This window comes from Magnolia sinica, chromosome 12 (genome assembly GCF_029962835.1).
Source record: "Magnolia sinica isolate HGM2019 chromosome 12, MsV1, whole genome shotgun sequence".
Classification (NCBI taxonomy): Eukaryota; Viridiplantae; Streptophyta; class Magnoliopsida; order Magnoliales; family Magnoliaceae; genus Magnolia; species Magnolia sinica.
This window is the reverse complement of record NC_080584.1, coordinates 74996451-75140629: the sequence shown is the minus strand read 5'-3', so window position 1 is coordinate 75140629 and position 144179 is coordinate 74996451. Positions and strand designations below refer to the sequence as shown.

The 144179-nt window shown below is 40.3% G+C and overlaps 4 protein-coding genes, 5 long non-coding RNA genes, 1 other non-coding gene and 1 pseudogene across 13 annotated transcripts; 3 read left to right on the top strand and 8 right to left on the bottom strand.

The window, feature by feature from the left end:
* Nucleotides 1-10597: 10597 nt before the first annotated feature.
* Nucleotides 10598-14650, bottom strand: LOC131221745 (uncharacterized). Of its 2 annotated transcripts, none has more exons than XR_009159563.1 (4): nucleotides 14163-14650; nucleotides 13891-13986; nucleotides 13685-13774; nucleotides 10598-11020 (listed from the first exon to the last, which is right to left on the bottom strand). It is a non-coding gene; the product is annotated as an uncharacterized LOC131221745 (long non-coding RNA). The 2 variants fall into 2 exon arrangements; XR_009159562.1 differs by lacking the exon at nucleotides 10598-11020 and adding an exon at nucleotides 12851-13324 and having other exon boundaries at nucleotides 14163-14648.
* A 3431-nt stretch (nucleotides 14651-18081) lies between these two features.
* On the top strand, nucleotides 18082-19285 carry LOC131220648 (uncharacterized). Its single transcript, XR_009158753.1, has 3 exons — nucleotides 18082-18540; nucleotides 18678-18912; nucleotides 19024-19285. It is a non-coding gene; the product is annotated as an uncharacterized LOC131220648 (long non-coding RNA).
* Nucleotides 19286-40513: 21228 nt separating this feature from the next.
* Nucleotides 40514-42073, bottom strand: LOC131221744 (uncharacterized). The gene is made up of 2 exons (XR_009159560.1): nucleotides 41952-42073; nucleotides 40514-41224 (listed from the first exon to the last, which is right to left on the bottom strand). It is a non-coding gene; the product is annotated as an uncharacterized LOC131221744 (long non-coding RNA).
* Nucleotides 42074-44707: 2634 nt separating this feature from the next.
* LOC131220260 (uncharacterized) lies at nucleotides 44708-45612 on the top strand. The gene is made up of 3 exons (XM_058215213.1): nucleotides 44708-45107; nucleotides 45159-45352; nucleotides 45508-45612. Exons 1-3 carry the CDS (start codon nucleotides 44708-44710, stop codon nucleotides 45610-45612), a joined length of 699 nt encoding a protein of 232 aa, XP_058071196.1.
* Nucleotides 45613-49011: 3399 nt separating this feature from the next.
* LOC131220647 (uncharacterized) lies at nucleotides 49012-51949 on the bottom strand. Its single transcript, XR_009158752.1, has 3 exons — nucleotides 51711-51949; nucleotides 49313-49401; nucleotides 49012-49145 (listed from the first exon to the last, which is right to left on the bottom strand). It is a non-coding gene; the product is annotated as an uncharacterized LOC131220647 (long non-coding RNA).
* Nucleotides 51950-70930: 18981 nt separating this feature from the next.
* Nucleotides 70931-78665, bottom strand: LOC131221743 (cysteine-rich receptor-like protein kinase 34). The gene is made up of 5 exons (XM_058217055.1): nucleotides 78034-78665; nucleotides 77184-77394; nucleotides 76794-76977; nucleotides 76525-76675; nucleotides 70931-71406 (listed from the first exon to the last, which is right to left on the bottom strand). Exons 1-5 carry the CDS (start codon nucleotides 78412-78414, stop codon nucleotides 71140-71142), a joined length of 1194 nt encoding a protein of 397 aa, XP_058073038.1. The 5' UTR covers nucleotides 78415-78665; the 3' UTR covers nucleotides 70931-71139.
* Nucleotides 78666-79165: 500 nt separating this feature from the next.
* Nucleotides 79166-86654, bottom strand: LOC131221740 (uncharacterized). 3 transcript variants are annotated; one of them, XR_009159558.1, is made up of 3 exons: nucleotides 86206-86654; nucleotides 85390-85505; nucleotides 79166-79349 (listed from the first exon to the last, which is right to left on the bottom strand). XR_009159558.1 is itself a non-coding variant. In XM_058217054.1 (2 exons), exons 1-2 carry the CDS (start codon nucleotides 86506-86508, stop codon nucleotides 79305-79307), a joined length of 348 nt encoding a protein of 115 aa, XP_058073037.1. In that variant the 5' UTR covers nucleotides 86509-86654; the 3' UTR covers nucleotides 79166-79304. The 3 variants fall into 3 exon arrangements, 2 of the variants coding, with proteins under 2 accessions (XP_058073037.1, XP_058073036.1); XM_058217054.1 differs by lacking the exon at nucleotides 85390-85505; XM_058217053.1 differs by lacking the exons at nucleotides 79166-79349; nucleotides 85390-85505 and adding an exon at nucleotides 79445-79539.
* LOC131221742 (uncharacterized) lies at nucleotides 83105-83679 on the bottom strand. The gene is made up of 3 exons (XR_009159559.1): nucleotides 83523-83679; nucleotides 83323-83410; nucleotides 83105-83185 (listed from the first exon to the last, which is right to left on the bottom strand). It is a non-coding gene; the product is annotated as an uncharacterized LOC131221742 (long non-coding RNA).
* A 408-nt stretch (nucleotides 86655-87062) lies between the features above and the next one.
* On the bottom strand, nucleotides 87063-87872 carry LOC131220259 (G-type lectin S-receptor-like serine/threonine-protein kinase At1g11330). The gene has a single exon (XM_058215212.1). The coding sequence runs from the start codon at nucleotides 87870-87872 to the stop codon at nucleotides 87063-87065; it is 810 nt and encodes a 269-aa protein (XP_058071195.1).
* A 13650-nt stretch (nucleotides 87873-101522) lies between these two features.
* LOC131220257 (receptor-like serine/threonine-protein kinase SD1-7) lies at nucleotides 101523-103140 on the top strand (annotated as a pseudogene).
* A 28656-nt stretch (nucleotides 103141-131796) lies between these two features.
* LOC131222054 (small nucleolar RNA R71) lies at nucleotides 131797-131903 on the bottom strand. The gene has a single exon (XR_009159762.1). It is a non-coding gene; the product is annotated as a small nucleolar RNA R71 (small nucleolar RNA).
* Nucleotides 131904-144179: the final 12276 nt, after the last annotated feature.

Sequence of the window (144179 nt, the reverse complement as noted above, 5' to 3'; positions counted from 1 at the left end):
AGTAGTTTGAATTTTTTTTGGAGCAAGGGACTTTGGCACAAGGCATATAAGGGAAGTAGTAAAGGCCCTAGGGAAATTACCTCCCTGAAATAGATATATCGTCGCTTTATGGATGTTTGATCCCACAACGTGTCAACATGCCCCAAAGAAAGCACCAGAAAAACCATCTGGGCTGGGGGTCCCATCTTTTGGAAGGGATTTCACCGCTTGGAGGACCTCTTGAATGGATGGAGAGGCTATCAATTGATCGTTGTCATCCTGAGATACAAGCGAGGGGATGGCTCAGAGAAGATCTGGATCTTGGGAAAAAATTTCCACCTTAAGTAAGGATTCATAGAAAGAGATAGTTGCGTCTTTGATGGATGATTGATCCTCGATCTTATTGCCTGAGTCCAGTTCGATCACTTTAATAACCCCTTTCTTTGCCTTTCGGATGCAAAGGCGTGGAAGAACTTAGTGTTTATGTCCCCCTTGTCTAGCTAGCTATTTCTGGACTTCTGTTTCCAGAAAATCTCTTCTCGAAGTTCCATATGGGCAAGGCGGCTCTTGTCCTCAGCTAACTCTTGTTGGGCCCTGGAACAATATCTGAGACTGAATTTTGCAATATGAGTTCTATCTCCTGAAGAGACATAGCTGCCTGCTCAACCTGCTGAAACACATTACCGAACTCTTCCTTATTCCAGATCTTGAGGGCTATCTTGACATTCTAAAGCTTCAGCTGTAATTTGAACATAGGATTCGGAGCTGAATCATGCTCCCAAGAAAATTTTACAACCTGCTGGAAGGAGTCATGAAGCTCCCACATCCGTTGAAATTTGAATGGCTTCGCAGAGGAAGGGGGTTGACCGAGGAATGTCATGAGGATAGGGGCATGGTCTAAGATGGCACGAGGAAGATGATCTACCTGAAAAAGTGAAAATGCATTCAACCAACCTGCGTTGATAAAGACTCTATCCACTCTGGCCCATATCCGCGCATTGCCCTCTTGGTTCTTACTCTAGGTAAACCTATTTCTGAGAAACCCGCATCTATTAGCCTAGCGTTATTGATAGCATCTGTAAACTCGACAGAACTAGCAATGTCAGGAGACTTGTTGCTTCTTCTTTCGGCAATGGCAGCTATCACGTTGAAATCTCCCCACACAGCCCATGGATCTTGAGAACTTCTGGAGATGGCAGCCAAATCATCCCATAGCTCTCTTCTTCTACTTTTGACACAGCTTACATATACAAAGGTGAGGTGGAGGGGAACTTGAGAATTAAGCATGCTAATTCTGATAGATAACATTTGGTTAGACAAATTTATAATAGAAGCATTAATCAAGTTATTGAAAAACACCCAGATCTTGCCTCCCAATTTACCGTTGGAGTAGGAGGAATGAAAACCTAGTTTCAGACCAGTACCAAGTCTCTTCTCTTCCCTCAGCATAGGCTCTAGGATTGCCATGATTGACGGACTGTGACTTCTAATAATTTGCTTGGCTGTCCTGATGGTCGATGAGTTGTCGACACCACAGGCGTTCCACACAAGGATTTTATCCATCCGTGACACATCCTGAGTTCACAGCCTGTCTTCTTAGTCTTTTCAACCTTGACTCCCATACTTCCCCAGCTAGGTTACCCCTCGACTTCTGAGGGAAACGAATAAGACCTTTCCTTCACTGGTTTTCATAATGAGATGTAGCGAGGGGGTACCCAAAGTGAGCATGATGAAGGATGGGGTAGGCTTCAGTCTCTATATCTTCAAGGGAGTTCTCCCTGAAATTCTGCCAAGGCTCCCTCGACGTCTCCTTCTGCCCCTGTAGCTGACTCTGCAACTGGTCTTCAGCTCTATCTAAGGACTTCTGCTTGAAAGGAGGAACGTCTGTGAAGTAGGGGAAGAAATCCACTTCAAGGTCCAACCTCCTGTCTACCGCATGGTGCTGTTCTGATGTTGGGGACCATTTATCTTCTGAATTTTGGTCCTGGGATAAGGGATAATGCCATAGGGGGTTATTCTCCCTGCCACTAGTATTTCTGTATATGGGGAGGCCATCAGCCGATCTGGACAGCCCAAACAGGCGTCCTCTACCACTAGGCGGATGAGGTCTCTGCACGTCTACATTAATATGAGGCATTGAAATGGAGGAGAGATGATGTTGGTATCACCCAACTGAGCACCCCTGGAAGCCGCTGAACTAGTATGTGGAAGGGAGGGGAGGCCGTTTTCCTCATCTGTTCGATCAGATAGCTGGATGATTGACGAGGGCCCTTTCGGCTTGTTCCACCACCATTATAGGTTTCAGCTTGTTCCGTGAATAGGTGTGATGCTGATTCTGGTTCGCAATGGATATAGAGGTGACATTCGGGAGGAATTGAAGATCCTCCTCATCAGCATTTTGGCGCCTTGAAGGCCAACCTTCTCGATTCTCGTAAGGGCCATTCCGTCGAACAGTTGCATGACACTCTCTGTATTCCTCAGAGGCCAAGTGACAAACACCTAGCCGACAACTCTTGTTGCCCTCGTTTTCATTTATGAAAGTAGACTCTACCCAGGCTCTTGTGCTGACTTCTGCTTCCTTAGATTTGTTGTGGTGAATGGGGACAGAGGGCCTGAGCAATACTTGCTTGGATGATTCTATCTCAGCAATGACCTGGTAGGACTTTTGAGCTACAATCAGATTGAGCACCTTCTTCAGATCCACCCCTGGATGAAGATGAACTTTCACCCTAGCGAATACTTGGAAAATCCCAAATCCGCTATTAGTGTTGATCTGGACCACTTTCCCAAAGAAATTTCCCAAATCAAGGATCACCGCTCCCATCCACGCATGTGGAGGAATGCCATAGAGGCGGATCCTGGACCCTTCCCCACCAAGGAGAGAGTCTGGGGACCAAGGGTATACATCAACCAGCCCCATACGTTGATGTAATTGTGGATCCCCTAAGAAATTGGAGAAATCTACCTTTGATTTCAAAACTATAAGGAAATGAGAATGGGATAATCTAGCCACATCCACTGCTGAGGCCGCGAACTTGGATTCTCTAATGGCTTCCATTTATTTAATAATGGAGGTTTTAGAGTCTGCAGTTTTCCCCACCAGCCCCAATTTGAGCTCCCGAAGTCTAATCACGACCGTTGCTAGGTCCGCTACCATTGTTCCCTCATCTACTACTGTTTGAGGGCTCGAGTTAAGAGAAGAACTGTAACACCCCATACTTTTCAATACTTGGGCGTTATCATTTAAGTCAAATCTGGCATTGACACGTGTTAGAACACACATAACATGTAACTCACACCATTCTTAATTACCCTTGATTGACCCCTTACTTTTTGGTACTAGAGCATTACCATGAAGACCTAACATAATATAAATACAAGTCTATCCTACCTAGACATTCAATTTCACTAGCCTAAATCTAACTGTCTGATTGTCTAATTATAAATCAAGCTAGATACCCACCTAGATAAGATTTAGGACAATTAGAACCAAGGGGAGTCGATCCTAGGACAATTTTATAGTAGGACTTCAAGATCCAGTCATCAAATTATCAACTAATCAATGGGTTTGAGATTGGTTAATAGAATTAGACCTCACATTATTCAATAAAGGGTCTGGCCATTAAAACCAATCGTTAGATTCATCTAGATGCTTTAAAGGACTCTTGGACCATAAAAGATCTATTCTGAACTAACCTAGTTGTCTAAACTCGGGGTTGCCGATTTAATCAGGTTGTAGAGTTACCAAATCTACTCTAAGCTAGACTACGAACCCTATGACAGTTGATGATCTATTATGAAACAATTTAACCATTCAAACTCACTACGGTTCATGCACTTGAGATGTAAGGTCATATATATATATATATATATATATATATATATATATATATATATATATATATATATATATATATATATATATATATAAACAGCAGCTAAATTTCCCTAAATTAGATTAAAAACCTTATAATCGTTGGTGATCAATATAATTCGACCATTGACGGACCATTTAAAAACAATTCAACCATTATATGTTGAAATTGTCCACTAAATCTTAAGAGTAACTGTTAATGTAGATTATGAGCCCATTTTAGCACAAGAATGGCTATTAAACGATCCAATATGGACCATGAAATGTCTTGACCATTGGAACAACTCCTTGAGACTTTTGGTGACCATTGAAGCAAAGATTAAAATCAACCCGACGTTAGATTACTAATAATCAACACGTGATACAATATCGCTTGGTATGGCCCACCTGAGCTTTGGATTTGCCCCATCTCTGGACAGATGTCCTAATACGACAAGTGGAATCACATGGACGGACTGGATTATCAAGATCATCACTATGGGTTCCACATTTGTGGTGTATGTGCACTGAGTGTGTGCACACTCGCTGTGCATCGGATCATTAACCCGGTCAGGATAGGCGCTGACCGGAAACATTCTGAAAAAGGAAGCTTTCTTCCTTCCTTTCCAGTTTTCGCCATAGACGGACGTCATCGGTTCGTTTGAATTGCGGCCCACCACCTGTGATCATTTCAATGATCTAAACTGTCTATCTTGTAGAATGGTTGATTCTGTCTAAAACCTAACTCGTCCCGTTCCGCTGAAACGTGTGTATATGCACATGATTTTCGGTGTAAATAGGGTGTGTGTATGGTCGTTTCTGGAAACGGAAATCCATTTCAGTTCCACGTTGGCAATATGAGTGAGAGAGTTTTCTCTCATCTCAGTCGTTGATAAGGGAGATCCCAGCCCTCCATTTCAAAAGAGCGGACTGCCAGCTGTACAACCTAACAAACGAATCAGTTTGAGGAGGGAGAGCGCAAAAGTAGGAAACCCTAGGTTGAATATAGACCGTGCATTATTTTCATCCAACGGTCTGAAATAGTTAGGGCAACGATATAAATGAGATAGGGATCGAATGCAATGGTTTTTCCTTCCGTCTTTTACAGGGACGAGAGGAATCTGCCGTTTTTCTTCCCAGCTCGAATCTATCAGCCCAACCTCCTCCAAACTTCGAAAATCCTCTTTCCCAAGACTCCTATAATCAATCAGAATCATCCAGAAGAACCAGATCGATGGGATGGCCTTACGTTTGGAAAACCCCATTGGAGCTCCATCATCTTCCTCGGCAAGCTGCAATGTCGGGGAATCTTCATATGGCCAACAATTTCAGATCTGATATGTTTATTGAGTGGCCCATTCGATCATATCAGCATTCAAAAAAAAAAAAAGAGAGAGAGAAAGAGAGAGAGAGAAAGAAAGAAAGAAGAAAGAAGAGAGAGAGAGAGAGAGAGAGAGAGAGAGAGAGAGAGAGAGAGAGAGAGAGAGAGAGCGAGAGCCGGGGCCGGGGCCGGGGCTGCTGTTGCCGTTCCACACCGGGGCTGGTCCGGTCCAGGTTTCTTGCAGGGTATTCCCAGCGGTGAAAGTAGAAGGAAGAAACGGGAGAGAGGAAGGAAGAGAAACGAGAGGAGATGGAGGTTGAGGCCTTGATTGCTGCCGAGTCGGGTTGACTCACCCGCTCGACTCAGGGCTGAGCTAAGGCCTGGTCAGTGCAAACCAAGCAAAAGAAAAGAAAGGAGAAGAAAGAACAGAAATGAAGAAGATGGTGAGATTGAAGAGAAGACAAGGGAGAGAGATGGTGTGGGTCACTGCTGAGTTGGGACTCGCTGACTCGACTCAGTTTGTTCTCTGAGTCACCCTCCAATCTCCGGTTTAGATCAGGACTTCTTCAGACTCCCAGAGAGAAGGAAGAAAAGAGAACTAAAAGAAACGGAGAGGAAGAAGAAAGAAAGAAAGAAAGGAAGTAGGAAAAAAAAAAGAAAAAAGAGGTGAAAGAGAGATGAAGGGGTATTGAGTCATGACTCGGTGTAGCCACTAAGTTAAATCGAGTTGAGTCTAGCAACCTTGTTAGACTTGATCTAGGAAAGGGAAAGGAAGAAAGAAAAGAAAGGAAGAGAGAGAGAGAGAGAGAGAGAGAGAGAGAGAGAGAGAGAGAGAGAGAGAGAGAGAGAGAGAGCCGGGGCCGGGGCTGGTCCGGTCTAGGTTTCTTGTAGGGTATTCCCAGCGGTGAAATTAGAAGGAAGAAACGGGAGAGAGGAAGGAAGAGAAACCAAAGGAGATGGAGGTTGAGGCCTTTATTGCTGCCGAGTCGGGTTGACTCACCCGCTCGACTCAGGGCTGAGCCAAGGCCTGGTCAGTGTAAACCAAGCAAAAGAAAAGAAAGGAGAAGAAAGAACAAACATGAAGAAGATGGTTAGATTGAAGAGAAGACGAGGGACAGAGATGGTGTGGGTCACCGCCGAGTTGGGACTCGCTGACTCGACATAGTTTGTTCTCTGAGTCACCCTCCAATCTTCGGTTTAGATCAAGACTTCTTCATACTCCCAGAGAGAAGGAAGAAAAGAGAACTAAAAGAAACAGAGAGGAAGAAGAAAGAAAGAAAGAAAGGAAGTAGGAAAAAAAAAAAAAGAGGTGAAAGAGAGATGAAGGGGTATTGAGTCATGACTCGGTGTAGCCACTAAGTTAAATCGAATTGAGTCTAGCAACCCTGTTAGACTTGATCTAGGAAAGGGAAAGGAAGAAAGAAAAGAAAGGAAGAGAGAGAGAGAGAGAGAGAGAGAGAGAGAGAGAGAGAGAGAGAGAGAGAGAGAGAGAGAGAGAGAGAGAGCCGGGGCCGGGGATGGTCCGGTCTAGGTTTCTTGTAGGGTATTCCCAGCAGTGAAATTAGAAGGAAGAAACAGGAGAGAGGAAGGAAGAGAAACCAAAGGAGATGGAGGTTGAGGCCTTGATTGCTGCCGAGTCGGGTTGACTCACCCGCTCGACTCAGGGCTGAGCCAAGGCCTGGTCAGTGCAAACCAAGCAAAAGAAAAGAAAGGAGAAGAAAGAACAAACATGAAGAAGATGGTGAGATTGAAGAGAAGACGAGGGACAGAGATGGTGTGGGTCACCGCCGAGTTGGGACTCGCTGACTCGACATAGTTTGTTCTCTGAGTCACCCTCCAATCTTCGGTTTAGATCAAGACTTCTTCATACTCCCAGAGAGAAGGAAGAAAAGAGAACTAAAAGAAACGGAGAGGAAGAAGAAAGAAAGAAAGAAAGGAAGTAGGAAAAAAAAAAGAGGTGAAAGAGAGATGAAGGGGTATTGAGTCATGACTCGGTGTAGCCACTAAGTTAAATCGAATTGAGTCTAGCAACCCTGTTAGACTTGATCTAGGAAAGGGAAAGGAAGAAAGAAAAGAAAGGAAGAGAGAGAGAGAGAGAGAGAGAGAGAGAGAGAGAGAGAGAGAGAGAGAGAGAGAGAGAGAGAGAGTCAAGCTAAGTTGACTCAGTGAGTCGACCCGCTATGTCAAGAATGATTTGGGCTAAGCATGGATCGAGTTTCACAACTAGGTGAGTCGAATCTCAAATTTCTTCTATCATGCCTAATAGTAGTATGCTATTAATAATTATTATATTATTGTTATTATTAAAGTATTAGTATAATAATAATTTAAAATAATAATAATAATATTATTATTATTATTATTATAATCATTATGGGTTATCATGATCATTGTTAATATGATTATTAACATTACTTCTTATTAAACTATTAGTTATGCTAAAATAATATTAAGAATTGTTGGTATATTAATATCAACCTGTGAATTATCATTATTAATATTATCAATCAATACTTTTAATATGTATATTATTTTATTCGTTACACAAAAATTAGGATTCGAGTTCTAAAACCTAAGCTTAAGTTTAATTCACATGATGAAACCCTAAACTTGCATGATCTAAACCCTAAGCCTCGATCCTAACCGTGCAAGTTTAATAACATTGAAATCTAACCCCTCAAATATTCTAATTTTGTTATATATTGATCCCAGGGCGTGTACGATTAACTTTAACATCATCAGGAGACGAACCAACTCTTGAAATGTGAGGATCAATCTTTAAGCTTTTCTACATCTTGATAGTTAGCATAGCTTGTTTATTTTATCTCTTGTCTAAAATAATACTTAGTGAAATTGATGATAAATGCTAGTCTCTATTTGAGTAATTCTTTATAATGACCGATGGTTAGATTTATATTCAAATATGAACATGCAATATATCTCAAATATTTCACTTTACAAGTGTAATTACTTTTGATAATGTGCTTGACTTGCTTTGCCACTTGTAGTTATTTAATGGTGCTTGTGGAAGTCCTTGAAACTAGTGGCCTTTCTGTTAAATAGATTAAATGGAAATTTCCTTGTCGTGGACTTACCATCTTGTGGATCATATGTGCCTTTATGGCTTTTTGGTGACAACCCCTTTCTATCGCATCCTTGAATGGACCGATTGCCTTATATAGCTTTGATTGACTCCTTGCCCTTTTTTGGCTTTAATGAATTACTTTATACAACCTTTTGATGGTAAGTTTCACTTGTTGGACTACGGTTGGCCACTAGTTGAAGATGTTACTCGTAAAACATCATATTTGTTAGTCTCATGAGTCAGGGATGGTGGGAGCTGTCGGCCCATGCTGGGTGACAAAATCCCCCATAGTGACCTTTGAGCTTTCCTAAAATGATTGTTTGAAATTAGAATAATAATGGTTGGGCTAATCATGCATTTTCATGGCATATGGTCTTTTCTGGGTGGTTAGTTCTCCTTGGACGTACCTTTGTGTACTTTTTCGGGTGACCAAGTCTCCTTGGGCGATCTGTATTACATGGTCTTTTTCGGGTAGATAGTTCTCCTTTGGCATACCTTTGTATACTTTTCCAGGTGACTAATTCTCCTTGGGCGATCTATATTATATGGTATTTTCTGAGTGGTTAGTTCTCCTTGAGCGTACCTTTATGTACTTTCCTGGGTGACTAATTCTCCTTGAGCGATCTATATTATATGGTCTTTTTCAAGTAGCTAATTCTCATTGGACATACCTTTGTGTACTTTTTCGAGTGGCTAGTTCTCCTTGGGCTACTTTTTACCAGCTGGATGTGTATCCCCAGGTCTGTGAGCATGTGCATACATCTATGCATTTATACAAGATTATCTTTGTGAAATTTATTTAATGAATGTGTATCCGATGAACCTTATCTGATTGCTATGATAATCATTATGTAATAATTGTTATACAATGTCTATGGTAAGTATGCTTAATTATCTTAATGATATGATAAATCTTGGGGGTTATACCTCATTACGATAGCCTTTAACGCTATCAAACCGTATCTAGCGTGCAGGATACACAGAGGATGCGCCTAATGATGATTATGTGGAATAGGAGGAGCCAGACGATCTTGCGACCTTCTATTCCTAATTTCATTTGTGTTTAGATTTATACTGTCATGTTTTGTAATAAGTTAAGACGTTGGTTTGTATAAGTTTTCGAGTAACCACTCGAATATTTGGACTCCCTCTTATACTTGAATTGTTTTTATTTCACTAAAATTGTTAACTCTGATAAAACAAAAACAAAAAAAAAAAAAAAAATGTATGCTAAATTCGGGTATCTTAAAGGTTAACACTCGGGTTTTTGGAAAATGAGTAGTACTCGGGTTTTCGGAACCGGGGTGTTACAAGAACGCTTAACCACACCTGCATACATTTTTCCCTTTGGGATAGGCGGTAATATCTCAGCCTTTGCAACTTGAGCGATTTTGCTAGCTGGGATGGACCTAGGTCTTGCTTCCTTAACAGAAACAATCCTGCCATATATTATCTTTCCATCCAGGACTCTCATGGCTGCCCTAGCTTCATGTTCATACAGGAAATGAACAAAGGCATATCCTTGCAGCTGCTTGGAATATGAAAAACAGGGGATGAATGCGTCAAGTACTTTCCATATCTACTAAAAATTTTCTTCAAGTCTTCAATAGTTCAATCGAAGGGGATATTCCCCACAAAGAGGCTATAGTCACTCCTTCCTCTGTGGGCAGGAATCCCTGAGATGTGAAGAATCCCCGTTTGATCTTCCTCTCTTTCCTCCCTTGATTTTTGCTGCGTGTACTGAGGTTTCTCTTGAAGGAGCCTAGTCCTACCGTCTCATTCTGCCCTGCATGATGCGAGGCAATCGACTTAAACAGTAAAGAGGAGCTAGCCATAAATCTCAGCAAGGCTCTCCCCAATGGCGAGGTGTCTTTAAAAACCCAAAAATCTTTCTTTTCATCTCCTTACAGCTTCAACCTCATGATCAGAAAGAATGGTTATCTGCTCACCCACTAGTACCTTCATCAGACACGACAGTGTTGGCCTCCTTGGAAGAATCCTTTAAGTTTTCTTTTCTTGTCTTAAGATTATTACAATCTTTCTTCAAGTGTTTAGATATCCCACAGTTCTAGTACTTCAACTTACCTTTGCCATTGCCATCAGATTTAGACCTTGATCAAGAAGATTCATTTCCTCACTACCAAAAAATAGGCCAACGCGACCTTCCCCGACAGCTTTTTGCCGTTGGCGTTTTCAACCGAAAAAATCATCGCCAACGGCCATTCACCGACGGTTTTGGCCGTCGGCATTTCTTATAACAATAATAGAAATTAATTGCCTAATCAACGCGCACATCCAAAATTAGATATACCATTACTCCAACACCCTAAACCAACCAACCTATTTGAGAAGGTAAGTCTACACATCAAAATCAGATATATCATCCAAATTCCAAACATAAAAAATTTGTACTTCCCTAAAACACCATTGTATGTGCATTTGCCCTAAACAGACAAATCTAAAAGACATCCAAATCGTGTTTATGAGAGCAATGCACTATCAAAAACAAAATCAAACTGACTAATACATGATTTGAGCAATGTGTTTTTAAAAGTTAACTAAAACACTTCACTAATTGAATAGTCAAAGATTTTTTCTTTTTTGAAGTACCATGGTTAGAGGAATCCTCAGGGTTAGTGTCTTGAATGGGTTTTGATGCTTCCATTCCTTTTCCCCAAGTATCTTCCACATTTCCTTTAGCATGTGCAACTCCATTTGTATCTTCCACATTTCCTTCAGACTGCGCTCATTTTCCATTGGTATCTTCCACATTTCCTTAAACCTGCAGCAGACAATATTCAGAACTCCATTAGGATACGCAAGACCACCAGGATGTGCTAGTAGAAAAGCTCAGTTAAAACAAGAATGTACGCATCTCAACCATGTTTTCTAGTGGAATATGCTAGATCGCTCGGCATGAGTAGCATTTCCAATGCTCCTTCAAAATCCCAAGGTCATTATGCGGGCCTTGGAAGAAGCCAACCATGAGGTACATACAAACTCTTACCTTAATTTTCCTTTTAATGAGTCGATCACGACTATCTCACCTTAGATATTTACCATTTCAGCCTCAAGGCATTCTTGTCCATGTTCAACTCACTTTCCTTTTTCTAGGAAGGATCGTGTGGGTGGTATGGTAACTTTTGCCGTCTACCGAAATTTCAATCCTCCAATTCAGCCTTCTCCACCATGCATCAATACTCGACCGAGTCGGATGTGACTCGTCCAAGTCGACTCAACTCAGTTTCAGCTCCAGTTCAACACCAGGAGTCAAACTGAAAATAGAAGTGACTTGGGCCAACTCTTCTGAACCACACCTTGACACATGAATCACAACTTCACTCGGGACTGAATGAGTCAGTCCAAGTCCTGGAGTCTTCAAACCTTGCTCTCCACCATTTGGAATTTATTTAAATAAAATCAAGCGCAAAAGTGTACCTTATAAGCTCGATCAGTTGGCATGCGCATGCTAGCAGCATCGGCTGCAAGCATCATGGTTTTAGAGTTATAGATTTTGATGAGACAGGATTCTGAACATCAAGGACTGATTTTTATCATTACGAATCCTTGATGTGATAGGACCTGCAATGGATGAAGGATGACCAGGAATTCTTCCAGATTACAAGTTCCTAACCCTTCAATCACAGGCTTACACATAGATAGTTAAGGTGAAGAAAACGACCCAAACTCAATGACTAAAAAAGCAAAAGTCAGATACTTGTAACATGGTCATACTTATGAGTTTGTAAGTAGTTACCAATCTTTGTTGTGATCGTCTACTGAGAATTTGCATTTTGAGGATCCGCCGAACTGATCCTTGTAATACTTGACACCCATATGCATACTCGGCTAACATAGGAAAATAGTCTAACAATCAGATTGACTAGATAATCCAAGAGTAGGATCCCACCTGTATTGCAGGGTTGAACACATGACATTTCTTCCATACAAACACAACCTTTTTTTTTTTTCAAAAGGTCAATCAAACACTACCATATATAGCTCGCTGTAAAATCACCCAACATCACACTGAAGCTGATGAGTATTGATTGGTTGGACTCCCATGTACTAGATGTTTTCATTAATTTACATAATAACGTATGCATGCCTAATGAGTATTGATTCTTTATATTATAGGAGCTCTCGACTCTTGAGAATCCCATAAATTAAGAACTCCCATCTCTCTTAAAGTTGCCATGTGAAATTCATAGCCTTTTCCACTGTGGTCCATCACTTACGAATAGCACAAGGTTGTCAAAATCGCTACCGTACCACAAATTGTAAGATTTTCTGATTTTCTTAAATTATCAAAAAATCTGAAAAATATATAAATGGAAAATTAAAAGCTCATCAATCATCCATTTCCCATCAACATGCACCTATAAGGTAATACATGTCATGATATTGGTAATTGAGAATATGTATATGGATGCAAATCATGACAGTGTATAAAAGGCATTGTAGTCTTCCTGAACTGAGACAGGATATTCATGAAGGAATTGCTCAACTTTTGTTTAACATGAATCTCTTAACAAACAAAAGGAGAAGAGATAACTATTGTGTGAAATCAAGTGACCCATGTACCAAAAACTGCAAGAAATGCAAGCACACACAAGGAAAGGAATCAAATATAAGTTTGGGAACACATTCTCAAATTACATTCAACATAACATTGACCATCAACGTTTATAACATTCCTCCATATCAAAGACCGGTTAGACTTTCACTGATGGCAACTTCAACCATTTGTACTTTGCGAGTATTATGATTTCTATAAATGCATCCAGTACAATTTTTTGAACTTTCTGAATATAATTAAGCAAGACCAAGCAAGAGTATCTTTTCATAGACTGGTGGCGTGGCGGAAATATGGTTGCACGAAGCGTGAGGCAAGCGAGACAACAGATTCAGATGTAAGAGCAGGGAAGCGTCTGTCCGCAAATGTTATCAAGTGTAAATGTCTAGGAAGTGGGACATGAACACGAGTCTGAAGCATGATTCGAAGCGGGAGCGGCACCTATTACAAGGATCCTGCAACTAAGGTTGAAGAAGGGCGGGGTTTGGAATCTTGGTTGGTTTCAGTAACCTGAATTTGAAAGGGAGTTTTTTGAATAATAAACTGAGCAGGCAGGTACTGGCATCATAGAAAAAAAAAAATAGAGAATCAAATGTTGAGACAAATGAAAAGCAAGGCTGCACTGGCATCACAGAAAAAAGAAAAAGAAAAAGAAAAAAAAAAAAAAAAAAAGAGGATTAAAGGATTAAGCACTCAAGATATGATTATTAACTCAGGAAAGCAATAAGGAAAGATGGAATGGCCTTAAAAAGAAAAAAGAAAGAAAACACCAAATGCAATGAAAGATAATAAATGGGTTGGAACATATATACCGAAGCCAATTCATAAACGTGAATGTATTAAACGAAACTCAAGGGTGAGATGCCAGACCTGTCAAAAGGTTTCAGCCCAGTTAAGAGCTCCAGCAGCAAAACTCCAAACCCATAGACATTGCTCTGTCTCTATCATTCAAAAGGCAGCCTACAAAGAAAGAATGATGAGTGTGTTTTGTTATCAGTTTGTGTACACGAGAGAGAGAGAGAGAGAGAGAGAGAGAGAGAGAGAGAGAGAGAGAGAGAGAGAGAGGTTAATCCCACCTTCTAACAAGAGCAACATCGGGATGGAGAAGTGAGAGAACTTGTATTTGATTCCCAACTCTTTTAACCTGCGCTATCATTAGTTGAATATCCTTTCTTAAGAAACAGTCAAACATCAGTCTTTTCATTGAGCAAAAAGGAACTTCCCATGCTTAAGGACTGGAGGGAGAGATGCATCCACAAAGAACTAGATGGTGTATAAAGGCATGTCAATGGGGCCTGATATGAGAACTTATCACTTCCACGACCACTATAAATTAAACAAGACTCACTCATCATGGCATGAAGGTATGAGAATTCCCCTCCATGGGATTCAGTCTAGTAGCCCAAATCCATGTGCTGTGAAGAACCAAGCCTTAATGCAGAATTCCACAATTTCACGCTGGTTGTCCTGTGCAAGAACCTGAAGGCATTGAATTGCACAAAGCATTTAGAAATCAGATAAAAGACTTAGACTTGTCAGCTTCCTAAAACTGAAATACCAGGCGCCTAAAGCATTGCCCGTTCTTTCACAAACCCATCTGATTGAGCCTACACACATAAGGACACAATATGGTAGGCACCGCAACCTTCGCAACCAAATATCTGTGATATGCATATAGTAATACAGTAATGCAAAAAGGTTTAGTAGTGTATCGATACCAGGGTTTTAAATATTGTCCGGAATGACTTGGTATCATCTGAGTTATATGGGTTTCAGTCCACAATAAATTGAGTCACCGATCAGTACAAGACTGACAAGACAGAAAAACCCATACAGGCAAGTCATACGGGTTTCAGTTCCCAGGTAAGTTGCACTCAGAAATTCTGATTTAAATCCTTGGGTTTACATGAGTGCATAAAAGCGGAATGATCACCTACAACCAAATGCATGTGAACTTCATGTGTAACCCAGCTCACATGCCTACATATCATACATATATCGCATAGATCTGAGCTATGCATAAGGCAGGCCCTACCATAAGTATCAGCTGGAGCTAAAAACAGGTTAGTCCCGCTGTGCACATCCAATCAGGGTGTTGGTAGGACTGGTTTAAACCACCTGTTGTCTTCTTACAAATGTCGGCCCACCCAATGAGTGGGGAGTGGGCAAGTTAGGGAGCTTCTAAGGCTTCCGTTTAGTAGATTTGTTCCAGCTGCTCAAGTAGGCTTACAATAGTGAAAATTGGCAACAACACTAAACCAATAACCAATCAATATTTTCCATTTATATCAATGGATCAAATGTATCCTAAGATATTCAGAGGTCCCATAATGAAAATAACAAACATGATCCATTTCATTCCACAAAGAAAAACCATTTTCTCATTTTAATCTTCCGAAATGCAGACTCTATCTCTAGATCTAGCAAATCTCAATGAAAAAGGGAAAAAATATCCATAGAAACGAAGTGAAACGCCTTTGGAACCACTGAAACAGATCTCAAGCCCTAAAACAATACAAAATCAAGAAAACTGCAATGAATCGAAGAACAAAAACAACATATCTCAAGCCCTAACATCTGCCTTTGAAACCTTCCCAGGGCCCACTATATTGTTTATTTTATCCCACCTGTTCATAAGGTCACACAGATGCAAAACTTTTACAACTTAATAAGTTTTGGATGGAAGGCATTCAATCCTCACTTCTTTATGTGGTGTGGTCCACTTGAGCTTTTGATCTGCTTAGTTTTTGTCCATCTCTTCAAATAGTCTAACAAAGTGGATAGACAGCTTAATATAACACATACATCTTAGTGGGTCCCAGATGACTTAGTGACGTAAACACTCTACCGAGGGTACACTGGACTTGGATTTCCTGCCGAAGCCTTTCGCAGGAAGTTCCTGCGCTGGGATGCTAGGTGGGTCCCACCGTGATGTTTATGATGAATCCACACCGTCCATCTAATTTGGGAGGTCATTTTAGAAGTTGCAACAAAAAATGAGGAGTATCCAAAACTCAAGTGGGCCATACAATAGGAAACAATGTAGATTCAATGACCACCGTTTGAAACATTCGAATGGCAAGAAAGTTTCATATCAGGCGTATTTTTTAGTGTTTTCACTTCATCCGAGTGGGAATGACCTTCTAAATGGTTTGGATGGCATACAAATATCAAGGTAGATTCCAGTAACGTTTCAATGGTAGAAAACTCTTTTCCAGATTTTCCCTCTCGCTTGGCCTACTTATGTTTTGGATACACCTAGTTTTTGTTAAATGTACTAAAATGAGCTCCAACAACAGATGGAAGGTGTGGATTTCTCACAAACATCACTATGGGCCCCACATGTCATCCCAACGCAAGAACTTCCTGTGAAAGCCTTTCACAGGAAATCTGCGTCTGAATACACCAGTCAATCAGCTTTCATTAAACTGAGCTCATAATCATGAAAGGGAAAAGGTACTATGCGCTTGACCGCACCTTACCTTCCACAAAGTCAAGTGTTGGCGGCACGTTATTCGTCATATGGTAAAAATTTTAAACAAATGAGGAGATTTTATAGGAAGACTGGAGAAACAAAACCGTTGCAACCGGTTATTAAAATACCCCTCCACCTCTCTCTCGTGTATTTTCCGCAAAAGCCTTGCACCCACCGTTGAAACCTTCCTAAGGTCCACTATAATGTTTATCTGAGATCCAACCTATTCATTAGTGAAGACATACATGAAAGAAGGAAAAACACAAATTTCAGCTTGATCGAAAACTTTTGTGGTCCTTGGAAAATTTTAATGGTGGGTGTCACTCTATCCACTATTTTTTGTGATGGGTCCATTCCTACTTTGGATTGACTCATTCTTTGTCTCATGCCTTAAATTGATATCTCCAAGTGAGTGGACAGTATGGATATAACACATACATCATGGTGGGCCCCACAAAACTTGGTGACATAACCTGTCTATAGCTAATCCCCGTCTAGCTAGCGTTGGAGCCCATTACGACTTTAAATAGGACGCAAATTGTGTCCTACCCTAGCCCAGACAGTAATCCGTCCGGGTAGCGCTTTGTGGGGCCCACCGTGATGTAAGTGTTTTATCCACGCCGTTAAAAGATTTTCTCAGATCATTTTAAGGTATTATCCTAAAAATGAGGTAGATCCACAATGCTAGTGGGCCGCAACAAAGGAGGCTGCACTGATAATGACACTCACCATTGATCGAGGTTACGCAGATTCATTCCGCGATTTTGCGCGGATTTCGTGTCGCAAGTCCTTTCGCAACTGGGATGCAGAAAAATGGGAGTTTCCTAAACTATAAACAAGGGTTCCTAGGGTTTTTTATAAAGAGAAAAAGCAGGGAAAAATTATTCTAAGGTGTGGGCAAAGGGTTTTCTATGTGCTTCCAAGGGAGAGGTTTGTATATTGCTTTGTAATCTTCGTTCTTCATAGTGGAAGTTTGCATCCGTGGCTTGTTACCCTAGTTTGGGGTTTTTCCACATATATTTTGTCTTGTGGTTTGTTTTGAATGCTTTGATCTATTTCTAGTTTATATTTCTTCCTGTTTATCGTCTGTGGGTGAAACCTGAGATTGGATGTAGGCTCATTGCGTTGTTGGCGTGCTGCGCAACAAGTACTTCACTAGGGGTGTTAGACAACTTTATCTGAAGGAATGCTACTCTTGGACCTGCATCTATAGTCATTCACGTGTAGAATTGGCACACGTGCATGGTCCAAATTTCTATTGTCCTTTTTGTCTTTTTTGTTTGTTGGTAATTTGTCTGTTATACCAAATCTTGCTAGTGACATTTTCGGTCACTGACCAATGGGCTCACTTGTACAAACTGAAAATTGAAATAGTACTCTATAATCCTTCAGACAGAACAATGTATAATACATGTTGTACATTTTGCATACCAACTGTTGGATGAATTACCTCAATAAAGAACGTTCTGTGTGGATCTCGCTTGTGGGACCATCTTTCTCTATCGATGAATGGGCACACATGGATGTATGGTTGAAGACTATACCATTGATGACCCTTTGGATAAAAGTAGAGCTGGTCTGACCATTTAAACTTTTCTTTCATCGTTGTGTGTTTTTACACCTTATAGATTTGATGAACTTTAACCATTTTTGCTTTTAGCCCTGTTTGAGGGATACCATTTCGATGATAAAAATGCAATTGCCAAAGTAATTTTCAAGCTGTCTAGATACACAAGGATCCATCAGAGGGATGTTTCAGATCATCTAAATATACAATCATGTGTTGTTGGCTTGTCCATAATTGCTTGAGCCAAGAAATGGACTTCAACCACTAATTATCCTTATATCGAATGCTTACACAGATGCATTGAGGTTGGAAAGCCTCGAGCTTGTGCAACCCAGCTCTCTTACAATCCAACACAGGCCTGGATAGAAGGCGTACAATATCCAAGCTTTCCATTAGGTGGTTCCCCACTTCTTGATGCCACGGTCTAAAAATCAAGCAAGTCCATTCCATGTAAGGATCACCAAAAGCAAGGGCCCCACACCTTTGGCTTATTATTATTATTATTTTTTTTCTTTACCAATCTTCATTGCTTCAATATAACGAAGGGTTTCCATAATGTTTGACTTGTATTATGTATTTATCTTTGGTTGTAAGATGCTTATTTAAAGTGGAAGTAACTATTTAGAGTGTAGGCTCAGGGGTCCACAATGCTTACATGGATGCATGATCAAAGCTGCTCATCAGGTACAAGCCACTATATGGCTTTCCTTGTGCTGATTCAGGTCCATCCATATTGAGTTGCATGCTAGTTAATGCTTCTGTAAAAAGGCTCATATTGAGTTGCATGCTATGATGCTTATGATGCAATTTTATCCCTGAAGAAAAAGGGAAGAAAAATCTGTCCACATATTTATAAAAAAAAATTCCATAGCTATTCTCCTCCATCTGCTAGTTGCAGGTATTTATTGGTTCCTTTTATTTTATATCAAATTTGTTTTTTGGTTATTTTATTTTGTTTTGTAAACTTTTGGCTTTGCATTGGTAACTGAAGGTGGAGCATTGGTAACAGAGGGGGGCTTTGCTGCTTCATATGGTGATGGATATGGACTTCATTCTGTATGGTTGTTTTTGCAAGAAATATTTATGACTGAAAATTTAATTTTAGATAGCGTAGCTCAGATTATGAGTGTACATACTGTTTTATTACCTGACCTCTATGCATGACAGAGTGGTGTTGACAAAGGTCCTCTATATGGCATGAGTTCTGGTTCTTGGGGTGCATTTGAGAAGTCTCGCCTCCAACATTGCTTAAGTATGTTGATTTTTTTTTTTCCTTGTGTCTCAATCTGTAAATTTTCTGTCCATTATGTAACCTTTCATTTTCAAGCCCCCTGTAAATGAGGCTGGTTGTAAATGATATACAGGTTGTGTTTGAATGCTAATTTAAGCCTATAAAGGTCATTTGATTTAGAAGATTCAGTCCAGCAGAATTTTTAATTATTTCTATTATTTTTTCTTTTACATTTTAAATGATTTACTGGCGTTTTAAACAGATTTTACCAGCGTTTTTAATCTCTCATTAGCATTTGTTACGGTTTTTACTGGCGTTTGATGTAAAATTTACCTGTGTTTCCCATGTTTTACCGGCGTTTCATACATTTTGGCGGCGCTTTACGCCATTTTTACTTGCGCTTTTATAGTTTCAACCGGTGCTTCTATAGTTTTTACCGGCAGTCAGCAGAGTCGCTGGTAATGATAATAAGCGCCGGCAAAGGCTATTTTTAGCGGCGGTCGCCAAGACGCCGGTAAAAATTGACGAACGCCGCTAAACGATAGAGCGTGGCAGCCGCCAACCGCCGGTATTCCTATACCGGAGTTTTTGAACTTTTAGGGGCGGTTTTGGCCGCCGATAATGCCTATTTTTCTTGTAGTGATTGTTGAAACCTTCAGTGATCCATTGTTGAAACCTTCATAGGGCTTACTATAATGTTTATTTGCCAGCCAACCAGTTTATAAGGTCACATGGACATATGTATGAAGGGAAAACTAGAATGTTGTCCTTTTTTGTTTTTTCTTTTTAATAGTGAGGGTTCCAAGATCAATAGAAATTTAGTCTTCATTAAAACTACTATGACTTCTGAGAAACTTTTAATTGCAAGGGTTCAATCTCTATCATGCAGTTCACAGGCTTTCCATGTTCCTCATTTTTTGGCTCATATCCTGAAATGATCCCAAAAAATGGATTGGCAGCATAGATAAAATCCATACATATCAGTGGGCTACATAGAGCCCTGCTTGGACTGTGTGTCCGGGTGGGAGAGGCAATTCACTTCGGCCTTTAAGACCAAGGGCATTTTCATCATGCTTACACAGAGCAAGTGGGAGTTTTAAAAATTCAAAATGAACAAGGACATTTTTTATAAAATCAAATTTTATGGAATTCTTTTATAAAATTCCACGTATTGTTGTAGAAACCCACGTGAATGGTAGTTGAATAATGATTGAAATAGTTAGATGTGTGATGAGGACTGGAGACGTCTTAATTATTATGCCAGGCCACTTGTACTGTGGTCCAACATCATTCATTGACTTGTCATCTTTCGTACCATTGTTAGGTCGGACATCCAGTCCAATACCCAAAAATAGAAATGAAAGATGCACAAAATATGTAAAACTGAGGGTATTTGATTCCGTGCGATTTTCCTACCGACAGTTCATCCCGTGAGCCCTAGTCAATTTTCGACAATAATGCAAACATCCTAAATTCTAACTTTGGATCTCATCGCTGTCTAGTCAACGTTATTCTTTTATAAGAAAATGAAACTTTTGGCTTTTGTCACGTTTATTGTCCATGGCATTTATTGCTCAAATCATGTTAGAATCTTGCGATGGGAAATGGTATTACGGGCTCTAATGTATTATACCTTCCATGCGGTCAAGTATTGGCAGCACGTTATTCTACGGATGGTAAAAATTTTAAATAAATGAAAAGATTTCATAGGTAAATTGGAGAAACAAAACTGGTGCAAAGGGTTATTAAAATACCCCTCCACCTCTATCTCTCTCACTCTTATTTTCTGCAAAAAAAACCTTGCGCTAGAAACGTATAAGGTGGGGCTTATTGTGGGGGTTTTTTTTTTTTTTTAGAATTCACCCTGCGCATTTGTTTTTCCATATCATTTTAAGATGAGGCCAAAAATGAGACGAATCCAAGACTCAAATGGGCCGAAAATGTGAGGATTGAACATCCACAGTTGAAATATTTTGGGGGCCATAAAAGTTTTAAATCTAGATAATATTTGTGTTTTCAGTTCATCTTAGTAGGAATATTGCTATGAACGGTATGGATGCAATTGAAACATCACTTTCGACACAGGGAGGTTTCAATGGTAGGAATTTCCCTACCCACCTTTTCCTTTAGTGCGGCCCACTTGAGTCTTAGATCTGGCTCTTTTTTAGCCCTATGTCATAAAATGATCTCTAAGAACCGATGGACAGGGTAGATTTCTCACAAAAACTATGGTTGGCCCTTACCTAAATATAGTGCAACCCTGACCACCCCGAGAATTTCTCAATGAAAGAAGTTCAGTTCACGGTGTTTCTATCCACTTGGAGTGCAGATTAAATATTGACAGGTTGAGTAGCTAGACTCCCTACTAAAGTGACGTCACCAAGTTTCATGGGCCCCACCATGATGTATGTTTTATATCCACACCTTCCATCCATTTGGAGAGATCAATTTAGGGCAATATGCAAAGAATGAGTTAAATCCAAAGCTCCAGTGGACCCAACACAGAAAATAGTGGGGATAGTGACGCCCACCATTAAAAACTTCTAAAGGCCACAAAAGTTTTAGATCAAATTGATATTTGTGTTTTCTCTTATTTCATATCTTTTTTAACTTTTGAACAGGTTGGATTTCAAATAAACATTATGGTGGGCCTTGGGATAGTTTCAACGGTGGGAATCACTCTCCCCACTATTTTCTGTGGTGGGGTCCACTATAGATTTTTATCTGCCTCATTCTTTGACTCATGCCCTAAAATGATTTCTCGAAATGGATGGACAGTGTGGATACAACACATACATCATAGTGGGGCCCACAAAACTTATGACCTAACTTTAGTAGCCGACTCACAACTCAACCTGTTAGTATCTAATCCGCATACATCAACTTCCATATTAAAAGGAACGCGGATTGCATCCTACCCCTGCTCGAACAGTAATCTGTCTGGGCAGGGCTTTCTGGGGCCCAATGTGATATAAGTGTTTTATCCACGCCGTTCAACGATTTTCTCAGATCATTTTAATATATGAACCAAAAAATGAGGTAGGTCCAAGGCTTAAGTGGACCACAAGGTGGGGATTGAACGTCAACCATTAAAAACTTCCTGCGAGCTGGAGAAGTTTTGGATCAAGCTGATATTTGTGTTTCACTTCATCCACGTCTACATGACCTTATCTGATGACAATATGCTTGATCCTTGAATGAAAGGCTGAATTCTTAGCTAAGTGTATTGCACTCTGACTGTCACTGTACATCTTACAATCTGCTTGCTTCTTACCCAACTCTTCCATGAAACCTTGCATCCACACCATCTCCTTGCATGCTTCTGTAGCCGCAATATATTCTGCTTCTGTCATACTGATAGATACTATCTTCTGTAACTAAGACACCCAACTAACTGCAGCACTACCTAGAGTAAAGACATAACCCGTAGTGCTTCTTCTGCTATCGATGTCTCCTGCCAAATCTGAATCCACATAGCCTTGTAGCTTGATTTCTGATCCACCATAGCATAACTCTACATCCTTAGTACTTACCAGGTATCTAAGAATCCACTTCACAGCTTCCCAATGTTCCTTCCCGGGGTTGTTCATGAACCTGCTAACAACTCCCACTGCTTAAGCAATGTCTGGCCTCGTGCTCACCATAGCATACATGAGACTCCCAATAGCTGACGCGTATGGGACTTTAGCCATGTAGTCTCGTTCCTCCTGCGTCATTGCACCTTGCTCCTTAGATAGCTTGAAGTGGTTAGCTAATGGAGTGCTAACCGGCTTAGCACCTCTCACATTGAATCGATCAAGTACCTTGGCTATGTACTCTGCCTGTGACAAAACCAGTTTCTTGTTTTCCCTGTTACGCTTTATCCTCATGCCTAGGATTTATTTTGCAGCTCCTAAATCCCTCATGGCAAATTCTCTAGACAGTTGTCTTTTGAGATCTGAAATATCCTTTATGCTTGAATCGGCCATAAGCATATCATCAGCGTACAGAAGAAGGATGATTTATGACGTATCAAACTTTTTCAAATAGCAACAATGGTCTGCGTGACATTTCCTATAACCGTTTTCCGACATAAAATTGTCGAATTTCTTGTAACACTGCCTCGGGGCCTGCTTCAGGCCATATAGACTCTTCTTTAGTCTGCACACTTTGTTCTCCTTTCCTTGTGTCACGTATCCTGTCGATTGATGCATATATATCTCTTCTTCAAGGTCCCCATAAAGAAAGGTTGTCTTAACATCTCGCTGCTCTAGATGTAAATCCTTTGTAGTCACTATACTCAAGACTATACGAATTGTAGACATTTTCATCACAGGTGAAAATATTTTAGTGAAATCGATACCTGCCTTTTGTTGAAACCCTTTCACAACTAGTCTAGCCTTGTACCATTTCGAACCATCGTGCTCCTCCTTCAATCTGTAAACCTACTTGTTATGAAAAGCTTTCTTACCCATAGGTAGGGTAACTAGCTCCCATGTACGATTGGACTCAAGAGAGTCCATCTCTTCATCCATGGCCTGCTCCCACTTAACCTGTGTATCTGTCTTTAATGCCTCTTTAAAACATTCTGGTTCACCATTATCTATCAGCAGTAGATAATGTAAGAAGGGTGAGTATCGGACCGTGGGTCTCCTCTCCTGAGTAGACCTCTTCACAACCGGTGTATGCGGCTCTGCCTCATAATGCTCCTGTGCATGATCATCCTGTGACGCTGTAACCCCCGTGTCCTGTAACTCTTCCATCTCTACAAATTCTTTCTCCTCGGCTTTATTTTCCTGCATACTGTCCTTATGCATCACTTTTTCATTAAAGACTACGTCCTTGCTTCTGATGATTTTCTTGTTTTCTCATCCCAAAATCTGTAGCCAAAATCATGCTGCCCGTAGCCTATAAACGTGCACCTCCTGGACTTCACATCCAGGTTATTTCTGTGCTCTGCATCAATGTGAACATATGAAGTGCAACCGAACACTTTGAGATGTGCAAGGTTCACTTCTTTCCTAGTCCACGTTTCTTCTGGTAGCCCACCATCCAATGGTGCTGAGGGATTTCTATTGATGAGATATGCGGCAGTATTCACAGCATTTGCCCAAAAGGTCTTGGACAACCCTGCATGTAGCCTCATGCTCCTGACGCGTTCAAGGATGGTCCTATTAATGCGCTCAGCCACACCATTCTACTGTGGTGTCCCTGAAATCATTTTCTTATGTTTGATTCCATTTGCTGCACAATACTCCTCAAATCTCTTATCATAGTACTCTTCCCCATTATCAAATCTAAGACATTTTACTGTTCTACCTGTCTCGTTTTCTACCATAACTTTCCACTTCTTAAATACGTCAAATACATCAGATTTGTATTTAAGAAATAGACTCACAGTTTTCTACTAGCATCATCAATAAAGGAAATAAAATAACGTGAGCCACCAAGAGATGATACCTGTGCCGGTCACCACACATCAGTGTGTACAAGCTTCAACAGATGCGTCTTTAGAGTGCGTCCTGTCTTTTTGAAACTTACCCTCTTCTGCTTGCCATATACGCAATCCTCGCAGAATTCCACGTCAATAGACTTCAGCCCTGATAGCTTCCCTTTTAACAAAGCACTTTCATCCATTTCTCACTCATATGTTCCAACCTCTGATGCCATAACTACCCATTTACTCCAGTTGATGCGACTGATAGTGAACAATACGATCTTAAAGTCACGTATAAAGTACCTTCCTTTTTCCCTCGAAATATCACTAAGGCACCTTTTGTGATCTTCTAGGAATTACTAGTGAATATCGTCACATAACCGGTATCGGCTAATTACCCCACTAAGATCAAGTTACGTTTCAAACTCAGTACATGTCTGACATCCTTCAATTTCAAAGCCGTTCCGTCTTTCTGATTAACATGAACGTCTCCCTTTCCAACAATACTGCACGACTCATCATCACGCAGATAGACTCTCCCAAAGTCACTTGACACATAATCACGCAGAACTTCCTTACATGAAGTGGCATGAAACGAAGCACCCGAGTCTATAACCCAAGACTCATTCCTCGCATCAAGAGATAAGATTAAGGCCTTTGTGTCACTCTCCTCAAATAGATTCACTGAATCCTTCCCGCCTTGAGAGCTTCCTTCTTGTTTCTTGAGCGTCCTGCAATCACGTTTCATGTGCCCCTTCCGCAATGCCAACACCCATCTTTGTCTTTCAGTCCCTTGGACTTCTTCCGCGACTTAGAACGCCCGTGTTTATTGCCTCTTTTGTTCAGCGATCTTCATCTTCCTTCAACATTTAGAGCATTCTCTGAATCCCCTGAAACTCCTGATGCCTTTCTTCTAGATTCTTCGCTGAGAATTAGACTAGCCACGTCATCAAATTTCAACTTTGTCGACCCTGAAGAATTACTCATAGCAATCACCAAACCATCCTATCTGTCTGGTAAACTGGATAACATCAATAACGCCCTTACCACATCCTCAAAAACAATGCCAACGGATTCCAACTAGCTCGTGACTGCATTGAACTTGTTTAGATGTTCAGCTACGCTCCCACTATCTGACATCTTCATGTTGAATAACTGTTTCATAAGATGAACCTTGTTGGATGCTGAGGGTTTTTCATACATGGTGGCTAGGGTTTCCATTAATTCTTTTGTCATTTTTACCTTAGACATATTGAAGGTGACGCTCTTAGACAAAGAGAGTCGGATCGTTCCTAAAGTCTTCCTATCCAATAAAAATCATTCATTATTTGTCATCTTTTCTGGTTTCTTCTCTTTTCCTCCTAAAGGAATATAGAGGTCCTTCTGATACAAATAATCTTCCATCTGCATCTTCCAGAAGGCAAAGTTTGAACCATCAAACTTCTCAATTCTAGTTTTCCCTTCTTCCGTCATCGCTCCTAATAGAACTAAACAAATAGCTCTGATATCAGTTGTTGCGCAGTACGCCAACAACGCAGTGAGCCTAGATCCAATCTTAAGCCTCACCCACAAACGATAAAAATAAAGAAATATAAATTAGAAATAGATCAAAGCATTCAAAACAAACCACAAGACAAGATATATGTGAAAAAACTCCAAACTAGGGTAAAAAACCACGGATGCAAACTTCCACTATGAAGAACGAAGATTACAAAGCAATATACTAACCTCTCCCTTAGAAGCACATAGAAAACCCTTTGCCCACACCTTAGAATAATTTTTACTTGCTTTTTCTCTCTATAAAAAATCCTAAGAACCCATGTTTATAGTTTAGAAAACTCCCCTTTCCGCATTCCAGTTGCGAAAGGACTTGCGACACGAAATCCGCGTAAAATCGCGGAACGAATCTGTGTAACCTCGACTGGTCGTGCAACCTACACGACCGGTCGAGAGGACCCTACGACCGGTCGAACACCTCAAGATCAAAAAACAGTGCTCGCTGGACTTTGAGTCGAGCCGGACCCTACGACCGGTTGAGCATGGCTCACGACCGGTCGAGGATGGTCTCAGATGTGGCTCCAAATCTTAACAATACTCCCAAGTACAAAACCTACTACAAGCACATGCATACACTCATAAAGGTAAAGGATTTATAGAACTTCACCTGATCCACATCAAGAGATTTGTCAAAACCCCGTACAAATAAATAAATTATTGCTTTGTATCTGTTCTGACGCTAACGCTTCTAGGTCTCTATAATTAGACAATGGCTAAAGGACTAGCTGGACTTAAACTTCACTGATGATTCCTTGTTTCCTCCTGCTTCCCTATCAGTTTCAGCTTGCATTTTCAAAACAATAGGTTTATGATGCATCTAATATCCAGTATACTTCTAACCAGTTGGAGTATCCAGCTTTGTGTGATGCCTAGAACTAAAAAGAAATAAGGAAAAAGAGAGAAAAAGAAAGAGAAGGAAAAGAAAAGATAAGATTCACACAACCTGATGCATTGGAACCTTATAATTCAATTCATCTGGAGCTACTTCAAACTCCTAATGTCTCACTCAGTTTCAACATAAGGAGCATTCAACAAAGTTTTCAACACATCGAGAGAATTTGGTGAATTTCAAATAATGGAGGTGGGTTGGCAATATTATAACACTAGTGGGTGCCTTTGTATTTTGAAATGACAGGAGAAGGAAGAAATCAGCAGACCTGTCATTATAGCAATGGGCGATACTAGAAGAGTTGCAACTTCCACAAAGCATCAAATGGGTCTTTCTAAAATAAATTGAATGCAGACCTGTTGTTTCATAAAAATCAGCATATATTGCATAATCCAACGTGCAAATGGATAAGAATGACATTTCAGTATGGCTGTAAATGAGCTGGCTAGGCCCTATAGGTTCCTGCACCCAGAGTGTGGCTAAATGGGCATGGGCATGGGTTTGGGTAAGTTTTTTAGCCTGGTTAATAAATGCACCAGGTGTAATGAGAAGTGCCACAAAGATTATTATACTACTGGCATTAGTAACTACCACTGCCTCAGAAAATCTTACTCTTTGAGACTGCTCGCTGCTAAAAAATAAAAGGCAGAGGTGAGTGGTTAGAATTTTATCAGAATAAGGATATGAATCAATGTCATCTTGAACTCCAGTTTGTGTTGATTTGAGAACTGGAAATTAAAGAATTTTCAGAGCTTCCATTCAAAACAAAAACAGATAGAGAGAGAGAGAAGATGCAGGAGTATCTCAAAAAGGACCTCTGTTGTTCTTATCGCTGTTGTTTAGTTACACACATTGTTTTCTTAATTTTATTTCATCTGGATCAGAAAGGGGGAAATAAAATCCCATAGCGGATGATGATGTTGGGAAGCGCGGAAGGTGAGCCCTCAAGATCTGACGGTCTACACGATGTTTGGAACCTTTACAAAGCAGAAGAACGGTGCTCCAACGGCCCGCCTATCTACAACTGGAGCAGATGGAACTATTCACACCTCTGATCCTATGGTATATAGTGGTCCCGGATTGCGATCTATGGATCAGATCGTCCCAAGAACAAGCTAAGATGGACAGACTCTCGTGCACAATGTTTCTCTCTCCGTATACTCTCAGTATTTTGTATATCACTGTTTTGCGAGAGAGAGCGCATGCCATTTTATATGAAAGGAGGGGAGTTTGGATGAGACCATATCATCCGGTCTTATCCCTATCTCCTATCATAAATCAAATTCAATTTTGAATTTGAAATATAACCGAAAAGGAGAAAGGCTGAAAGATGCCTAAACATGTGGGACCCACCCACTAGTGATTGCTCACCAGTGGGCCCCACTGGCCTACGTCCAACATCTCCCACTCAATCACATTGTGGGATAGGCACATAAATTTGTCCATTTAACTCGCCTAATAACAATCAAAGAGCAAATATCGCGATCAAAAGAATCAGAGGCGCGGGACCAGCTGGATCACCATAATCTTCTCACAGGTGCTTAAGTACTAAGTGACCACCTGACTAGTACTTAATAACCCAACCTTTGCAATGCCTGTCCTAGTCCGCATGACCATACCAGATGGAGTTAACTCCCGACCTGGAGTACTCGGCCAATATATGCACTTATCCAACTTATCGAGTTATTATGAAAACTTGATTTTTCACAAACTTCGAATAAAACCAATTTAAAGCAATACTTATATATGTATATGCTTTTTAAGAAAAATACTGTTTGCAAAAGTCTAATAAAAACAACTCGATACTGCCGGCGGATAAGTCTTCAAGTGCGTATTTATAGTTCTAGAAACTTGGTGTAGCTGTCACGGGATCTTCCCCACGCAGATGTGTAATTTGGAATTAATCAAGCTGCTTTCCAAGCGTAATTGAGTCTGGCCAATCAAGGACCTTTCGTCATAGTACACTAAAGTAGCAACACTTAATCTCATCCTCATATACACAAGAGGAGGGTAGCTAAGGACACAAAGAGTCACCTACGGGACTGGCTACTCGCACGTTGCAATGATTAGATCGAATCAAAGCAATCTGTAAGTAATAGGTCCCAGCACGTGGCTACAATCCACGTCGTAAAGTAGACAATACTAGGTGAATGTCGGGTCTACAATACGCAGGTCATTCTACATAAGGTACGACTCATCTCATAACCTCATAACCTGGCTTTAATTTCAGGCCATAACATTGATCGCATGTAACGGAATGGTGCGATTATGTTATTCGACTTTATCAGTCTCATCTTCAATCTTTATAAGATTGTAGGCGGATACGACTCACTCATATCCTCATCCTTTATTATTCATAACAAAGGAAAGTTCATACCTCAATGTATAAACATAGCCCCAAATGTACCTCTCTTGTACATTCAAGGTTGGTCAATCTCGTGCGAGTGGGTGACCGGCCTGCCGACAAAAAATAGAAATCCTACATGATTTTAAGGTAAATGCTGATGATCTTCATACCTAGTTATATTAGTGTTCAATACTGAATAAAAAGGAATATAATATTCATTAATGAAAGATCAAATGTACTAAAAAAAAACAAGTACATCAGTCAAGCTTTCCTCAATCCCATCTGCCTGACGTGAACCTGAAATAGATCTCTAGCTATAGGTTTCGTCATGGGATCAACCATCATCTCCTTAGTAGGAATGTAGCTGAGGGCGACCTTCTTATCTCTCACTTGATCACGGACGTAATGATACTTGATCTCAATGTGCTTAGATTTCTGGTGGTGTTTTGGGTCCTTAGCCAAGTCAATGGCAGAAGTATTGTCTATCTTCAGCGATATAGGCTAACGAACACTCGGTACAATACCCAGACTCATTAGAAATCTGCGAACCCATACACACTCTTGAACTGCAGCATAACATGCAATGTACTCGGCCTCCATAGATGAAAGAGCTGTGGATATCTATTTCTTACTCGACCATGAGATAGCTCCTCCTCCGAGTAAGCATACATATCCTGAAGTAGACTTTCCCTCGTCGGCGTCATTACCCCAAGCAGCATCTGAATATCCTTTGAGCTCGAGGCTTGTTCCTTCATAACACAACATTAGGTCTTTTATTCCTCTGAGATAGCGGAATATACGTTTGACGGCTTGCCAATGAGACTGTCCCGGGTTACTCTGATAACGGCTGACTATGCCAACTGCATAGCTAATATCCGGTCTGGTGCAAAGCATAGCATACATTAAGCTCCCTACTGCACTTGCATAAGGTACTGAGGACATAGCCAATTTCTCGGCTTCAGTCTGGGGACACGATTTCCTGTCTAGCTTGGTAGCTTTATCCATAGGGGTTTCAACAGCTTTTGAATTTTCCATCCTGAACCGCTCTAAGATCTTTTGTATATAGGTTGCTTGAGACAAGCCTAAAAATTTCTTAAGGCGATCCCTGATGATTTTTACCCCAAGAATAAAGTTGGCTTCACCGAGGTCTTTCATCTCAAAGTTCGAGAATAGCCAATCTTTAGTCAATATTAACAATTGCATGTCATTACCAGCTAACAGGATATCGTCTACATATAGAGATAGTATCAGAAAAGATCTTCCAGACCGTTTTATGTATACACAATGATCTTCTTCACTCATCGTGAATCCAAAAGTGGTGATGGCCAAGTGAAACCTCATGTACGGTCTTGAAGATTGCTTCAGCCCATAGATAGATTTTAGCAACTTGCAGACTTTCTTTGGATGCTTTTTGTCCACATAACCCATGGGTTATTGCATGTATATCTCTTCTTCCAAGTCACCATTTAAGAATGCGGTCTTTACATCCATCTGATATAACTCTAAGTTTAAACTTACGACAATGGACAAGATCATGCGGATTGAGGAGAACTTTGCAACAGGTGAAAAAGTCTCCTCGTAATCAATGCCTTCTTGCTGTGTAAAACATTTAGAAACTAATCGTGCTTTATACTACCATCTGCCTTTCTTTTGATCTTAAGTACCCATTTATTACCTATCGCTTTGCGATTAGAAGGCAGATCAACAAGTTCCCAGACTTTATTCTTATCCATGGAGGTGATCTCTTCGTTCATAGCATTAACCCAATCGGCCAATTTAGAAGATAATAATGCATCCTAATATGAATCAGGTTCATCATCATCAACTGCAACGCAAGAGAATGTTTGCCACTCAATATCGAAGTATCTTCGGGGAATCAATCCTCTTTCGCTTCGACGTAACTCAGGAGCCTGCTGAGATGTCCTCCCACTGTCTTGGTGAACTATAGGAGCATCATCATCTTGAGGAGCAGAACTCCCACTCTCCTGAGATACATCGGGTATTTTAAAAAGTTCTATTGGAACCTTTTGCTTCACTCGGCTTGGGTATCTATGTTCAACGAAGGTCACGTCTCGGGATTCTATCTCAATCCATCGTTCATGGTCCTCATAAACTAGAACGTATCCCTTTGAATGCATAGGGTACCTAATGAACACGCATTCAATGGTTTTACTATCAAGTTTACCTCTATATTGAGTAGGTAGCAAAACATATCCCAATGATCCCCAAGGGCGTAGGTGGGCTAAAGAAGGAGGCCTCCTAGACCACATCTCATATGGAGTCTTAGGAATGGATTTGGATGGGACTCTATTAAGGACGTAGACGGCTGTTAACAGTGCATCTCCCCAGAATATGGTAGAGAGATTGGCTTGTGCCATCATCGATCTAACCATGTCCAATAGTGTCCTATTCGTTCTCTCTGCGACACCGTTTTGTTGTGGAGTGTAAGCCATTGTGTACTGCCGAACAATTCCAACGTTTTCACAATATGATTTAAACGTTTCAGATGTATACTCGCCACCTCTATCAGATCGAAGGGTTTTAATCTTTTTCTCAAGCTGATTTTTCACCTCAGCCTTATATTTAAGAAAACAATCAAAAGCCTCAGATTTGTGTGAGATGAGATACACATATCCATAGCGCGAGTAATCGTCAATGAAAGTGACAAAGTATTGACATCCGTTTCTGGCATGTATATTAAATGGTCCACAGATATCTGAATGGATTATCTCTAGTGTGCCCTTAGACCTAGACGCTTTAGGAAATGGTTTCTTCGATGTCTTTCCGGACACACAATGTTCACAAAATAGCAAATCAACTTTGGATAAGGAGTTTAACAGACCAGAACGTACTAGTCTTATCATACGATTCTTTCCTATGTGACCTAACCTCGCGTGCCATTTTTGAGATTCAGATACTACATTTTTATTCGACATAGTAGATAAAGCAAGATGGGCATTATCACAATCTATGTCTAGAATAAATAAATCTGAAATTAAATTTCCCCATGCAAAGATGAGGTTATTCTGTCTCAAAGAAACTCTAGTCCAAGAAAATCGAATATCAAAACCATCAAATAATAACCTAGAAACAGAAATTAAATTCCGACGCATCCCCGGTGCAAAAAGAGTTTTCGAAGGATTATTGTTTGCCCTATGCGCGTACGGAGATGGAGAACGTCAATCCCTAGTACGTCTTCAACAGCGTTATTACCCATGTATAACTTGTAACTTCCTTTGGCTACAGGCTGAAATTCCTTGAGTCCTCGACGACTCTGTGTTACGTGCTTTGTTGCGCCTGAATCTAAAATCCACTCGTTAGATATAGTATCAACGGAAAGGATTTCAGAACAAACGCCTACATACAAAGTCTCTTATGACTGAGAAATGTGGGCACACTGCCGAGCATAATGGCCGAAATTTTCACAGACAAAGCAGATTATTTTTATCTTTTTCTGCTTCTTCTTTCCATTCCCCTTCTTGAGATTTAGAGGAGGTGCTGTGGTCTTCTGTTCTTGATTATTCTTCTTCGCCTTCTTGCGAGCTTTGAACCGTTTTTTATTAGCTTTTCGCTTATGGGTCTCTGCTACAAAAGCCTTGGCCGAACCTGGCTGAATTGCATTCATTTCAACCTCACGTACCAAGTGGCCACAAAAGTCTCTGAACGTAGTGATAGAATCAGTATGATTCAGAATTCTTTTGATTTGGGCCCAAGATTCAGGCAAGGAACGGTGCATGACTATAATCTTCTGATTTTCAGTCAATTTGCACCCAACATTCCTAAGGGCACCTATCATTTGCTCCATCTTACGAATATGATCTTTGATGGGACAGCCGACAGGCATCCTATACTCCTGGAATTCCAATTCCATTGCCCTAACTCTCGCATCTGACTTCTGGGCATAGGCATCTGTCAGTGCTTCCCAGATTCCCTTAGCGGTTTCATGCACTTTATACGTAGGTATGAGTTTTTTATGCATAGTGCTAAGAAGGACATTATGGGCTGAATGATTTTGTTTTCGCCACTTATTATAGCGAGTCATCGCAATCCTATATTTTTGTAAATTCCCGTTTTCAGCCAGGATGGGTTCCTCTTGAACTACATCGAGTGTATGAGATATGTCGTCCTCGTCCAAAAGGCATCGCACTGCTCGGGACCAGTCTTCGTAGTTGTTGCCGTCGAAATGTTGTCCTTTTAGTTGTTCAGCGATTAACGCTTTGGTGGTCATCTCTACATTGCATGAGTATCACTACTTAGCTATGATCTAAGGTATTGACACTAATCATCAGTATTTCTACGTGTTATATAAAATTTCAAAGTATAAAAGCAGTTAACACATCTTAATGAGATCTGAAAGTCCACATACCCGAATGGGCGGTGTAGAACAATCAAGTTATCTAATTAAGATAAGATTTAATGCTTTTATAAGAATAAATTTATATAACGTGCAACCTTCCATTACATGGTTGCATGCATCATTTGGTGTAGGAGAATAAACTCCCACTCAGGTTATGCTCAACCTTTATTTGTGTATAGGGAGTACCTAAGTACTAAGTTTTTCTATATTTTCCAATGAAAAATAAGGGGGCTTAGATCTAAACACATCAAGCCGAATATTTTCATGCATATTAACATCATCATCAGAAAGGAAAAATTAAGTGCTTAGATATAAAGAGAGTACAATCTTCACCTGTGATCATGACTATTAGTGATGGATCCGATCATTACCGATAATGATCATTGTTGATGATGGATCCTTTCATCAACATTGATCATCATGGTTGATGATCGTTTCATTCACTAATGAGCAATAGATCAACAGTGAAGAAGATATTATAAAGGAAACTATATTTTTGATATGAGTCCATCATCCTTCAACAGATCTACTCATGAAGAATCAGATAAAAAAATAGCTACGGATTGGCTGATATGTGTATACATGCTAACATGTGTACAAAAGCCATGTGTACATAAGACAACACATGTACACATGTGTATATACGTATGTAATCTACATTAGCTAACAACACGTGTACAACATGTACAGCAGCTTAGCACGTACAGCAGCTTACACATGTACAGTGGCTAACACATGTATGGTACCAACACGTGTACAACATGTACAGCACGTATAACACGTGTACAACATGTACAGCACGTGTGAACTTGTATGTGTACAACACGTGTTAACTTGTACAGTACGTGTTAACTTGTATGTGTACAACGGTGCTCATGTACAGCATGTGTTAACTTGTATGTGTACAACACGTGTACAACATGTACAACAGCTAATGCACGTACAGAAGCTTACACATGTATGGTAGCTAAATAACACGTGTACAACATTAGCTAATCTGGGAAGACACGTGTACAACATTAGCTAATCTGGCATCTTATGAGTCTTATAAATAACACGTGTACAACATTAGCTAACGCAGATAAGCTATTGCAGATTAGCTTTTGTAGATCTGCTTCACACGATACTTGCAGATTAGCTATTGCAGATCTGCTTCACACATATGTTAACACGTGTACAGATTAGCTATTGCATGTACTATTGCATGTACAGCCAACGTGTGTACCGTCTGTACAAAACAACACGTATATAGAATAACATGTGTATCTTTTGACCGTTTTGATACAACTTATACCATGTGATCAGACCTATATATGTTGCTGACGTTAATATAGCTGGTGTGATTGAACAGCAGCCAATCCGTTTCTTCTTCATACGGCAGCTATATTTATGGCAGTGTATTTGAATACAACAACTAAATGGCTGGGTTTATTCACATCAGCCAATCCGCAATAGCTATGCTTTTGTATCCTATCGGTCTAATCATGGTTCATGCATTAATATATATGTTTCTTTTAAAGACTCAAAAAGGACACGTTAATGTGCTATGATCATGGTCCATAGGGCCCACATTCACATGCACTTGTCTATGTGAATGCACTTCAATGCACATATCAACGTGAATGGGCCATCTTATTCGGTGGGCCACCAACATGATGTTTTGGGTCTAATTAGATGGTCGGATTGGATACAATACATATCATGGTACATATCAAGTAACCCATGTAAATTCAACTTCTATCTTTGTCAACGTAAATAAAACACATAACGTGTCTTAATTGTGTACGTCACTGATGTACACTAGCCAATCTGATTCCCAAGTGTGCTATCATTTATGGCAAGCGGTACACCAGCCAATCACATGTGTCATACGTGCACATGAGCCAACACACGTACATGTACATCAGCCATCACATGTGACACATCAGCTAGCACACGTGATACGTGACACGTATATGTACAGAAGCCAACACAGGTGTATGCACATCAACCAATCATTCATGTATGGTGAGGTACGTCACCGGCTCTATATTGAGTGGGATAGTTCAATACAACAACAACTATTGCTGTATTTTATTTTGATGTACACGCATGTGGTATGACTGTGATGTACATGCATGTGGTATGATGCATAATGTGTATAGAAACTTAATCGGGCTTACAGGCATATGGCATACGTGTATACATTTATGCCGATTAGATTTAAAGCCAGGATACATGCATATACTACATGTATCCTCATGCGTGTTTCCAAAATCTAATCCACCGTACACATACTGATCCAATACCATTCGTAAGTCATAGATTCCAATCCAAAAAAAAGGTTGGGTCACTTACCTTTTTAGATGAATATAATCGGAGATCCGCCGTTAAATATGCTCTGATACCACTGTTGGGAAGCGCGGAAGGTGAGCCCTCAAGATCTGACGGTCTACACGATGTTTGGAACCTTTACAAAGCAGAAGAACGGTGCTCTAACGGCCCGCCTATCTATTACTGGAGCAGATGAAACTATTCACACCTCTGATCCTACGGTATATAGTGGTCCCGGATTGCAATCTATGGATCAGATCGTCCCAAGGACAAGCTAAGATGGACAGACTCTCGTGCACAATGTTTCTCTCTCCGTATACTCTCAGTATTTTGTATATCACTGTTTTGCGAGAGAGAGCACATGCCATTTTATAGGAAAGGAGGGGAGTTTGGATAAGACCATATCATCCAGTCTTATCCCTATCTCCTATCATAAATCAAATTCAATTTTGAATTTGAAATATAACCGAAAAGGAGAAAGGCCGGAAGATGCCTAAACATGTGGGACCCACCCACTAGTGATTGCTCACCAATGGGCCCCACTGGCCTACGTCCAACAGATGAGTGGCATGCCTAAATGCATGTGAGTTGTGACAGCTATGATGTATCTCCTAAATGCATGTGAGTTGTGACAGTTATCTCAATGTTACAATAATCAAATCTGTCCAATGCCTCTTCAGGATTCTTTATGGGGTATTCATTGTAAGGGCCGTGAATAATTTAATAATATTAATAAATATATATATATATATATATATATATATTTAATCTTATCTTTATTATTATTTATTTATTTTAAATCTACCTTATCTCCTATCCTATCTAAATCTTTAACTCGTTTAGTTTAAATATACCTCTAAACACTCCTCGCATCTCTCGGGATAAAAAGAGTTCTAGTCAAACTAAAATATTAACAAAGAGGCTACCTGCGACAACAGAGAAAGGGAGAAAGAAAACTTTGGAGTGCTTACATCGGGTATGTATATCGTCCTCATTCTAGTATTTTTATATATCTAATATAAATTGATTCGGTGAATGCAATGAACGGTGTGGATTGGTTACACGTTCATTGTATTGGATTATGGGTGGAGGCCCATTAAAGGTGAGGTGAACCTAAAATTATGTAATTGTAGTTGGTGCGCATCTGATCAAATTAGATTTGGTCTGTACGGATCATATGATCCCTAAGGCCAAAATATACAAAGGCCCTAATATTCAGATCAATCTAACCATCAGATGGGCCACATTAGTTAGACCTAGAAGTGTTTGATAAAGGAATCTTGAATATTTTGCGCAAGTGTTGCTATCACTTGGCGTAAAAGGTCAAGATGGGCCATTGGTGAATGTGTGGTTAGATCCACACCACTCCTCAAATGCATAGAGGTAAAACATGACAAGACCTCAAGAATCTGAATGATCTGACCATTCGATGGACCACCCTGATCAAGTAATTATCATTCAATTTTAAAATCTTGTGAGGGAGAAAAAAATAGAATATAAATTTGAATTATTTAATTATTTTGGATCTAGCCACTAGGATGTTAATCAAAGGTGGGCCCCACCATGTAATACAAATAAATGAATAATAATACCATTGATATAATTGATAGGACCCCGACATTCAAATCAACCTAATTACATTGTAGAGTCAACACTACCAAACTCAGGTGAGTGACCCAACTTGTCTCATAATTCATTAAAATTAAAATAAATCATTGTGATTGTTTGATTTATTTACTGGTTTGAATATTTTGATATGATAATTGTACGATAAATTTATATGTGAATATTTTAATTGAGACAACTATGCCAAATATGAAAATACGCATTTGCTTATCATCCCTTATTCATTGCATTGCATAATGCATGATCGATCCTAGGGGCCCTCCCTGGAAGAAATGTCGATCCTGGTAGAGCGTTACCAGATGCGGGCTATGCCCAAGCCTACCGAAAGGTAGAAGCCTACCCAATGGGTGGATGCGTGTTGACGACCTCCAACCCAAGCAGATGGACGATCACCCCATCTGATGCATTCATACCCCATTTTACATTCATATCTTTGTACATGTATTTTTGCATTATTTTAATTATTATGATTATGAACCATGCTGGGTTATATCACTAAGCCTGGCCAGCTTATATTTTTTTTATTAATGGAAAAACCATACAGATGAGCCATTAGCAGATGACGTGGCGCAAGAACCAGAAGGATCTACTGTACTTGAACACGACCCACCTGAATCATAGCCATACTTATCTGAGGATGAAGTGGCTGCATTAGAAAATTTTTAATTATATGTTTTATTTTGTTAGCACGGCTTAATTAACGAATAATGCATACTGGTATTTATTTTGAGACTTTAAGGAATTATTTAGCTTTATTTCTTTAGACCAATATTAGCATGGAATAGATATCATTATAGTATAATGGTATAATAAATGAATAATTTTAAGGTTTATTTTATTTTTAAGGATTATCAAGATTTATAAATGCTTAGTTGATTGGTGTTATGTATTATGTATGTGTGATTGAGATTATGGTGGACTTTATATTGAATGTAAATATCACATGCGATTAAACTAATTAAAGAATTAAGTTGGTATACTTGTGTATAAGTTACGAACCAAAACTCGGGTCTGAGGGTGCACACTCTGTACCCGGATTTTGGGGCGTGACATTCATACCTTGTAACAACATTGGAACTTTAGCAAACTAGAGTTCAAAGATGTGATTTTGCACTGCTATAATATTAGAATTGTGTGCACTATGCATACTTCCAAACCTATGTACATTATATGTGCTGCTAGATCTCCTCTCAGTACTAATTTCTTCTAGGTTTCTATTTTTCTTATAAGCCTATACTATGCACAATGGTGCCACTGCTCATGATACTACATGGGTTGCAGATGCACATTACCTCTGAAATTCTTCACAAACAGTCGGTGGTCAATTCATCAGGTTCTATACATGTTTGAAAACAACATAGCTTCAAAAAACTACAAATGATTCATGTTCAAGATGAAACCTGGCATACAAAAAAATACATAAAAAGGCAAGTGTTCAAGATGAAAAAGGGGTGGACAACTTACATTTGTGTTCTTGCTCTTCATCTTCATAGACCCATTTGACCCAGTCTACTTTCAAAAACACAGGAGGCTTCCCTTCCTGCTTTAACAGCCTACTCCACCATTTCTTCTCTGCTTTTTTCACAAGGTAACATATATTCCTCACCCCAAAAGAAGGGCCTGTAGCATTTATCTCATCACTAACCACAACTCTTTCACAGAAAATCAGAATAATAACAGATCTTGAATGTGACAAGCACGAGAATCAGTCATCTGCAATTTCACCAGGCCTGCTTGTGAGATATTTTTTTGTTTCAAAATTACAGGTATGGTATTTCCATAAGTGGATTTGCATAAGGACTGCATCATATTGAAAGATTAAGACCTCCATGGCCAGACTGCTCATTGTCAAGGGATACATAGTTCCATTTCCAAGGGGCTCAAAGGCTTGATATAAGCAAGAAACAAGGAAAACAAGGAAAATGAGAAAGAAGGAATATGTGTCAAGGATTTGGAATAGAAGAGCAACGATCACCACTTTCATAAATAAGGCAGATTTCTCTTGTTTTGAGCTTGTTTTTTGAAGCCAAACTACAGCGTTTGGTCTATTAATACTTTGTAAGTACTAGCTTCTTGAGTTTATTTCTTTGATTATCCAGCACTGCACTCTCGTTCCAGGAGTGGCAGTAGTGCTGAATATGTAACAGTTAAATATCTCCATCAGCATTCTCTTTGTAAGAAAAAACAAATAAATTTGTCTAAAGTTGGTTAACACAGATGGAAGAATACCATGTGCAGCTTATGGAAATATACATTACCCACTTGCCAAAAGAAGTTATCAGCTATGGAAATAATTGAATTGAACAGATACTACAGAACTGCAATTCTAAGTATGTTACCATGTGGTCAGCCAAATTGTCACAGATATTAAGGCTCTCAATCTCTCTCTACTTGCTCAGCTCCTCAAATGGATCCTCATAGAAATCCTGCAGTTTCAAAGTTATTCAAACCACAAAACAAACTAGTTCACCATACATAAAAAATGGAAAAATAAAAAATAAAATCACATTTTGCTAGAGTAAGTGAATCACTTATGCATCTAGTTCTTTATTGGAAATGTTAATATTTCTTGATGTTATTTCTATTGATATAGTTCCAATTCCAACCTAAAATGAATGTAATCATGATTCGTACTGGTTATCTGCTTTGAAATGAAGTGTGGTAACTAAAATATCATGTTCCAACTTAATTATTGCAATCAAAATCAGCCTATACCCAAACAACAGCAGTCAGTTACAACACACACACACACAGTCACGTTAGGGTAAAAACTAATCCTTCCTAGTTTACTCTAACCTCCCACAAATTGAAAATATTGTTGGGTTTAGGATATTATTTCACAATCTGCAAATTGTTTTTTTTTTTTAAAAAAAAAATATATTTTCATGCTTCTTCAGTTAAAAACCAAAAAATAACTAAGCTGTTTGCCTGCAAATGCAAGAAAGGAGTGCTACAACTAATTGCAGTTACCCGACTAGCGTTTTGGCATGCTTTTCGATGAGTATCAAGATCAACTAGAAACTTACCCATGTACAAAAAGCCAGCTCCTTGGAAATTTTTCTCTTTTTCTTTCTTTGTTGGATTTTCAGTTGACTTCTTGAGAAGAGGATTTCATTTCATGAAGTGAGGATTAAGCAGCCATGAAATCTAAAGAAATCCAATACGGTCTCTCCCTCCAAATATCTTTTTCAATTTCTCATCACACACTATGATCTTCTTGTTTTCCGGGTCCCGCCAAAAAGAACAAACAAGAAATAGAAGACCATCCGATTTCATGGAAAGTGCATCAAATGATCTAAGTGCTAGCTCTGTGTTTTGATTAGCTCCGGACACATTTGTCCCCACCCATTCACATGCAGCTGCATGTGCCAAGCTGTCATGTTTGTGAAATTCCAAGGCTTCCATCAGGCACAGAACCCACCTTTTTCAATGCCTCACCAAAGAAATCAGGATACCCCACTCTGACAAACAGCGGTTGTTGTTGAGGACTGTTGGAATTCTTGTTCCAGAGTTTATATAATGGCAAGAGAACTGACTGCAATTCAATGCAGGCGCCAGCAACAGGTAGCTCCCCTTTTCTAAACCTACAAGCGGGATCTAGGCTGTTGACCAGGTGGACCCCAACAAATTACCTGCGAAGCAAAAATCAGGTCAGGCCTGTCATCAGGTGGGCCACATTATATATGGGAAAAAATGATGGTTTTTGAAACTCATCAATGGCCTGTACACAATCCTATGTAATTGCCAAGTGCCTGCATGTCATCCATCTCACTCTGCCAGATTATCAAAGTTTTCATCGTTCTAGGAACTCGTTAACCCATGAATATCCTGTGGGGCCCAGGTCAGCTCACCTATGGGAGGCAAGCGCCTTGAGTCGGAAGACTCCCCAATGCATATTACAAGGCCTGTACTGGGCTAACATGGATCAGATTTTCTATGCCCAAACCAACTTTAAAACTTATTAGGCCAAACCCTGGCCTAGTACACAATCTCTATGTACTTATTAATCATATCTAAGAAATGCAAATGACATTACTGCCACTGCCCATAGGTAAGCTGTTAAGAGTCACCAGACGGAGCAATGCATTCACCTGATATTTGGGTTTGAAGGGGGTATTAACTTAGATTCATGAACTCCAATGGCTATCTAGATTTTCCAAGTACAAAAAATCAATAGGATAGTAAATAAAAGGGTTGGGAAATTCAAATCTAGGAGCTTTATGAGGTATTCCACCATCCATGGTGAGCCCCATCATAATAGTGATTTGGATCCCTGTACCTTGCCCCATGGTAAACTATACTATTGCAGATGACAGGACTGGATAGCATCACAGGAAACAGTGGGGATTGAAGGCTCACCATCGAAACCTTCATAGCCCCATAGAAGCTTTGGATCTAGCTTATACTTCTTCTTTTTCAGTTGATCCCAGTAGTATAAAATTATGCAATATAAACATCATGGTTCGCTCCAGGAAGGTTTCAATTGTAGGAAATGGAGGAAAGGGAGAGAGAGCGAGCACAGGATGCGGTCCGAGATCCAGAGGGAAAGTGGGTGACAGTCGTTACTCGGAGATCTCGTCTTCCTAAATCCAACCCCTTCTGCATCTTTGTGGCAAACCTCACTTTCGACACAAATGAAGAGGATCTGCGCCGTATCTTCGGCCGTTTTGGGAAAATCCGGGATGTTTACATTCCATGGAATCGACAACTCAACCGTTCTCGTGGCTTTGCTTTCATCCACTTCTACTATGAGCAGGATGCTCTTAACGCAATCCATTGCCTGCACATGAGAAGGACTGATGGGAGGATCGCGTTTGTGGATTGGGCGAAAGGGCAGATCGGCAATAGGCCACAACAGACGGTTACTGGTCTTCCTCTTTCCCAGCAAAAGGACCTGGATGTGGATCGATTTCGAGTGACGGTTGCTCCCAAACCCAGTCCAGGATGCCAATCGGTGCAACAGAGTTTAGGGGCAAACACCATTGCTGATTCAAGGGCCGTGGAAACCAGACTTCAGCGTTTGAGATTAGCTCTGGCGGGGACAGCGGTGGACCAGGAGGTTGGTATTGCTCGTCTCTCAGAGTCGCTGAAAAAGTCGAACATGTCCACATCTGAGATAGAGATGGTACGTACTTCTGATCTGAACTTCCTTCTGACTTTCAAAAGCACGACAACAATGGAGGAGTTCAACAAGAACACCGCATTACATTGGGAGATGGGTTTGAAATCTGTGACAAAGTGGACTCTGGAAGAGGTTATTGGAGGTGGTGGGGCCTGGATCCGACTCTTCGGTATCCCTGCCCATGCATGGATTGAAGCAGTCATCCTCGATCTGGCGAGCTACTTCGGGAAGATTATTCAGATTGACTCCAAGTCGCGATTTGGCTATTTCCAGGCGTTCGCTCTGGTGAAAGTTATTCCTAGCCCGTGGGTTAGCTTCAAAGAGGTGTTGCGGCTTCAGGTGTTGGGGAAGGTGTTTCCCATCATTTTAGAAATGGAACCCCTTTTCAGGTTAGGTAGCTCTACGGCTATCTACCCAGCTCCGAAAGAGGGCACTAGAGAGTGGGTTTTGTGACGATTCCATGGCCCCTCAGGACCCCCACCAGATGTTTGTGGAAATGCCTCTGGATCCCCACCAGATGTTTGTGGAAAGGTGGCTGTCAGGGTGGAAACTTCTGATTGTGTCCCTCGGGGAGGAGGGGGCAACCAAACTGATGTTTGTGGGAATGCGGCTGTCAGAGTGGAATCTAATCCTCAGGGAGAGGTGGGCAACCTAACAGTCCTTCCCTCATTTGGTAACTCGGTGGACACTGCTGATAGTGTTCCGCTGTTCAATGCCAATTCTTGTGAACCTCGAATCATGGAGACCAGGGTTCCTACCATTGTAGGTGTTGAGGCCTCACCCCATGACAAGGCTTTCGTCCCATTTGCTGATTGCCACAATGCTGATGTTGGAGTTCGAGAGTGTCTTAACGCCAGTGCGCCAGATATTGTAGGGGGTCAAGACTCCTCTGCTATTCACCCGTCAATCTATACTCTTCCTCCTGGACGCTTGGTCTTCAATAGTCGGGAGGACGGACTGGGTGCTTTGACAGCCAGGGAGCCATGCTGCCAGGAAACAGGGGATACTATAGGTAGGGCCGATTGTCATGAGGGGGTTGGCAATCCTGTTGCGGGAATGCCTCCGCACTCGAGTTTAGTTCATGCTAACCAGGTTCGACATAACTCTTGGGACCTAAGTAAGGAGGGCCTTCTTGAAAACAACCAGGGCATTATGCAGCATAGTCAGGGTGCACAGAAGTCCGGTAACATGCTACTAATCTAGGGTGAAGTTGATTTACTGAGTGGAATGTAGCCTTACTCACAACCTCAGCAGAGCATTGTCCTAGCAATCAATCATTTGGACATGTTACCTCCTCTCGAGCTCATCCAAAGCAATCACATAGCAGAAACTTCTCTGAGCCCAACTGGGAATTGTTGCAACCCTCTGGATCACCAGGCAAATCTGTTAGAATGGATTCAGATGCGCGGCAAAGAGAATACTCCTGCTCTTAGAAATGCAGAATCCAGAGACATCCTGATGAGGGCAGAGCTGGGTGCAAGCAGAACTGATAGGTGCAGTGACCAAATCCCCAGATCAACAACTAGCATGGGCAGTTTGTCCCTTCCAACTTCAAAATCAGATTGGAACAATGTCCGAGAAGGGAGAGCGGCTCTTGAGGTGGACCTCTCTCCCTATTTTTTCTTAGCAATCAAACCCATCAATGTGCTGGATGGGAATCCGGACGTTGGTTTCTCAAGTCCTGTAGCCAATTTGAACGTGGGACAGGGCCAGGGTGTATGTTCAGTTCAGGACCCTGACTCAATCTGGGAGAGCAGTAAACAGGTTCAAACAGCAACCGAAGACCAAGAAAGAAACTCACGGCAGTTAGGGGATCAATCGGGGCGAATATCTAGAAGACACAAAAACCTCTATTCTAAAGGAAATTGGAGCTCAAGGCTGCGCAGGCTGAAGCGACGGGCAGTTAATTCTAGATGTGTTACAGATGGATAACGCGATTATATGGAATGCGTGTGGGATCGGCAATGCGCTTATGATTAAAGCCCTCAAACAGATGGTTAAGAATTTCAGTCCTTGCCTCTTGGCGATCTTGGAGCCCATGCTGCCTGACAGAAAGAGGGTAGCACTGGGGTTAAAATTAGGCTACCACTGCTCTGTTTCAAATGCTGATCAGGGAGGAAAAGTCTGGCTTTTCTTCCAGAATCACCTGAATGCTGTAAAGATCATGGCTTCCAATCAGATGTTGATAGTTTCCTTTGTACCCCCTTCCCAGTCTGCTCCCATTTCCTTCTCGGTTGTCTACGCTAAATGCTGTAAAATCCAAAGAAGAGCTCTCTGGAGCGAGATTGAGAATCTAAGCAGATTAACTCAGAATGCCTGGGCCATTGCCGGAGATTTCAATGTGGTGATCAGTACTGATGAGAGGCGTGGGAGCCGGGTGGTCGATAGTTCAAGTATGTAAGAGTTTGCAGCAATGATTCATAATAGCAGCCTTATTGATGCAGGTTTTGTTGGAAACAGGTTCACTTGGTGCAACAACAAAGAAGGTAATGCACGTGTTTGGGCAAGGTTAGACAGAGTGCTCATTAATTCCCCTTGGGTGTCTATGTTCCAACTGTTTCGCGTCGAACACCTGCCTCAAACCAACTCTAATCATGCGCCCCTGCGCCTCGTCCTTCCTGCCCAGACTCCTCCTAAGGTCAGACCTTTCAAATTCCTTAGAATGTGGATCATGCATTCTTCTTTTTTTCAACTTATTCAGAAGGCATGGGGGGTGTATGCTCACCGCACGCGATGATTAATGTTCAGCTCGAATTGAAAAAAACTAAACAACTCTTTAAAATGTGGAACAAGGAAACTTTTGGTAATGTTTTCCGCCAGATCCAGATAGCTGAAGAAGAGCTGGAGGGAATTGATTTCCGCTTGCAATCCGGGCCTTCTAAAGTTCTCTCCCGCTAGTACATTGAGGTGAAACAAAAGCTCAATCAACTTCAGAACATCGAGGAGGTGTTCTGGAAGCAAAAATCCAGGAATTCGTGGCTCTTGGAGGGTGACAAAAACACAAAATATTTTCACTCAGCTGCAAATGAAAGAGCCAAAAGATCCATCATATCATCCATCAGAAACTCGGTTGGAGAGTGGCTCACTTCTACCTAGGAGATCCAAGATGAAGCGATCAAGTTCTTCGAGGATCTTTATCACGCTGAACCTATCAGGTTCAACGCTGAGTTTCTCCAGGCCATCCCCCAGGTTATCACCCGTCATGAAAATGACTCGTTGCTGCCCACCCACCCCCACACGATGGAGGAGGTCATAGCAGCGGCCCTTTCCGTGCCTAGCCATGGGGCCGCTGGCCCTGATGGCTTCTCAGCGGCGTTCTATGCTACTTGTTGGGACATCGTAGGCGATGATATTCTTAAAGTGGCAAGGGATTTCATAGCTGGGACCCTTATGCCAAGAGCCTTCACCTCGAATCTCATCTGCCTTATCCCAAAGTCCCCGTCAACTGCATACTTTGCTGATTTTCGTCCCATAAGCTTGTGCAATGTCATTTACAAAATTTTCGCAAAGGTCTTAGCTAACAGATTAAGTTCCTTTTTACCTAAGATGATATTGCAGGAACAGGGTGCTTTCGTGCAGGGGAGATCGATTACTGAGAACATTGCGCTAGCCCAAGAAATAATTTGCGATATCAACAAGAAAGTTAGGGGAGGAAATCTCATTTTCAAGCTCGACCTCGAAAACGCTGATGATAGGGTGAGTTGGGATTACCTGAAACAAGTATTCCTCAAGTTCGGTTTCAGCCAGAGATGGGTCTAGATCATGGTGAGTCGCTGGGGGAACAACTGGTTCTCCATCCTTATCAACGGGGAACCCACGGGCTATTTCAAATCACATAGGGGTTTGTGTCAAGGGTACCCCCTCTCTCCGGCGCTCTTCCTTATTGCCAAGAGACTTTCTTCGTTAATCTCAACTTAATGATCGCAAGCAACAGGTGCCATCAATTTGCCATTCGACGTGGCTACCCCAGCCCGCCCCATCTTCTCTTCGCTGATGATATCCTCCTTTTCACCAACAGTAAAAGGGCGTCCCTCCTCCAGCTCAACCAGTTTCTCTCACTCTTCCAGGCAGTTACGGGTCAGAAAATCAGCAAGCAAAAGAGCAGATTTATATGTTCAAAAGCCCTTACCCCAGCTCGAATCAGATCCACAGCACGCACCCTCGGTTTCCAGCAAGCTAGAGATGATATAGTCTACTTGGGAGCCCCACTTTGCACTGGAAAAGTCAAATCGGCAGCCTTCCAGTTTTTGTTAGACAAGGTGGACAGGCGAACTTCGGGCTGGGCAGGAAGACTGATTTCTCAAGCAGGTAGAGCTACGCTTATTCGCCACGTTCTGAGTAGTCTTCCCATCCACATCATGTCTACAATGCATATCCCTCGTCAGGTAACCAACAAGATGGAAAGAAGCTTTTCCAATTTCTTTTGGGGTTGATCTAATGGGAACAGGAAGCTGCATTGGATAGCTTGGAATCGTATAACCAGACCCATAAAGGAAGGCGGTCTGGGCATCAGATGGCTGAAAGAGGTCATGGCTGCTCATCGCCTTAAACTAGCTTGGTCAGTCAAGTATGCTGAGGCTCCCAGCCCCTGGGCAAGGTTGATGATCAGCAAATACGGCAGGGATATCCACGCCAACATCCTTGTGTCCCCTTCTTCAAACCCATCGCCCCTCTGGAAGAAAATAAGATCTCTCTTTCCTTGTCTTTCAAAGTCAATTCAGTGGACAGTGGGCAACGACGATCTCAATTTCTGGGCAGACAATTGGTTGGGCAAGGGCCCCATCCAACGCTTCATTGAATGCCCTATCCCTACGGAGCTAGAGGAGCTTAAAGTTAATGAAGTACTAGGTCGGTCTGGCCCGTTTCCTCCCTCGCGAGTCTTCTCTGTCCTTCCCCTACCCACTTCAGAGGAAATCATCAACGGGGGTTTCTCTACTTCTGACGAGACGCCAGAGTGTTTTTGGCCGCATGAAGCATCAGGGAGGTTCTCCATTCGCTCGGCCTAGAGGCTGCTGCGCTCCTCCTCCCCTCCCGTCCACTGGACTTCTTGGATCTGGATTCGCCATCTCCCTCCAAAATTTTTCATTTTCATGTGGAGAGCTCTTCACAACGCCCACCCAGTTGACAGCAGAGTTCAAGATAAAGGCGTCGCCTTGGCCTCTACTTGTAGATGTTGTCCGCAAGGTACGAGCATTTCTCCTCATCATGAATCAATTCTCCATCTTTTCCTTTTTGGTCGCCACGTAAAGGACCTATGGACATCTTTCGGCGCGTTGTGTGGTATACCTCCCCTGCTCCACAGCTCAGTTGCCGGTAAGTTGGCCCACTAGAGACAAGCCTTAGCTCCTGGCGCGGTGCATAAATTGGTAAGATGCTTGCTAACCATCCTGATTATGTGGGAGATCTGGCGCTCCAGAAACGAAGCTGTTTTCGATAGTTCCCCTATGACCCTTGGTAAATCAGTGGCTCGTATCAGATGGTGGACAAGATTAATCCTTGGGGTAGAGTTGAAGGACGATGCTGGCTGGAATAATGGGCTGAACTCCACGTTTTCGGTAGTGGGTCAGATTCGTAGTACTTCTTCTGTGGTGAAGTGGAGACAACCAACCCCTGGTTGGGTTAAATTAAATGTTGATGGTTCGGCGAGGGGTAACCCGGGTCCTTCAGGCGGGGGTCGCATCTGTAGGAATGAGAACGGAATTTTCCTGTTTGGCTTTGCTTTTAGCTACGGGGTTGGGTCTAATAATATGGCGGAACTTCAAGCTATTCATGAAGGGATGTTGCTTTGTTTGGATCGGGGTTTGGACAGGGTTATTGTCGAGTCTGACTCTCAACTGGTAATTAATAGCCTCACTTCTCTCTCTAAAACCCCTTGGAAGTGGAAGCCGTGGCTGTCCAGAATCAACCGTCTCTGCCATCTGGGAAACTTTTCTTTTGTGCACATCTTCAGAGAAGGCAATAGTCAGGCTGATGGGTTGGCTCGGGAAGGGAGCCTCCTTCAACAGACTTCGATCTACCTCCACTCCAGAGGCCTTCCTCATCATCTCCGAGGCATGATCTTTTTGGATAGGGTCGGGTTACGTGCACTCAGATCCAACACCTAGCTCGGTTGTTTTGGGGTTTTCCTTCCTCCTTCTTATAGATACGTGGTCCTTTGCGTCCTCTGTCAGTTGCCCCTTTCATCCTTTTTGTAGTGAACGGCCTGGCTTCTTGGTGCTTCTTGTGCAGATCTTTGTATAGCATTTTGTTGGTTGGAATGGAAAAAAAAAAAAAGAGCTCGGTAAAAAAAAAAAAAGAGTTTCAACTGTGGTTGTTTCAATAGAAACCCAAACTGATGAATGCCACACGGAAAAAATACATATAGGAGTCCGTTAGCATGATTCAATTAGCCCAACCTGTGATTGCCTTTGGTGAAGACCAGCAACAACCCCCTACAAAAACAGATCAATGCCACCAATTAACCGAACCATTAGTTACAAAGAACAGCAACCAGAATACATGGTGAACGGAGTAACTCAATATGTTGAAAGTGGTGCAATTTCTGTAAGGTAATCTTTTAATTCACATGCACTATGAGGGAGTCATGGGAAATGCTAACCTATGAATATCTAAAATTATCTTGTACTCTCCCAAAGCGAAAAGCGCTTCATTGACAATCAAAAACGGGCTTTATCTCCACCACAATGTCTGACATTCAAAAACCAACTTAGAATATCAATATTTTCTTCTAGGTAAGCCACTCTTGTAAAAAACAGAACAAACTGTATATCAAATGAAATGAAAACTCTGACAGAACATTTAATAATTTATCTGAAACACATCCTAAGCAAAGTAAGGTGAGGGGTGTTGAAGTAAGAATGGATGCCATGTCAGGTGTACCTATTGCAGAAACATCACTGAATCTTTCTTAGAAAATAATAGGCGAGAGAATTCTAGGTACTTAAACAATAAATCTTGTATTGAAAGAAGCCAGGCCAACAGTTATAGTATATTTCAGGGAGCTGTTTAGCATATGCTGGGTATTTGGCACTATTATTAGCTGACTTCGGTTATCCTTGATATCAAACCGTAATGTCATGTATTCAATAAGAAGTATGCTAGAACTCCCCACAATACATACATTGTGAAATTGTACAATTGATCAATGAGGTGCACAATAGAGAAGTAAAGAGTTAAATTTTAAAAATGAGTAGAAATACTGAGGGGGTGTTTGTGTGCTAGAAATACAAGCTGAATTTAATTCCTCATATCAGGTTCAACCCTGGCTCAAGCAATAGATGCATGGTGCTACAACAAAAAGGTGCATTTAATTCCTCATATGCACTACACTGCAGATCCAGCGTGATAGGTAGCTAGCCATGCGAGGGATTGCAAACAAAACAGGGAAGAACTTTGTAGGGAATCCCATTGCTCTGGTTAAGACAAACAAGTGACAATACCCACAAAAGTAGGAGAGTAAAGAAAAAAATTCCTGAATATACCGATAGATTAAGCCATAGTAGAAAATCAAGTTTAGATAAAAAAGCTTCCTCTTCAGAAAATACTCATCTGAAAGTGTAGCTTTCTCCAATACAACAACTTGCCGCAAGCAATACATGTTCATGAATAAAACCACAGCAAAAACAAATGGATGCCCACATTATTATTTACTAGGGATGCTTTTTGGATGTACACTCTAACAATGGAAATGTTTTCAAGCTAACACTGACTGAGAAAATTTTGTTGTTAGGTGCACAGAAAGAATAATCCAGACATTTTCTTCTTGTATAATTGTTTTGGTTGTTTGATATTGAGGATCTGGACTCTAAATGGCAACTACATTATTTTCAAGATTGCCTAAAAGAAATGTAACTGCAGTCGGAGTTTTTTTTTTTTTTTGAAGAATCCAATATGAAAGCTACTTCCTCACCACTAGCCCAAGTATAGAACTGCCAAAAACTTGTGCATTCGTAGAACTGCCAAGGACTTAGCAAATAGAATAGACAAATGCAAAATCATATCCAGACTGATCAAGAACCCTCCAACTCCTTCTGGAGGTTGTTTTCGTTTTTCACAACACCATGCTCAAATTGCATACTAGAGTATATGAATTGAAAGTAGCAATATCCTAAGCATAGCCAAGTTATTGTTCAGAGGTGACCACTTATAGCTATAAAATCCCTGCCAAAAAGATGTGGCCATTGCTGTAAATGTGAGGATGTAGAGTTGCAGGATGCAGAAATATAACCTTTCCAAGAAGGTTAGCCCCAAGCACTGGCAATGCCCGATTTTGTTGTAGTGTACACCATCCTTTTTTTTTTTGTACATGTGGCCTACCTGATAGTCAAACAAACTGATTTTTTTGTTGATGGAAGATTTTTCAGGTGTGAAGCATCCATGTTATGAAACTTGTATTTTGGTGATGGTGACCAAATCTCTTACATAAAAGTGAAGAATGCTGAGAATATTAGTTTTAATGAAGAAATGGAATTTATTTTTATTTTTTTTAAAAAGTGATGCTTTTTTAGTTTTGTATCCATACATCTTTAAAATAATAATAATAATAATAATAATAAAATAATAAAATAAAAATAAAAATCTAATGACCCTCTTACTAGCTTGGATCCATTTACATGACTAAAACATTTTATGGACCCCAAGGGGCCCATCCACAAGGAGTGTCATGTTATTAGCTCAAATGCACTGTACAATTTCTTGTGACAAGCATTGAATACAATTTCTCTTGTAACTGATTATCATTAAAAATAAAGGATTTGAGAGGAGTATATTACATAACTCCTCTCCTTATTCCTTCTTTTTGTTCTAAAATAATGAAATGAACAAAGAGCTCAAGAAATGACATTATTGCATTAAAATGATAGAACAAAGAACTCGAGGGATGGCTTCCTTGTACCATGAGTTTGCATAAACTAAAACATACAAAATTTGAAAATTTGTAATCATGATTTGTCAAGCAATTTCAACACCATGATAGATCTGAAAAAAATTTAACTCACCTAGACTCTTCCGTTTAAATAAAACATATCTTATTGATCTTTATTTCAAATCACCTTTTGACTCATCCAAATCAGAATTATTTGCATTGTAACCTAACCAAAAACAATGATTTGAGTCCAGAAACAAACCGTTGTTAAAACAATGCCAAAAGGTAAAAGGGCTCACCTAAGTTCTTTTCACAGACCTTCCAAAATGATGATATACTTTTTGAAGCTTTGGTAATCCAAGCCTTTACCTAAATCAACCAAAAAATTGATGAAATAAAATAAAAGCTTACTAATAAAACACCAATAAAGATACAAAAGAAACTCATTTGACCATAAAGGTGAAAAGAAGTTCCTTGCTCAAAACCCAATTCTTATAGCGTCGGTGGTAAATGTTGGCCACCGACAAAAATATGTTGGCAATGCTACCTTTTGTTGTAGTGTTGTCCGTTGATTTTGGTTGTGGGGCCTACTCAAAGAGTGGACTAGCTTGATTTTATTTCCAGGTGATCGTCATGGTGAAGCCCACCTTATGCATTAGTCCAGTTCCCTACAACATGTATCATGTTTGGGAGGAAGACAAGCCTCATAGAACCACTTGATTTGATGGCCTGATCTACTTCCAGCATGCAGGGACTGGAACTATTAAAGTGCCATGCACAACTAAAACTTGCAATGGCCAGTCCATTGTAACTCTGTCCAAACTAATTCCCAACAAAAAAGGATTGCTAACAAAATGAATAAATAGACCATGCCACATCCAAAGTAGTAAAGCCATTCATAACAAATAACTTACACTAATAACGAAGAATGTAAATCACCTCCTTGGTTGTGAAAGTTGAAGAGTGTTTGTAGAAACAATTGAGAGATCTGTAGAAACAAAATGCTTCTCATGAGAATATTGAATAAAATTGATGTAAAATCCACGCCTACTACAAAAACCAATCATTGAGAATAAATACTCTGAGATCAAATCCAGGTTTGAATTCATGTCTTTCAGCCCTTGTCCATATAGGCTCCATGAATCTTGCTTTCCCTGAGGAATAAAGAAACTAATAGAGGCACTCAACATAGATTCACCAAAAAACTAAGCTACAAAAAGAAAAATCCAGATGTAGCCTCTAAAAGACCCCCTTTCTTAGATGAAACAAGGCCGTGGTTGAATATCTATTGCAATCAACAACTCTGAGCAATGTTGTTGTGTCCTGTACATTGTAATCAGCCAGTTTTCCAACATGGCCAGGACCTGACTAATACATATTTATGTTCTCCTTGAGAAGTAGGAGCTCCCCATTTGACCAATACATTTAAGTTCACGAGCTAATCTCAGAATATAGGCTTTGGGCCAAAATGGGAACTAAGCTTTAAGTTCTTTAGTGCTTGCCGTCCTTAGATAAATGCCCAAATAGACATTAGGTAAGTTGAGATCATGAGCTACTTCTATGATAAATGTCCAAACAGTAGTAGTTAGAGGTACCTTAGAATACTCATGAGTTTGATAGAGCATTACTGGATTAGAGGTAGAAAATTATATTGTACATACTTCAATAAAGCCACTATCTAGTTATGATCTTGTGATAGTATAACATCCAAGGGCTATATGATAAAGTAACAACTGACGACAACAAATGGTTAGTCTATCATAGGACAATGAAGAACACACAACAAACTGAAATCCTGCAAAATCCATCAGAGAAACATGAAGTAGAATTTCTCAGAGAATTGATTTAAAAAAACAAAGAAAAGATAAACAAATTGATAGTGCATGAGTCTAAAAATCAAGGCCGTGACCCCAAAACCAGGCCATTCATGGATGAAACATGTCCATCTCAGGCAATACATACATACTTCAGATGATACTATAACCCTTGGTCAAAAATCCAACACAGAGGCATAACTCCATTGAATAAAGACAAGAAAGAAAGAAAAACCCCACAAGATGATAGCACCACTTAAGAAAGAAAGAAAGAAAAGAAAAAGGCATTCCCTAATTAAGGAGTGGAAGAGAGTATATGAATAATATTATTAGTGAAATGTCTTGTTTAGATTTATTGTTACTGAAAGAATGCATTCTCTAACACCAAAGGAAATGGAGACCGTTCAATCTCATTAGTGGAAACAGCGGTCCACAATGCATATAGAGAGAACATACTAGGAAAACACCTTTGAAATCCTATCCATACATTCCAAAGCATAGATACGGATCAAATGATGGGAAAAAAAAGAAAGAAAGAAAGAAAGAAAAACAGGGCAACGTACCAATACTCTGTTCACAACTCCAATGGTTGAGACAGCAACAACTATAGCTTCTAGAAATCTTCCGTACACCCTTCCGTGGATTAGGTGATCCAGAGAGAGAGGCGTGTTATGGTGAAGAGGGCATGGCTGAGAGATTAGTGTACTTCCTCTCGCAGGCCTTCTCGGACTTTGGCGTTTTTCAGCGAGGAGGGCAACGGCCGAGAGATCAAGAGAGGCCTGAGTGGAAAATGGAGATCGAGAGACGTTGGAGAGAGAGAGAGAGAGAGAGAGAGAGAGAGAGAGAGAGAGTTTCGGCCGCTTATTAAAGGGAGGAGAGAAGAGGGGAGAAGGGTTTTGGGAGAGAAGAAGCAGGAGAGATGAGGGGAGAAGGGTTTTGGGAGAGGAGGGGGCGCGCGCGGGAGAGAAGAACCGCGATTTGGAGAGGCGCGCAATTTGGGGGTAAAAAATAAATTTTAGGTTTTTTCATTCGAAAGGAGCGGCGGTGGATTCACGGTACATGGGCGGCCACTTAAAAACGCCTCTAATTTCGATATACAGGGGCGGTTTGTTGCTGCTGCCTGTGATAAAAAGGCCCCTAATATTGATATGTTTTGTATTGAATGGATCGCTGCCGCTTCTTTCAGTGTGGCCCACTTAAGCCATGGAAGTCTTATTTTTGGGCTTATACCTTATATTGATCTAAAAAAAATGGATTGGCCACATGGATAAAAATCATACATCATGGTGGGCCACACATAACCCATCCTGGGACTGAGCCAATCTAGGCAGGGGCAGGACACAAAATGCTTCCATCATAGCCTACAGGCAAGCCATCCAAAAGGTGCTGTCGGTTATCGTATGCCCAAACATCAGGATGATCCAATTATCAAGTGGTTTACATGGATGAAAAATGGCTTCAAACTAAGATTTCTCAGACCCTTCTCTATGAATGTAAAGGTCAGTGATGTAGAGCAGGTCGTGGAACTTTTATTGCAAAGATGGATTAGAAAAGGCTGAGTTGGCGACAGAAGTGATCCGGACCATCAGAACTTAAAACAGACGTATCTCACAAACCGAAATATGCTATCTGATGTACGACATATGATTTTGGGGTAGGAGGAGTTACTTTAGCCACCTAACCCCGCTTTGCCAGATTGCCCATGGTGACTTTTTGAAATACCATCAGATCGATAGTCAAAATCTTGTTTTAATTTCGTTTTTACTATTTATAGTAAGTTTTAATTTAAGTATAACAATTCATCCGTTGGGCTTTAAGAGTTGCTCCCAACATGAAAAGTTCTTAGTATAATTAGGAGAACAATATGGTGAAGCCAAATAAGACATTTACTATTTTTGGCCAAAAACCATGCGAATCAGTAGGAATCACTACCGTTCATAAATAGAAAGTTTACTATTTATGGTAAGTCATGTGTTTTAGGAGTTTTAGTTGTAGTTTAATTCTGAAACTTCTTCCATGGCTTAGTATCCATATGTAAAGGGGTGTAAAGTGATTTATCCAGAAATCAATTAAATTACGAATTTTATAGAATTTATTTCTATTTTGCTTGCTTTTTTCCTCGTGGATTCGAGAAGTCTGTGTGAAGAGTCCAAAGAATTTCCATGGATTCGGGACAATTGTCCCATTGGGGAATATGGTGCTCAACCTCACGTCCTTCTATACGTAGTCAGTCAGGACCCTACGCTTGTGTCAAGATCATTGAAATTGCCACATGGGTTTGCATGCCATTTCCTGTTGTTTCGCTGCAATTCAAATAGTGATTTCAAGAACAAGAAAATAACTGGGGATGGGTTGATAAAGAAGTTGAGATAAATCTTTGGAGAGAAGTTGTTGACATCTACACCGAAGGGACTCACTACAATCATTTTTCAGAGCAAATGCTGATCGGAAGTGAAATTAGTGGCACCGTGGCAGGGACGGCTCTCTTGCTCTAAATAGGGATTTAACTTTGCCGCTTGTAGATGTGGGACCGACATCATGGTTATTCCCATGGATACAGATTATCTGCGACCGAGACAAGCAAGTTGTGTGCAACCCTGGTTGTGGAGCCCACCTTGATATATGCCTGATATATCCAGGCCATCCCTCCGTTTTTGCAGCTCATTTTATGCCAGGGTTCCGAAAATGAGACATATCTAAATCTCTGGTGTACCACACCAGAGTAAAACATTGGTGATTGAATGCCCGCCATTGAAAACTTTCTAGGGGCCATTCTATTGTTTGTTTGCCATCCAACCTGTTGATTAGGTCACACAGAGAGAAGGGAAAACATAAATAGCAGCCACAGTGACGCAGCTAATTAACGAGGTCCCAATCTGATGTATGGAATTTTATTTTATTTTTTCGTCTTTTGAAACGTTTTAAGCTTGCATTCATTATCTCGAAACCAAACAGGCAATTTACATGGAAAATGATTATTTTTGGGAGGTGTGCTATCTTCTAAGATGTGGTCTGCCTAATGGTTAATTAGATCATCTTGATTTTTTGGTTGCATGGTACTCAACAAGGGGTCCCCCGCTTTTTTTTTTCTTTTTTTTTTTTAAATGGTTTGGATTTGATACAAACACTATCACTGTCCCACAATGCTCAGACTCCTGTACTTACCTTGTGACCAATTAAACCAACGGGATTTTGGTCAATTTACTCGGATCCATGTGGTCAGGATGTCTTTATGCATATCAGCAAATAGCCAAAGTCTTTCCTCATAAAATCATATTTTTGAGAATTTTCTTTTGCTAAAAACTCGTTTTATATTTCCCCCCACCTCACTGCAAGAAAATTGACTGCCGGCAAAGGCCCAGAAAACCACCGGCAAAGTCTTTGCCCGTGGTCCAGTAATAGCTGGTAAAGGTGGTGTTGGTAAAGGCTTTACCGATGGTCAGGACCTTTACTGACGGTTGTGCTGGATGCCACTATATCGTCAGTTTTTGCTGCACTACCAGAAAAATAGTCAAAAGCTACGGATAAAATCCATAGCTAAATATGACTAGCCCACAGTATGATGTAGCCATTGGTACAATAGCTCTTTAAAACTTTGCTACGAATTAAATCCGTAGTCATATATCTCATGACCACCGACATCCGTAGCCATAGAGAAAATCTTCCTAAAAAAAAAAAGAAAAAGAAAGAAAAGAGAAGGTGACCCACATGTATCCTAGTTTTTTTTTTTTTTTTTTTTTAAATTTTTATTTTTTACACCAGTCTAAGCAGCTAACATACCTTGGTTAATGTCAATGATCTCCTTGTTGCCAATGATTGCCATGGTTTCCAAGGGACTGGTTTCTTCTGTCGATATTTGGTGAGTTGTGTAGCAGTAAAAGGCATCAGCCCCAAACCCTTTGCGAATCCTCCTTTCTTCCCATAAGTGTATGTCTTTTGAAGAGCATCCCTATAGGATTCTCTTCCCCAGCAAACGCCTAGACAGTTCGGACATTCGCGATAGCCTGTGAAACTAGCACTTGAATTAAAAGAAAGCTGAAATCCGTCTACCCGGACCATTCTTGGGTATTGCAACCCATTAACCAATCTAGATAGATAAAACCATGGGCACATGGTGAATTGAGTAGAGTCAGGGTTCAACTCGGTTGGGTTCGTTTTTGTCGAGGGTCTACTCAAACTCAACCCAACCTCAAGATGAGTTTTCCCACTCCCAAACCAACTCAAGCCCAACACAATTCAAGTTACATGCCTTTTTTTTTTGGAAGGTGGCATCATGCCACTTGAATATTATAAACAAAGGAAGAATTTACAGATCATTCAGGCAGGCCCCAACAAAAAGATATCAGGCCCGCCTATCGTATAAAAGCCCAACAAAAAGGAAAACAAACTCAGACAAAACACTGAGAACCCCTTAGTCCCCGTGGGTACGTCTGAGAGAGCCCAGCCTCGCTTTATCCAGAAGGACTGTGCCCCGAGCGGATCAAAGGAGGTTAATGGCCATTGACAAAATAGAGTGGGCCTAAGACGAACTAGCCAACTTAGCCAAGTCATCCGCCGCGGCATTCGCTTCCCTGAAAACATGGGTGAGAGGAAAAAGGGCACCCTTTCTTAAGGACTGAATGCAGTCCAGCCAGTAGCTCCAACTTACGCTCGCCAGACTATTACCATTTAGCAGATCCACTATGAGCTTTGAATCTGATTCAATCTGTACCTTCTGCAAGCCCTTCTGTAAGCATAAAATAAGACCAACCCAAATGGCTCTAAGTTCAGCAATGTTATTGGAACCAATGCCATACCCAATTGCATAGGCGAAAAATCACGTTGCCATCCTCCCCTCTACAAATCCCACCGCCCCCTGAGCTTCCCGGGCTCCCTCTACTGGACCCATCAACATTTAGCTTGAACTAATCATCCCTCGGGGGGATCCATTTAACCAACTGCGGGGCCATTCTTGGCGGCAAAGGGGTAGGAAAGCCCATGCTATCCATCACCTTAGCATCAACTGACGACCGACTGGGCCAAACAAGGTTGGCCAGAGTCAGGGATTTAAGCCAGCTAACAACCCTAGAAATTACATCTTCAGGGTGCGCTGCTGTCTTCAAATCTAGCCTTGTTCCTTGCCTTCCAGATTTTCCACAAAAGGAACAAAGGAAGCAGCCCCTGGATGGTTGACGATCTGCCTGAAGTCGAGGATGCACTCCACCAGGCATTCAATCTTGTTTCAATATCCTGGTTGGGCCCAATCGCAATGCCAAAAATGGCTCCAAAATGAGTCCAAGCCGATTTTGAAAGGCTGCTATGTAGGAACATATGGGGCATTATCTCCACCGAAGTCGACAGCAATCTTTCCGTGGAACAACACACACACTTGGAGACCAAGGTTACCCCTCTTGCCTGAACTCTGGAATCAACAAGGATGGCACCTAAGAGATCTCTCCACATGAAGCACGAAATTTTTGGAGGCATCATCGAGTGCCAAACCCACCTAGACCAGCTCTTCCTCAGCCCTATCACTCGAAACGCTTGCCAAGCCGATTTAACAGAAAAACAATTCAAGTTGCATGCCTAATCAGGTTAGCACTAACATTAAGTAAATTAATATATAAATTTAAATATTCAACAATCAAATAACATTTAAGGTTTATTAAAATAACACCTCTTAACTATCAAAATAACATCAACAAAATAAAATCTACAAGATCACCGCTATTGACTTACGAAATCACCATTCAAATGGACCAGTAGTAAACATGTGGGCCCAGGTTAGTTTTGATTATGAACCTTGTGTAGCATAGTATCCATGGCATGGGAAAACGAAGATGGCCCTGAAACTCTGGAACAAGTAGACATTTGGAGATGTTTCCCTTTAGGTCAAGTAAGCAGCCATCAGAGTAAATGAGTTGGAAGACCAGATGCATCATACCCACGGCCAGGAGGACACTGCTGATCTAGCTGAACTAGATGAAGCTAAGAAGGAGCTTGCTAGAGTGGAACTGATGGAGGAAGTTTTTTGGAAACAGAAGTCTCGAAACCGTTGGTTGCTTGAGGGAGACCGTAATACGAAGTTTTTTCACAGCGTTGCAAGTGTCAGAGCAAGAAAAGCGGGGATCTCCACCATAAAAACCAATCAAGGCCTCTCCCTCTCTGATCCGGATGCCATAAAGGCTGAAGCTATCAGTTCTTCCAGGAGACCTTCTCTTCTGCAGTAGGGCATATAAATCAGGAGGAAGTCTCTTCTTTTATTCCCTCCCTCATCTCCTCCCAAGACAATCAGTCCCTGACCGCCCCCTGGAGGAAGTTCACCAGGCTGTTCTTAGCATCCCTGCGGACGGAGCCCCCAGGCCGGATGGATTCCCTGGGAGCTTTTACTCAATCTATTGGCCCATTTTGGCAAACAACCTTCTTAAAGCAGCAATGGCTATGTTCACAGGATCTCCGCTGCCCAGGGCATTCAAATCCACTCTCATCTGCCTCATTCCCAAGACCGAGGCTGCAAAAAAAATTGCTGAATTCCACCCAATAGCCCTCTGCAACTGCATCAACAAGATTTTTGTTAAGATCCTTGCAACTCGATTGAACAAGCTACTTCTTAAGATCATCTCGCTGGAACAAGGGACTTTTGTTGAAGGTCGTGCTAATGCTGAAAACATAGCGCTAACCCAGGAAATGGTTAGGGAGCTTAACTGGAAAGTCCATGGCGGGAACATTTTGCTAAAGTTAGACATGGAAAAAGCGTATGATCGGGTGGAGTGGGATTTCCTGAAGAAGGTCCTCTCCTCCTTTGGCTTCTCTACCCCCTCATCGGCTTTACTGGAATCATGCTGGAAATCGAACTAGTTTTCTATTCTCATTAATGGTGCGGTCGTGGGTTACTTTCAATCCACAAGGGGCCTTCGTCAGGGCGACCCTATCTCCCAAGCCCTTTTCATCATTGCTTCTGAAGCTCTTAGTAGAAGATTTAGGTGGTTGGTTGAGAGTAGGCTCTGCCTCCCTTTCGCCCTTCGTTAAGGCAGCCCGCTGATCACACACCAGTTATTTGCTGATGATACAATCCTTTTCATCAACGGTTCCAAGTCCTCGCATCAAGCAGTCTCCTCCTTCTTGTAGAAATTCCAGGATGCCTCGGGCCAAAAGATTAACTTCAGAAAAAGTTTCTTTCTTCGCTCCAACAGGCTGCCCCCCACCAGAATTAGAGTAATTGAGGACATTCAGGGTATCAAAAGATCTACCTCCCATCCTATTTACCTAGGGGTCCCGATGCTGCAGAAGAGAGCCAGAAAATCAGACTACCAATTCCTTGTGGAGAAAATTCGTGCCAAGACTTCCGGTTGGAGTAGCAGACTCCTATCTCAAGCCGGCAGGGCCACCCTTATTCGGCACGTCCTGTGCGGTATACCCATTCATGTGCTTACTGCAGCCCAAATCCCTTCTAGCATCATTTCTAACCTTGAGAGGGACTTTGCAAATTTCTTTTGGGGCTGGACTAATGGCAAAAGGAAGTTCCATTGGATAGCCTGGAAGTACATTGCCCGTCCCGTGGAGGAGGGGGGCCTTGGCTTTAGAAAGCTGAAGGACATCATGATGGCAAACAGATTGAAGTTGGCCTGGTCGGTGAGATTTGTTGCTATGCCTAGCCACTAGTCTTCCCTTATGTGATCCAAATTCCCGGCAGACTTGGACCTAGAACCCAGAAGTAGCCCGTCTCCTACGGCTTCCCTACTTTGGAAGAATATTGCGGCCCTCCTCCCGGAAGTGGAAACCAACTCTTATTGGAGTATTGGAAAAGGGGAAATAAATCTGTGGAAGGTGATTTGGACAGCATTGGGCCCTCTTCATCAGCTAGCATCGCCCTCCATTTCTCCCCATTTGCTTCATCTTCAGGTAAATGACGCCATCGGTTCATCGGGTCCCTTGCCCCCTTCGGCCATATTCTCCTACCTCCCGCAATCTATGATCAACCACATCTTCCATAGTGGTTTCTCTACTTCAGGTGATTGAGACATCTGTGTTTGGCCCCTCAGCCCCTCAGGTACATTCTCTATCAAATCGGCTTGGAACCTTTGCAGGAGTGCCTCCCAACGCCAGCCATGGGCCAACCACATCTGGGGTGGGAAGATTCCTAGGAAAATCGAATTGTTTGCCTGGAAGCTTATTCAAGGTGCGGTTCCAGTTGACGTTAACATCCAGGCCAAAGGGATCTAGATGGCCTCAAAATCTTCCTGTTGCCCCGCCTCTCCGCTGTTCAGCCCGGCGCCTGAATCCTTAGACCATTTATTCCTCCATAGCTTTCTTACGGAAAAAATCTGGGAGCATTTTAGTCGCCAAGCCGGTATTCCCCACTTACAAGCTCTTAACTTGTATGCTAGATGTGCTCAATGGTGGTCGGCTCCAGCCCAAGTGCCTAGCAGCAAGGCCTTCCGTAGGATGGCCCCTTTGGTTATTGTTTGGGAAATCTGGAAAGCTAGAAATGCGTGCCGCTTTGAGGCTACCCAGATCTCTATCTTAGCCACCATCTGCCGCATATCCTAGTGGCTTTCAGTGTCCTCTCCTGCTCGAGAGCTTGGTTCGAACCCCGACGTTCAGTTTCGGGTAGTGCGGTGGATCCCCCCTCCCGCGGGTTGGTACAAGCTGAACACCGACGGGTCGGCGCTGGGTAATCCTAGTCCTTCCGGGGGTGGGGGGATTTGTAGAAATGAGAGCGGGGAGCTGATCTTCGCGTTCTCCAGGGGCTATGGGGTTGGTCCAAACAATGCAGCGGAGCTTAGGGCCGTTTCTGATGGCCTCTCCCTTTGCACCTCCTCTGGGCTGAAAGCCGTGGAGGTGGAAACGGATTCAAGATTAGTAGTGGATATGATTAATGGGGTTTCCCTCTCATCTTGGAAGTGGAAGCCGTGGTTGAACCGGATTGCTAATTCGAGTCGCTCTTCCTCCTATGTCTTTAGAGCAATTTTCAGAGAAGGAAATGCGCCGGTGGATAGCCTGGCTCGTCTGGGCAGCTCTGGCCAGGTCAACATTGACTACTCGGCCACCAAAGACCTCCCTCGAGTTACTCGAGGCCTGACCTTCTTGGATAAAGTGGGGTTGGGGTCCCTGAGAGAGTGTAGATAGTTTCTTTTTGTGCAACTTTGTGGTTTTTTGTCCCTAGGCCCCTGCTGGGATTTTTTATCCAGCAGGCTGCCTTGGTGTTGTCCCTTGTTCTTGTTTTTCTATATGAAATGAAAATTCTTTTTTGAAAAAAATAAAAATAAAAATTTGAATCATGAACCCCATTTTACCATATAGATTATGATACATTTCTCCTATTTATGTTAGTCATAACTCATTTCTTTATGAACTCAATTTGTATGATACCACTAGGAAGCTAGCAGTTAGGATACAAGGTTCCAAGCACTGAAATATCAGGCCCAAACATAGCTCATGCAGTGGAAGGAAATGTAAAAGGGAATGTGGGAAGGACCTCTTCTGCGATTTCTCCCGCCTTCACGTAGGATTTCCGTACTCTTACAATCAAGCCAGTGGCAATGTATGCATATATTCCACCTGCAATCACAATCAAGGGGACTATCGATAATTTCACCAAGTTAATTTGCCAAACGCGAATGAATCTGATTGTAAAGCCTGCCAGAAATCGGCTTATATAGTGCATGAAGTTCCCAACCTGCAAATTTGAAAAACTGAATTTCAGATATGCTTTCAAGTATGGTGTTTGGAAGAAAAACTACATTGTTTTGTTTTGTTTTAGGGTCCGTTTGAATACCACCAAATAAGTTACTTTTTCTATTTACAACAGTCGATAAGTACTTTATTTGATATAAGTTTGGTTTTAAATTAATTATCTGTGGGGCCCACTGTGATATATATGTTTTATCCAAGTCGTCCATCCATTTTAAAAGATCATTTTAGGGCAAGAGCCCGAAAAGGAAACAAAACAGCTCGAGTGGACCTGAAGGTATGTCCTCCACGGTGGAAACCTTCTTAGGGTCCACTGTGATGTTTAGTCTGCTCATGAGGTCCATTTATAAACACGATTGTGGATTCTGAGTTTGCTGAATGTTTACAAAACATCAACTGCTAAGTACAACAACATCCTACACTAACTATGATGTTTAAATTTCTCCCTAGACTTAAGTTGCTTGGATGCATAAATAGAAGAATAGCTCCTTGTGCCAACAACCTAGCAATTTTGGGTGATCAATAATGTAGACAGAACAGGCCAACATGCTTATGCACACACTTCCATGTTATACAGTCAGACCTATGACATTGATACTATAATTTGGAACTTTGGATTTAGAATCTACCTTAATCTTCTGCGATATCATAGCAAACAGTTAGCTGATCAAAGGTGAATTACATGTTCTTAGCCTTGCTCTTCTTTCTGTAAAACTAAAACACTCCTAAAGAAAGAAAGAAAGAAAAAAAAGGTGAATTACGTGTTCCACAAGACTTTCACTGAAAAACCATATGCATCTTAAAGTGGTAGCATTCTGGCACTTAAGAAAACATGTGAGATCATTTACAAATTATTCATGTATGGCTCTCAAGGCATTATATGATCCTCAACCTTAGCCTTTGCACAAAATTCCCAGGTTTTCAATTCTCAAGGACATATTTTGACACAAGCCCTCATGTATCTAGCTTCTCTATGTTGGCATTGATAACTAAATCCTCAGTTAGCCATAGTTAAAGATGAACTATATAGTCCAAAGCCATAGGCAGGTGGATGGAATGCAGGAGCACCGTCGCAATGATTTATAAGCTCATAACCATAAGTTGGCATATTTCAAAATCTGGGCATGTTTTATTTTTATATGGAGTTATGCTAGTCTTCTCTGTATCGTTTCAATTTTGTCGGATGTCTCAAAAATAAATGAGTTGAAAGATATAATGTAGAAATATAAACAAACATATATGTATCCAACACACATCTAAACATGTAAAGAACATGTGCACATTCGAGTAGGAAATGTGATACTTATTTTGAATTTCATACCAACAGTCTATCACTAAAACATGCAACTTTTACAAAATTGAAAACCAGGTATACTGTATCCTTGATTTTAAATTAGCAAAGGAGGATTTGGGAATGTTAGCATGGAATCTAATTGTCAGCTGCAATGACCCAATAAAACCAGATACACTGACCCATCCAAGCAGCTGGGCAGAGTTTGTGCAGTTCTAAAATTGGATCTGCAATGGAGATTCTTCATTTAGTTTGTAAATTAAAGAATCCAAGTTCCACAGTTAGTTGTGAGGGATGCAAAGATGTAGCTCTCTCTGTAGAAAGCACTTATGACCGTATCTCGGAGCAAGGCTACTCTAATGGCCATGCTAAAACAAATACATCTTTCAACTCTATAATGCAACCTGAACTACCTGAAAAGGCTATTGTTTTCTCCCAATGGACTTGCATGCTGGACTTACTTGAGATTTCATTAAACCAATCATGTATACAGCATAGGAGACTTGATGGGAGCATCTCTCTGGCTTCAAGAGACAGGGCTGTGAAAGATTTCACCGCTGATCCAGAGGTTTGACACTTCAGCCTTACAGAAATGTGTAAAGTTCATTGTTATCATTAGTATGAAGCTCAGTTCAGCCTTATGGGTTCTTTTTATTCTTACATTCCTGTCGTTTTTTTTTTTTTTAAAGAGATGCACGGTGCATGAGATATTGTAAAAGTTCCCATTTTTCTGTTGCCTTCTAGAAATGTATTATACATTGATTTAAACTTGATTTTTTTTTCTTTAGGTGACTGTCATGATCATGTCATTGAAGGCTAGAAATCTCGGTCTAAACATGGTTGTTGCCTGTCACATTATTCTTCGAGATCCTTGGTGGAACCTAACTACTGAAGATCAAGTTATTGACAGGGCACATCAAATTGGGCAGACTCGCCCTGTGACTGTTTCGCGGCTAACTGTTAAAGATACAGTGGAGGATCGGATATTAGCTCTCCAGGTAAGTTTCTTTTCATAGTCTGCTAGATCCATGGATTTAATACTATAGGATGACTTTGATGTGACTTGTTTGACTTGTAGTTAAGCATATGACAAAAAAAAAAAAAAAAAAAGGAACGGGAAATATTCATTTCTAGTTCAGCCTCAATTGTTAGAAATACGGTAATAAAAAAATAGTAAAATAATAGAAACACCAAAATATAGTGAATGGAAAGTTCAGGTTTAATATGGTTTAGACAAGTAGTAGACATAGGTATCTTGAGATTAGGGACCACTGTAATCTTTATTTGCCATCCAACCTACTGATTAGGTCAAACAAACTTGGACAAAGGGATCCAAAACTTGTCTAGCCCCATATCAGCATCTTCATGCAAATGAACCTCTGATACATGACTGTCTTCTCTTAGACAACACCTCTACACTAATCCACAATTAGGGAATCGACACTACAAATCCCTAATTAGGGATTCGAAACTCTAAAAATCCCAATACACAAATCATTGCCCAATGTTACTTGAAGGATTAAAAAAAGGCCAAAAAATGCCCAAATTGATATGAATAGATAAGGAGAGAGAGAGAGAGAGAGAGAGAGAGAGAGAGAGAGAGAGATACCTAATATTGTAGCAGAATGCTCCTTGATGTGCGGTAGATCGAGCGGAGAGAGAGATACCTGATGTTTCAACAGAGGGCCAAGGAGATAGAGAGAGAGAGAGAGAGAGAGAGAGAGAGAGAGAGAGAGAGTGAGTGAGAGAGTGAAAGGGGGAGCGAGCGGAGAGGGAGAGGGAGAGGGCCAAAGACGGAGAAGGAGAGGCAGAGAGAGGGAACGACAGAGAGAGGGAGGGAGAGCGAGTGACAGAGCGAGGGAGTGAGAGGGAAAGCAAGCGGCAGAGCGAGGGAGTGAGAGAGAGGGAGAGAGAGACATGCGTGATAGGTTAGGTTTTTTTCTTTTATATATATATGGACCTGCTGGCAGCCGTTAAAACTGGCCGCCGGCAAAGGGTTAGCCCATCGGTCGGCTAAGGCCCATTTTCTTGTAGTGCATTTTCCTCCCTGGTAGATAAGAAAACACTTAGGCACCTCACTTAGCTTCCCACCGAGTTAATTTCACTAATGTCATCGATCAGGTGTACCGCATCATATTTGGCCTTTGATCATGAAAATTAGACTCATTCGACGCTCTGGTGGGCCACCCATAAATTATATATAAAACCTCAAAACTACATGAATTCGAGAGTAAGAAAAATCCATATTTATATTACCACGATTTTGCATTTGTTTTTAGTTGTCTCAGGGCTATACTCCTATAGTACCAGTTGTTGATAGTTTAAAATACTACAGTAACTATGCTCCTCACATATGGCACTTACGACAATGACTAATAGTTTTTATATATATATATATATATATATATATATATATATATATATATATATATATATATATATATATATATATATGGGAAAAGGTATTTTGCACTCGACCTCACGATAAGCTACGATGAGGTCAAGCTTTGTGGGCCCCATCGTGATGCATGTCGACCATCAACACCGTGCATTTGATGGATCCCCTCTAAATTATGGGATATCCCAAAAATCAGTCGTATACGGAACTCAGGTGGGCCATACGATCTAAAATCATGTGAAGACACCGTTAAAAGCACTTGGTGGGGCCCATCTGAGTTTTGAATGCTGCTGAAACTTGGTCTGAACCCTCATCCAAGTGGGACACACATAATGGATGGGCTGGATTTGCAAACCAAAACTTGGTGGGTCCAAAAAATGATTATGAATGTTTTAATGGTGCACGGCCCCTCCCCACTTCTGTATGTGGTGTGGCCCACACAAGTCACGGATTGACTTGATTTTTGAGACCTAGGCCCACGATGGAATGGTACATCTGACTGATGGGGTAGATGTTCGAAACGCATCACGGTGGGGCCCACACAGCTCGACCTCATGGGACGGACTCGTGAGGTCGAGCGCATAGTACCTTTTCCCTATATATATATATATATATATATATATATATATATATATATATATATATATATAGGGAGAGAGAGAGAGAGAAGGTTTCGAGCAGTCGAGCTCTTGGGAACTTCCCATGAGGTCGAGCTATGTGGGCCCCACCGTGATGCGTGTCGAACATCAACACCGTGCATTTGATGGGTACCCTTTAAATTAAGGGATATCTAAAAAAATCAGCTGTATATGGAACTCAGGTGGGCCATACTATCTTAAATCATGTGAAGACATGGCTAAAACATATAAAAGCACTTGGTGGGCCCCCCCTAAAATTTGGATGCGTCTAAAACTTGGTCTGACCCCTCATACAAGTGGAACACACATAATAGATGACCTGGATTTGTGAACCACATCTTGGTAGGCCCAAAAAATGATTATGAATTTTTTGAATGGGAGGATAACCCCTTTCAACTTTTGTATGTAGTGTGGCCCACACAAGTCATGGATTGACATGATTTTTAAGCCTGAGGCCCACCATGGAATGGTGCATCCAACTGATGGGGTAGATGTTTGACATGCATCACAGTGGGGCCCACACAGCTCAACCTCATGGGAATGAGCCCAACTGCATATAATCTCCCCCCAACACACGCGCGCGCACACACACACACACACACAAAGTTTCATAATGTAAAGAAAATTATGCCAGCTTTTTTAATCATGATTATTGGATGTTGCCCACTAATCATAAGGTTGTTTCCATTATCTGAGGCGTTCCATCTTGAGCGGGCATATCTGAATGGGAATGTTGCACCTCATTTGCCGCATCATATTTATCGTGGTGTCAATTTTGATTTTATAAACAGGCGTAGGTTTTTCTTTTTATAAACTGTTATTTTTTCTTTTATAAGAAAGGGAGTTTTCTCGAATGAAAAAACACAGGAAAAAAGCATAACCCCTAGAACTTTCTCTCAATTTTCTAGTTTTTTTGGGCAACCGAAGAACGAGTTTGGTGGTTTTGCAATGGTTGTAAATGTCTAAGGGCCTATTTGGATTCGCGTGTAAGGGTGTATTGTATTGTATCCAATTACTGTTCATGTATACGTTTGATCAATTTCAGAATACATCCAAATCAACATGTCATAACTCAATGTTTGGATATGAGGTATTATTCGGGCAAGTATACGGATTCTTCCTCCGATCAATGTTTAGATATGACGTATTAGGGCTGCGTATTGTATATACGTATAATATTGATATCACTTATATGGCGATGGCTATTTTAATTAAATTCTCAAAATGGGAACCCAGGTGGGGTCCATTGTCATCTTTGTGAATAATCCTACCCGTCCATCTGTTTTGTGATCTCATTTTAGTACATGTGGCCAAAATTAAACCGTATCAAAAGTGGGCATGAGTGTAATTCGTGGATGGATTGATCGGAGGAAGAATCCGCTAGAGTGGATTGATCTCCTGCCAACAGGAGTTGGATCCCAAATCTCATTCCCTTTACGAAACAGAACTTCCAATATTTAATTCACACCTTGAAGACGCTAGCCAAAACTCATTAGTACCTCCAACTAATTGCTAACGACAACCCCATTGTCGATTTGATGTTGCCCAGATTTTGACTGGTCCAGCACCACAAACATCGTCCCATACCAAATCCAGCCCTTCGGCATCACCTCCATTGCGAGGAAACCAAGCCTCTACTCCATCAGTAAGACCGTCAACCAATCTCAACATAATCCGACAGGCATCCATCATCTGTGATCTTCATTACAGATATGTTTAGATTTGTGTGAACATTTGTTCGTTAGATCCACACCTCCATTAAATCTAACAACGGCCGATCTCACAATCTCATCGGATTTTTCATCATCAGAACATCCAGCCTTGCTTTCTCCAGCAAGAACCACAACCTCAACAACTGCCGATATCATGCCGTTCCATTCTCTGCTAGAAGCGTATTTTCCGACTGTATTTTGAAAGCAGACCTTCGGAAGCGAACCTTCTCAGCTGAATAGCCACATGCAGAAGGTCAGAGATGATCTAAGGCACTGCTGGAGTAGAAATATTAGGTCCTCCTCAGATAGAAAACCCTCTGCAATGGACTCTACCTCTATCGCACGCGAATACAACGTCTTGAATAGGTTGTACTAAAGGAAATAGAGTCGTCTGACCATACACTACCGTCATTTGAATTTTTTGAAGAAAAGATGCATTTGCGTCCATGGTGTTCCATGGATCTCAACTCCAAATCCAGCACTGTATAATGTATTTTAACCCCTTTAATACAATAAAATACACCCTTATATGAGAATCCAAACAGGCCCTAAGGGCACGAACTATCTCAAAGAAAGCAACAACGTCCGCGCCTCTTCCCAAGGATAAATTATTTTGGTTATCATCATTAAATTATGTATGGAATTCCAGTTCATTGCTATTGATTTAATTCCTACATTTGTTTACCGTAGCTTTTCCAACACCTTTAATTCTGTGTTGTGATTCCCACTGTGGATGGAGCATGTTTCAATCGTAGTGCTCGGTCAGTTCTAACCATTTAAGTAATAATTATCAAATGAACTATGAAAATAAAATCAGTTACCAGTGCAAATTCAAAGGAGATATTCAAATGGTCGACACTATCCTCTCAGTTTATGCTCCATCCACAATTGGTTCAACAATTTAGACAGTCTAAACGGCTATAAAATAGTACCATGTGTACATTTAAAGAGTAACTATTCCAGTGGTAGAAAACAAGATTCTTCTTCTTCTTTTATTGAAAATTTCAGATTACACAAGAACTAGGCCTTACAGAACTACTATACAGATATGGGAGGACTACATGCAAAACTACAAGAGCCACAGGACACCAGCCCAAGATAATGAGCAAGAGGAAATTTTATTGAGAAAGAAACACTACATGAGAAATATTGTATAAATCATAACTACCTAAAAATAAAATTTTAAAAAAAAAATTCTCTCACTCGAGGGAGATGGCAATTAGCATGGTTAAATTTTTCAGTGTAATTTTAGTCTAACTATGAAATAAGCCCCAAGCAAACCAGCCGTTAGGATAATTGCATATATTTTTTTAGTTCCACTTTTAAAAAATATAATAAGACCACTTTCATAACAATGTAGTCTAATTTCCATTTTACATGTGAGAGTGAGTTTCTGAAGGTTATATAATTGTAAAACAAGACCTCTAAAATTGATCACGGATTGTCTGTGACAAATAACCCTGACATGGCTTGATGAAAAAGCGCCACGCGAGAAGATGATGGGGCATATGGAGAGATACCTCATGACCTACTTAGATCTCTGCCTCATCTTAATTTGGACTCTTCCTCTTCAACTTCCTCATGCATTTCTTCTTCCACTTGGCCCTCATCTTTATTGTCTTCTTTTCTCTCTCCCCCTTCCGTCTGTCCCTAGCTTTTAAGAGACTTGGCCAATTTGTGTTTTATTTCTTCCATCTTCTTTGCTCCTCTCAACTATAAGCATCCACTCTTCTTTGTCCTCAAGAGGCACTCCTTCAACATGAATGTTTATTGATTGATAAACAAAAAATTTACTTTGATTATTAGCTCCATTACAAAGTAATGCACCCAAATATGCCCCATTGAGAGGCTTTTATTGATCTGTGAAGAGAATACATTTCAGGTTGTGGTTTGACATAGGTCCTTAATTGCATTCCTCAGAAAGACAAGCTTGATTAAAATGCATGGCGTGATTCGAAAGTTTAAATTTATGTTACTATTTACAAGAACAGAATGATAACTATGGCCTGGCCCCTACCATGCTAATTGTTAAATCATTTATGGAATAATTCCGGGATTCACTGGATCGACAGCAATGGAGCCCCTACTTATGGAAAAGGCTGGTCTCTTGGGCATTGGTGGTAGCGCAGTTCCATTCCCCAACATAGAGATAACAGAAGACATGGTTGGGCATTCGCCTGGGTCTTCTTGGACACACAAGAGCCCCACATGGATGCATCTCTCAACTTCATGAGTGACATATGAACTGCCTATTGATGGATCCATCAGCTCCATGATCTTACCTTCTTTCCATAGTTTCCATGCCTGAAGAAATTAAAATCCACCGTTGGCATTATGTAAATTTCTTATCTATAGGAAATGCAAAACAAGAATCAACCCAAAATGGAAAACACATTGTGCTGACACATTTCCATTCATGAAAAATGGGAATCGTGGATGAATAAAACAAGTTTGATTGGACCGTTGCCTGTTTGGGATTAATGTTCATTCCTGTTGGAAGCGGTGATGGATTTGTGCAAATCCAAAACCGTATGAGCATCGTCTGAGCTAGCTTTGCTAGCTGTGAGATTGGATTTCCTTTCTAAAATTAGATTCCTAGCTGTGTGATCTTTCTAGCTGTTGAGATTTTTTTTCTAAGTTTACTCTGCTAGCTAAGAGAAGATATACAGTAGATTTTTTCTAGATTTTTTTCTTTCTCTAGCTGCCCCTGGGATGTATCTGGACAGGGATAGATTAGTCTTTTCACGTAACAAGAAAAGCCTATAACAGCACCGTGTATTCATCTCCGTTTGAATACGATTCTAACACAGCAGCATATCACTGTTTCTTTTTAAAAGTTTATTTTCTGTTTTGAGGTGGCTGCAGCCACTCGTCAGCAAAGGATTGGGTTTACAACCCAACAAAGTGGTATCAGAGCCGACGATCCTTGGGCCTCATCAGCAAGAGGCAGATCCTGCACTCCCGGTTTTCAAAAAAAAATCAGCTTTTTTCAAAAGAAATCAGATTCCAGCCGCAGGTCTTCAAAAAAAAAACTGTTTTGAAAAAAAAAACATCAGATTGCAGCCGCAGTTTTTCAGAAAAAAAAATCTGTTTTTTTTTTTTAAAAAATCAGATTGTAGCGGCAGTTTTTTTTTTTTTTTTTTTTCAAAAAAAATCAGATTGCTGTTTTTTTTCAAAACAATCAGATAGCAAAAGGCCAAGGATTTGTCCACAACTCGACTGTTTCAGCAAAGATGGCAAGCACCATCCAGCCGCAGGTTCCTAAGTTGTCAAAGGACAACTATGAAAAATGGTGCATCCAAATGAAGGCGTTGTTCGGGTCGCAAGAACTATGGGAGATCGTCACCGATGGGTATGAAGAACCCACTATGGAAGAAGAAGCTGCCTTCACCAACGAAGAAAAGACTGCTCTCAAAAATCAAAGGAAGAGAGACAATAAGGCTTTGTTTCTCCTCTATCAAGGCTTGGATGAATCCACCTTCGAAAAGATTGCCGAAGCAACATCAAGCAAGCAAGCATGGGATACCCTTGGCACCATCTTCAAGGGTGTAGATCGAGTGAAGCGGGTTCGCCTTCAAACATTGAGAGCCGAGTTCGAAGCAACTCACATGAAGGAAGGTGAGAATGTTACTGATTATTTTTCGCGTTTGCTTGTAACTGTCAATAATTTGAAAAGAAATGGTGAAAAGATTGAAGATGTCCGAGTTATTGAAAAGATACTTCGATCCCTCACAACCAAGTTTGAGCATGTGGTTGTGGCGATCGAAGAATCAAAAGATATTGAGAAACTCTCCATTGAGGAGTTGATGGGATCGTTGCAAGTTCATGAGCAACGAATGCAGAAGAATGCCAGTTCCATGCCGATGGAACAAGCTTTGGAGTCAAGATTGACTCTTAATGATAGCAATGGTGGACGTGGAAGTTCACAACGTGGTGGACGGTTTGCTAACAATCGCGCAAGAGGCAGAGGGCGCGGATACCAACAAAGTCATGCCCAAAACTAACAGAAAAATACCAATTTCCATGGAAGAGGAAATGGTAGAGGTAGATCTATGCGTGGACGGGGAAGTACAAAGAACATCCAATGCTATAATTGCAACAAGCTTGGCCACTATGCATCTGATTGTTGGAGCAAGCCGATGAATCAAGACGAGCGATCCAACTATGCCAAAGCATCAGGACATGAACAAGAAAGCTCCACACTTCTCCTTGCACAAGAGAAAGGTAGTGATCAGCAGGACGTATGGTATCTCGACACGGGTGCAAGTAATCACATGTGCGGCGACAAGAAACTCTTTGTGGAACTCACAGAAGGAGTTCATGACGATGTAACGTTTGGAGACTCATCAAAAACACCTGTGAAAGGTAAAGGTAAAATCCAAATCTTTCAGAAGAATGGTGTTCCAAACTATATCTCCAATGTGTACTATGTGCCTAACATGAAGAGTAACATATTGAGTCTCGGACAACTCCTCGAAAAAGGGTATGTCATACACATGGAGAACTCTTCTCTTTCCATTAGAGATTTGCATGGACGTTTGATTGTAAAAGTCCAGATGGCAAAGAACCGTATGTTTCCTCTCCATATAAACACAATGCTTGAGAAGTGTTTTTATGGAAAAGCAAAGAATGATTCCTGGATGTGGCATCTTCGCTTTGGCCATCTAAATTTCAGTGGCCTAAAACTTCTGTCCTCATCAAGCATGGTGCATGGTTTGCCTACTATTGAAGCTTCAGAACATGTGTGTGAGGCGTGCACACTTGGGAAACAACAAAGAAACTCCTTTCCGAGTGGAGTATCCCGAAGAGCAAGAGAACCGTTGCAGTTGGTTCACACTGATATCTGTGGACCATTAGAGCCAATCTCCCTTGGAGGTAATAAATACTTTATTACCTTCATTGACGATTTCAGTAGAAAATTGTGGGTGTATGTAATTAAAGAGAAATCTGCTGTTTTTACTATTTTTAAAAATTTTAAGGCCCTTGTTGAAAAAGAAAGTGGTCTTAAAATCAAAACTCTCCGATCTGACAGAGGTGGGGAGTACACCTCAAATGTTTTTCGAGAATATTGCAGGGAACATGGCATTAAGCAACAACACACTGCAGCGTACACGCCACAACAAAATGGAATTGCGGAACGAAAAAACCGCACCATCCTCGATATGACGAGGACCATGCTGAAGGAGAAAAGTCTGCCAAAGAATTTCTGGGCAGAGGCAGTTGCATGTACTGCCTATCTGCTCAATAGGTGTCCAACCAAGAGTGTCAGATTCCAGACACCGCAAGAAGCATGGAGTGGATACAAGCCGAGCGTGGCGCACCTTAAGATCTTTGGGTGTGTCGCCTACGCTCAAGTTCCAGAAGCGAGAAGAAAAAAGCTTGATGATCGTGGCGAGAAGTGCATCTTCATCGGCTACAGTGAAGAGTCAAAGGCATACAAGCTCTACAACCCACTAACCAATAAGCTGGTGGTAAGTAGAGATGTAGTATTCTGCGAGGAAGAATCTTGGAAGTGGAACCAGGAAGATTCAGCCAAAGAAAGTCAGGTTGAGGCAGAAGTATATGAAGAAGAGAGGCATATGAATCAGGAGCAGACACCCACATCACCCCCTTCGGATCTCAGAAGTCCAGGAGTACGCTCCATATCTCCTGAAAGTACTTCATCAAATCAGAATTCATCCAGCACATCTTCATCTGATTCTCCTTCATCCATGGCTCCTATTAAAATGAGAAGCCTCAACGACATCTATGCAGAAACTGAGGAAGTAAATTTACTCTGCCTGTATGCGGACCATGAGCCTCTCACATTTGAGGAGGCTGTGAATGAAGAATGTTGGAGAAAGGCTATGGAAGAAGAGATTCATGCCATCGAGAAGAATCAAACATGGGTGTTGACCTCAAAAGCAACAAGTCGGCGGCATTCACATATCCCAGAAGAAGTACACAAAGGAACTCCTTGAGAGGTTTCAGATGGTCGACTGTAAAGCGGTAAATACACCTATTACAACAGGCCTGAAGCTCACGAAAGATGGAGAAGGAAAAAACGTCGACTCAACCATATTCAAGAGCCTAATCGGAAGTTTAAGGTACCTCACAATCACTAGGCCAGATATAGTCTACAGTGTTGGGCTTCTAAGCCGGTATATGGAAGCCCCAAAAGAATCACACTGGCTAGCTGCAAAACGAGTACTGAGGTATATCAAAGGGACTATTGAGTTTGGTCTTTTTTATCCGTACAATGATGATGCGATGTTGTATGGATACTCTGATAGTGATTGGGGTGGTGATCAAGATGAAAGAAAAAGCACCACAGGCTATGTTTTCTATCTTGGGTCGACAGCATTCACATGGAATTCGAAGAAGCAGAGTGTGGTCGCCCTGTCCACATGTGAAGCAGAGTACATGGCAGCATCGTCCACCGTCTGTGAAGGAATTTGGTTGAGAAACCTGCTAAAGGAGCTGAAGCATCCGCAGGAAGAATCCACAGTCATATATGTGGATAACAAGTCGGCAATCGAGCTAGCTAAAAATCCGGTGCAGCATGGAAGAAGCAAACACATTGATACCTGGTACCATTTTCTGAGAGATCATGTGAAGCAAAAAGCGATGAAATTAGAGTATTGTCATACTACGGAACAGGTGACGGATATTTTCACAAAGGCATTGCCGACAGATGCATTCAAACGACTAAGAACGATGCTCGGAATGAAGCCGGTTTTGGTTTGAAGGGGAGTGTTGGAAGCGGTGATGGATTTGTGCAAATCCAAAACCGTATGAGCATCGTCTGAGCTAGCTTTGCTAGCTGTGAGAGTGGATTTCCTTTCTAAAATTAGATTCCTAGCTGTGTGATCTTTCTAGCTGTTGAGATTTTTTTTCTAAGTTTACTCTGCTAGCTAAGAGAAGATATACAGTAGATTTTTTCTAGATTTTTTTCTTTCTCTAGCTGCCCCTGGGATGTATCTGGACAGGGATAGATTAGTCTTTTCACGTAACAAGAAAAGCCTATAACAGCACCGTGTATTCATCTCCGTTTGAATACGATTCTAACACAGCAGCATATCACTGTTTCTTTTTAAAAGTTTATTTTCTGTTTTGAGGTGGCTGCAGCCACTCGTCAGCAAAGGATTGGGTTTACAACCCAACAATTCCAATCCCACTTTCGATGTGCAAAGGGATGGTCACCCATTTGGGATTAATGTTGGGTTTGCATCTGAACTACACTGAAGCATGTCCAAGTCCAACATAAGCTAAGGTCATGAGCCAGCCCAAACCAAATTGCCACCCTACAAAATGCTTTAGTGCTGAAGCATGTCCAAGTCCAACATAAGCTAAGGCCCTCAGCCAGCACCACCCAACAAAATGCGTTAGTGCACAATATCCTGTGTACAATGGCAAAATAAATAAAATCCGTGTGGTACTTACAAAAACCAAAGTATTCGACCACTGATCAGTGGGATAGAAACCTGCATTCCTCTTTACGGTCACCATTTCTAACAGTAATGCCCCAAAGCTAAATAGATCGGATTTCTCTGAGAAATGACCCACCAACGCATACTCGGGGGGCATATAGCCACTGCAGAAATTTTTACAACCAAACTCATCAGAAAAATGGTGAGTAATAAGCATCAGCTTGTGTTGTGTATGCGTTCAGACATTTGAATGCAAGTGGCTCTCTGAAAGATGGTACTTACTACGTTCCCATTATTCTATTAGTCCTCGCGACAATCTGGTTTCCTCCAAAAATTCTAGCCAAACCAAAGTCTGATATTTTGGGGTTCATTTCACCATCCAGTAGAATATTGCTGGCTTTTAGATCTCGGTGAATGATTCTTAACCTCGAATACTTGTGAAGATAAAGAAGCCCTTGAGCAATCCCTTACAATGCAGAAGCGTTTCCCCCAATCTAGTTGTGATTTTTGGGTTGGATCTGATGGATATTCTTTATTAAATATTTTGATTGCAGAAGGATTAAAAGAAAAAAGATAGATGATATAAATAGACATGTGCACTGATAGCATAGTTTACTAAATCACTTGAAATTTAGATTTTCTTTTGTCATGCGATGAGTAATAGAAGCAAACCGAAGAGAAGTTTATCCAAGCTTTTGTTGGGCATGTATTCATATATCAATATCTTTTCTTCCTCATGGATGCACCAAACCAACAGCTTAACTAGATTCTTATGTTGGAGTTTTGCAATAAGTTCAACTTCGTTCCTGTACTCCTCCAGGCCTTGCCCAGAACTCTTAGAAAGTGCTTTAACTGCTATTTCTTTACCTGTTGGCAACTTTCCCTGAAAAAAACCAGAATTACTGTTATTAATCCACTTTGCATTATTTCCACCGACTATCCTTTATAAAGAAAGGTTTAATGTTCAACTAGTTGGACCAGAAGTTAACGTCAATCTAGCTGATAACTTAGAAAATGTTTAGTTCATCCAACATCCAACCCTTCTTGTAGGTTTTGCTCCCCCATGAGGATCATCTAGTGCATAATTTAGCCTCATATAATTATTAGGCGGGCTATAACATAAAATACAAGTTCTATCCATTGAAAATTTGAAAAATATGTGTGCTCCAATTGATGAGTGCATGAGGCTAATGTTCACTCAAGATGATTCTCCATGACTGGCCAACCTATTCTATGGACTAGATGATGTCACCCACGCAGATGAAAGATTGAAAGTTATCTGCTGGTTGGACTGTAACATACAGTCCAACCAATTGAACTTGAGACCATCTACTTGATAAACACTCATTTATTATATAACACTGACAATATACCATACAAAATTGGAAAAAAAGAAAGAAAGAAATAAAAGAGGAAAAGAAGAAAATCCATCAATATATACTGCATACCACCCATTTATTTTCCCCAACTTACCAGTTTGATCATGGGGTTTTAAGTTTATTGATTGAAAATTGGACATTACCTTGTAAACAGGACCAAACCCACCTTCACCAAACTTAATCGCCAAAGAGAAGTTATCTGTAGCGGCTAGAATGCTACTGAAACTGAACAGTGGTACCTCTGGAATATACTCCCCATTTAAAAGTGTTCCATCACTCCTAAACTCGGTTGCAAAATAATTAGCTCTTTGATCAAATGCTGCAGTATTTGCTTCTCTCCTCCCTAAAAGACAAGATAATTTAGTACTTATAAGACTAAACAAGAATGTAATTAAATCTCCGTGATGCAAACAAGGTTTGGCATCCTTATATCTAGAGATTAGTCTATGAAAGGAACTATATGACCCTTGAGCAAATTCGGACCCTCGTGAAATTGGAAACCATGCATCAATGATCCAAGCCATTTGTTTATCAGCCCCAACTAGGGATGGATGATGCTGTAAATGTCACCTCATTAGATAGTAATATCCTTTCATGCTATCTAACTCAAAAAAGCTCAATGATTGGTGGTCAGTCTTTCAACTTTGGAGAATTTTCACGGCACAGTTCGTCCAGGGTGGTACCCAACACACCAATGGTTTGTATTATTGAACCATTTGCCCCACTTTAGCATGAAAGCCTAGTCATAATAATGCATATTCACTGCTACAAATACATATAATTCCTCTAAATTTGTGATCAAAACATACTAGAATTACTTTGCTTCTTGAACCTTCTCCGTAAAAATAGACAAACATCCCCAAAACAATCGTGGCAGTACCAGTTATGGGTAATATAATCCGAAGGAAACGATTACTCTTACTAGAGATATCGCTAATCTAATATAATCAGACAAGCGCCGCTATAAGAATACTAGCGCCGATAAGATAATTGAGACGCTCTCAATTATCTTATCGGCGCTAGTATTCTTATAGCGGCGCTTGTCTGAGCGCCGCATTTGTAAAATGGTATTTCTGACAGAAGCGCTGCCAAATATCTCTCCAAGCGCCGCTAAGAAAAGCGCCGATAAAAGTCGACACAAGCGCCGCTAAAGGTCTTTGTGTAGATTTCAAAGGCCCTAGTAGGCCAATAATATTTTTTGTTATATATAATTCAATTGAAACCTACATTTTTTTAATATTTGAAATATAAAAAATGATGCAATACAATTAAAACTGAATATTAAACAAAATTTATATTACTTCACAATAAAAAAATATAATATTTATTACAATAAATTAAAAATGGTCTCGAATAAATAAATAAAAACAAATCCTCTATATGGTCTACTCATAGCACGAGTGGCGTCAAAAGGCTAAGGTGCTTGTAGGCCTAAATTCAGGCACAATTGATTAAAATCCTGCACACAAGAAAAAAAAAAAGAAGTCAAAAAGCAGCATTCAACAAATTGATGCATGAAAAGTCAAAAACTATCAAGGTAACAAATGATGAAGTTGTGTTGTAGAAGAGACCACATATCATTTATTCGTCAGCCCATTGGATTGATTTAGCATTCTTTCATTGATATGCTTTAGGTGACATGGATGAAACTGGATGGTATCGAAGATGTGTTGAGAATCTAAGCAAGAATCTTCTACATAATGATCACAATAATAGTAGTAAAGGAAAAAATTTAGAAACTTGAAAATCTATTAGCATCTACAACAACTCTCAATTTAATTACAATCTAATATTAAAAAAAGAAAAAAAAATCAAAGAATAATTCAACTTAAGTAAGGAAAGACAATTGATCCAGAATAAGGCAACTTAAGTAAGCATTCATGAAATTTGACAATCAAAGTATTTAATCACAAAAGTAGCAAGTAATGGTGAAATTTTAGCAAATATTAGTGTTTGTTTATTCAATTTCTATGATCAATATTCTAGCAAATATTTGTGTTTGTTTTTCTGTAGTTTTTGTTTCTTTGTTTTGTTTTTTTGGCCTTTGGCCTTAACAAGATCATCATCTTTCCAAATTTTATATATATATATATATATATATATATATATATAGCAATCTGATCACAATTCCCCGCATTCAAATGTAAATTCCAGCATATGAAAACTTTCTTCCAGTTACTGCCAATCAGTGTCTAGCAATAAGAAATTCCAAGCAATCAATGAACTGTCAACATGACAAGATTACAATCAAGAAAGTTGTGTTTTATAATGCAGACAACTCACATGCAATGATTCTCTTCTTGCAATTGAACTACCCACCCCTTTTGCTATCATCGAATATGTGCGTGAATGTGGTAACATATAAACAGGGGCCTGCAATAAAGAAACAACATTCATCATTATATGGCCATACTGCACTTGGGTTGTAATTCTTACAAGGTCATAAAACTGGGAACTATCAATGCCTGAACTGCTGAGAGGGATAACCAATTTATATCTTATTAACTAGAACCATAATAAAGTTACAAACCCAACCAAAACTGCATGAACAACTGAGAGTGAAAGCCAATTTATATCTTATTAATCAGAACTAAAGTTACAAGTCAAAAACTCAACCAAGACTTTGAAATATTCACAATTATTCTTTCATATAAATAATTTCGAATGCGAAACAGTTCGAACCCTTGTCATGGTTTTTTACCTGTTCTGAGGGTCCTTCCATTTCAATCTACCACTGATGGTGAAAGACAGTACTTTGATGAAGTTATAGATTCCATCTCCAAGGATGAGAGCTATGGAGATAAAGACATGCAAACCCAATCAGCAATTCATGGTAGAATGGTAAAAAGAGAAGGAGGTCACCAATCACCATCAAGTGTGATATATGATATGAAAAACTTAAAAATTATTTGGAAATAAATAAAAGTGAGATTTTTTTTTTCAATCTCAAGATGCTTCAAATCTCTAAAATAAAAAATAGAAAATAGAAAATTAAATATTTCTTCTAATAAAGGAAAATAAAAATAATTTTTTTTCCCAATCCTCCTCAATCTGAATATGGCTTCAACTCATCTCAAGAAACTCCAAAACTCTGAAATAAACTTCCTAAACTGCAATGGAAATAAAAAAAATTGAAAATAGTTTCTTAACAAAAACTGAAAGGAGATAGAATTTCACAAATGTTAACAAGTACCAAACGCATTATCTTTTCTTTTCTTTTTTCAATTTCTCTGTTTTTCCTTCTAATCCAAGAACTACACCAAAAAAGATCTCTGTAATTAAAGAAAATTGAAAAAATAAATAAATATGAAAAATCATGAAAAACTAAGCACAATCCATGGGATAGTAACCACAAACATAATGCTCCTTACAGAAGATAAGTTATTACTTACATAACTTTCAGTCACGGATCAACCAAAAAGTTCATCAATGGAACAACATAAAATACATCAAAAGAAAAGAAATAGGCAACTGCCCACATTTACAATAAAAGGATAGCTTAGTTAAAAATTAAAAAAAAAAGGCATTTTTATGAAGTCACATCATGTTGACACTTAAATGCGTCTGCATATTAGGCAGTCCTAAACATGGCTCACATATAGAAACAATTTTATGTTTGCATTTACCTCAATGAAGCAGTTTCCCCTCGAAAACAAAAACAAAAAATGATGGAGCATGTGGTTTAATTTTGAATGAAGTATCTGCCTATGGAGTACATCCGCAGGAATGGAACTCAAAGAAATTGATGGGGGCCTGCACAAATGATGGAGCATGAGGTTTAATTCGATGCAAAGTCGAGAACAAGATTATTAACCAAAACAGCCTAGAAAACTAAATTTTGGTGGTGAGTGATACCGTATGTCAAAACCAATTTTTAATCCATTTGCCTATATGTAGGGAAACTGATGCAAGTTGCCTAATTCAGGGCAAAGCTCACTCAACATAACTCACAGGGATTAATTTAAGGAAAAGAATTTAGGCAGCAAAGCCAGGCAATTCATATCAACTGATGCCTAAGTAGATAAGAATCTGATATTTCTAGCCAAGCTAGCAGCTCTCCTTCTTCCAGCTGAGATAGAGGAATCAGCTAGATAATATTCCCCACTTGTTAAAACATCAATACCTGGTAAAATAATCAGCTAGATGACACCTTGGTAGATAGAAAGAACCTTTGGAGTATTTCATGATTCAGCCGACCACACCCAAATGCAAGGGACCATGGTAATGAAGGGTAAAACCAGAACGTTATCTGTTGGTAACAATAAAATGAAGATTATAACTACCTGTGCTAGGAAAAAAAATGCCCTTTCAAATGCTTAGAGGTTTCCAAATGCCAGAGGAAAACTAAACTACATAATATATATATATATATATATATATATATATATATATATATATATATATATATATATATATATATATATATATATATAATCAATAAATAATAATAAAAACAAGAGATTTTCTTGCAACATAATGCCGAAGGGTAGGAAAAAGAGTCTAAAAGAGAATGACTGGTAACTAGAAGAATTTCTATCCTGTCCATCTCCTCCTATTGCCTGAAAGTAAACAAATTGCAATTAAATTTTCATCATAAGAGTGCATCAATGATTGTTTACTTAAATACCCAAACTATGTGCCATCATCTCAAGACATAATTCATAAAAATGGAAGGTTTCAAAGAAGGCATGGTCAACAACCTTCTCAAATAGTGTTTGGCTGCATGTGGCAGAATATGATTGCGGCTCGGAATGTGGATGCATCATGAACCAAAAACTGACTTGAAAATACTTGGACATCTCTACAATTTGCATTAGCAAATAAGTCCATAAAAAAATTAAATTGAACCATTATCCTAGTGGTGGTGGTAGTATAACCAGCTAATCTTTGGGTATACTTGTCACCTTTTCTAAATGAAGTATCCTTGCCACGTTGAATGCCAACGAGAGACCTTCATGCTCCTTTTCTTTTCTAATTGATGTTTTCACTTTCTTAGGCAATTTGATTGGAGAAAGAAAATGCAATCTAAGAAAAAAGCACATACTGGATTAGATAACCGAAATCACAATTATGTGCAGGAGCTTCCCCACAATCAGACCTTTAAATTAAATAAAAGGTAGTGCAAACACCCCATTGCGGACCCAAAATGGGTGAAGCAGATTCACTTACAATCTCCGACAAATCAGAAATCAATCACATCGCTTATGCCTCACGCAAGAAGGAAAATCATCGCATGTTACCCTCACGCAAGACATCAATCAAATTATATATTCGTTTCTCCGCCTTGGATTGAACCTGCATTGATGTGATATTTCACATCGTCGTCGTCGTCGTCGTCATATAGGTGATAATTCAAAATCAGGATATATTGTTTCTCGAAAACAAAAGAAATAAATTCTTGGAATAATAGAAAGTGGGAGAGCGATCAACACCTTTGCAGAAAGGAAAATGGCAGCATCAACAGTTCCCTCTGCATATATTGACTGGCCACAGACATTATGCTGAAACTCGAACGAAACTCTGGCAGAAAAAGGAAAAAAAAAGAAAAAACATTAAGCATGATTGGGATGTTCGAGGACATGGATATTTGATAAAGACGCTGAATAAAATTCATGTTGAGATGGAAGTTTACGTTTAATCAGGTGATGTGAGATGCTACATATGAAAGGCATGGCCAGACAGATATTCTTCAAGGACACCCACCATCTTGATTTGTTTTTTAGGATCCCTTATCTGTTGTATCTATTGACAAGAAGGGAAATTGTTAAAGGAATATCAAATAGTGGAGAGTAAGAAGGGGACAGTAACTCTGCCCCAACTTAAACATCAGGTACTAACTATGCCCCAACCAAAAGTCTGACCTAAAGAAAACTAATGTGAGAGAGTTAAAATAACAGAAGGAAACGAAGATGAAATGGAAATGCATGAAATAGCTCTACAGATACCTAATACCAGCAACCTTTTGTTCCAACATATAATACCCATTACTTCATCTACACATGAAAACAAAAGAACATCAAGAAAATAGCATCTCACATGCATGCTACGAAGCAGACCACTCACAACAACTTAGTAAAAGCTGTGAACTACCTAGCATAAATTAACTCAAGAAATTTAGCCAAATTTATATTTTTGCAGCAATAAAAAATCCCTATGATGTCTAATAGCTTCAGTCAAGTTACAGGTCGTACTCCCTTCCTGTTGAAATGTGTTGAGATAATAATCTCGGAAACTACCTGCACATCAACTTTTAGATAAGAGACCTTCATTGTGAAACTAAATAAACTTCTGAATAAGAAATTGGAATAGAGAATATCCTTATTTCCTTTTACAGGGCGTGACAGTATGTGTTTGGGGTGTTGCCCCTGTTCTTTGTTGTATTCTTCATTGTTTCTTCTTTCAAAATAAAAGTTCAGCTTACCATCAAAAATTTTGATTAAACACTAAAATATGACATTAAAATAAGAAATGCAAGTGAATGAATCCCATCCCCTAGTGAGTGAAGTGCAGATAAAAGTTCAGCATATCCATCAAAATTTTCCATTAAACACTAAAACCTGACATTAAAATAAGATGGATATCAAGTTCAGCTTACCCATCACAAATAACAGATTATAGAAGTAGTTAAAATAAGATATTCATTGCTTGTCATTAAGGATATTTGTTGAGAATAGGATGTACATAAATGAGTTAAAATTATATGACAATTACTTACAAATTACAAAAGGTTGCTTATGCACACTTTCAACTGTTGAGGTCCTTGGTTGCTTGACCTCTAAATTTCGTAGCTCCAAGTCATGCAAGTGAAATCCTGAAAAATGAAATCATACCAAAGCTTCTAGCAAATCTTCAACTGATTTAGAACCCATATGGCTAGGATCTCACCTGGAAGGACTTTAAGGAGAAAAGATATCTCAGCATATTCTACGCAGAGGAGTATTTGAATGGTACTATTATTCAAATGAATAATTGGGCACTCCAATGTTTGACATCCAATCACCACATCAGGTGAGCACTACAATGTTAAGTCCATAAGGATCACAATCTACCAAGTAGTAGGCAGGTAGGCACAGTTTTTCAATGAGAAGCCGCAAAAAGCTGATCGGAAAATGTGTGTTTGTAACAGATCATAAAACATATATTACTGGCTAAAATTTTCAAAAATCACTATACAGGACAAGCTAAACAATGCAAATGAAATTCTACAACTCTACACTCCATTTCAATGAACGAACTAACAACACAAACATGCCAAGCTACCCATGAACTTGCAGGCCACTGACCCAATAGATCCCATCGCACAAACAATTAAGATTTATTACAAGCCTGGTGAATCCCTTGTCATCACAATCCAAATTGAACTAGCTGAGATCTCAACACCCCACTACCCATGTTGTGCTTATTTGGTTCACTCCTACAACCATACTAACATGAACTTGAATATCACAATCACATATTATCCAATCACCTTATCTCTTATTCATGCAAAGGAGTCATACCAAGTTAGTGGGCTTGCATTGTGATTCCCTTGTGTCTTCTCAATGTTCTCATTCTAGTACAGTGAGTATGGATGCAAAATTTTGAATTTTGACCATTCAGTTCAGACAAGATGAATCTGTCAATTGTAATTATGTCGGTGTTCATCGTATGGAAGTAGATCTAAATTGGTTATATTACTTTCAAGCCCAACTAAAAGAAACACCATCACATTTTGAAGGCAAGCAGTTGAAAACGAACCATAAGAGAAGGGTGATTACAATTTGGTCATCCCCACTTTACAGTTCAGCTCAATGGTGCATCTAAACACGGCCAAAATATTCACAATGTTGTCCAGACTATGGTGGTAAGCATGGTATATGACCAATACTCAAATGAGGAACTATAATTGCTCAACCCAAACTACCAGCATTTCATTCAGGCTTGCTTTTTGCACAGGTGAGGTTTGCCTTTCGATGATCTAAACCGTTCATTTGGTAGGCCCAACTCTCAATGGGCCAGCCTTTAGAAAAATTCTGGCCTCGTTAACCCCCAGTTAACATTACATAGAACAGAATGTAGAAAATCCCCCCAAAACAATCTGAATTAGGGTTTTCGACGGACGACTGAGAGTATTCAACAGAGGAGATACTTGGTCCATCGCCCATCCAAGGCATGCTTAACCAATTGAACGAACCTGATCACTCAACTGCAGGCCCTAATCCTTAATTTCCACTTAAAGTTACAGAAAACAGAGAGAAAATTCCCACAAGACAGGAAAAAATAATCTGAAATAGGGTTTTGGATGCTGGAAAACAAATCGAGGGTAGGAGCGGAACTTGGTGGAAGTCGCCAGAGCCGGAACCTGCAGAGCTGCTGGAAGTGTTGCTGACATGGACAAGGACGTGGTCAATGATCCGACGCAACTTCACCTCCAGGTCTTCGTCGTCCTCCTTCAAACTGGTGCCTTTCTTGTACTCCACCAGGGCGTTGGATCCCACCCCAGCAACAGAAGTAGAGGTTAACGGTAGCGAAGGGAGAGCACTGGTTTTTGTAGGCGGCTCCTGCGGTACTGCTACCATCTGCAAATCCCTCTCCAACTTTCCTTTGGGCCGACTAGCCATTCTCCGAAGACAGAGCATAAAAATAACAAAACCCTAAAAATCCAAGGAAGCAAATAATCCAGTGAATCTCCTCCTATAAAACTCCAAATCCAGACAAGTAAACAAAACCATTAAAGATTCAAAGAGAGAGAGAGAGAGAGAGAGAGAGAGAGAGAGAGAGAGAGAGAGAACCATCGAGACCTTATTCACTCGCCGCTCTCTCAAAACCTGGGAGATTCGTGAGAGGAATGAGATGCAGAGAGAGGGATGGAAGGGAAGAGAGAGAGAGAGAGAGAGAGAGAGAGAGAGAGAGGAAAGGGAATAAAAAGAGCCCTACTAGAAGTCTTAAGAAAGAAAACTAAACTTCATGACTACGAGAGAGAGAGAGAGAGAGAGAGAGAGAGAGAGAGAGAGAGAGAGAAAGAGAGAGAGAGAGGCAAGCGTAGGGCGCGACTGCGAGAGAGAGAGAGAGAGAGAGAGAGAGAGAGAGAGAGAGAGAGAGAGAGAGAGGCAAGCGTAGGGCGCGACTGCGCGAGAGAGACAAAGAGAGACAGGGTGGGGAGAGTGAGAGAGACAGCTAGGGTTTTTTTTTTTTAATATATAGTAAAATATTCGTCGGTTTTACCTCTTACATAGCGCCGGTGAAAGTAGAACGCAAATGCCGGTTTTACCTCCTTTTGTTGTAGTGTGACGTAGGCCTCCTTGTTGTCAGATACAGTAGCTTGGTAGAGTACATTATATTTCCCAAGCAGTGGGACAACCACTCCCAGCTGGCCAACATCACTTCTCCTGTACTTGTCTGATCTTCTTAGCATGATCAGCTGGCTCGGTGTGTGAGGATCGATACCAAAGGAAAATTCTCCCGATGTTGGGTCATCAGCATCTTTCCATGACAAAATGAATGTACTTTCGCTGGTTTTTTGGTTCAACGATAGTTTCATGCCAGGGAGAAAGGAACCATAAGGATTGTTGAAGGTCTGCCACAAAATGGACTGACCGTCATCTCTCGAAACAAGATTGCCATCATCCAAGAGTATTGCAGTAGTGTTTCTTCGAGCCTGAGTCGACAGGTTCAATGACCAAAGGATGTTCTTGGTTCTAACCAAGACTGCGAGATTTCCATCTTGGGTAATTGTAAGAACTCCCGAGGAATCTGTGAGTGGGTTTTCTCTGTTGGCAACCCATATGACCGTTTGATCGGGAATATTGTGATACCATATTCCGAAGAAGCTGTTTGTAGAATTGTGAGGAGTGAAGAAGCCTAGTGAGAAAAATCCACCCTCAGAGGTTATGGTCTGGTTTGCTGTGATGGATTGGCCTAGGGTTATCCGATCTTCCCCGGTGCAAGTTTGCAGACAGAAGGATGATAAGATGAGCAATAGAATGGAGAGGTGACACTCCATTGATGTCTTTGACTAGCTTTTATTTGGATGTTCTCTTGTTATTGTTCTTATTCATTGGAAAGAAACGTGAGGGAAGAAATTTGCTAGACGCAATAGTGTGTATCCAAATCCTACTCGCCCTACACACGATACCATTGCATTTGTGCTTTTGATCCAGGACGTTGATCTCATGATACACAAAATATGTAGCCTGGATCTATTGTCAGGCCAATCCAATCAACGATTGATGATGGGACACAAATGATGAACGGCCTAGATTTCGCACATATGACATTTGCATCAGCGGGCGCTTCAGTGGATCCGGGGATGCACCGGCGTGGGTGGCTCCCTGACTGTGGGCCAACCTTGATGTATTTTCCTTAAATCCACGCCGTCAAACCATCTTCACAGATGATTTTTGTGCAAGATCCCAAAAATGAAGCCGATACAATTCTCAGGTGGACCGGGCCATAGGAAAAAACAGTGATTGACAATTAAAAACTTCCTGTGGGCGACAAAAGTTTAGGATCACGATGATATATGTTTGGTCGATTCATCCAAGTCTTGTGACCTTATCCACAGGTTGGATGGAAAATAAACAATACGTTGGCCGTCAAGAAGTTTTTTATGGTGGGTATTCAATCACAACCCTTTCCTATGTGTGGTCCACAAATTTGGATCTACTTCATTTTTGAGTCATTCTGAGCTGTCTAAATGAATGGCCAGTGAGGATGTAACTATTATACTTCACGGTGAGCCCCACAGGGATCCACCCACCTCGCGCAGAAGCGCGCCCATACGCATCTGCCTGGTTGAAGCTGCTAGGAGAGTAGGATTTGGATGGCTAATCTTGCGTGTAGCAATAACAAGCTCCGTAGAGAGACTTCCGAGAAAAGTCCACCCTATGTAAATTGGCACCCTGTACGTTGAGACAGCCGCCGGGATGATGCAACGGTAGCCGTGGGGCCACAGTGAAGCAGAGAAAAAGTCAAAAGAGTTGAAGTCACTGCTATAGATACGATTCAGACTCTTTCGTCCAGACGTTGGACTATTACTGTCTGGGATTGGATAAGATCAAACTTTTCCTCTGCCGCCGTCCAATACGTCCAATAGATGGATCTCATTAGGACGAACCCCTGATGCAAAAATCAGCCACATCTACTTACCAAATGGGCCAATGTTGTGTTTTTCTATTTAACAATTACAAGAAATTGTTTTCAATGGTGTGGCCGACCTTATCAGTGCAGGGTTTTCTAGGCTTCTATGTGCACAACACCTTATGATCACTGCAGGCTCCTCTTGCCTTCTGCATGTATTGTTTTCAACATTGCTAACCTCAAATTGTATTTCTTCTTAGTAATTACAAAATGAACCAGTCAAGCATATTTATAGATTTTTAGATACATTCTTCTAGGAGCTAATGGGTTTTTACTTTTTACTCTTTTATTATTCAAGGAAAGAGGTAGAAATACCACACTAGGATTTATTGCCAAACGGGAGATATACAGCCAAGAACTTCAGGCGGGCTTCACAAAAAACAATGGTACTGGCATATCATATAATCACTGCCCACTCCATAAGCATTGAAACTCAAAAGGATAAAATTTAAAATAAATAAATAAATAATAAATAAGAGAGAGAGAGAGAGGACAAAACTGTTGCAAACGGCTTCCGAAAATCCTCCATCCATGAGAGGGATCAAGGAAAATGCTCCCACCCCTTTCAGCAACGACCTTGCTTTTTTGACCACTTGAGACTCTAACTAAACAAATTAATATTTAATTTTTATTAACAAAAATCAAGTACTTTTCTTACACTGGGAAATAAATTTTTGTCAAAATCCATGAAAAAAAAAAAATCTAGTGGACTCCTGCTCTATTTTAAGGGGAGAAATGCAAAAAATGCATTGTGAAATGATCTTTGACAGGATCTTGCTTGGCCTATCTAAAATGATTTTGAAGAAAATTTTATACACACAATTATACAAGCTAATAGGTTATACATCAGAAAATTTAAAAGGGATATTTCACTTGGGGATAAGGCACAACAATGTCGATGTTGAAGCTCTAGGAAGATTCCCACCTCTGAAGAAACACCCGACTGCTTCTAGAATATCTTAGGCAATTGTATTCCAACATCCTCGCAAAAAAGCCCCAGAGAAACCATCCGGGCCGGCATCCCATCACGGTGCAAAGCTTGGACAACTTGGTCCACTTCTTCAAGAGATGGATCTACTAGGAAGGCTGCGTTATCTTTTGATGTGACACTCATTGGAATCACATCTAATAAGTTACCCAACTGCCCCACAAGATCAGCTTGCGGGAGCCAAGAAATCAATCACAACTTTCTTGATAAAGGGTTGATCAAACACCACTACCCCAGAATTTAGCTGTATTTCTTTTATATTTGACCTCCTATCTCGTTTCGATGCTACATTATGGTAGTACTTGGTGTTCCGATCACCTTCAAGGAGCCAATCATTTCTAGAATTCTGATTCTCCTCTTGACTCCATTAGGAGCCTTTAACATTGTCCTCTTGACTACGTTACCTAGGAGCTGTTACATCAATTATGGGATAACTTTCTGATTTCCCAGGTTCTCCTCACTAGTGGAGTGTTCCTAGTTCATGGTCTCGTGCCAAGACTGGCGTTGAATTTTACTTAACCGCCTTGTGTGCGCTCCAATTCGATTTGATTCCAGGGATTCCACTCCCTCCTCGTTATGCCTCGATGAACGTGCATCCACTATCGAGAGTACTTCTTTGCCATCGGGGCAAACTTCATCCAACTAGGATGGGATCCGAATAATCCGCCAGTCAATTCATTTTTTCAAATTGTATCTTTTTTTTCTTTTTTTTTTCTTTTTTAAGTAAAACAGATTAAATTTTATAGAAAAAGACTAAAAGGAAAAGCTCTGATTTTCTTCCAAAAACAAATGTACAATATAGCATGTTAGCTTGTTATTTGTGATTAAAAATGGAAAAAAACAACCCTTCCTCACATTGTTTTTAATCCATCACATGATTAATTGCTAAAAACTATCATACTGAATTTTTATTTTTATTTTTATTTTTATTTTTAAACTTTGATTTCCGAAGAACTTTACAGGACATAGGACAGATACAGTTTGGGCTGCCCATGGAGAAAAAAATAAATAAATAAAAAAACAGGGCAATCTATCGTAAGCACTTTACAATTGGAGCTTGTGACGACACAAGGTCCACCCCCTGCTTAGACTTTCTATTGGAACCCAACCCAACCCTATCCAGCAGCATGCATCATGTATCACACATCTTTAACACTCGAGTATGATACTCGGTGGACGTCATATTGGAATTTCTAATATTTGCTCCTTCATGTAGCAGACCTAGCACGTTGTTGTCACGCTCTGAAATTCAGGTACTCGAATAGGGTATGCAGGACCCGAATTCCAATTTTTCGAGTTTTAATAGATTGATATTCATCACAATTCACATAATTCCATCAAATTTAATTTATATGCAAAGTCATCTAAATGGAAAATACTACTGAAATATAATGTTTACTAAATTTAACCCTCTTAATAGTTTTTTTGTACATTGAAATTTGGAATTTAAACTAAACCAAAAGAACAAAACTGAATTAAAATCTAAGCTAAACTATTTTTTTTTAAAATAAGAAGAAAAACTAATAATAGAGGCTCGCTTACTCGTAGTATTCCAGTTCTACACTTGTACATTTTTTGTAATAGGGTAAGCAGAACGGCCTATTAGGGTCATTTCTTACTCAAAATTTGAAATGTTCATATTATATCAAATTATTATAAACAAGAAAGAAAAATAGAAGTCGAATAATAAAAGAACATAAATTTGAGTACTAGAATCGTAAATATGTTATGCATATGATACTTTTTATGAATTCTCATAAACAATATTCGTCATCTCATATAATACCCTACTCAAGTGATGGCCACGTTGCATTAATGCCCATACATTAGTACCTCGTGACGAGGGACCCATTTATATATTAGCTGATCAAACTCTTGCTTCAATTGTACATTTGACATATGTTCGCGCATACAATTGTACTTATATGCCGTACATAAAGGAGGCTCCAAAGGATCCTATGGGTTTCAGGGTCTTTCATGTAAGGGACACAATTGTCATACTTGTTGGCTTTAGGATCTTCCACCCAAGGGACATGATTAACCTACTTATTTACATTACATCTAACATATCTGAATCAATATTCAATGAATACTAAACATGAATGTAAGATGAATTATTGTTTCATAATCGAAAATATGAAAATAAAGCTATTATGGATTTATTCTCATGCTTTTGGTTATCTTATAGAGGTTGTGGATCTGACATCTTCATTATTTAATTTATTTTATTCTTAATCTAATTATCTATCATCACCATCACGACAAATGTGGCTGTTGATTAGAAAAACGGGATATGTCATTGGATGGATCTCACCTAGAAACCATAAGTCATTTTTTCGCTTAAATCCTTTATCAACCAACAAATGGTTGTCTAAAAGCTCTGATATAAGGTTTCTAGTTGAGATATATTCAATGGCATGGAGCCCATTAGATGAAGGATGGTGATAAGAACACCAAGTTCTTTCATGCCACTGCTATGGAGCACATTAGAAGGTCGGAAATTAATGTGATTTCGGATGATTTGGGGCAGGTTCACATCGGTCAGGAGGCAATCAAGTCTTCCACGGTTGCTCACTTTTCAAATCTCTTCACGGCTGAATCTCTTTCACCAGTCCCTGAGCTCCTTTAGGTGGTGTCGTCCCTAGTCTCACGCAAGATAACCTCGATCTCCTGCTGGCCCCCTCTAAAGCGGAAGTGTATCAGGCAGTGAAGGAGATTCCTCAAGACGGGGCCGCTGGCCCAGACGGTTTCTCTAGCGCCTTTTTCGTCCAATGCTGGTTACTTGTGGGGGATGATATCCACAAGGCAGCACTCTCCCTATTCGAAGGAGCTGAGTTCCCTAAAGCTTTCTCCTCATCCCTAATTTGTCTTGTCCCACAGAAAAATCCAGTTGTGTCCCTCTCGAACTTTCGTCCTATCAACCAATGCAACGTCGTTTATAAGATCTTTGTAAAGATCCTAGCGACTAGGCTAAATAGGCTTCTCCCGAAGGTGATTTTTCCGGAGCAAGGGGCGTTTGTGAAAGGTTGGCAAATAGCTGAAAATATAGCGTATGCTCAAGAAATTATCAGAGACCTGAAGAGGAAAATCAGAGGTGGGAACTTGGTGATTAAATTGGACCTCGAAAAAGCTTACGATAGAGTTGACTGGGGTTTCTTAAAAGTGGTGCTCAATAGATTTGGTTTCAGCCAACCGTGGATCGCCCTGTTGGAAAGATGTTGGGGAAACAACTGGTTCTCGGTTTTAGTCAATGGGGAGGCTACGGGTTACTTTAAATCTTCAAGAGGGCTTCACTAGGGAGACCCCCTCTCTCCTGCGCTTTTCATCCTGGCATCAGAAGTTTTCTCTCTTGGTTTCCGGCACCTGATTACTAGCGGCAGGAGTCAACCTTTCAAAATTCAAAGTGGGTGCCCTCTCCCGTCTCACCTTCTTTTTGCAAACAATACTCTGTTGTTCCTAAATGGCAGTAGAGCCTCCATCCAAAAGATTAACGATTTCCTTGTGGCGTATCAAGCTACATCAAGCCAACACATTAATCGCCAAAAAAGCTGCTTCCTTTGTGCTGCAAATCTCCCTGAAAGTAGAATCAGATCCCTAGAGCGCCTTGTAAGTATGAGAAGGGGCAATGTGGGGGTGCGCTATTTGGGAGTGCCTCTTCTCACGGGTAGAGAAAAAAATAGCAGACTGCCAGTTCTTGTTAGATAAGATGGAGAAAAAAGTTTGCGGCTGGAAAGCTAGGCTTTTATCGCAGGCGGGCAAAGCTACCCTAGTCAAGCACGTGCTTGGGAGTATTCCCCTTCACATTCTGACTACAGCTGAGATACCAAAACAGGTGATAGCGAAGCTGAATCAATGTTTCACCAGATTTTTCTGGGGCTGGTTTGACGGTAGACGCAAGCTCCCTTGGATTGCTTGGAAGAAGATAACCAGGCCAGTGGAGGAGGGCGGTCTGGGGATTAGGAACCTCCAAGAGGTTGTGGATGCCATGAGAATGAAAATGGCCTGGACTATTAAATTCGGGGAGCCAAAAGGTCCCTAGGCTGAGCTCATGCACGTCAAACACTCGGTTGACATCCTGTGGCCACCGTCTGAGTCTTCTCGTCTGTAGGCCTCCCCGTTATGGAAAAGGATTAGGGTGATGCTGCCAGTGATTGATGATCATGTGCAGTGGCTAGTGGGAAGTGGCAAGGGAAGCCTCTGGAAGGAGAATTGGTTAAGGCTAGGCCCATTGCGGCATATTTCGACTTGCCCAATCCCTGACGCCATCCTCGACCAGCCCTTAAAAGATTTCCTGGGGCCATCTGGTCCTCTCCCGCCTTCCTCAACCTTCTCCTTTCTCCCTCTAGAAGTGCTAAATTTCATATTTCAACAAGGTTTCGCCATCTCATCGAGGAGCGAAGGCAATTTCTGGCCGCATGATCCTTCAGGGTGTTTTTCGTTGAAATTGGCTTGGAAGTTGTGCAGGTCACAACATGCTACTAGAAGCTGGTCCGTTTGGATATGGCAGGGAAAATTACCGCCCAAAATGTCCCTTTTTTTGTGGCGTTTGATGCAAAAAGTTGTAGCGGTGGATGCTCAGATCTAAGTGAAAGGTATCCAGCTCGCGTCTTAATGTGTCTGATGTACGGTTAATCCTTTATCTCGCCGTGGAATCTATCAGTCATCTTTTTCTCTATGGCCAGTTAGCTTGCCATATCTAGAGCCACTTTGGGACTCTATCGAGTATCTCTTTTATGGAAGGTCAGTCTGTTGACGAGCGGCTCAGGCAATGGTGGACAGCTTCCTCCATTACCGGTCTCTCTCCTCTCATCCGAAAAATGCTTCTGGGGGTAATTCTTTGGGTTATTTGGTGTTTTAGAAATGCGGCAAAATTTGATGGCAAACAGGTGAGGTTGTCCAAAATCTTAGCCGAGATCAAGTGGGCGTTGAAGTCCCTCTTAGAGACCCACAGCCATTTAAATCTATCCCCCTTTTCTCGTCATTCATGGTGGGCTGACCTGGGCCTCCCATCCCCCCCGATGAAGCAGCATCGAGTGGAGATCGTCCGTAATACGGATGGCTCATCTAGGGGAAATCCTGGTATGTCCGGGGGAGGAGGAATAGTTAGAGATGCAAGCGGGGCTTTTATTTTTACCTTTGTGTCAGCGTATGGCCGGGGCTCCAACAACAAGGCAGAATCGAGAGCAGTGTATGATGGCCTCTTCTTAGCTATCAATCAAGGGATCTCCCTCATTGAGATAGAATCGGACTCCAGATTTGTCATAGACATTATCATAGGTTAGGCTTTCCCCTCTTGGCATTGGAATCATTGGATATCTAGGATTAGGGCCCTCATGGAGGAAGCCTCCACTGTTTGCAGACTTATTAAACGGGAAGGTAATGGCCCAGCTGACGGCTTGGCCTGGATGAGGAGCGACTCACAGTCTTCCAAGTTATTTCTCTATCTTCGTGATCTCCCGGCCCTCATCCGGGGTCCGGTCTTCCTGGACAGAGTGGGGCTGGGCTCTGTTCGGTCTGCTTAGGCGGGCCCTTGCTCGGGAGCCTAGTTTTTGTATAGAGTGCTTTCCCTGTTTTTCATTTCTGTTTGCTTCTCTCCATAATCTTCTTGGCTGTACAACATAGTAGCCTTTGGAGCCTAGGGGTGTTTTTAGTTCTTTGCTGGATGTGGCCCGTTGCTTTTTGTTGGGTCCCATTTGTCAGCTGTTTTTTGTGCTTTAATGGAAACTTTCCGCTGGTTCAATAATAAATAAATAAAAATAAAAAATAAAAAAATTCAATGGCATAGTCTGTTTTTCTACTCAATAGGCCACATCTCCCATGAGGGTGTTTGATAGATATTTGCATTATAAATAAAATGAATTAGATAATGCAGAAGCTAGATCTACTTATACAACTCGGTGGGATAAGCTAAAGGTAGATAGGGGATAGTTTCATCTTTCCACAAAGGAGTCACACACACACACACATATAAAACCTGCAGTGGGGCACATATTAGGTGTAACCCGGGTAACAGCTTACCCTTACCGTATGGCCCATGATAGATATTTGTTGGTTGATAAAGTACTTAAGCACAAAATTGAGATTAGAAGGTATCACCTGGACCTTCAAAATGCCACATTAAGGGTAAATGGGCCTGGGCCCAAATTTGGGCCTACATTCTTATACATCCGGTGGATAGCAATTAGACACTAATGGTTTCTATCCATAGGATTTAATAATTGGGCCACACATTGATCTACAGTTTGGGTTGAAATTAGGGATCTAGAATCGTCATTCCTCTCCTCATTTCAATTTTCAATTTCATTGTCAAAGTCGGGGATGTTAAGAAATTATTTGGAAGAAGTTGCCCAAATGAGACATTATAGGAATCAATCTTAAGCTCCTACTTCAAAGCCCCGGCTGAGAAAAACTTACCAGTTATAATATGGTAATATGGTTGTTAGAGGTTTGTCCGCCATTCCGAGCAGACGAATTTACAAGGGGGTTTTTGCCACATAAGGGCCTGCCACATGAATATATCCTGTTGCTTGTTGCAACTGCACAGGACTAGGATGATTGTTCAATGCATTTTTTAGATGGTTGTGGGTAATCCAATGCACATGTGAGGTGCATGGAAATCAATTCGCACCTTCCAAATCGACTGATTATAGTTGGAGCATTGCATGCTGTTTGGACAACTTTAGACAACTCAATGAAAATGGCCACACCAAGCAGCTAAGATAAGGATCTGACAACAAAGGAGTTGAGACAATCCTAACCATTCAACTGCTGGTATCCAACGAATGGTCTTAAAAAATGTTCACCACTAGAAATTCAAATATATATATATATATATATATATATTAATTAATTAATTAATTAATTAATTTTAAAAAAAAAAATCAAGTGGTCAAGATCTTACAACCGGTTTCGTAATCCATGTCATGCTACATCGCTAGGTGCGAATGATTTGGATGGACCAGATTACGCCACATAGACGGTTAATGAATCACCACCAATAAAGAAGGTGCTAAGAACGCACACGTTAGTACAACCCAAGCGTGAGAGGAACGCTGTCTACCGCCATCCCATTTGCTTGAGTCAAAGTCAAAGAGGCTATTTTTGACCATATTTGAAAATAAAAGGTTTCAAATCCAACCCATTGGACGATGGGTTACAGTCCACCCAGTGGATGGCTTCCAAACTTTCGTGTCTTTGTGACAACAACCCGTCTAATAGGTTGGCCCTGTCATGAAAATCATCTTCAAAATAAAAAAAAAAATACTCAATCCACCCTTGTATTTTAATATTTATCAATAGCTAGGTACAATCAACCGGTAAAACATAGGCAGGCTATGCCTCGTAATTTTTAGAGCATTTAGGTATGATTTAAGATGGTGTGGCCCGCCTGAGTTTTGAATGCACCTGCGCGCAATTTTTTGTGTGCTAAATAGCAATAATGGGGAGAATAAGATGAATGGATATGATGTGATGCATATGTGGTGGTGGGCCTCACACGTCATGAAGTATGTTAGGTTTGACCTAGAAAATTTTGTAGAAGATCCAGCTTAATAATACTTTGATAGACCTGCTTAACAAGTCAAGTAAAGATTGTAAATTTATTATCAGGGAAAATTACAGTCAAACACGTTACTATGTGTCGTAGTTTATAAACGCGAAAAAACCTCCCAGTTGAGAAAAAACTCAATTTGATCATGACTCGTGTGAGAAAAGACAGGCTCGCGGGACAAAGGAAAAAGACAAAACTCAATTAAGACTCACTCATTAAATAATATTTATATTATTTTATAATTTAATATTTTTAATATTAAAAAGAAATGAAAGGCTACTGAGGGAATTCAAAAGTTATATCTGAGTCACTGGACAAGGCGGTACTCAGCTAGTTTCTAAACTTGTGCTATGCATGTGTGTGTAAGATCATATGATCCTTCCTAGCCATGGTTCTAAGAGTCCGACGTGTCTGATATAACTCGATAGACTCAACTCAGATTTGGATATGCTGGATCTGGATTATAACCGCGAGTCATCCCTGACTCGGGCTAGTTGGGCTGACTCTGCCCCGATTCGACTCAAGGTTGTACAAGTTAGTCCACGTCGACGAATCTTTTGACCATCTTCCAGAGTGGCTATGAAAGTGGTCAAAAGCTTTCACCATTTACCACTGAACACGCGGCTGTATGGTTGGGTAATCAGGTCCATTGGATGCAGATTATCGGATGGTCTAACTGAGTCAGACAAAGAGAAGTTTCTCTCTCTTCCCATGAGGAGATCTTGATGTATTGCCATTCACCACCAGGTACGTAACTTTGGATCGGCGGACGGTTGTTGTCCATTATTTAGTGTGTCCCACCATGGTTAATCACCACAGCAATCAGCGGGTCATGTGTTCTTGATGTCTCAAATTTGTAAACAGCAGGGTCAATTGATGGCATTGACAGATCATTCGATACCATCAAGCAGACTTTGATAATATCAAATGATGTTCGATGTGATTCCAAAAATATAAAATATCCATGTTTTATGGTTGGAACGTTTTGGTGTTTTCTCGATGCCATCGATGGTCTGTTAATGCCATCGAAAGTGCCATTGAGTGCACACTCAAAATTTCGTAAGTACTGGATTTATTTCAAATTTTGATTATGATCCACTGAGAGGATTATATGTGTGTGTGTGTGTGTGTGTGAGAGAGAGAGAGAGAGAGAGAGAGAGAGAGAGAGAGAGAGAGAATAATTTGGGAAAAAGGTGTTTTAGGTTTTCTAAATTTGTTGCTAAGGTTTCAAGGGCATAGCTTGGAAAGATGCGAAGCTTTTTCAAATAAGGTAATCTCCATCTATTATAATTTTCTATCTTCATAGCGTATTACTATCACTTTGTGCCATGGTTTTTTTCCTATGAAGCATTAAATTCGGTTTGTTTGCGTTTGAACTTGGTTGTGCGATTGGAGTACTTTGCTTGATTCATCTCTGTGTGCTTCTGCAGTTCCCCAACAAGTGGTATCAGAGCTTAACATTCGTTGGGAAGCAAATTAAATCCGAAAGCATAGTATCAATGACTTTTAATTCTAAGTTCGATATTGAGAAATATTTTGAGAAAAATAATTTTGAATTATAGAAATTCGAGGTGATTGGTCTCCTGATTCAACAAGGATTAATTGGATGATGCACTCCTTGAAAAGCAGCCGAAAACTATAACATATAAAGAATAGAACAAGATGGATAGAAAAGCGAGAACCTCTAACCAATTGTGCCTAATAAATGAGGTCATCTATATTGTCACGAGAGAGAAAATTGCAACAAGTACATGGGTGAAATTAGATAACATCTGCAACAAGTACATGGATGAATATTCGTGAGACCTCCAGCAATGTCCCTGATCTTTATGTTCGTCTCTCTGCTTCAGAGTTTGGTACACCTACTTACTCTTGACAACAAGTCATTTGTGTTGGTAGATTTTATCGTTCATCATCGTTTTCTTTTTCCTGATTGCGCCTATCATTTTTAATTGTGTATTTGTGTGTTTTATTATGCCAGTATTAGTAGGAAACTGCAAGTTTAATTATCTCAGATTCTATATACATATGTTACGCATGTGCTGTGAACCGCATAGGCTTTCAACCACGCATTCTTTTTTGTACTAATCAATATATGTTCAAATACAGGAAACAAAAAGAAGGGGCAACAAGTAATCACTGCACTAACAATCTCTTTGTCCATCCATCTACTGGGCTTCTTTATGCGTTATTTTTGTAGGCGAAAGCTAATGCATAAAGGTAAAAATTCTCTTAGTCATGAAATATGCATGCAATGGATATTTTGATTCATTAAGTGAAGCAACTGTTTTCCTATCGGCCAGGGAAGCGGGAAAGAAGCCAAGAAGTATTATTGCGTGAGTTAGGAGATACTGGGTCAGATGACAGGGAACACATCAATGCAAATAGGCTCAGAGAAGGTGGAATGAAGGGTCTGGAGTTGCCGCTATACAGTTTGCAAGTATAGTAGCTGCTACAGATAACTTCTCTCCAACAAATAAGCTTGGGCAGGGTGGTTTTGGCCCTGTTTATAGGGTAACCATATTTCATTGACACTAGTTCAATTCATAAAATAAGAAATGGCACGTATTTCTGCATAGGGATTTGAGAGAAAGTGATGTAAAGCAGGTCGCGGACAATTTCATGGCAAAGATGGACCAGAGAAGGCCCAATCGGAGGCAGAAGTGATCAGGAGCGTCAGAACCTTAAAACAGTAGTATCTCGCAAACCGGAATGAGATTTTCGGTGTATCATATATGATTTTGGGGTAGGAGAGGCCAATTTAGCGAACCAAACCCGCTACGCCAGATTTCCCACACTGGATTTGCAAGATTCCATCAGATCGACGGTGAAAAGTCCCTTTTATTTTAGTTTTTACTGTAAATAGTTAGTTTTAGTTTGATTATAACTTTTGGTCTTTTGAGTTTTAGGAGTTTGCCCAACATGAAAAGGGCTTAGAAAAATTAGGCATGACTTGGAAAATCATGAGAAAGAAAGACAGAAAAGTAGAGCAAATAAAGAAAACATCACTCTTATTCATGCCACCTCTTCCCACCAGTGAAACAACTCTGCAAATGTATTTATGAGTCCAAACTGATCATACACTACATTAGCTCAAATAATTACTAATGATCATGTAAATTTTTTTTTCACCAATACCTTTTCTAATACTGCTCATCTTTCCTATCAAGCTTTTAACAGACTCACTAGGAAAATAATTCTAAGATGAAGCAAATCCTAATCAAGCTCTCAAACTATAACTAACATTTGAAAGGAAGAGAAAAATAATTCATCTTAGCTGATTCGTTCTCTAGAAGTTAGTGTAGAGGTAACAAAACCTTTATCTTACCATAAATATATAACATACTTAGTTGCCAAATTTCCATGTATGTGTCAGCAAAATAACTCTGCTTTAACAGGACTATATTTGTTGGAAAACACCAACACACGAAGTATACACCAATTAGGGTATCGATATTGAATAGAAGATGGTGATGACAAATGACAATCTTCAGGGTGGGTTGCACGAGGGACAAGAAATCGCAGTGAAAAGGCTCTCAAGAAGTTCTGGGCAAGGGCTAGTAGAGTTCAAAAATGAGATTATACTTATTGCCAAACTCCACACAATAGTATGGTTTGTTCCTCTTTAACACTTTCGAACTCCACACAATAGTATGGTGATAGTTTGGCATCATTTCTCAATTTGTGGTCTCTCATCCACTGTACATGTGCCATACATGCACTCTTCTCAAACCATCCAAATCTTCGCCCCATTCCAGATGGATCATGACTCAGGATTCATACTAATCAGATGATCTTAGTCATCAGATATTGGTCCTCTAATTCGCACTGATCAGGAACCAATATCTTTTAACTGAATTCTACTAGAGTTATTTTTGGGACTTGCATCATCCACAACCTACATTATGATTACAATGATCTAGCTCAATAAACTCATATACCACATGTATGGTGGATGGGACAACACTACTTAAGAAATGGACTATCTGAAAGTCCTGTCCTTCAACTTCATCTACATTCATATCCTTTATGTTGGTCGGATATTCTTTACCATGTGCACTAAAATACCTTCGTGTTTATATATTTGAGTCAAAAATGATGCAGATCCAACCCACGGAAAGCTTTTAGATTGGGGAAAACGCATCCACATCATTGATGGAATTGCTCAAGGGCTTCTCTATCTTCACAAGTACTCCAGATTGAGAGTTATTCACAGAGATCTTAAAGCCAGTAACATTCTCTTGGATGGTGAGATGAACCCAAGATATCAGACTTTAGCAATTCTCTAATTTTCGGGCAAAATGAATCAGAGGCAAATACAAATAGGGTTGTTGGAACTTAGTAAGTAAATTCATTCACAAGTACCAATCTAAACCTAACCACACACACATCCGTATACCCATAAACATGCCCATCAGATTGCTTAACTTCAATTGAAATTTTGTTGAATGCTGGAATTCCAGTGGTTATATGTCTCCCGAGTATGCAATGGAGGGCCTTTTCTCGGAGAAATCTGACGTCTTTAGCTTCGGAGTCTTACTTCTAGAGATTGTCAGTAGCAAGAAGAACACCAGCTTTTATCATTCTGATAGGTCTCTAAACCTTCTTGGACATGTGAGTAACCAGAACAAATCTACCGTCTTGGTTTCATGTTTCAAAACACCTTTTTTTTGTTTCCTTTTGGAATCCGACAATGACTTACAACCAAGAAAGATGTTATTGTTTCAGGCATGGGAATTGTGGAAGTATGGTAGGGTCTCGGAGTTGATGGACCCAATGTTAGGTGATTCAACATCTACTGGCTGTGACATTTTGAGATTCATCCAAATGGGACTCTTATGTGTGCAGGAAAGTGCAAGGGATAGACCCACCATGTCCGACGTTGTTTCTATACTTAGTAACGAAATGGCAACGTTGGCTAATTTGAAACAGCCCGCATTCTTTCTAGGAAGAAGAGGGCTTGAGGAGAATTCATCTAAAAACAGAACAGAGAATTGTTCCAATAATGATTTAACTATTTTTGTGATAGAAGCTAGCTAGACATTACCACTTCAGAACAGAGTATGCCTCTTTTTCCAATCAACGAAAAGTTTTAGTTGGTTGAAGTTCAACTAATTCTTACCATTGTATGTCAGTCAGATTAAATGATTATGGTGTATCCTCCCATATGAGACAATGTGTAGTATGGGTAAGGTTGTGGGATTTATTCTCTAAACTACCATAAATAAGCTATTGTTTCTTTGAATTATAAAGTTGAATGTGAGTAATTAAAAATTTTCTATTCATTGTTCTGAATTCATCAACAAACATTGATGGGAATCATCATCCCTTCGGAGCAAGTTTCTTATGGTGGTCCATGTAGCATATTTTATCATACACATTTTGGCTCCTGGTACAGCACTTCAATCTTGATCTTGACACTCCTAACTGTTCTTCCTCCATTGCCAGTCGACGAAACCCAGCAATGCTGAATCCGATCTTTTAAGAAGTAAGAAGATGTGAGTGTATGAGTTCCTCACAATGCTCTTAGAGAGACGAAAATGAGGCTGATCTAGAACTCAAGAAGCCCACAACACATATAACAGTTTGGATAGGGATTGATCAGGTCGATCACCATCTTCCCCAAGGATAACTACTCCAAATCCATGGAACTTCTCTGGACTCATAGAAACTTCTCGAATCCACGAGGAAAAAGCAAGATTAATAGAAATAAATTCCATAAAATTCTTAATTTGATTGATGAATAATAAAAATGAATTTACAACCTTTTAAATAGGGATACCAAGCCTTGGAAAAAATTTCATAATTAAACTACAACTAAAACTCCCTGAAATTTGTAACTTACTATAAATAGTAAATTTACTATTTATGGTAACAGTATGTGGCTTAACCACGTTATTCTCCTAATTTTTCTAAGCACTTTTCATGTTGGACAACTCCTAAAGCCCAATGGATATATGAAGAGTTATAATCAAACCAAAACTTACTAAAAAGAGTAAAAATAGAAATAAACATGGAATTCGACCGTCGATCTAATGGAAATCATATATGGTACGACGAGTAACTGATTCCGGTTTCAAGATATGCCTGTTTTAAGGTTCTAACGGTCTTGATGACTTCTGCCTTCTATCGGGCCTTCTCTGGTCCATCTTGGACATGAAAGTTACTACGCCAAAACTGCGAAAAAAGGACGGTCCAAAACCGTCTCAAATGACCAAAAAGGAAGGTCATGGACCGTCGCATGTGCCGTCAAATTTTGACGTGTCGTATTGCTTAAAGGACGGTCGAAAACCGTCATTCTTATTAACAAAAAAAGGGTGGTCATGGACTGTTCTTAAAAAGGACGGTTGTGGACCGTCCTTAAAAAGGACGGTCATGGACAGTCTCTTATGAGCCTTCAAAGGACGGCCATCGACTATCCTTTAAAAGGACGATCATGGACCGTCCTTAAAAAGGACTGTCATAGACCGTCTCTGATGAGCCTTCAAAGGACGGCCATGGACCGTCCTTTAAAAGGACTGTCATGGACCGTCTCTTATGGGCCTTCAAAGGACGGCCATGGACCGTCTCTTATGAGCCTTCAAAGGACGGCCACAGACAGTCCTTAAAAAGGACTGTCATGGACCGTCTCTTATAAGCCTTCAAATCACATTTTCAAATTTAAGAGGATCAATATACACCTGTTACAATATATTTTATCATATTTTTCCTGATATACACCTGTTATATAATATATTTCATCATATTCACTTTCACATCCATCTAAACCCAAACTACGTAAATCCAACATAAACTACATTCATCCAAACATAAACTGCATTCATCCAAATACAAATAATCTTATCCACATTACTTTCATCCACACATAAATACATATAAGTTTAACATCATAAATAAAAAAAGAAAAAAATCAGCAGTAATTTTCTTTTTGTGTCTTTCATCTGAAAAAAAAATATTAAACCAACAAAACATTATAATTCGGAATCATGAAGAATTGCATAAACTTCTTCCAAAAAAGTGGGTACTTTTTAAAAATAAAACTGATCATTAAAATAAAACTAATACAAACAAATAATGTAAAAAAGTGTTTTCAATTCAAGTTAATAGAAACAACAACAAAAATTAAAGCTCTGTAAAAAGGGACATGTGTTAAAAGGGATACATTCTTGTTTCTTGCCATGTGATTGGGCTACAATTCAAGTTAATAAAAACAACAACAAAAATTAAAGCTTTGTTAATAGGGGCATGTGTTAAAAGGGATACATTCTTGTTTCTTGGCATGTGATTGGGCTACATTATTACAGCAATTGGGTTCGGGTTCGCGATCGAGTTTAGGTTTGAGTTTTCAAGTTTAGGTTTAGGTTTAGGTTAGGGAGTTGAGATTAGGATTAGGTGTAGGTCTAGGTTTAGGGATTTGAGAATACATTTAGGTTTTAGGTTTAGGTTTAAGTTTTAGGTTTTAGGTTTTAGGTTTAGGTTTAGCTTTAGGATTAGGTTTTAGGTTATAGGTTATAAGTTTAGGTTATAGGTTATAGGTTATAGGTTAAGGTTTAAATTATAGGTTTTGGTTTAAGGTTTAGGTTATAGGTTTTGGTTTAGGTTTAGGTTAAGGTTTAGGTTTAGGTTATAGGTTTAGGTTAATGTTTAGGTTTTAGTTATAGGTTATAGTATATAGGTTATAGCTTTAGGGAATTGAGAATAGGTTAAGGTTAAGGTTTAGGTTTAGGAAATCGGATCCGGGTTCGGGATCGGGTTTAGGTTTGGGTTTTCAAGTTTAGGTTTAAGTTTAGGTTAGGGACTTGAGATTAGAATTAGGTGTAGCTTTAGGTTTAAGGATTTGAGAATATATTTCGATTTTAGGTTTAGGTTTAGGTTTTGGGCTTAGGTTTAGGTTATAAGTGCAGGTAATAGGTTTAGGTTTAGGTTAAGTTATAGGTTAAGGTTTAGGGAATTGAGAATAGGTTAAAGTTTAGGTTTAGGAAATCGGGTTTGGGTTCGGGATCGGGTTCAGGTTTGAGTTTTCAAGTTTAGGTTTAGGTTTAGGCTAGGGAGTTGAGATTAGGATTAGGTGTAGGTTTAGGTTTAGGGATTTGAGAATACATTTAGGTTTTAGGTTTAGGTTTAGGTTATAGGTTATAGGTTTAGGTTTAGGTTTGGGTTAAGGTTTAGGTTTAGGCTATAAGCTATAGGTTTAGGGAATTGAGAACAGGTTAATGTTTAGGTTTAGGAAATCGGGTTCGGGTTCGGGATCGGGTTTAGGTTTGGGTTTTCAAGTTTAGGTTTAGGTTTAGGTTAGGGAGTTGAGATTAGGATTAGGTGTAGGTTTAGGTTTAGGGATTCGAGAATACATTTGGGTTTTAGGTTTAGGTTTAGGTTATAGGTTATTGGTTTAGGTTAAGGTTTAGGTTTAGATTTAGGTTTAGGTTTAGGTTATAAGCTATAGGTTTAGCGAATTGAGAATAGGTTAAGGTTTAGGTTGAGGAAATCGGGTTCAGGTTCGGGATCGGGTTTAGGTTTGGGTTTTCAAGTTTAGGTTTAGGTTTAGGTTAGGGAGTTGAGATTAGGAGTAGGTGTAGGTTTAGGTTTAGGGATTTGAGAATATATTAGGTTTTAGATTTAGGTTTTGGTTATATGTTATAGGTTTAGGTTTTGGTTTATGTCACGCCCCAAACCCGGAGATCGGATTCACAGGAATCCAGATCGCCGATCTGGTGCCGACAGCCTCCGTAGTACCCCATTCTCGGCTCCTAGCGTCCATACGCCAGATTCCGATCCTGGGATCCTACAAAGAGGATTTTTTTTTTTGTACATTTATCTCGGAATAAGCATAACCACAAGTATACCCAAATCACAAAGGCAACATTATCATCACATATCCACTAATATAATCATTTGAATACAATGCTGAAAGGGAAATACATATATAAAAAATCAAGCACCAGAAGACCGCTGCACACTCCAAGCTCAACAATGCTGCAACCTAACATCTCCTGCACGCATCTTTCGTGCATAAGCTTATAGAAAGCTTAGAGGGTGGTGTAAGTGTGTGCACAAGATAAGTGTCAAGTATGCAATACAATGTCATCATCATGCAGTACCGGAAATACTAGTAATCCATAAATCGTACAATATCGGACAAGATCATGAATTATCAGAGTAAGCAGAAATACTAACAAGATCATAAATCATATGATAACAAAGTAAGCGAAAATACGGACAAGTCCATAAGTCAATCAATATCAGAATACGCAATATAGGACAGCTATGCGAATGAGGAGTCATAAAGAGCCAAATATCAAATGTCGAGGATGCGATGCAATATGCAATTCCTGATGAGTTCACGAATGACGTCAGTCGTACTTATACCACATAAATGCAGAACACGGTAATTCAAAATTTCATATGCCACGGATGTAATGCAATGTGCGATGCGAATGGAATGACCATGCTGGAGTGTGATGTCAGGATGATAGTACGTAGTATCGCAGGCTACGGGGTCTATCACAAAGGACTTCTATCCAAACCAGTCTCATACCTAAATTTAGATAGTCAGACCCAATGTGGTAGACTCCGGATCTCAGGTTAGTCGCGCGCCCAACCAAAATCCTGGCCTTGCGAAGATACACAACAATTAGTTGCGCACCACCAGCCCGAGTGGATAGTGAATGAAATGAATGTATGAGTATGCGACTCCTACTCAATAAGTCCACATATCAGTACGGTTCCTCTCTGGGATCATCACCGGGGTTTAGTACACTCCAAATGGCACTGTCTCTCTCCTAGCAGCACAGTCCAAGTGAGCGTAAGAAACCTCACTATCCGCCTAGCCAATAGTCTGCCAATACCTATCCGGCACGTCGATAGCGGACCCATTCACGAGCTGGTCAAACTCAGCCTAGTAATGCCCCCTACCCTCGGGCGGGTAAGGCCACACCCCCTCCCAACCGACCACGACACAGTGGGAGACGCGGCCTCCTGGTATTCGGCACTCGGGCGCTCATGTATCCACTCGGTCTCGACGTTGGGGCGTCTCCTGGCCACGGAGGTTTAGGGATTTTCACCCAAGGACATCTATGGCGCCCGTATGCTAGAACCAACATTTTCGGTGTCCCATCTGGCCATCCACGATATGCCTGTGGAGGCTATGGCCCTGATGTCGCTCGGGCGTACAGTAATCATAATGCAAGATGCATGATTCATACAATCCAGTCATGCATCAATCCTGCGCATACCGTGCGCTCATGTGAGATAACATCCGCCTATCAGGGAGTCTCACAACAACCTGCCTAATAACACATGCAATGATCAACCACATCTCATAACAAACATGCAGATGATGCGTATGGGCATGTATCATGATGCTATGCTGTCACATACTCATAATCAGTATCCATAACTAACATCGACAATCAGCCTCGACAATGTGAACATTTAACTAGCATTGTCCCCAGGGAATGGCCCACATAGAGCCTAATATATAGTGGACCCATGGCCTCACACAAGGGCCAAATATACGACACCATGGGCCCCACTCAAGAGCTTAATACACACTACGATGGGTCTTTCACATGGGCCTAACATACATCACAATGGGCTCCATCGCCTGGCCCTTAATGCATCACAATGGGCCTCATCACATATGCCTCATATACATACACATTGGGCCTAAAACACTGGCTAAATACACGTTATAGCGGGCCTCAAATATGGGCCGCATATACATTATATTGGGCCCCGACAATTAGAATCGGCAATCGGCCACGATAATCAAAATCGACAATCGGTTACGATAATCGACCTCGATCGATAATCAGCTACGATCGATAATCGGTAATCGACCACGGCAAATCAGAATCGGTAATCGGCCTTGATCGATAATCAGCCTCGATCAATAATCGGCAATCGACTGTGACAATCGGAATCGGCAAATCGGTCACGACAATCGGGATCGATCGATAATCAGAGTCAGCAAATCGGTCAGGACAATCGGATCGATCGATAATCAGAATTGGCAAATCGGTCACGACAATCGGATCGATCGATAATCAGAATTGACAAATCGATCACGACGATCGGATCGATCGATAATCAGGATCGGCAAATCAGTCACGACAACCAGGATCGATCGATAATCAGAGTAGGCAAATCGGTCACGACAATCGGGATCGATCGATAATCAGAGTCGGCAAATCGGTCATGACAATTGGATCGATCGATAATCAGAATCGGCAAATCGGTCACGACAATCGGATCGATCGATAATCAGAATCGGCAAATCGATCACGACGATTGGATCGATCAATAATCAGAATCAGCAAATCAGTCACGACAACCAGGATCGATCGATATATCAGAGTCGGCAAATCGGTCACGACAATCGGGATCGATCGATAATCAAAGTCGGTAAATCGGTCACGTCAATCGGATCGATCGATAATCACAGTCGACAAATCGGTCACGACAATCGGGATCGATCGATAATCAAAGTCGGCAAATCGGTCACGTCAATCGGATCGATTGATAATCACAGTCGGCAAATCGGTCACGACAATCGGGATCGATCGATAATTAGAGTCGGCAAATCGGTCATGACAATTGGATCGATCGATAATCAGAATTGACAAATCGGTCACGACAATCGGATCGATTGATAATCAGAATCGGCAAATCGATCACGACGATCGGATCGATCAATAATCAGAATCGGCAAATCGGTCACGACAACCAGGATCTATCGATAAATCAGAGTAGGCAAATCGGTCACGACAATCGGGATCGATCGATAATCAAAGTTGGTAAATCGGTCACGTCAATCGGATCGATCGATAATCAGAGTCGGCAAATCGGTCATGACAATCGAGATCGATCGATAATCAGAGTCGACAAATCGGTCATGACAATTGGATCGATCGATAATCAGAATCGGCAAATCGGTCACGACAATCGGATCGATCGATAATCAGAATCGGCAAATCGGTAGCGATAACCAGGATCGATCGATAAATCAGAGTCGGCAAATCGGTCACAACAATCGGGATCGATCGATAATCAAAGTCGGCAAATCGGTCACGTCAATCGGATCGATCGATAATCAGAGTCGGCAAATCGGTCACGATAATCGGGATCGATCGATAATCAGAATCGACAAATCGGTCACGACGATCGGATCGATCGATAATCAAAATCGGCAAATCGGTCACGACAATCGGCCTAACAAAGGGCCTAAGGGAAGGCCACAATGTGGACATTCAACCATCATTGCTCATCAATGTGGACATTTAACCAACATTGCTCCCAAGGAGTGGCCCACATAAAACCAAACACATAATGGGCCCACGGTCTCGTATAAGGACCTAAAATACATCATCATGGGCCTCACTTATGAAGCATATACGCATCACATTGGGCCTCACTCAAATGGGTCGCAATAGATCACATTGGGCCTCCGCAAATGCAACAAGTTGGGACTCTTGTATATTACATTGGGACTTATCAAATGAGCCCTAAGTACATCCCATCAGCCGCACCAAATGGGCCCCCAATATGTTAAATGGGCCAAAAATACATCACAATGGTGGGCCCCACCCGCCTAGTAAATGGACGGACAGCAGGATATAAAACATATATGTCAAAGTGGGCCCACATGATTGGATGGTGTGGCTGAAACAATTACAACATGGTGTGTCCCACATCACCCATCCAGATGGACGGCGTGGATTATAATAAATCCAGGTGGGTCCCACTGTCCTGATGAAGTGGACGGTGTGGAATAAAACACATTCATTAATATTATAGTGGGGTTCACACCACTGCCCAGGGATAGATGGTCGGGGCGGATATTCAATACATACACCAAGGTGGGTCCCACTCACACGCGTCACAAATGTGTGGTGGGCCCTAAGTCCCAAAAAAAAGGGACGGCTGGAGGAAAATACATATATTGTGGCGGGATCCACTATCCTGGCAAATGGGCAGACGGTGGGGAGATAATACATATGTCAAGGTAGGTCTCGTCCCACACAATCAGCACGTGTGAGGTGGGCCCCACATGCTGCTGAAAATGGATGAACGGTCTGGATATAACGCAACCTCTTGGTCAGACCCACCTGCTGGCGTCCATATGCATGGACCGCAGATACAACACATGTATCAAAGTGGCCTCACGTCCCAACAGTGGACGGATTGTCAGGTTATAAGCCACATACATCACATGGGTCCCACCGTCCGATAGGGACGGTGGACTGCATGGATGAACACATGCATTAAGAGAGGGCCCACCGTCCAGATCTGGTGGGCCACGTCAAAATGGATGTGCGGTGGAATATAAAACACATGATTCAATGGTGGTGGGGGTCCATGTCCTCAGCTGATGGACGGTGAGGATTTAATCCACACCTCGTGATGGGATCACATATTGGAGATGTTAATACAGCAGCTATTGCTGCTGTAAACATACACCACCCAATCTATTATCCATAGCATATGGGTCCCGCATTGGCCCACGTAATATACATACAAATAATGTATTATAATATATATATATATATATATTATATTATAATAATATTTTTCTTTCTTCCCTTTTCTTTCTGTTTGCTTTTTTTTCTTTTTCTTTTTTTTTTTATAGCCCCAGCGTCCAGGCCCTTGGACGGCCAGGACAACACACCACGTCAAGGGGGTTGGGGTCCATGAATGGACGGTACAGATAAAACACATACACCCCACGTGGGTCCCACACACATGTGGCCCACCTAGTAGGGATCAACTGATATTGGTGGCTTCATAAGGTTTGGGCCAGTCCGAATGTACAGCTAGAATGGGCCCCAACTATGACAACGAGGTTGGCCCCGCTTTGGCAGCGGTGTGGCCCACAAAATGGACAACGGCATGGATAAAATACATTCATCATGGTGGGCCACACACATCAAGAGAGAGAGAGAGAGAGAGAGAACGGTGATGATGGGAGGAGCTCCGCCACTATGAGCTCCTCCATGATACAATGCATACATCAAGATGGGTCCCAACATATGTGGGCCCTCATACCATCAAAAACAATAAATAAAATCACCCACCTATGGCCTCCTTCTTTAGCTCCTTGGACTCCTTGGCTCCTAAGCTCCTTCTTTAAGGGAGTGAGATGAATTTTGAAGGGTTGGATGGTTGGATGAGGGGTTAGGAAAATGGGCCCTCTCTTGCATTCTTCTCTCCTTAGAGATTTGCTCTCATGGAAGCTTGAAATGGAATGAGATGGAGAGAGAGGGATGGGATGAAAATGGGTGGGTGGAATGGGTGTTGTAAGAAAAGGATATGGATGGTATGGGCTTGTTTGAATTTTGGTAAAAGAGTGATGGGTAGGGAGAGAGAGAGAGAGTTTGACTTATGGGAAAAGAGGGAGTGGTCATTTGTACTTAAGATAGGGTGAGGTGGCATGGGGTATGGGTAATGTACTTGACTTGATGGATGTGACATGTTGTAGAGATTACCTCGAAATTCGCAAAGCGCGGCGTTTCTTCAGAATGAACGTGGACCCATATCTTCAAGCTCGGGTATCGGATCGGTGCGCGAGTCGTAGCGTTAAAACCGTGGTGACAACACGGTCGCTAAGGTATGAGTTTCGTGTCGAGTCGATCTGGACAGGAAGGACTCGGCTTAGGATTGCGCGCAAACGTCGGATACAGGTCGAGGGTTGCCGAAATTCGACCAAGAGGACCGCAGAAGCTTACGGAATAGGACAGTCTAGGATACGGGTCTTACAGTTTAGGTTTAGGTTATATGTTATAGGTTTAGGTTTCGGTTTAGGTTTAGGTTTAGGTTATAAGCTATGTTTAGGGAATTGAGAATATGTTAAAGTTTAGGTTTACGAAATCGGGTTCGGGTTCGAGATTGGGTTTAGGTTTGGGTTTTCAAGTTTAGGTTTAGGTTAAGGAGTTGAGATTAGGATTAGGTGTAGGTTTAGGTTTAGGGATTTGAGAATACATTTAGGTTTTAGGTTTAGGTTTAAGTTATAGGTTATTGGTTTAGGTTTAGGTTTAGGTTTAGGTTTAGGTTGTAAGCTATAGGTTTAGGGAATTGAGAATAAGTTAAGGTTTAGGTTTAGGAAATTAGGTTCGAGATCGGGTTTACGTTTGGGTTTTCAAGTTTAGGTTTAAGTTTAGGTTAGAGAATTGAGATTAGGATTAGGTGTAGGTTTAGGTTTAGGGATTTGATAATATATTAAGGTTTAGGTTTAGGAAATCGGGTTCGGGTTCAAGATCGGGTTTAGGTTTGGGTTTTCATGTTTAGATTTAGGTTTAGGTTAGGGAGTTGAGATTAGGATTAGGTGCAGGTTTAGGTTTAGGGATTTGAGAATACATTTAGGTTTTAAGTTTATATTCAGGTTATAAGTTATAGGTTTAGGTTTAGGTTTAGGTTAAGGTATAGGTTTAGGTTTCGGTTTAGGTTATAAGCAATAGGTTTAGGGAATTGAGAATAGGTTAAGGTTTAGGTTTAGGAAATCGGGTTCGGGTTCGAGATCGGGTTTAGGTTTTGGTTTTCAAGTTTAGGTTTAAGTTTAGGTTAGGGAGTTGAGATAAGGATTAGGTGTAGGTTTAGGTTTAGGGATTTGAGAATACATTTAGGTTTTAGGTTTAGGTTTAGGTCATAGGTTACAGGTTTAGGTTTTGGTTAAGGTTTAGGTTATAAGCTATAGGATTAGGGAATTGAGAATAGGTTAAGGTTTAGGTTTAGGAAATTGGGATCGGGTTTAGGTTTTAGTTTTCAAGTTTAGGTTTAGGATTAGGTTAGGGAGTTGAGATTAGGATTAGGTGTAGGTTTAGGTTTAGGGATTTGAGAATACATTTAGGTTTTAGGTTTATGTTTAGGTTATAGGTTACAGGTTTAGGTTTAAGTTAAGCTTAAGGTTTAGGTTTAAGCTTACCTTTAGGTTATAAGCTATAGGTTTAGGGAATTGAGAATAGGTTAAGGTTTAGGTTTAGGAAATCGGGTTCGGGTTCGGGATCGGGTTTAGGTTTTGGTTTTCAATTTTAGGTTTTGGTTTAGGTTAGGGAGTTAAGATTAGGATTAGGTGCAGGTTTAGGTTTAGGAATTTGAGAGTACATTTAGGTTTTAGGTTTAGGTTTAGGTTACAGGTTACAGGTTACAGGTTTAGGTTTAGGTTTAGGTGAAGGTTATAGGTTATAGGTTTTGGTTTAGGTTTAGGTTTAGGTTAAGGTTTGGGTTTAGGTTTAGGTTTAGGTTTAAGTTATAAGATATAGGTTTAGGGAATTGATAATAAGTTAATGTTTAGGTTTAGGAAATCGGGTTCGGGTTCAGGATCGGGTTTAGGTTTGGGTTTTCAAGTTTAGGTTTAGGTTTAGGTTAGGGAGTTGAGATTAGGAGTAGGTGTAGGTTTAGGTTTAGGGATTTGAGAATACATTAGGTTTTAGGTTTAGGTTTAGGTTTAAGTTTTGGTTATAAGCTATAGGTTTAGGGAATTGAGAATAGGTTAAGGTTTAGGTTTAAAAAATCGGGTTCGGGTTCGACATCAGGTTTAGGTTTGGGTTTTCAAGTTTAGGTTTAAGTTAAGGAGTTGAGATTAGGATTAGGTGTAGGTTTAGGTTTAGGGATTTGAGAATACATTTAGGTTTTAGGTTTAGGTTTAGGTTATAAGTTATTGGTTTAGGTTTAGGTTTAGGTTTTGGTTTAGGTTTAGGTTTAGGTTATAAGCTATAGGTTTAGGGAATTGAGAATAGGTTAAGGTTTAGGTTTAGGAAATCGGGTTCAGGATCGGGTTTATGTTTGGATTTTCAAGTTTAGGTTTTGGTTTAGGTTAGGGAATTGAGAGTAGGATTATGTGTTGGTTTAGGTTTAGGGATTTGAGAATACATTAAGGTTTTGGTTTAGAAAATCGAGTTCGGGTTCAAGATTGGGTTTCGGTTTGGGTTTTCAAGTTTAGGTTTAGGTTTAGGTTAACGAGTTGAGATTAGGATTAGGTGTAGGTTTATGTTTAGGAATTTGAGAATACATTTAGGTTTTAGATTTTTGTTTAAGTTATAGGTTATAGGTTATAGGTTTAGGTTTAGGTTTAGGTTTAGGTTTCAGTTTATGTTATAAGCAATAGGTTTAGGGAATTGAGAATAGGTTAAGGTTTAGGTTTAGGAAATCGGATTCGGGTTCAGGTTTAGGTTTTGGTTTTCAAGTTTAGGTTTAGGTTTAGCTTAGGGAGTTGAGCTAAGGATTAGGTATAGGTTTAGGTTTAGGGATTTGAGAATACATTTAGGTTTTAGGTTTAGGTTTAGGTCATAGGTTACAGGTTTAGGTTTTGGTTAAGGTTTCGGTTTAGGCTTAGGTTTAGGTTATAAGCTATAGGATTAGGGAATTGAGAATAGGTTAAGGTTTAGGTTTAGGAAATCGGGTTCGGGTTCGGGATCGGGTTTAGGTTTTGGTTTTCAAGTTTAGTTTTAGGATTAGGTTAGGGAGTTGAGATTAGGATTAGGTGTAGGTTTAGGTTTAGGGGTTTGAGAATACATTTAGGTTTTAGGTTTAAGTTTAGGTTATAGGTTAAAGGTTTAGGTTTAGGTTAAGGTTTAGGTTTAAGCTTACGTTTAGGTTATAAGCTATAGGTTTAGGGAATTGAGAATAGGTTAAGGTTTATGTTTAGGAAATCAGGTTCGGGTTCGGGATCGGGTTTAGGTTTGGGTTTTCAAGTTTAGGTTTAGGTTTAGGTTAGGGAGTTGAGATTAGGATTAGGTGTAGGTTTAGGTTTAGGGATTTGAGAATAGATTTAGGTTTTAGGTTTAGGTTTAGGTTATAGGTTACACTTTTATGTTTAGGTTTAGGTTAAGGTTATAGGTTATAGGTTTAGGTTGGTTTAGGTTAACGTTTAGGTTTAGGTTTAAGTTTAGGTTATAAGATATAGCTTTAGGAAATCGGGTTCGGGTTTAGGTTTGGGTTTTCAAGTTTAGGTTTAGGTTTATGTTAGGGAGTTGAGATTAGGATTAGGTGTAGGTTTAGGTTGAGGGATTTGAGAATACATTTAGGTTTTAGGTTTTGGTTTAGGTTATAGGTTACACTTTTAGGTTTAGGTTTAGGTTAAGGTTATAGGTTATTGGTTTTGGTTTAGGTTTAGGTTAAGGTTTAGGTTAAGGTTTAGGTTTAGGTTTAGGTTTAGGTTATAAGTATAGGTTTAGGGAATTGAGAATAGGTTAATGTTTAGGTTTAGGAAATCGGGTTCGGGTTCAGGATCGGGTTTAGGTTTGGGTTTTCAAGTTTAGGTTTAGGTTTAGGTTAGGGAGTTGAGATTAGGATTACGTGTAGGTTTAGGTTTAGGGATTTGAGAATACATTTAGGTTTTAGGTTTAGGTTTAGGTTTAGGTTATAGGTTATTGGTTTGATTTGGTTTAGGTTTAGGTTAAGGTTTAGGTTTAGGTTATAAGCTATATGTTTAGGGAATTGAGAATAGGTTAATGCTTAGGTTTAGAAAATCGGGTTCGGGTTTCGGATCTGGTTTAGGTTTGGGTTTTCTAGTTTAGGTTTAGGTTTAGGTTAGTGAGTTTATATTAGGATTAGGTGTAGGTTTAAGTTTAGGGATTCGAGAATACATTTAAGTTTTAGGTTTAGGTTTAGGTTATAAGTTATTGGTTTAGGTTAAGGTTTAGGTTTAGGTTATAAGGTATAGGTTTAGGGAATTGAGAATAGGTTAAGGTTTGGGTTTAGAAAATCGGGTTCCGGTTCGGGATCGGGTTTAGGTTTGGGTTTTCAAGGTTTGGTTTAGGTTTAGGTTAGGGAGTTGAGATTAGTATTAGGTGTAGGTTTAGGTTTAGGGATTTGAGAATACATTTAGGTTTTAGGTTTTTGGTTTATGTTATAAGTTACAAGTTTAGGTTTAGGTTTAGGTTAAGGTTTAGGTTTAGGTTTAGGCTTAGTTTTAGGTTATAAGCTATAGGTTTAGGGAATTGAGAATAGGTTAAGGTTTAGGTTTAGGAAATCGGGTTTGGGTTCGGGATCGGGTTTAGGTTTTGGTTTTCAAGTTTAGGTTTATGTTTAGGTTAGGGAGTTGAGATTAGGATTAGGTGTAGGTTTAGGTTTAGGGATTTGAGAATATATTAAGATTTTAGATTTAGGTTTAGGTTATAAGTTACAGGTTTAGGTTTAAGTTTAGGTTAAGGTTATAGGTTATAGGTTTAGGTTAAGGTTTATGTTTAAGTTTAGGTTTAGGTTTAGGTATAGGTATAGGTTATAAGATATAGGTTTAGGGAATTGAGAATAGGTTAATGTTTAGGTTTAGGAAATCGGGTTCGGGTTCGGGATCGGGTTTAGGTTTGGGTTTTCAAGTTTAGGTTTAGGTTTAGGTTAGGGAGTTGAGATTAGGATTAGGTGTAGGTTTAGGTTTAGGAATTTGAGAATAAATTTAGGTTTTAGGTTTATATTTAGGTTATAGGTTATAGGTTAAGGTATAGGTTTAGGGTAAGGTATAGGTTTAGGTTTCGGTTTAGGTTATATGCTATAGGTTTAGGGAATTAAGAATAGGTTAAGGTTTAGGTTTAGGAAATCGGGTTCGGGTTCGGGATCGGGTTTAGGTTTAGGTTTTAGGTTTAGGTTTAGGTTATAGGTTACAGGTTTAGGTTAGGTTAAGGTGATAGGTTATAGGTTTAGGTTGGTTTAGGTTAAGGTTTAAGTTTAGGTTTAGGTTTAGGTTATAAGATATAGCTTTAGGAAATCGGGTTCGGGTTCAGGATCGGGTTTAGGTTTGGGTTTTCAAGTTTAGGTTTAGGTTTAGGTTAGGGAGTTGAGATTATGATTAGGTGTAGGTTTAGGTTTAGGGATTTGAGAATACATTTAGGTTTTAGGTTTAGGTTTAGGTTTAGGAAATCGGGTTCGGGTTCGGGATCGGGTTTAGGTTTGGGTTTTCAAGTTTAGCTTTAGGTTTAGGTTAGGGAGTTTAGATTTGGATTAGGTGTAGGTTTAGGTTTAGGGATTTGAGATTACATTAAGGTTTAGGTTTAATTTTAGGGATTTGAGAATAGGTTTAGGTTATAGGTTTAGGTTTAGGTTTACGGATTTGAGAATACATTTAGGTTAGAGGTTTAGGTTTAGGTTTAGGTTTAGGTTAAGGTTATATGTTAAGGTTAAGGTTATAGGTTTAGGTTTAGGTTTAGGTTATAAGTTTAGATTTAGGTTAGGTTATAGGTTTTTGGTTAAGGTTTAGGTTATAGTTATAGGTTTTGGGATTTGTGAATAGGTTTAGGTTATAAGTATAGGTTTAGGTTAGGTTATAGGTTAAGGCTTAGGGAATTGAGTTTAGGTTATAGGTTCACGTTATAGGTTCTAGGTTATAGGTTTAGGTTATAGGTTTTGGGATTTGAGAATAGGTTTAGATTATAAGTATAGGTTTAGATTAGGTTATAGGTTAGGATTTAGGGAATTGAGGTTAGGTTATAAGTTTAGGTTATAGGTTATAGGTTTAGGTTTAGGTTATGCTTTAGCTTATAGGTTTTGGGATTTGAGAATAGGTTTAGGTTATAAGTATAGGTTTAGGTTAGGTTATAGGTTAAGGTTTAGGGAATTGAGTTTAGGTTATAGGTTCAGGTTATAGGTTATAGGTTATAGGTTATAGGTTTAGGTTATAGGTTTTGGGATTTGAGAATAGGTTTAGGTTATAAGTATAGGTTTAGGTTAGGTTATAGGTTAAGGTTTAGGGAATTGAGTTTAGGTTGTAGGTTCAGGTTATAGGTTTAGGTTATAGGTTTTGAGATTTGAGAATAGATTTAGGTTATAAGTATAGGTTTAGGTTAGGTTATAGGTTAAGGTTTAGGGAATTGAGTTTAGGTTGTAGGTTCAGGTTATAGGTTTAGGTTATAGGTTTTGGGATTTGAGAATAGGTTTAGATTATAAGTATAAGTTTAGGTTAGGTTATAGGTTAAGGTTTAGGGAATTGAGTTTATGTTATAGGTTCAGGTTATAGGTTATAGGTTTAGGTTATGGTTTAAGTTATAGGTTTTGGGATTTGAGAATAGGTTTAGGTTATAAGTATAGGTTTAGGTTAGGTTGTAGGTTAAAGTTTAGGGAATTGAGTTTAGGTTATAGGTTTAGGTTGTAGTTATAGGTTTTGGGATTTGAGAATAGGTTTAGGTTATAGGTTAAGGGTGTGGTCCCTGCAAATACAGATATAAACATGACCTGCTCCAATTGGTCAGGCCCTTCCAATGTTGTCCATAGAAAATGGACAACTTCATCATAGTCATAACAGCGGTTCCCATCTTCCAGGGACCCTTGCTCAACATCCGGATAGCTCCGACGCACATTCAGGTCTTCTCCATCAATTTCAAGTAAATACATAAACATGGTCTGTCCAAATGGCTAAGTCACTCCAATGTTGTTCATAGGAAATGGACAGCTTCATTATTGTCATAACAACGGTTCCCACCTTCTAGGGACCCCCGGTCAATATCCCGATAGCTTCGACGCACATCCGAGTCTGCTCCATCAATTTCGAGCTAATACATTTTAAAACAACATAATTATATCTAAAAGCATCTAGATACCTGGGGAAGGCTTCCCATATTCGTATTGTTGGTTACTGATCCCTTTGTCTATAAGCCACAATCGACCAACACTTTCTATTGCTACCTGTACTTGAAACCAACACAAATATAACTGGGAAACAATATAAGGAATAAGAAAAAATGAATTTACCTGTACACATCATTAAATATTTTCCTATAAGGAGGTGATATTATATCTTTGATAGCCACAACCTGTATGACAGAGAAAAATGCAACCGATACAGTCTGTTACAATTCAAAGGATAAAAAAGATTTGTGGTTGCACCGATATTTTAGTACATTACGAACGGCTGCCTACGTACCCAAAAAGTCAGATTGGGATCAAGCCACTACGTAGTTCTTTTTAATTAACCAAGTTACTAAAGGTTATAAATTTCATATTTAACAAAGTATCATTGAACGTCGTCTCAAATCGTTTCTGGTTGGTGCATTTAAAAAAATACAAATACACAATCAATGTATATTCTTGTTACATCTCATACTGTAACAAGAGACAACGTTCTGTCAATACTTCAGAAACTGTACTTAGTATTTTCTTCCCACACACATTATGACATCTAGCATAAGGACAACTATACCAATCAACACCTCTCGAATTCCTTTTCGCAAAAGTAATAAATGATTCAACGCCTTTAATAAATGATTCAATGATATAGGGAAAACACAAATATCAGCTTGATTCGAAACTTCTGCTGCCCTAAGAAGTTTTCAACAGTGGGTCTTCGATCCCCACTATTTCCTGTGGTGGGCCCACTTGAGCATTGGATATGCTTCCATTTGGTCTCATGCCATAAAATGAGTTGAAAAATAGATGGCCTGCATGGATAAGACACACATCGCAGTGGCCCCATAAAGTTTACTCGCATGCTGAGTTACAAAGTATGCAATCCACCTTCTCCAGCGGAGACATTTCATCAAACACATGTTGTGCATACCTTAAACATTCACAACAAATGATGAATGGCAAGACTATTCTATGCCTGCATCCATTATATATATGGTATGCATCTATAGCAACCCAGGCCATCTAGATCATTGGTCCCATTGTTTACCAGACATGGCCAATGAACCCCCACTGCGGATTTACAGATCTAAAAATTAATAACTTAAATAAAGAAATGAGTACCTGGCCAGGGAAGAGATGAAGGGCAGGGCTGCTGGCCGCACCAGATCTGGAGATGATGCAAGTGAGGAAGAGAGAGAGAGAGAGTCGGGGGTAGGAAGAAGTTGAGAGTCGCGTGGGTGTCTGGGACGGGGACGGCAAGAGAGAGAGAGAGAGAGAGAGAGAGCGTCTTGAAATGGGGGAGACATTGGGCGCGCGGCTTTGTTTCAGCACGCGCCCAATTTTGGGCGGAACCGTGGCTGATGGTCGGTGCTATGTGGGCCCCACCATGATGTACATATTTCATCCATTCCATTAATCCATCGTTATAGATCATTTTAGTGATTGATACAAAAAATGATAGGGATATAAATCCTAGGTGGGCCACACCACAAGAAAAAAATAATGAATTAATATTCACAATTAAAATCCTCCTAGGTTTAGGTTAAGGTTATAAGTTTAGGTTTGGGTTTAGGGATTTTAGGTTATAGGTTATAGATTTAGGTTTAGGTTTTAGGTTTCGGTTAAGGTTATAGGTTTAGGTTTGGGTTTAGGTTATAGGTTATAGGTTTAGGGATTTGAGAATACATTTAGGTTTTAGGTTTAGGTTAAGGTTATAGGTTTAGGTTATAGGTTTAGGTTTAGGTTTAGGTTATAGGTTTAGGTTATAGGTCATAGGTTTAGGTTTAGGTTTAGGTTTAGGTTTAAGCTATAGGTTTAGGTCTGGGTTTAGGGAATCAGGTTCGGTTTCGGGTTCGGATCGGGTTTAGGTATTCTGTAGTATTATCTACTATTGAACCTAGTATTATCGACTACATACTAGTAATATACAACCAATATTGGGGAACCATACCATAAGCTACAAGAATTTCATATCCCCCTAAACAAGGTATCCTCCATTGATAACATATATATATATATATATAATAAGTTCATTATTTTCGTTTACATTCGCAAATACATTCATCATCCATCCAAGAAATTGAAACATTCATCATCCTCAAATAGAAAGCCAATTAATTCTACTCAAATTATAGAACCAAACCAAATTTGAAAGACATGTGAAGCCTAAGGTCTCATATGACATTCGCCACAATAAATCATGTGGGAAAAAAAAACAGCAAGCAAAGAAAACAAAAAAAGAACCAAAAATCTTTTCTATAAGGATCGGTGACAAGATGGGCAGCCAAATATCATGATATTTCAGGATTAATAAGTCTAATTGTTGAGGGTCAAATATTGCATATTAGACCTCATTTATTACTGGATTTTATGAGCATGATACTGTTTAACGGTCCAATTTAATCGTGTTTGTAATGCAAGGTACATTTGCGAGCTTGAACCGAAAAAGGGTGCTAAAAGCTAAAATTTAATGCTCAGAATTCACCGAAGCATGGGATGGACCCCAGGAAACCGAGATCGATAAATATACATGCCAGAAATATGAGAAAACCGAGACACTGAAGCTCAAGTGGCCTGAAGATGTCTAGAATGCAAGATCGCAGGATTGTCACCATCCGTTCGACTCGAAACTTCATACAGGACCTGAAGACCATATATTAACCGTACACGTCGAATTTCAAGCCTTAGATCCCTGTGAAAGTGGTCCAATGGTTAGATCAGCCTACGAAATATCCGATTTGGGGCCCACTTGATACCTGGTATGTTTCAAGTTTAGTCTCAACCCCTTAAAGGGGGTAGCAAGGCAGATGAATAGAATGGATCTCTCAAAAGCATCAAGGTGGGGCCTACCGTTGTGAGTGCATGTGCACAGCACATGAGCAGCCGCCGTGTACTGCGCCAAGGAGCTCGGTCAGCAGGCCATTGATCGAGCACTCCTTCCTCAAAACGGAGCTTCCGTTTTCATGGCTACAGCGTCCGTACAGGGACCTGCGGTTAGGGTCCTGTGGGCCACCATCATGGTCCATATGATGAATCTGGACCGTCCATTAGAATCCCAAGGTCCATTTTATCATCGCCTAGGTGATGAAATTTAAAGAGGACAACTTGATCGGTTTTCAACCGTTCAAACACGGAACGAACGATAGAAAGAAAAGTTCTATAGGCCACACCGAAACCGCTCCAAAACCGTCCATTCCCAACAGTTTTTCGAGGAGAATATAATGGACGTAATGGATTTCTCTTTCCCCATCAATCAGTGGGCCACCATCCATCACAGCGTCGGCTGCGTACGCTCTGTTTCGCGGAAGGGACGTGCGGACGTTCTTGTGGGCCACCCTCTAAATTGATCAATCCAATCCAGACAGTCCAATAGAAGCCCAAGGACCCTCTCACCTCAACCTAGGTGGATAATTTCAAGAAACCATGGAGATAAAATTTCGATCGTCTAAATGGAGGAAGGACAGTGGCTATACAAGTTCCGTGGGCCGCAGCATAGAACGTCCAAGAGTACCCTATTCCAACTGAAATTTCGAGGAGAAGCTAGTGAATGGAGTGGATCTCCTGTCTGAACTCAAGGATGGGCCCCACTGGGAAATCAGCGTAAGAGGTCTATTCCTGCTGCGATTTGGACTGTGAAAAGAGGTCAGTTGGTTTTCCACCGCAACAGGGAGTGCTTAACCTCTTACGCACTCCCAGCCACAACCTTATGGTGTCTATATAAGAGAGAGAGAGAGAGAGAGAGAGGCTGCGGAGGGGGCATTTTTTTTGGTGGGCCAGCATCGGGGACGTGGAGTGCAGCCGTGGAAGCGAATTCACAGCGACCATCTGTAGAGTTCTTTTCTTCCCTTTGTTTTTTTTATTTCCGTTTATGATTTTTAAGAGACTTTAGTTTAATCATGATTATGAGTGGCTAAACCTCTTAGTTAGGGCTAAGAGGTGAAGCTTGTAGCGTAATGGGAGACCTTTTGCTTGTGCCTTTTGTTTAAACTGAAGTAATGTTGATTTTGGTTTAATTAAGGAAATATTTTTAGTTTTTAATGGGCTGTTGTGACTAAAATTACAATGGGTCTGCGATAGCTTTGAGCATGTTCATTTTCTGTTTATAATTATGACGTCAGGAAGCCCTGTTGTTCACCATCGTCTCCTGGGCATGGTTGGATGTCGGTACCCTTCCTAACCTTCATATATCTGTTGATTGGTTGGTAATTAGTTTAATTCTATTGTTTACTTTGTCCCCTGGGCATGGTTTGGTGATGGAATCCATTCTAATCCATACACCTTTCAGCTCTTAAAAACTATATCAAAGGAAGTTCAGTTTGATTTTCATGGTTACACCCTTCAATTGGATGAAGATGGGACTCTAAGTCCAGTTGAGTTCTTGAAGCAGGCATAAGATCTCCTTGATCTCTACAAGTGGATCCTCTGAATCCCTAGTATCTTTTCCCTGAATTCTTTAAGTTTTAGATAATTATTTCATCATTATTCCCCAAATTACAGTCAATTTAGGTTTTATCTTAATCTAGTTTTAGTTCTACTTAGTTTCAAATTACGTACAGGTATCAGTCCCTTGGGATTTGACCTCAGTCTCATCGAGTTTATTACTACATCACAACCCTATACTTGGGGAGTGAACAAGTTTTTGGCGCTGTTATCGGGGATTAATGGTTACGATTCTTTGAAATTAATTAATTTTGGGATTAGTTTAAGATTAGGATTTTTCTAACCTTAGATTTTTTATTTTTTCCTGATTTTTAGAAACTAACTTATTTTTCTCGTTTTGTAGGATTCTGAGATAGGTTTTTAAATTGGTAATTTCTGTCTTAATTTCTTCCTTGCTATTTCTAAATTAGGATTTGTTTTCTTTTTTTTAGCAAGTTTCTAATTCTAACTCTTTTAGAATATAACTTTGTTTCCTAATTTATTTTTAGAAATTTTCTACTTGTAGACTTTTTGTTTAGAAACTAACTTTCCTATTTTGTAGGCTTTTAAGATAGAAATTTCTAATTCGGTAAGCTCTTTCTCTACTTTCTATTTTTCAGATCTCTTTTAGTAACTTACTTTCTAGTTTAGGACTTTCCTAATTTATTTTAGAAATTTTCACTTTCTTTTAGGAATTTCTTCTTTTAGAAACTAGTTTACTTCTATCTTTCTTTTTAAGGATTTTCTAATTTTAGACCTTCTCTTCAGAAACTGACTTGCTTTGTTTTCTTTTGCAGGTTTTTAACTTAGGGACTCCAATTTGGTAACTTCTTTCCAACCCTCTCTTTCTTTCTAGATTTTCTTTTCCTTTCTTAGGATTAGGTTTCGAATTTGATTGAGGGCTGTGAGTGTTTCATGCCCAAGTGGGCCCGTGACAACACTCGACATCTCTTAACTGAAGGAGGATTGGTTGAGGGGTTGACTATCTATCGCAGGACTAAACACCACTCGAAATCTCCTGAGTTAATTGAAGTGATGGCTGAAAACCAACCTCTTCTACCCCAACCTAGGGTGGAGGACATTCAGGATGAGAATGAGGTGCATCAAGTACCCCCGCCTCGTACTTTATGAGATTATTTACAATCAGCGGGGGTGAGTACGCCCTCATACATGATTTTTCCTGAAAATAAAGGATATATGGACATCAAGCCAGGGGTTATCCAACTCCTTCCTAAGTTCCATGGGCTTGAATCTAAAGAACCATATCTACATTTGAAAGAGTTTGATGAGATCATAGCCACTTTATATTTTCAAAATGTGTCTGAGGACACAGTCAGGCTGAAACTCTTTCCTTTTTCCTTGAAGGAGAAGGCTAAGACGTGGTTACATTCACTGCGTCCTAGATCCATTGGCACATGAAATGATGTGCAGAGGGAATTTATAAAGAAATTTTTTCCACATCATAAAACGATTACTCTTAGAAAAGCAATCATGAACTTCACCTAAAAGGAGGATGAAACATTTTACCAATGTTGGGAAAAGTTCAAAGATTTGGTCAGTTCATGCCTACAATACGGCTTTGAAACGTGGCGCATTACAAATTTTTTCTACGATAGACTGACATCTTCCATGCGCCAAATGATCGAGACAATGTGTAATGGAGAATTTATTAATAAAAATGTCGACGAGGTATGGGATTACCTTGATAGTCTTGCTGAAAAAATACAATCATGGGATTATTACCCAAAATTGAACACCACGTCTAGGCCGACTCAATCTAAGGAGAAAGGTGGATTGTATCTCTTGAAAGAAGAGGATGATCTCAAGTATAAAGTGACTACGCTCATAAGGAAATTTGAGGTCATAGAAGGAAAGAAGGATAAGGTTAATGAAAGTGTTTGCGGCATCTGTGATTGCAACATTCACACAACTGAAAATTGTCCTACAATACCAGCCTTTCAAGAAGTGTTGAATGAATAATCCAATGCCGTAAATACTTATCAAAGACCTTTCAATGGACCGACCTCTAATACGTACAATCCTGGTTGACAAAATCATCTAAACTTTAGTTGGAGAAATGGACAAACTGCTACCCCTCAAGGTTTCTTTAATCAAATTCCAAATCAAGGGAAACCTCAAGAGTATCCAGTTCAAAAACATATTTGAGAACAAGAGCTACTTAATCAAAATTTGGCACAAGCGTTTCATGATGTCTACATAGCATTAGGAATGCTTACGTCGTCTATTCAAAGGATAGAGTCACAATTAACAAGTGGAGGGAAAGAGATGTTTCCTGCTCAACCTCTCCCCAATCCTAAACCGCAATATGAAATAAGTGACCCTAGTTCTTCAAATCAAATGGAGCACGCTAAATCCATCACCACTCTTAAGAGTGAAAAGATCATTGATAAAACCCTTCCGGTTAGGCCCGAAAAGCCTCAAGAACCAGAAGAGGACAACAATGATGGACCTAGTAATGCCCCACAAAAATTAGAACCGGAACTTCTAGAAAAGTCAGTTGCTCCATTTCCCCAACGTTTGGTTCACCAAAACCTCTCTCTAACTCTCAGGATATCCTAGAGGTGTTGAAATAAGTGAAGGTCAACATTCCTCTACTTGATGTCGTAAAACAGATACCTTCATATGCCAAATTCCTAAAAGACTTATGCATGACCAAACGACGGCAGAATATTCAAAATAAGATCTTCTTGACCGAGAAAGTGAGTGCCATCCTAAATCAAGACGTGCCACAGAAATTCAAAGATCCTGGTAGCCTAACCACATCATGTGTAATCGGAGACCATCGAATTGATCATGCACTTCTTGACTTAGGAGCGAGTGTCAATCTGATTCCCTACTCGGTATACAGACAGTTAGGTTTGGGGGAATTAAAACCCACCCTAACCACACTAACTTGCTGATCGCTCTGTTCGTGTACCAAGAGGGATAATTGAGGATGTGTTGGTCCAAGTTGATAGATTTTACTACCCTGTAGATTTTATCATCCTGGAACCGAACCCATCAATAACATGAGCACTCAGATTCCCGTCATTCTTGGTCGCCCATTCCTTGCCACTTCAAACGCAATTATCAATTGCGGGAATGGTATCATGACTATGTCTTTTGGGAATACGACATTGGAGTCAAACATCTTTTTCAATAACTGCAGAAACTTAGAGGATGATGACGATTTCCACGACATTAACATGATTGACTCTTTAGTGGAAGATACGACACCTCTAACCTTATCCTCTGACCCTCTAGAGATATGCCTAGCGTACTCCCATGATTTTAATGATGACATGATTAGGGAGACGTGCGTCTTGCTTGATGCTGCACCGGTACTTGAAGTTAATCGGTGGAGGCCATAATTTGAAGAATTGCCACAAACCGATGTAGTGCCTCTACCGTCCAACCTCAAGCCACCGAAGCTTGACCTAAAACCTTTACCCTCTGATTTAAAATATATTTATTTAGGTCAAGAGGAGACATACCCGGTGGTGATCTCTGTCCACCTAGAGAAAGAACAGGAGAGTATGCTCATATCTACTCTCATTGAGCATAAGGGAGCCCTTGGATGGACGATAGCGGACCTCAAGGGAATTGACCCCTCGATTTGTACTCACCGTATATACCTTAAGGATAATACGAAGACCGCTCGATAATCACAACGTAGACTAAATCCAAACATGAGGGAAGTGGTTAAGGCCGAGGTTCTTAAACTATTGGATGTGGGTATTATATACCCCATATTCGATAGTCAATGGGTGAGTCCAACTCAAGTAGTTCCTAAGAAGTCTGGGATCACCATCGTAGCCAATGCCAATAATGAACTTGAGCCAATTAGAGTTACTATTGGTTGGAGAATGTGTATTGACTACAGGAAGCTGAATACTGTCACGAGGAAGGACCACTTTCCTTTACCCTTCATTGATCAAATCTTGGAAAGGCTAGCTGGTCATTCCTTTTACTATTTCCTTGACGGGTATTCGGGTTACAATCAGATTGAAATCACCCCTGAGGATCAGGAAAAGACCACATTTACATGTCCCTACGGCACCTTTGCCTACAGAAGGATGTCATTCGGATGATGTAATGCCCCTGTCACTTTTCAGATATGTATGATGAGTATCTTTTCTGACATGGTGGGAAAATATCTAAAGGTCTTCATGGATGATTTCTCTGTTTTCGGTTCATCCTTCAGCAAGTGTTTAGAAAGTTTTAAATATGTGCTGAAAAGATGTGAAGAGAAGAACTTGATACTTAATTGGGAGAACTGCCATTTCATGGTTCATAAGGGAATTGTCCTTGGACATATTATCTCGTCCAAAGGAATCGAGGTGGATAAGGCAAAAATTGATCTTATCTCTAACCTACCTCCACCCAAAAACATACGAGACGTGTGATCCTTCTTAAGACACACTGGGTTTTACAGAAAATTCATAAAAGACTTTAGTCTCATCTCTCGTCCTTTATGTAATCTACTTTAAAAGGATGCACCATACGAGTGGACGGAGCCATGTCAGGAAGCTTTTACTAAGCTTAAGGGCATGTTGACTAGTGCATCCATCATACAACCACCCGACTAGAGCCTTCCTTTTGAGCTTATGTGCGACGCTTCTGTTGAGGGTCGAATATTGCATATCAGACCCTAGTTATTGCCAGGATTTACAAACATAGTACTGTTTATCGGCCTGATTTAATCATGTTTGTAATGGAGGGCGTATTCACGAGCCTGGACTGGGAAAGGGTACTAAAAGCATGGATTTAACGGTCTGAAGTCACGAAGGCAAGCGACAAACCCTAGGAGACCAAGATCGACAGATTTGCATGCCGGGGATCCAAGAAAATCGAGAAATTGAAGCTCAAGTGGCCTGAAAAGTGTCCAGAATGCAAGATCATAGGGTTCCCACCATCTGATTAATTCGAAACTCCATACGTGGCCTGAGGACCATAAATTAACCGTACACATCGAATTTCATCTGTTCAGTACCTCTGAAAGTGGCCCAACTGACAGATCAGCCACCAAAACAATGATATGGGGCTCACCTGCTATCAGGATACGCTTCAAATTTGGTCCCCACGGTTAAAATGAGATGAAAAAACGGATGGATGGAGCAGATGTCTCAAAAGAAGATCACAGTGGGCCCCACGTACAACGTGCGTGTACATAACATGTACACACGTGAGCCGCACTAGACCCACAGTCCTAGTCAAAGTCGGCTGACCCGACTCCTCGCGCAAGAACAGACAGCGTCCTTCACTGTCCGTCCATTTTTGGCAGTTGTGAGGCCCATTCATCATCAAGATCAATGATCTGGACCGACCATTCGTCTCGTGAGGTAGCCACAACTCATGCCTAGGTGTCGGAATTCCAGATAACAACAAATACCCATTTTTAACCTTTCAAACAAAGGTTGGACAGCAAAATGGAAAAGAAAGTGGGCCACGTCAGAAGCACTCAAAGACCAACCATATTAAAACGGTTTTTCGAGACGAATCTACTGGACGGTGTGGATTTTCGAAACAAAAGCAAAGTGGGCCCCACCGAACACGTCAGCAGAGGTTGGAGCCAAGATCGCGAATCTGAAAATCCAGTCTTCCGTAGAGTTGTGTGACCCCGAACGTGATCGGATCAGAGATCAGGACCGTCCATTATGACCCTGAGGTAGGGAAGACTCTACCCATGATGAGCTTCTGGACCCATCAAAACGTACACGCGTATATGAAGCCTCAAACGCAGTCAGACTGCTGAAGCCCAGATTTAGTGGGACGCATCATCAGAAATAAAAAATACTCCATGTCTGACTGAAATGAAGCGAAAAAGTTGATGGACGGTATGGATTTATTCTCTGATGCCGATCAGGTGCTCCACCAACCATCAGCGCAAGAACCCTGTTTGTAGCCTGCGCGCGCCCGAGAAAAAAAGGGCCACTGTTGGCTGATTGTGTGATTCTGATAAGCTTCGGACCAGTAATCCAGACCGTTCATCTGAAAGCTACATAAAAACTGTCCATAGGGACGATTTCTTTTGACAAAAACTGGGCCCAATGCAGATCAGTTGCATTGTTTTTTTTCCCTGCTGCGTAAAACTTCCGCATGGAGTGCGGAACCTCTCAACCGACCTTCTCCAGTTATAAACAGAGAAAGAAGGGAACGTGAGAGGGGGTGGCTTGGGTTGGACGTCAGGGAGAGAGAAAGCAAAAACTTAGAAGTGTCTTTCTTTTAGAAGTTTTTATGTTTTAATTTTGTTATTAATTTTAAGAGAATAGCCTAATCATGTCCTTTCTAGGCTAACCCTCTTAGCTAGGGCTAAGAGGTGAAGCCTGCAGCAAGATGGGAGATACTATGTCATGCTTTTAATTTCTGAACTGAATTTGATTTTAGTTGAGTATTAAAGGAAGGTTTTCTTAGTCTTTAATGGTCTGTTGTGACTGAAATTACAAAGGGTTTGTAATGGCTTTGAATATTTCTTTTCCCTTTTGATGTTTATGACGTCAGGAAGCCCTGTTGTTCACCATCGTCTCCTGGGCATGGTTGGATGATGGTACCCTTTCTAACTTTCATGCACTGTTGATTGGTTGGTAATTAGTTTAATCATGTTGTTTGCTTTGTCTCCTGGGCATGGTTAGATGATGGAATCCATTCTAATTCATGTACCTTTCATCTTGTGAAGACTAGATCAAGTAAGTTCAGTTTGATTTCCATGAGTCTTGATGCAGGCATAAGATCTCCCTGATCCCTACAAGTGGATCCTCTGAATCCCTAGTTTCCTTCATTTGAATTCCTTAAGTTATTAGATAATTATTCCACAAATTATTCCTTAAATTCTATTCGATTTAGATCACATCTTAGTTTAGTTCTAGTTCTACTTGGTTTCAGATAACGTACAAGTATCAGTCCTTTGGGATTCGACCTCGGTCTTACCGAGTTTATTACTACATCACAACCCTATACTTGGGGAGTGAACAAGTTTTTGACGCCGTTGCCGGGGACTGACGGTTGCGATTCTCTGAAATTAATTAGGTTTAGAATTAATTTAAGATTAAAATTTGACTAACTTTAGTTGTAGACTTTTTGATTTCTAGTACTAACTTGTTTTCCTGTTTTGTAGGATCCTGACATAAGTTTCTAAATTGGTAATTCCTTCCTAATTTCTCTACTTTTTCTACTTTTAAAATTAAGGTTTAAATTTTAGAAATTTTCTAATTCTAGTATCCTCCTATATGTAGGAAATAGTTTATTTTTAGAAACTAGGTTATTTCTTTCCCCTTTTTAGAAATTAACTTTCTATTTTTGTAATAACTTTCTAATTTTAACTCTTTTAGAATCTAATTTTGTTTCCTAATTATCTACTTATAGAATTTTTGTTTAGAAGCTAACTTTCCTATTGTGTATGCCTTTAAGATAGAAATTTCTAATTCGGTAAGTTCTTTCTCTCTACTTTCTATTTTTTATATCTCTTTCTAATTTACTTTTTAGTGTAGGACTTTCTCCTTTTAGATACTAGTTTACTTCTATCTTCCTTTTTTAAGATTTTTTTTTTTATTATTTATTTATTCTAGACATTCTCTCTAGAACTGACTTGCGTGTTTTCTTTTACAGGTCCTTAACTTAGGGGCTTCAATTTGGTAATTTCTTTCCAACTCTCCCTCTCTTTCTTTTTTAGATTTTCTTTTTCTTTCTTAGGATTAGGCTTTGAATTTAATTGAGGGCTGCGAGTGTTTCATGCCCAAGTGGGCCCGTGACAACACTCGACGTCTCTTGACTGAAGGAAGATTAGTTGAGGGGTTGACTATCCATCGCAGGACTAGACACCACTCGAAATCCCCTGAGTTAATTGAAGTTATGGCTGAAGACCAACCTCCTCTACTTCCACCCAGGGTGGAGGATACCCAAGATGAGAATGAGGTGCATCAGGCACCCCCGCCTCGTACTTTACGAGATTATTTACAACTGGCGGGAGTGAGTACGCCCTCATGCATGATTTTCTCTGAAAGCACAGGACAAATGGACATCAAGCCAAGAGTTATCCAACTCCTTCCCAAATTCCATAGACTTGAATTAGAAAGTCCATATTTACATTTAAAAGAGTTCGATGAGATTATAGCTATATTATGTTTTCCTAATGTATCTGAGGATACAATCAGGCTGAAACTCTTTCCTTTTTCCTTAAAAGAGAAAGCTAAGACGTGGTTACATTCACTGCGTCCTAGATCCATTGGCACATGGAACGACATGCAGAGAGAATTCATAAAAAAATTCTTCCCACATCATAAAACGATTACCCTCAGAAAAGCAATCATGAACTTTGCCCAAAAGGAAGATGAAACATTCTTCCAATGTTGGGAAAGATTCAAAGATTTGGTCAGTTCATGCCCACAACCCGGATTTGAAACGTGGCGCATTACAAATTTTTTCTATGATGGACTGACATCTTCCATGCGCCAAATGGTCGAGACAATATGTAATGGAGAGTTCATTAATAAAGATGTTGACGAGGTATGGGATTACCTCGATAGTCTTGCTGAAAAAACATAATCATGGGACTATTACCCAATGGCGAACACCACGTCTAGGCCGACTCAATTAAATGAGAAAGGTGGATTATATCTCTTGAAAGAAGAGGATGATCTCAAGTGTAAAGTGACTACGCTCATAAGGAAAGTTGAGGCCATGGAAGGAAAGAAGGATAAGGTTAATGAAATTATTTGCGGCATCTGTGATTGCAACATTCATACAACTGAAAATTGTCCTACAATACCCGCCTTTCGAGGAGTGTTGAATGAACAAGCTAATGCCGTAAACAACTATCAAAGACCTTTTACTAGACCTAACTCCAATACGTACAATCCTGGTTGGAAAAATCATCCAAACTTTAGTTGGAGGAATGGACAAACGGCTACCCCTCAAGGTTTCTTCAATTAAAATCCAAATTAAGTGAAACCTCAAGAGGAACCGGTTCAAAATTCCATACAAGAGCTGGCTCAGGCAATGCGGGGAATTACAGATTTTATGCAAAAGATAGATTCTCATATGAGGGTTATAGAAAAGGGGATGCTTCCTGCACAACCTCTCCCCAATCCTAAACCGCAGTACGAGATTAATGATCCCAGCTCTTCAAATCAGATCGGGCACGCTAAATCCATCACCACTCTTAGGAGTGGAAAGATCATTGATAAAACTCTTCCGGTTAGGCCCGAAAAGCCTCAAGAGCCAGAAGAGGACAACAATGATGGATCCAGTGATACCCCACAAAAATTAGAACCGAAACTTCTAGAGAAGCCAGTTGCTCCGTTCCCCCAACGGTTGGTTTCACCAAAACCTCTCTCTAACTCTCAGGATATCCTAGAGGTGTTGAAACAAATGAAAGTCAACATTCCTCTACTTGATGTCGTGAAACAGATTTCTTCATATGCCAAATTTCTGAAAGACTTATACACGACCAAAAGATGGAAAATTATTCAAAAGAAAATCTTCTTAACTGAGAAAGTGAGTGTCATCCTGAAGCAAAACGTGCCGCAGAAATTTAAGGATCCCGGTAGCCCAACCATATCATGTGTAATCGGGAACCATCGAATTGATCACGCACTTCTTGACTTAGGTGCGAGCGTAAATCTGATTCCCTACTCGATATACAAACAGATAGATTTGGGTGAGATAAAACCCACCCTGACCACACTACAACTTGCTGATCGCTCTGTTCGTGTACCAAGAGGGATAATTGAGGATGTGTTAGTCCAGGTCGATAGATTTTACTACCCTGTAGATTTTATCATCCTGGACACCAAACCCATCAATAACATGAGCACTCAGATTCCCGTCATTCTTGGTCGCCCATTCCTTGCCACGTCAAATGCAATTATCAATTGCAGGAATGGTGTCATGATTATGTCTTTTGAAAATTTGACATTGGAGTTAAACATTTTTTACAATAACGGCAACAACTCAGAGGATGATGACGATTTCCACGACATTAACATGATTGACTCTTTCGTGGAAGATACGACACCTTTAACCTTATCCTCCGACCATCTAGAGACATGCCTGGCCCACTCCCATGATTTTGATGATGACATGCTTAGGGATATGTGCGCCTTGCTTGATACTACACCGGTACTTGAAGTTAACCGGTGGAGGCCACAATTTGAAGAATTGCCACAAACCGATGTAGTGCCTCTACCGTCTAACCTCAAGCCACCGAAGCTTGACCTAAAACCTTTGCCCTCTGATTTGAAATACGCCTATTTAGGTCAAGATGAGACATACCCGGTGGTGATCTCTGCCCACCTGGAGAAAGAACAGGAGAGTATGCTCATATCTACTCTCATTGAGCATAAAGGAGCTCTGGGATGGACGATAGCGGACCTCAAGGGAATCGATCCCTCGATTTGTACTCACCGCATATATCTTGAGGATAATGCAAAAACCGCTCGGCAACCACAACGTCGATTAAATCCAAACATGAAGGAAGTGGTTAAGGCCGAGGTTCTTAAGCTATTGGATGTGGGTATCATATACCCTATATCTGATAGTAAATGGGTGAGTCCAACTCAAGTGGTCCCTAAGAAGGCCGGAATCACCATCGTAGCCAATGCTAATAATGAACTCGTGCCAACTAGAGTCACTACTGGTTGGAGAATGTGCATTAACTATAGGAAGTTGAATACCGTCACGAGGAAAGACCACTTTCCTTTACCATTCATTGATCAGATCCTGAAAAGGTTAGCTGGTCATTCCTATTATAGTTTCCTTGACGGGTATTCGGGCTACAACCAGATAGAGATAGCCCCTGAAGACCAGGAAAAGACCACATTTACATGTCCCTACGGCACCTTTGCCTATCGAAGGATGCCATTCGGACTATGTAATGCCCCTGCCACCTTTCAGCGATGTATGCTTAGTATCTTTTCTGATATGGTGGGGCAATATCTAGAGGTCTTCATGGACGACTTCTCCATTTACGGTCCATCTTTCAGCAAGTGCTTGGAAAGCCTTAAATGTGTGCTGAAAAGATGTGAAGAAAAGAACTTGGTACTTAATTGGGAGAAGTGTCATTTCATGGTTCAGAAGGGAATTGTCCTTGGGCATATCATCTCGTCCAAGGGAATCGAGGTAGGTAAGGCAAAAATCGATCTTATCTCTAACCTACCTCCACCCAAGAACATCAGAGACGTGCGATCCTTCTTAGGACACACAGGATTTTACAGGCGATTCATAAAGGACTTTAGTCTCCTCTCTCGTCCTTTATGTAATCTTCTTCAAAAGGATGCTCTGTACGAGTGGACTGAGCAATGTCAGGAAGCTTTCACCAAGCTTAAGGGCATGTTAACCACTGCACCCATCATGCAGCCACCTGATTGGAGCCTTCCTTTTGAGCTTATGTGCGACGCTTCTGATTATGCTCTTGGGGCTGTTCTAGGCCAGAGAAAAGATAAAAGGCCCTACGTCATTCATTACGCAAGTAGAACTTTAAATTCTGCCCAAGTGAACTACTCGACTACGGAAAAGGAACTCCTAGCCGTAGTGTTCGCTTTGGATAAATTTAGGTCCTACTTGATCGGATCCAAGATCATTATCTACACAGATCATGCGGCACTTAAGTATCTTCTTTCTAAGAATGATTCTAAGCCCCGCCTGATACGATGGATCCTTCTACTCCAAGAATTTGATTTGGAAATTAAAGATAAAAAGGGAGTAGAGAACGTAGTGGCCGATCATCTGTCTTGCCTTAATACCACTGATTCCCTTGAAGCGACCCATATCCATGATATGTTCCCTGATGAACAACTGTTCAGAGTCTCCCATTCACCTTGGTTCGCTGATATTGCTAATTATCTTGCTACAGGTGCCATACCGACACAGTGGACTGCGCAAGATAAGAAGAAATTCTTCACCGAGGTGCGCAACTTTTTCTGGGATGATCCTTATTTATTTAAATATTGCCCAGACCAAATCCTAAGGAGATGTGTACCAGACGATGAGCATCAGAGCGTCATCTCCTTCTGTCACTCACAGGCCTGTGGTGGTCACTTTTCTGCTAAAAAGACCACGGCCAAGATTCTGTAGTGTGGCTTTTACTGGCCCACTATGTTTAGGGACACTCATGAGTTTTGCAAAGCTTGTGAGCGTTGTCAGAAATTGGGAGCATTGTCTCATCGAAATATGATGCCTTTGAATCTCATCCTTATCATTGAAGCATTTGATTGCTGGGGCATCGATTTCATGGGACCATTCCCCCAATCGTTTGGAAATCTGTATATTTTGCTCGCTGTGGATTATGTCACTAAATGGGTCGAAGCGATTCCGTGTCGAACTAATGACCATCGCACGGTCATTAAATTCCTAAAAGAAAACATCCTTTCTCGATTCGGAACGCCTCGAGCCATCATTAGTGATGGGGGCTCACACTTTTGTAATAAACCATTTGAGAGCTTAATGAAGAAATACGGTATTTTTCATAGGGTGAGCACCCCTACCACCCACAGACAAGTGGGCAAGCTGAGATTTCTAATAGGAAAATTAAACACATTTTGGAGAAAACGGTTAACCCTGATCGTAAGGATTGGTCAATCCGATTGACCGATGTCTTATGGGCATACCGTACTGCCTTTAAAACCCCTATTGGAATGTCTCCCTTTAGACTTGTCTATGTGAAAGCTTGTCACTTGCCTGTGGAGTTGGAACATAAAGCGTACTGGGCGATCAAAAATCTTAATTTCAATCTGGACAACGCTGGCTCGCTACGCAAACTTCAATTGAATGAACTTGAGGAAATCCGGAATGATGCGTACGACAATTCAAGAATTTACAAGAACAAGATGAAAGCATTTCTTGACCAACACATTTTGCGAAAATCATTCACACCTGGTCAGAAGGTCCTTTTCTACAATTCTCGATTACATCTCTTTCCGGGTAAGCTTCGATCTCGTTGGACCGGCCCTTATATTGTTATTACTGTTTTTCCTCATGGGGCCGTTGAGATAAGAGATCCCGACAATGGCAAGGAGTTTAAAGTCAATGGACATCGATTGAAACTATTTGTTGAGAAATTTGATTCAGAGGACATGTCCATGCCCCTGACTGCTCCTGTTTACCAGGATTGATCTCCTAGTCTGATGGAGGTATAGGTAGGTTTATCGCTTTCTTAGGACTAGGGTAGTTGCTTTATTTGTCTGGCTGAAGATGGTAAACTTAGCGCTCCTGGGAGGCAACCCAGCTCTTCATTTCATTTCGTTTTTATCATTAGTTAGTTCAATGTTTGTGGGTAACATTACTGCAAACCCTCACGAGACTCTAACTCGTCCACTAAGGGTAACCTAGGGGTTTAAAGGCTTGTTGCATACGCTAAATGCAATCAAGAGTACCTACGAAAGTGGTATAGGTAGGATTTTATTTTTGTTATTTTATTTTACTTCTGTTGGTTTCTCTCTTGTGCTGACCCGCTCTTACGTAGATATCTTTAGAAAGCCTCTTGATTCTTTCATCCAGGTACTATCTTTCCATCACTCCTCTTATATTTTCGTTATCCCATGTGCATTGCATGCTTATTTCTTTTACATTGAGGACAATGTAGATTTTAGGTTAGGGGTGGGAGATTAGGTTTCCTAATCAGCGTTTTCTTGCTCTTGAGCAAAAAATAAAAATAATAAATAATAATAATAAATATAATAAATAAATAAAAATAAAAAAATAAAAAATAATAATAATAATAATTTGTGAAAATTTTTAATTTTTCTGGACTTTCTTGTGAATTCGAAGGGACTTTGACAGCAATCTAGGGCACTTGGAATTTCAAGATACATGATGTTGGAAATTTAAGACGCTTGGATTCAGTATCTATTAGATTGCATAATTAAGATTGAATTGTTAATCCAGAATTAGAAGTTGTAAACATTGATTGAGTTATGATCTCACATGTCACATCTCGCCTTCACATTAAGGTTTCAATTTGATATTGAAGGATTTACTTGGTACTCACTAAGTATGAAAGGAACTGGCCTGAGAAAATTGAAAGGATTGGGTGAATAATCTTCACCAAAGGTTTGCTCCCTATAGGTGAAGGTTCAATTTCCCAAAGTAGCCGGTGGAAAGGGGTGGGCAATGGTCTTCATCATAGGTTTGCTCCCTATAGGTGAAGATTTGATTCCTCCCCTTGGCGGTATTTTAATGAAAAAAATATATCAAAGGTCGATTAAGGAAAAGATGATCCGTGAGGAAAGTTTGAGTTATTATGAATTATCTTAGTGTTTACCGATAATATCATGAAATTAAGAAGTGAACCTTAATGATAAGCCGAGATTACACGATACACCCATGGAACTCAATATTTAGAATCGTTCTAATTAATGGATTAATATTTGAGCTTGATTATGAAGTTTACCGTGAGCTTGATTTCAGGAGAAAGTAATGCCAACATTCATGAATCTTAGAATTCGAGTATCTGAATTGTTTTTCATAAATCTCTTGAGTTTGTAGAAATTGTCCTGTAATTCTCAATTTATTTTTCGCATACCTTGCTCGAGACTAGCAAGATGCTTGTTGGCGGTTGTGTTGAGGGTCGAATATTGCATATCAGACCCTAGTTATTGCCAGGATTTACAAACATAGTACTGTTTATCGGCCTGATTTAATCATGTTTGTGATGCAGGGCGTATTCACGAGCCTGGACTGGGAAAGGGTACTAAAAGCATGGATTTAACGGTCTGAAGTCACCAAGGCAAGCGACGGACCCTAGGAGACCAAGATCGACAGATTTGCATGCCAGGGATCCAAGAAAATCGAGAAATTGAAGCTCAAGTGGCCTGAAAAGTGTCTAGAATACAAGATCATAGGGTTCCCACCATCTGATCAGTTTGAAACTCCATACGTGGCCTGAGGACCATAAATTAACCGTACACGTCGAATTTCATCTGTTCAGTACCTCTGGAAGTGGCCCAACTGACAGATCAGCCACCAAAACAATGATATGGGGCCCACCTGCTATCAGGATACGCTTCAAATTTAGTCCCCACGGTTAAAATGAGATGGAAAAATGGATGGATGGAGCAGATGTCTCAAAAGAAGATCACGGTGGGCCCCACGTACAATGTGCGTGTACATAACATGTACACACGTGAGCCGCACTAGACCCACAGTCCTAGTCAAAGTCGGCTGACCCGACTCCTCGCGCAAGAACGGATAGCGTCCTTTGCTGTCCGTCTGTTTTTGGCAGTTGTGAGGCCCATTCATCATCAAGATCAATGATCTGGACCGACCATTCGTCTCGTGAGGTAGCCACAACTCACGCTTAAGTGTCGGAATTCCAGATAACAACAAATACCCGTTTTTAACCTTTCAAACAAAGGTTGGACAGCAAAATGGAAAAGAAAGTGGGCCACGTCAGAAGCACTCAAAGACCAACCTTATTAAAACGGTTTTTCGAGACGAATCTACTGGACGGTGTGGATTTTTGAAACAAAAGCAAAGTGGGCCCCACTGAACACGTCAGCGGAGGTTGGAGCCAAGATCGCGAATCCGAAAATCCGGATCTTCCTTAGAGTTGTGTGACCCCGAACGTGATCGGATCAGAGATCAGGACCGTCCATTATGACCCTGAGGTAGGGAAGACTCTACCCATGATGAGCTTCTGGACCCATCAAAACGTACACGCGTATATGAAGCCTCAAACGCAGTCGGATGGCTGAAGCCCAGATTTAGTGGGACGCATCATCAGAAATAAAAAATACTCCATGTCTGACTGAAATGAAGCGAAAAAGCTGATGGACGGTATGGATTTATTCTCTGATGCCGATCAGGTGCTCCACCAAGCATCAGCGCAAGAACCCTGTTTGTAGCCTGCGCGCGCCCGAGAAAAAAAGGGCCGCTGTTGGCTGATTGTGTGATTCTGATAAGCTTCGGACCAGTAATCCAGACCGTTCATCTGAAAGCTACATAAAAACTGTCCATAGGGACGATTTCTTTTTATAAAAACTGGGCCCAATGCAAATCAGTTGCATTGTTTTTTTTTCCCTGCTGCGTAAAACTTCCGCATGAGTGCGGAACCTCTCGACCGACCTTCTCCAGTTATAAACAGAGAAAGAAGGGAACGTGAGAGGGGGTGGCTTGGGCTGGACGTCAGGGAGAGAGAAAGCAAAAACTTAGAAGTGTCTTTCTTTTAGAAGTTTTTATGTTTTAATTTTGTTATTAATTTTAAGAGAATAGCCTAATCATGTCCTTTCTAGGCTAACCCTCTTAGCTAGGGCTAAGAGGTGAAGCCTGTAGCGAGATGGGAGATACTATGTCATGCTTTTAATTTCTGAACTGAATTTGATTTTAGTTGATTATTAAAGGAAGGTTTTCTTAGTCTTTAATGGTCTGTTGTGACTGAAATTACAATAGGTTTGCAATGGTTTTGAATATTTCTTTTCCCTTTTTATGTTTATGACGTCAGGAAGCCCTGTTGTTCACCATCGTCTCCTGGGCATGGTTGGATGATGGTACCCTTTCTAACTTTCATGCACTGTTGATTGGTTAGTAATTAGTTTAATCCTGTTGTTTGCTTTGTCTCCTGGGTATGGTTAGATGATGGAATCCATTCTAATTCATATACCTTTCATCTTGTGAAGACTAGATCAAGTAAGTTCAGTTTGATTTCCATGATTCTTGATGCAGGCATAAGATCTCCCTGATCCCTACAAGTGGATCCTCTGAATCCCTAGTTTCCTTCCTTTGAATTCCTTAAGTTATTAGATAATTATTCCACAAATTATTCCTTAAATTCTATTTGGTTTAGATCACATCTTAGTTTAGTTCTAGTTCTACTTGATTTCAGATAACGTACAGGTATTAGTCCTTTGAGATTCGACCTCGGTCTTACCGAGTTTATTACTACATCACAACCCTATACTTGGGGAGTGAACAACTTCTGATTATGCTCTTGGAGTGGTTCTAGGTCAGAGAAAAGATAAGAGGCCTTACGTCATTCATTATGCGAGTAGGACTCTAAATCCTGCCCAAAAGAGCTACTCGACTACGGAAAAAGAACTCTTAGCTGTAGTGTTCGCCTTAGACGAATTTAGGTCCTACCTGATCGGATCCAAGATCATTATCTATACAGATCATGCGGCACTCAAGTATCTTCTTTCTAAGAATGATTCTAAGCCCCGCTTAATAAGATGGATCCTTCTACTCCAAGAATTTGATTTGGAAGTTAAAGATAAAAAAGGAGTAGAGAACATAGTGGCCGATCACCTTTCTCTCCTTAATACTTCTAATTCCCTTGAGGCGACACATATCAATGATATGTTCCCCGATGAACAACTATTCAGAGTCTCCCATTCACCTTGGTTAGCTGATATTGCTAATTATCTTGCTACAGGTTCCATACCAACACATTAGACTGCGCAAGATAAGAAGAAATTCTTTTCCAAGGTATGCAACTTTTGCTGGGACGATCCATATTTATTTAAATATTTTCTAGACCAAATCGTAAGGCGATGTGTGCTAGACGTTAAGCATCAGAGTGTTATCTCTTTTTGTCATTCACAGGCCTTTGGTGGTCACTTTTCTACCAAAAAGACCACAGCCAAGATTTTACAGTGTGGCTTTTACTGGCCCACTATGTTCAGGGACACTCATGAGTTTTGCAAAGCTTGTGAGCATTGTCAGAAATTGGGAGCGTTGTCCCATTGAAATATGACGCCCTTGAATCCCATTCTTATCATCAAGGCATTTGATTGCTGGGGTATTGATTTCATGAGACCATTCCCCCAATCTTTTGGAAATATATATATTTTGCTCGTTGTAGATTATGTCACTAAATGGGTTGAAGCGATTCCGTGTCAGAATAATGACCATCGCATGGTCATTAAATTCCTAAAAGAGAACATCCTTTCCCGATTTGGAACGCCTCGGGCTATCATTAGTGATGGGGGCTCACACTTTTGTAATAGACCATTCCAAAGCTTAATGAAGAAATACGGTATCTCTCACAAGGTGAGAACCCCATACCATCCACAGACAAGCGGATAAGCTGAGATTTTCAATAGGGAGATCAAACATATCTTAGAGAAAACGGTTAACCCTGATCGTAAGGATTGGTCAACCCGATTGACTGATGCCTTATGGGCATACCGTACTGCGTTTAAAACCCCTATTGGAACGTCTCCCTTTAGACTTGTCTATGGGAAGGCTTGTCACTTACCTGTGGAGTTGGAACATAAAGCGTACTGGGCGATCAAAAATCTGAATTTCAATTTGGACAACGCTGGCTCGCTACGCAAACTTCAGTTGAATGAACTCGAAGAAATCCGGAACGATGCATACAAGAACTCGAGAATTTACAAGGACAGAATGAAAGCATTTTATGACCAACGTATTCTACGGAAATCATTTACACCTGATCAGAAAGTCCTTTTGTATAATTCTCAATTACATCTCTTTCCGAGTAAGCTTCGATCTCGTTGGACTGGCCCTTACATTGTGGTTACTGCTTATCGTCATGGGACCGTCGAGATAAAAGATCCCGACAATGGCAAGGAGTTTAAAGTAAATGGATATCGATTAAAATCATTTATCGAGAAATTTGATTCAGAGGACATGTCCATGCCTCTAACTGCTCCTGTTTACCAGGATTGATCTCCTAGTCTGATGGAGGTATAGGTAGGTTTATTGCTTTCAAAGGACTAGGATAGTTTGCTTTATACATTGTTTTAGAATAGTTTGCTTTTATTGGTTTATCTCTTGTGCTAACTTGCTCTGATATCTTTGGAAAGCCTCGTGATTCTTTCATCTAAGTACTATCTTTCCATCACTCCTCTTTTACTTTCATTGTCCCATGTGCACAGCATGCTTACTTCCTTTACATTGAGGACAATGTAGATTTTAGGTTGGGGGTAGGAGATTAGGTTGCCTAATCAGTATTTTCTTGGTCGTGAGCAAAAATTGTGAAAATTTTTAAATTTTTTTTTGAATTGCTTGTAAATTTGATGCAATTTTGATGGCCATCTTTGATTTATAATTACAAGACACATGATGTTGGTAATTTATGACTCTTGGATTCAGTTATCCCTTAGATTTCACAGTTAAGTTTGAAGTGTTAATCCAAAATTAGAAGTTGTAAATATTGATTGAGTCATGATTTCACATGTCACATCTTGCTTTCACATAAAGGTTTCAGTTTGATATGGAAGGGTTAATTTGGTAATCACTAAGCATGTAAGGAACCAGCCTGAAAAATTTGCCCGTCATGATCAATTGAAGAAAAAGAAAATACCTAGAAAAAAAAAACAGATACCTTTGTAAAGGGTTGTGCAAATAATCTTCACCATAGGTTTGCTCCTTATAAGTGTAGATTTAATTCCCCATGGATGATAAGTGAAAAGGATTGGGTGTACAGTCTTCACCATAGGTTTGCTCCCTATAGGTGAGGATTTGATTCTCCTTCTTGGTGTTACTTTTAGTGGAAAAATTGAAAGCTGAAAGAATGAAAGAATGATCTGTGAGACATGTTTAGTTTTTAAGTGTCCTGAATGCACTTGTTGGTAACCAATGGTATCATGAAATAGCGAGATGAATTTTAATGATGATAAGCCGAGATTACACTCTACACTCATGGAACTCAATGTTTAGAATTTTTCTAATTGATGGATTAATACTTTGAACTTGATTATGAAGTTTACCGTGCGCTTGATTCCAGGAGACAGTATTGCCCAACATTCATGAATCTCAGATTTCTAGTATCTTGATTGTTTTCAAAAATCGCTCGAATTTTTAGAGATTGTCCTATATTTCTCAACTTATTTTTTACATACCTTGCTCGAGACTAGCAAGATGCTGGTTGGGGGTTGTGTTGAGGGTCAAATATTGCATATTAGACCTCAGTTATTACTGGATTTTATGAGCATGATACTGTTTAATGGTCCGATTTAATCGTGTTTGTAATGCAAGGTACATTTGCGAGCTTGGACCGAAAAAGGGTGCTAAAAGCTAAGATTTAATGCTCAGAATTCACTGAAGCATGGGACAGACCCCAGGAAACCGAGATCGATAGATATACACGCCAGAAATATGAGAAAACCAAGAAACTGAAGCTCAAGTGGCCTGAAAGATGTCCAAAATGCAAGATCACAGGATTGTCACCATCCGTTCGGCTCGAAACTTCATACAGGACCTGAAGACCATATATTAACCGTACACGTCGAATTTCAAGCCTCAGATCCCTGTGAAAGTGGTCCAATGGTTAGATCAGCCCACCAAATATCCGATTTGGGGCCCACTTGATACCTGGTATGTTTCAAGTTTAGTCTCAACCCCTTAAAGGGGGTGGCAAGGCAGATGAATAGAATGGATCTCTCAAAAGCATCAAGGTGGGGCCTACCGATGTGAGTGCATGTGCACAGCACATGAGCACCCGCCGTGTACCGCGCCAAGGAGCTCGGTCAGCAGGCCATTGACCGAGCACTCCTTCCTCAAAATGGATAATCTGTTTTCATGGCTGCAGCGTTCGCACAGGGACCTGCGGTTGGGGCCCTGTGGGCCACCATCATGGTCCATATGATGAATCTGGACTGTCCATTAGAATCCCAAGGTCCATTTTATCATCGCCTAGGTGACGAAATTTAAAGAGGACAGCTTGATCGGTTTTCAACCGTTCAAACACGGAACGAACGGTAGAAAGAAAAGTTCTG

Bases quoted from the DNA above. Each gene is read 5' to 3' on its own strand.
- LOC131221740 (XM_058217053.1), bottom strand. From the start codon at position 86,508: ATGCTCTGTCTTCGGAGAATGGCTAGTCGGCCCAAAGGAAAGTTGGAG. The intron at 79,540-86,205 runs GTTCCGCTCCTA...GATACCATCCAG, and splicing joins GCTCTGGCGACTTCCACCAA to TTTCATCCATGTCACCTAAA.
- LOC131220260 (XM_058215213.1), top strand. From the start codon at position 44,708: ATGGTTAAGAATTTCAGTCCTTGCCTCTTGGCGATCTTGGAGCCCATG. The intron at 45,108-45,158 runs GTATGTAAGAGT...TTATTGATGCAG, and splicing joins CCGGGTGGTCGATAGTTCAA to GTTTTGTTGGAAACAGGTTC. The intron at 45,353-45,507 runs GTCAGACCTTTC...ATGTGGAACAAG, and splicing joins CTGCCCAGACTCCTCCTAAG to GAAACTTTTGGTAATGTTTT.
- LOC131220259 (XM_058215212.1), bottom strand. From the start codon at position 87,872: ATGGAGTGTCACCTCTCCATTCTATTGCTCATCTTATCATCCTTCTGT.
- LOC131221743 (XM_058217055.1), bottom strand. From the start codon at position 78,414: ATGGCTTGGATCATTGATGCATGGTTTCCAATTTCACGAGGGTCCGAA. The intron at 77,395-78,033 runs GTAATGTCCAAT...GGTTTTTTTCAG, and splicing joins GGTTTGGTCCTGTTTACAAG to GGAAAGTTGCCAACAGGTAA. The intron at 76,978-77,183 runs GTTTGCTTCTAT...CTGCATTGTAAG, and splicing joins CTTGGATAAACTTCTCTTCG to GGATTGCTCAAGGGCTTCTT.